This window comes from Astatotilapia calliptera, chromosome 5 (genome assembly GCF_900246225.1).
Source record: "Astatotilapia calliptera chromosome 5, fAstCal1.2, whole genome shotgun sequence".
NCBI lineage: Eukaryota > Metazoa > Chordata > Actinopteri > Cichliformes > Cichlidae > Astatotilapia > Astatotilapia calliptera.
In genome coordinates this window covers 35,172,044-35,305,004 of record NC_039306.1, presented here as the reverse complement: position 1 = coordinate 35,305,004, position 132,961 = coordinate 35,172,044, and the positions used below count along the sequence as shown (strand labels likewise).

Here is a 132,961-nt window from a genome sequence, read left to right as displayed (position 1 = left end):
AGATATCAACAACCTTTTTTTGTATTGTGAATGCTGACAGCACAAACATCTGAATTCACTTCCCACTAAATAATAAGATGCAGCTGATCAGACTAATACATGTGATTTGAATTCATGGTTTTATATTGTTTAAACACTATTGGATGCTGTGATCGGATAAGTCAAACCTGTCCTTTATTAAAGATTGTTCACTTGTCCTCTTTTGTTTCATTCTGTCTTCACTTTACAGTTCTGTATCTTTGGTTAGGTTTAGTTAAAACAATTCAGTATAAAAATGCAAACTAATGTTGTTTTATATGTTTAAGTTGTTCTCAGGCGTCAGATTTTTATGATTCTACTGGCCAGTTTCACAAAAAGTGACGATGCAGCCCATGTATTTAATTACAGGCCGTGTTGGGCCTTTCATGAATTTGTTACTATGACGATGAATACACACAAGCAAATCGATCCACTGTTAACACAAAACTATTAACTACACATATATTCAGTTTCTCTATTTGTATCTTAATATATATTTAAGCAACCAAAAACATCTCTAATGTTGCCAGTTTGGGCCCCGCCCACCAGCTACTCAAACATTCTGTTTGCAAGAAGCAGCCAAACAGAACAAAGTTGGCCTTAACAAAGTGGGAGGGAAACTAAAATGGCATGTTTCATAATATATAACATAATATAAACTACATTAAGGCCTGCTATAAGACAGACACTTTTTTTAAAAAATGGGAATCTTATAGACTCCAAGAATAGAAAGATGGAGTTGGAAATTAGCAGAATATGTCCCCTTTAATGAAAATCTTTCTTTAAATGCTTTAATTTTGCTGTCAAATCCTTACTGCTGTTATTCTGAACATGATGTCATCACGTGGGATCAGCCGTGTAATTATCAGATGACATCTGCTGTTAAAAAACAAAGTGTTTTTCTATCATTCCACCGCCACAGACTCTAGCTGGTCTCCAAGGCAACTAGAGGCCAGTCTGCTAAGAGCATGGTTTGTGTCGACATGGCAACAAGACACCTCCTACCACGCATGTTTTCTACAGTCTGCACACTGCCCTGTAGGGCGGAAGCACAGTTTTAGTGCATGGTTTTAAAGCCCCAGTCAGATGAAACAAAATCACAGTGTGTGGATGTGTGCAGGAGTCTGCTGAAAAAAAGTCAGCAGATGATGTTGATAAATTGTTATTTGGCTGTGTTGCTCAGGTTACTAGGATACAAGGTTGAGTCGAGTTTTACAGCTGATGGTCAGCAGCGACAAGAGACAAACAACATGTTCCTTCTGCTCCTGCTGGCCTCTCAGCTGCCGACGCACAACATAGTTTAAGAGAGATGGTTGTTTGGTGCAATGTAGACTTTTATCCATGTGCGTCCAGCTGCTCTTGGGAGTGTCTGACACATGCTGAGTCACACTGTGGATGTTGGCATAACCACAGTAGTACTAAATACTTCTAGAAACAACATCAGTAACAAAAAATGTTCTTATGCAGCAAAACGTTAAATAGACATTTTCAGCCCCATGTTTTGTGGTTGTAAACAGCAGATCTGAACAGCAGGTAGGTGGGGCTTTTGTGCTCACAGCATGACCTTTGTGCCTGAGTTGACAATATCAGGGATACCTCCTCTCACAGCATACAGAGAGAGTAAAAAACCATCAGAAAGTGTTTCGATCAGTGTGAAGCTCAGACTTCATACATGCACCGATTTCATTATTTCAAGCTCTTGCCATGTTAAATATGAGCATCCACCACTGGAGCGGTATAAGAAATGACAGAAAACAATCAGCTTCCTTCAAAATGTACCCGCACTGCAAGGACTGCAAGGTATTCTGCCTATTTCATCGGTGTTTGATGGGGATCATTCAAAAAAGTCTACCTTTTCCATAGCAGGTTTCCACCATCATCCCTGTAATCTGAATGTATTACAGTGCATTTTGTCTCTTTGTTTTTGGCCAGCACTAGCAGTGATGAACCACATTACAGGAAGTGGTAACTGAGCATTAATGTGTGTGCATCTGTACGTGGGTGGGATTTGCTGCAGGCCTATAACCACTTACGTGTTCATCTTCCCAGTAGCTTAAGCACAGCAGCCTCATGTCCCACTCTTGTCCACAACCAGCTGCCATCACTGACACTTTTCTTTCCCTTTGTGTCTGAGATGGTGCTCTTTTGCGCCCTCTCCTGGATCATGGCTGACAAAAAGTCTTGAACCCATAAATAGAACGTATTTGCATTAAAAGTGTTAGAATTGTGTTAATAATATTATTGTTGTTGTTTTTGTTGTTATGCAGAGGGCGGTCAGGATTAGCCATGATGGATGACCTCTTCTCCACCACAGTTTCAAAGTGTCCAGCCAATCACAGAGCCTGCTTTTCTAATCAGTTTATCCAGTTTCCTCGTGTCGCCACCTTTGATGTTGCTCTCCAGCACACCAGCACAAATTAGAGACAGAAAATCTCATTTCACTGCAAATTTGGAAGAATCTCACCTTCCTTATGAAATACAGCTTGCTCACCCGTCTTGTTGTATAAAACGTGTTGGTGTTCCAGTTCAGCCTGGTGCCTGAGTGGATCATCAGGTACTTGCATCACATCAACATCCTGTCCCAGAATAGAAACAGACATGTTATGAACGTGCTCACCATCTCTCTCTGGTCTTCACTTGCACCTTCAGAAGCAATAAAAGTACTAACTATAACTTTTGATTGGCTTTTAAAATTTTGCTTTGTTTTTTTTTTTGCAATATTTCTTTTTACTTACCAATGTTACTATTGGTAGTAGTAATATTTTCTCCTCTGGTTGCTCCCTTTCTCATACCAAGTCTCTGAATGTCTTCCTTCATTACATCCATTAAACTCTTCTCAGGTCTTCCTGACTCTGCATATGTCCAAACCGTCTCCGTCTTGCTTCTCTAACTTTGCCCCCAGACTGCTCAACCTGAACCTGAGCTGATATACCCAACTCTGCCACCTCCAGCTACACCTCCTGCCCTGCTGTTAGTGTAACTGTCTCCAAACCACACATAACAGCAGCTAATCTTGTGCATATTTCCTTTCAGTCTTGCTGTTATTCCTCTGTCCCAAATCACCTCTGGCACTCGTCTCTACTGACTCGTCTCTGCCTACACTCTCTTCTTCACCTCTCTTGTGTACTGTCTGTTGCTTTGAATGGTAGAAACCAGGTATTTAAACTCATCTAATTTCACTACCTCTACCCTTTGTATGCTCATCTTTCTATCTGTCTCCCCCTCATTCATACACATGTATTCTGTCTTGTTCCTACTGACTTTCAATCCTCTTCTCTCCAGAGCAGCTCCTCAGGCTCTCTTCCACTTGCTCTCACTACAGATCATGATGTCATCTGCAAACATCATAATCCACTGAGACTCCTGCCTGACCTCATCTGTCAACCTGTCCATCAGCACTGCAAACAGTTAGGGGGTGGATCAATCCCTGATATAATCCGACCACACCTTGAAACCATCTGTCACTGTTACCCCGTCTTACTGTCCTAAAATATTTGTGTAATAATTATGTTTCAAATGTATCAATTCTGCAGATGAATTTGTGAAATTCTGCCGTACAAACTGACTTTGAAATGCAAGATTACTGTCAGACTTAAAATGGCCCAATATAAACTCTTTTTTTTCATTGGCTTCTATCCACAAATGTCTTCTTTGAGAATCCTCACACAAGTCCATCTAAAGCCTATACCATAACTTTCTGATGCAACCCCAACGGGATCTTTGTCTATTAAAAACGGAGTTTGGGGTATATATAACTGTTAATGTATAAGGCATTAGTGAAATGAGAAATATTTTACAATGTGCTCATTTTAATAATTCATAATTCATTTCAATAATTTGCAGGGCACAATGTCAGATATAGTGAACTGACAAACTTAATTTTCAACATCTTTTCAATACATTACTTTATATGTTCTTTTTTATTTAACGTATTCTAATCAGCATTACCTTCATTTGGTTTCAGGGGTCAATAAACCATTAGCTTAAAAGGATTTCTAACTATGATGTATCAAATTAAACGGCTTTCACTAGCTGAACGTTATTCTATTATCATTTTCATTTGAACAACAAAAAGCAGCATAAAGCGTGGTATTTTGTATCGGAATAGGCCAAAACCTTAGCCAGAGCCCCTGAGCAAGATGGCGGCTCCAGAAACGCGTCGCGCGGATATGACGCTTTTCTGTGCGGTGACGTAGTGCGCATAATACGTATTACGTAACGGACGTTCGGATCAAGAAGCGCACTTGGAACTTTTAAGAGGGTTGGTATGTTTTATGTGTTTCAATGTTAAAAACAGATAATTTTTACAGTTATGTTGTTAAGTAGCATGTGCCGCTTCTTTTGGACAATGCACAGGCTCATGGTTCACAATGGACACATTGTTCTTTTTTAGTTCTGTCATCGCTGTAGCAACAAAGCTAACGTTGTTAGCTGCAAGGCTAACACATTCATTCATTCCTTATAACTGCCACACTGTTAGCATACCTACAGCTAACGGTGTTCGCTAATATTGTGATTTGACATTAACCCAATCCGCTAATATAGACCTGGGGCAGGTTGTTAACATTTTGTTTTCGACTTTAGTTCACACAGTTGTCACGACCCGGTTTAGGTGACAGTGGCCCAACATGTTTCGTCCCAAACCGACTCTGAAGGACCGACAGCACCTGTACAAGCTTATCATCAGCCAGCTGCTCTACGATGGATACACTAGCATCGCCAACAGTCTCATCAATGAGGTGAAGCCACAGAGCGTTGTGTCTCCCTCTGAGCAGCTCATGCAGCTGGCAAAGATAGGTAAGAGTTGAGACCATGTTCTGATCTTGAAAACAGCATCTTGGGGTGGAGGGCGGGGGATACCTAAAAGTATTTTGTGCAATTAAAAGAAACAGCCGACACCGACGTCATAGCTTTTGCTTAATTATAAGACGAGCTGTTTTTGAAGTGAAACAAATAATGCTAATTCTGACTTGCTTGAAGAATGCACTCTTCCACTTCAGTAAGACCTTTGGGATCATCTATCAGTCACACTCTTCTCTGCTCTGCATGCGTTGCTTGTTTGCACTGGTCTTATTTTGATTGATTTGATTGAAAGTGAGAGTCATTAGTGTGTGCCATAGTGCAGCACCATTTACAGTTGCAGGACTTTTCCCTTTTGCATCCTCCGAAACACTCATGTGGCATAACCACAGTTTCCAGTTAAGTTAAAACTTTTGCAAAGATATGAAAAGAGGCTGGCCTAGTAGACATAGCAGTGTGAAATGCCTCCAAACTGCTGACCCTTTGCTTTTAGCTTCCTCCTAATTTTTCTGCTAGGTTAGCTCCAGTCTGCCACCTCTGACTGACATATACACGAAACATGTGCTAAAAAGTCAGCTGTGTCGTAATGGATGCAGCTCACCCTGGACACTGTCTTTTCCCCTCTGCCCTTAGGACAAAGATTCAGGACTATGAAGCTCAGACCGAACACACTAAAACAGCTTGAAAAAGAAAAACATGACTGATTATAGAGTGACTGACTTTCTTTTAGGGCAGATTTTTCAAGTCTTCTACTGGTGCTACTTTTACTGGCTTTATTTATTCTGTCTATCTAGTTATCTAATCTCCTCTATCTGGGGTTATAATCTCAGATTCTCAGGCCTTTGTAGCAGTTGTTTCATCCACATCTTGGTTTTTGTACTGTATGTCTTCAGATCCTAACTACAACCTATAATCCATTACAGGGATGGAAAATGACGATACTGCTGTTCAGTATGCGATCGGTCGCTCCGATACTGTAGCCCCGGGTGTTGGCATCGATCTGGAATTTGACGCAGACGTCCAGACCATGTCTCCAGAGGCGTCAGAGTATGAGACCTGCTACGTCACATCTCACAAGGGCCCTTGCCGCGTTGCTACATACAGTCGAGATGGTCAGCTGATCGCTACAGGCTCTGCTGACGCCTCCATCAAGATCCTGGATACTGAGCGCATGCTGGCGAAGAGTGCCATGCCCATTGAGGTGAGGCAGCTCAGACAGCACAGGCATGCTGGATGTTTTTAAGCCAGTGCACTGACATTTTTTCATTTCTACATACATCAGGTGATGATGAATGAGACGGCGCAGCAAAACATGGAGAATCACCCTGTGATTCGGACGCTGTACGACCACGTCGATGAAGTCACCTGCCTTGCCTTCCATCCCACCGAACAGATTCTGGCATCTGGCTCCAGAGATTACACCCTCAAACTGTTTGACTACTCCAAGCCCTCTGCAAAAAGAGCCTTTAAATATATACAGGTCGGACATATTCAAATCCAAAGTGCCAAAGCTGATGTATATAAATGCAAATCTTTGTAATCCAGTTGTCGCCTTTCGATTTACCCACAGGAAGCAGAAATGCTGCGTTCAATCTCCTTCCACCCCTCTGGTGACTTCCTGCTAGTGGGGACGCAGCACCCCACCCTGCGCCTCTATGATGTCAACACTTTCCAGTGCTTCGTGTCTTGCAACCCACTGGACCAGCACACAGACACCATCAGCGGGGTCAGCTACAACCCCACAGCTAATAGCTATGTCACCTGCAGCAAGGACGGCAGCATCAAGCTGTGGGACGGTATCTCTAACCGCTGCGTGACGACCTTTGAGAAGGCACATGATGGAGCGGAGGTGTGCTCCGCCATCTTTTCCAAGAACTCCAAGTACATCCTGTCCAGTGGGAAAGACTCGGTGGTCAAACTTTGGGAGATCTCAACAGGCAGGACTCTGGTCAAGTACACAGGTAGGGAGGATTTGCTGTTATTCTAAACTATGGCAGTTGAAGCATTCACAGTCACAGGTTTGCTGATGCATAACTTACCTATAGTGAGCTACTTGCAACATTTAAAACCTATAAAAAATAAATATTATAACAAGTTTATGGCAAATTCATATTTAAAATTCTAACACTCAAGAATTACATTTATCTAGTGTGCATATTAGCTGTTCATGCTGAGACATATGACCAGAAATATAGTTTATATAAATGTATTGTTTCTGTCACGAGTGTATAGACTATGAAAAGAGAAAAAAATGCAAGAAATAAAGTAAAACAACACAAACTAACCAACTAAAAAAGTCAGCTCTCTGGCTGTTTTAACAAAAGTTTATTTGGCACGTGCCTGTTGTACATCTATACAACATTCAGCATGGATGTCATTTCTGTTTTTATTCCAGCACAGAAATAAAACTTTAAAAAAAGAACTGAAAGCATCCACACAGCACACACAGCTTCTGACTGAAGCCCAGCTGTTAACACTTTGCTATGTTACTCAGCATCTATATTTCTATATTTCACACACGATTGTGTATCATATTGGCACTATTGAACAGAATTTCACATGGATCATGTGTTTGCCGTCCCTGTGTTGTTTTTTTGTAATGATTTTTAATTCTTAGTTTCATAACCGTGCTGTGGATGGAAGCAGTGGCAAAGCTTACTGTTCTCCAGCTGCTGAACAGGTGGTTTGATTAAAAATTCTTATTAGGATTTAAATGACAGAGGTTGGATAGTACTTACAGTAAGGAGCTTAGCTGACGTCAACGTAATTAAAATGCGCTTTCTCCCACATTGTGTGTGTGTGTGTGTGTGTGTGTGTGTGTGTGTGTGTGTGTGTGTGTGTGTGTGTGTGTGTGTGTGTGAGAAAATCCAAGAGTGTTATGTTTTGCATTTGTCCCTTAAAATTCCTAAATGGATATATGCAGTGTTTCATCTTGATAAGTGTTAGCGTGCCATGCTTGAGTAAAAAGGGTTTTTACTCCTATTTATCAGCTTTTAGGCACTGTTCTGTAACGTCTCCATCAAGCATGATCATAATGCAGTGGTAATAAGGATCCTATTTGTCAGTCAGCACTAGAGGTCGCCTTAGTTTAAAAAAATCACTTATGATGCCATTTTATCCGCCTTTTAATTTTTTTATAATATTGAAACATTTAATAGTGTTTAATTAAACAAATCAGAAGGAAATAATACAGGAAAAAAGAGACGTGGCGCTCAACACTGTAAAAACCAGAGGAATGAGCTGCAGTTACAGGAGAGACACTAAGATGATACAAACATGAGCTGAATGGACTTAAGCTGGGTGTCACTTTGTCACATGGATCCACAATGCTTTGTAAATTTCACGTGTTATTCTACAGTTTTATGACTTGTGTAATGCTGTGAAAGAGACAAAGCACTTATGGTAGCAGTATTGTAGCATGGGAACTATATAATGTTACAGTAGATCCACAGTCAGTGGAAGTGAGCAAGTGTGCATGGACTTTCAAATCAATAAAAATGGCAGTTTTTTAGAAGTGGCGTCTGAAACTCTTAAGCATAAACTCTGTTTACGCTTCCATATGTGCAACAGTTCATGCTGCAACACTGCTATCTGCACACACGACCCTTTATATTTCTACATCTCCTCACTCTACTGTCATTTCTCTCAACGCACTCTGCAGATACCATCTACACGATGTTATAAATATCTAATCTATAGAGGTTTTGCAGGCATGTGACCCCTTATCACTTCCCAACCATTTTAGATGCGTAACATGTCAAGTGAGTAAAAAACCCACTAAACGTCATGGAGATGAGATAAACTATGACAGTTATAAGTAAACAAACAAATGCCACACACTTTATATCATTATGTTATCAACAGTTATACTGGACGAGATCCAACATGGGTGACAGAGTCACTGGACTCTGCCTCTGCAGTCACTGCCTGAACAACTGAACCACGGTCACTGCAAATTTACCTGATGTTTATCATATTAACATATTACCATCTAACATCTGTGACAGTGATACTGAGGCAAGTTGATTGAGGATATCTTCAATTTTCCATCAGTAAGCACTGCTGATTTTACCTTTGTTCACTGCTATTCATGGCTGTTACTGAAACTATATATTTATTCTCAAAATGGTCATTTTGTAAAAATGTCAATTAAAACTTCAAGTATTTTTTAAACATTTTTAAGAGATTTAAAAAAAAAAGTGCCTTCTTGTAAGTGCTACCAGTGTCGGCATTTCAACAGGAAGTGTGTCAGCATCCTCGTGGCTTAGTGCTGCTCTCTGCTGTGTTATCCTGTTGCTGTGACAGTATAACACCGTCTGTGGTGGGCTGTAACATTCTCCCTCTGATAGAGTCACAGGCTGCATGCAGCTTTATTTGGACACTTTAAAATCATGGAACGTTACAACCATTCTGCTCCTGATTATTTTCATCAGTCAGGAGAGAGAAATTTATGATAAGTTTGTGTGGTTAAGTGCGTTTAGTTGAACGTGCTACAAGCACAGTAAAAAGTGCATGAAGTGCTCCTGGATGTGGTTTATGTTGGTCATGAAAACCATTTCTGTAGCATAGAAATGATCAGTGCTGTCATCAAGGAGTTTTTATCACGAGATAAGTTATGCTTTATTTACATTTTTAAAACCACCAGTATCTGTTTCAAGTAATATTTGGCCATTTCACATTGATCATTTAGAGAATAAATATATCGTTTCAGTAAAGCAGTGAAAAGGAGCTAACAGAGGCAAAAACAGCAGAGCTTACTGATGGAAAATCAAAAAAAATCCAAAATCCTCAGTAACTCACGAGAGAAATGACAAGTACAGTGAGGAGATGTAGAAATAAAAGTGTCATCTATGGATGGTGGTGTAGCAGCATGAGCTGTTCAAGATTGTTTAGTTGACACGTGCATAGTTATACAAGTACAACACACAGTGAAATGTGAAGTGTGTGTGTTATTTATTTTTTCTCTCCTAATCTGCCGTTGTTAATGATTTGAAAGTCCATGCCACACTTGCTCCCTTACAGCCTGTTTAGGTTTGATGCTCTTTGGCTTGTGAAGACTACACTGCCCCCTAGCAGAGCAATGCTGAGTTAATGTTTCTAACTGCAGTGAAGAACTTGTTGTCAGCTGATTGGATTACATTTTACTTTATTGCAATAACCAGGTCATCGTGCCTTCACTGGTTTATTTTCTGTGATGCTACATATTACCTGCTGTTGGGACATCAGTGTGATCGAGGTCCACGCTGTGTTTTAAATATACAGTAGCTTTCAGCTGGCAGTGCTGGATCTCAGTAAAAAAAGATTTCATTCCCTACAATCTTCATCACACTGAGTCAGATTATGAGTAATCGTGACTGTTCCGTCTTCAACTGCTGTTCTGATAAATGTTGCAAAAACTCCTGCCAAATCAAGAGCCTGATGACGCTATGTTGGAGGGTCTGCAGACGTGTTGCATTGCCACTTCCTTCCTCCTTTGTAAGAATGATCATAGTTTCAGATTTTTTTGTGAATGTTTATCTGATAAGAAAACCCTTGTGGCGTGCTTTGAGAATTCGGGGGTGGTGGGTGCAGACACAGTGATGTAGTAATGCGTTGTGCTCAAAGACTGGGGGGATTTTTTCAAAATTGTTAATGTGGTTTTGATTCTTTTCTTAAGGAACCTGTGGGCTTCAATGCCCTGCTTATTTAACAGTAATTAATAACTATAGATAAATGTGTGGCCTATGCACAGGCTACACATTTAAAAAAAGGGTTACCCAGGAAACCAGAGCTTAATTGTATAATTTAGTCTACTAAGTACTAATTGGAAGGTTTCTGTTCGATCCTTGGACAAGATAATAACCCCAAGTAGTTTTCCGATGCATCCAGTGCTGGATTTAGGTGCAGAAAAACATGCCTGTGTGAATAGTTGTGAATGAGGTGAGTTCAGTTAGACTAGACAAATGCTGTATAAGAAGAAGCAGTCCTAACTACACAGCTGCTCATTCACATGCTGGTAGTTATAGTTTTGCTGTCATATAGCAAGTATATTATCTACAATGCTGCCTGCTAACATTCAGCACTTATGCATTTGATATTAGCAGGGAATCAACAACACTGCCGTGATTGCTCTCTGTGAATGTCCTAAGTCTACAAAAAGGAGAAAATTGGGTAACCTGTATCTCAGTATGAGAGAAAAGTACTGTTATTCTTTGTGAGATTACTCTGCAGGCAAAGTTTGGACAAGTCATCACTGCTGGAGATCTTAGTGTTATAGAGATCACATTGATTTCTACTGCTAACGCTCTAGGTTGGAGATGTGTCTGCATCTGTAATGAGATCTGCAACACACATCATCCCTGCAACTTCTAATCTGACCCATAAACACGCTGTCATTTAGCCTGTGGAGAAGATTTCTCCATCTTTGTGATGTTCTTACGGGTACAGGGACAAACCAATAGCATTCATGCATGCACAAGATTGCAGTGTGGTTCATTTTTAGAGTTATGCAATCACCATTCTTATGGTGGCAAATTAACATACATCAGGCAGCTGTAGGCACACAATCAAATGCTGTACTACACGAATAGTTCCTAAAGTCACCAAGTCATCTCCACGTCCACTTCCATCAGTCACTGGAGACAAGAAGAAGAAAAGTTCCCGGCTGCTCAAAGACAAATAGCAGCTAAGTGAAAGTAAACTTTATTGCCATGTACACAGTGTACACACAGTGCAAATAACAAAACATGCTCAGATGCCAAGATTTACAAATATGAATGCAAAATAAATATGTAATCCATAAACCAACTGGAAAATATAAAATATGCAACATATAAATTACATTAGAAAAAGTGCAATAAAGAAGTGCATTAGTGAGTGTTTCTATCAGTCGGTTATTGGAGGGGTGTGGCAGTAAGGAGGATTCTGGTAGGCAGCCTGGTGTTGAGAAGCCTTTCGGCCTTGGGATAAAAGCTGTTGCATAGCCGCTTGTTAACTTTAGCCTTCTCAGGAAGTGTAGTTTCTGCAACAATTTTCTTTGTTGAGGAGATGGTGTTGTTTGTGTGAGACGTCTTCAGTTATATGGACACAGACGAACTTGATCCTCCAACAATCTCAGTTTATGATGAGTGGGTCAGGTCTTCCTGAAATCCAACATTAGCTCTTTAGTTGTGTTATGTCTGTGAAGGTTCTCAGTCACCTTGGCTCAGGCGATTAGAGGATCATCAGGGGGTCCTTTTGTCCCTCTGTGGGGGGTCACTCCCACTAGGTTTATATCTGGGACTCTCCACCATTTGACCTTAGAACTGAAGAAGCTTCTCGGATGAGAGGTGAAACATCTTCAAGTAACTTAAAGAAGTCCAGACGCCTTTCTTTGCAAGCTCCTTTGACCTTTAGTTGTGTTGACGTTGAGAGATTGTTGTCTGTGCACCAGTTTGACAGCTACTGGCTCATCGGCATCTGCGGAATCATCGTTGTTGCTTATCAGTGCTAACGCAGTCGTGTTAGCAACAAACATGATAATGTGGTTGGTGTTATGTGTTGCTGTGCAGTTGTGAGTCAGCTGAGTGAAGAGCAGAGGAATGGGTACACAGCTCAGTGTGATGATGTTAGAGGTGTTGCAACTCATCTGTACTGCCTTTTTTGTGAATGGCAGTCAATGTGACAGAATCATGGCATTCTGTGTGTTGATCACATAAATAACATGTGTACTTTACAAGCCACAGCTGATATTTTGGTGTATCCGTGCAAGCTTAATTCAGTCAGGGCCACCGTAGTCAGAGGTGATTATTAGAGAGCCGTAAAACCCACTATTCTATGTCCACAGTGGGAAAGCAAAACAGTGAAGTAGTGAGCACAGAACAGAGCAGGCATCATGAAAGGAGGAGCTACGTTTGAGGTGGGTTGCAAAGTGGCTTACGGTTATAGTCTGCGCTTTTGGTTATTATTATGCAAACTGTGTTGTCATCATAGTTTACACAACTTGAGGCAAGCTTGACTTGCTGCTCTCTTCTCCTGTGAAAGATTTAAAAAGCTTGCTGAAAAGTTTTCTCTAACTATTGCAGCTCTATTGCTCCACTTCTGCAGTGAGTCATCGTAGAAACACCTGTAGGATCCAACCTGTTCAGTCTCAACAGTTTAGCAGTTCGCAACCAACCAAAATGATAACAAAGCACACCATCCGCCAGCACTCACAGTATCACTTTTGACACTCGCCACATGCATGAGGGCAGTAGCAGTGAGCATAGACTGGCTGGAATCCAGCTCAACTGGCATAAGCTATACAATTTATCAATTACACGTGTTTTATGGTCGCATGTCTCTGAGAGCTGCCTACTCTCAGGAAGGGATGTGCTGTGCATCTAAGAAGATACATACTACAGTGTGTTACACAGATACCACACATGCACAGAGATGCTCATTATTAAAGGCCCAAAGGAAAACCTGTTTGGAATCAGTGTCTGTGATTTTAGGCAGTAATAATATTGTCTATCCTCAGTTCACTTTGTTTCACCATGACATCATTTCACCAATGAGACAGTTTTTTGTTATGTGAAAGTACTGAATTGAAACAGATTCACATCCATCTCTGTTCTAAGGGACAGAAGCTAAAGTGAGCCCAAATATCTTGTTTCTCTGTGAGCGCTTCCTCATCGGTGGTCAGGCTCTGGCTGGCATCTCTCCAACGCTTGACTTATTTTCTGTGTTTGAGTTGGACTGACTATACTTGGATGTTTGTAGAGTAACTCGCTAACACACAATCTGGCCTTCACTGTTATAATTTGAGCACTTTAGTTTTTGGGTATCGGTTGTTAGTACACATGATAGCTGATAAGCATGGGAAGTAAGGACAGCATTTATCAGCTGATATTTACTTGAAAGTACAGTGAAAATGATTACAGCATTTTTTTTTTATGCTCAGTTACTTAGACTGACCTGTCGGGCTCATCTGTTGCAGGCGCAGGGCTGAGCGGCCGTCAGATGCACCGTACGCAGGGCGTGTTCAACCACACGGAGGACTACGTGCTGCTGCCTGACGAGCGCACCATCAGCCTCTGCTGCTGGGACTCCCGCACAGCCGAGAGGAAAAACCTGCTGTCTCTGGGTCACAATAACATTGTCCGCTGCATCGTCCACTCACCAACCAACCCGGGCTTCATGACCTGCAGTGATGACTTCAGGGCCCGTTTCTGGTACCGCCGCACAACCACAGACTGAGCCACAGGAGGATGTCTGACTCTTGTGAAGCCTTCCCTGACCTCAGCAAACACTCAGTCTTCTTCAGTCATTTTCAGTTCAATGGAAAGAGGACAGTGGAATCAGAGAGACAGTACTTAGGAGGAAAAATCAGTCATGTGGTTTTCTTTTTTATGACCTATTAAAGAGTGTAGAAACTTCAGTGGTAACACTCTCCTCACATTTCTTAGATATCATTCTGCAGGTTTGATTAGTTTTCCACTTTTATATTTTGTGTATGTCCTTATGTTGTAATTCTGATTTTTAATAAACAACCCAAAGGAAAAATGTCTGTCCTATGAATTTGATGGCGTAAAGTCCCCCTCAGAGCTTATAACACAGTCTCAGTGATATCCTGTCGATATTTTAAGAACACAGTTGTTGCTGCAAAAAGTGAGCAGCAACCTGTCAGGAGCACCAAATGGACACAACACGCAAACAGCCAGAGCCATTTCGCACTTTCTGTCACAGTTAAGCTTAAGAGATCCCTCTACACTTTCTTGGTCTTATCTTCAAAAACAGGAAAGAGGGAAAAAAGAAGCAAACTTCTCAAAGCTCGTGGTTTGCCTTCTCTGGTGTGGCCTTTCACCTCTGCCTGGAAGGTCAGGCTGCCCCATCGCCCCTCTGCATTCCCCGACCCCGCCGTATGTCATTCAGACAACAATAAGGAAAGTCCCAAGAATTTGTGCTTTCAACAGCCACTACCCCCGTTTTCTTGGCTAACCCAACCAAACCAATCAGTCACAAATATAGAGAAATGATCCATATTTAAACATAAAGAGGAAACGCAATAAAAGGCAATGAGAAAAATTCCCTCAGTTAGTTGGAAGGGCAGACTAGTGGTGAGCAGGGTACTTCTGCTTTACAAGAAAAATTGAGGGTAAAAGAAGTGCAGAGTGCCATGAAGATGGGTTAAAACAAAGAAAAGCAGTGGGTGGGGCACAAGTTTGTGTGAGTGTGTGCAGGAGTGTCTCTCTGACCAATGGGGCTGCAGGAAAGCAGCTGAGTTTCTCCGCCCTGTGTAAAACAGCCGGGCTCGCCGTGACAGCTCAGACAATATGCTTGTGAGGCACGGAGGAAGAGGACAGCACGCAGACTTTCCACATACACGCGCTTCACTGAAACTGCGACCCTCGGCAGACGGATTTATTTCTCTGTGTGGATGCAGCTACTTCCTTAACGATCATGGTGAGTGCTGCAGCTGCTTCTGCGCTTCAACAGTTACTCAGCTTTTACTTTGTAATGCAGCATCCACCCTGTTGTGTCCTGCCGTCAGAGGAATGTGCCTGTAGACCACCTGCTCGGCTTTCGCTTTAAGCCGCGGTGTCGGCTACCACCTATTTCTACACACACCCCTGTGACCTGCTCTACTGTAGGCTGTAACCTGAGTCCATCCTGACGCAGCTGAGAGGGAAACTCTAAGAGCCTCATTAACACAAAAGCCTTTAGAAGTTGCTCAGCCGCAGATAACTGAGGATGTGAAGCTGGATATTTTCAGAATGATAAAACCAACAGACACAAGCTCTTAATATTCAAACTATCATCTGATCACCGAAACTTTACGCACTGTGGAAAATCAACTTTCGTGGCTTGATTGCATTGCAACCTCAGCTCACTCATCAACTACGTGTTACAAAAATAGTTACTGCAGCAACTAATGCAGTGGTTTCTAGATATGTTTGTGGTTTTCAAGCCCAAACACTATGATTGTTTCGAATAGGGCTGCTGCAGCTTCAGAACTTAATGATTATCCTCATTTTAAAGAAAATCCCTATAATATTATCCTAATATCGATAGCAAATTACAGAAAATAAGTGTTAGTCAAGTTGTTGATTTGTTTGTTGTCTTTTTTGGAAACTGATTAAACTCCAAATACAAGTGAATGATGAGTCAGTAACCAGAACTGTCATACGCACAAAAAGAACAATTACACAATCATTTATTATTGTAACAGCTCAGGTTGAGCAATTTGGAGGCAAAGTTAGAGGAAAGGCTGAGATGGGTGAGGATGGAGCGGTCAGGCAGGAGGAAGACCACAGAGGAGGTTCACAATGTAGTGAAGGAGGGGATGCTGGGATAGGGTGAGAGGGACGCGGACGATCTCCTGAGAGGATCACATGTGCATTATGACACAGTGTCCTCCATTATCATTTTATTGGAGCCTTTATTTTGTGTGCCTTTATTGTGAAAGGCAGTCACTGTGACATTTGGGAATATGCTGAAAAAGTCTACAGAAATCAAACTTGGTGGAGGGCTTACGCACACTTTAATACTGTAATACCTTTTCTGACGCACACCCGTTTTCACACCTTGGCTCATGTGATTAGGTAGAGGATCAATAGGGGGTCAGTGACCCTCTTGGGGACACGCCCATAGGGCTTAAAATCTGGGGCTCTCCACCAATCGCTCTTAGAACTGAAGAAGCTTCTCGAATGAGAGGTGAAACGTCTTCAAGGAAACTTAAAGAAGTCCAGATGCTTTTCAAGCTCCTTAGACTACGATGAGCTGGATGACTGAGAACCTTCACAGTCATTAATATAGGTCACACCAGTTGGGTAATGAATCCTACCATTTCCCACCGTATCACGGTTGTCACCGTGTATTTTCACCATTCTGCCTCCAGAAACGAGTGTTTGTTGAAGCACTCTGAGAGTCGCGGATCAGGGGAGCACTGCGGCCAACAGCAGATGTGGAAAGCATTAAAGTGAGCTGAGAATTCTGCTCCAGTTGCTGCGTTGGACAGTTCTCAGGCCAGTCAGTGTGTAAGGTCGGGTGGTAGAAAAAGTTTAGAAACCTCTATATGATGAATGAAACAGCAGAGCGCAATCTTCCCAAACCCTATCTGGAGTTACCAGTGGTGGGAAAGGATATGCATCACTCTGACAATCCCCAAGCGAAGCAACCAGTTTGACTGTGCTCATCTTATTCATTTTCCCTTTAAAAATACTGTCTGGCTTGGCTGATGACTAACTCTGTTTAAGCAATCGAACCTTACATGAAGGTTGTTTTATACCCGATCCCTGCCTTTATCAGGATGCAGAAAGCTATTTTGGGCCGCCTAGTGTGTTGCTTAGTGTCTGTTTTTATCATCTGAGAGCAGTAGTCAGTGCACAGTCACAGAGGTTTACACAGCAGGAGGCTGGTGTGGAGAAGTGGCAACAACATCACCCACAAAAGGAAGCTGATCTAAGTTTCTTGAGCTAATTTAACTCCTGTGATCTTCAGTCGTGCGTTTAACTCCTGAGGACTTTTGAGGAAATCATTAATAAAGTAGGTAACTGGATCCTCCTCAAACAGAGTACTTACTAATTACTACAGTAATGATAAATGAGTGGATCCAGCTCATTTAGTGGGAGGTTTATCTGAAAACCATAGCTAACAGATCAAGTTGTTCAAGTTTGTAATAGCAAAAAGGTAATTGTGAAACAAAAAGCAAAAAAACGAACCCATCAGCTACAAACACGAGGAGAATGCTCACGCTCGCTCATTCCTTACATGGCTTTTTTTTTCACATGAGAGGGAATTTTATTGTGTCTTCCAGCTTATTGCTTTGGTTTCTACTCCCATCAGTGAGGAGCAATAAATAAAAGCTTCACTGAGCGCACAGTGTGTTACTGTATGAGCTAAAGAGTTAGATGTGTTTATGAAGTCGTTTGAGGCCAAATTAAGTTTCTCTCACAGCTTGCTGAGCTCCCCCAAGTGACCAAAAAACAGCTTATGCCACTACTAAAGAGATATTATAGTAGCCAATGCAACAGCCCTACCTAGATGCACGTACTGTTAATTGCAATGTTAAAAAATAATTTAAAAATTTCCGAAATGAAGTGAAAAACAAAAGAATGTGAAGAAAAAGACGCTAAAGCAGACGCTCAGATATCAGATGTGTTAGTGTTGGGCTGTACTTTCATGTAATGGAAATTTATACCACAAGAGCGTAACTGAAGCATCCTAAGTCGGACAACAAATAGTTGTTTATATAGAGCCTGACTGATAGAGAATTTCCAAGGCCAATACCAATATTTGGTGATTTCAATATTCAGATATACTGGCCTACATTTCATTTATCTTTAAGACACAGAGAGTATAAATGTCTGCTGTCATAAATGTCAGCAGATCAGCCAACATCTAATATCAGCCTGCCGACAAAACAGCAATTTCATTTTTTAAATCAGACCTTTGAGTTTCTCTTCAAAAGTTTGTTTTGGCTTTTTGAAACATTATCATCTAATACAGGGGTCTCCAACCCCCGGACCAAGGACCAGTACCGGTCCGTTAGTGGTTTGGTACTGGGTTGAGGCTCGGGTGTGAAATTGATGGTTTTCAGGGTTTTTATCGGTTTTTATCGTTAACTCGGTTTCCCTGGGTCTTTTCACGTGTGTTATGAATAAATTTCTTTTTTTGTACCGGTACTGGTTTTATGTTGTTGTATTTATTTATCTGCAACACCCTAAAGGCCGGTCCGTGAAAATATTGTCAGACATAAACCGGTCCGTGGCACAAAAAAGGTCGGGGACCGCTGCTCTAATGAACTGAATATAATGTTAATTTCATAGAAGGTCTCATGAACTCAAGATTGTATAACCTTTGAGGTAAGTATGTCAGTAGCATAGTGACGGCCCCCCACATGCTCCTTAAACCCTGTGGCTTCTGTGGCATAAAGCTCATGTTAAAGATATATTCTGTCATTTTAGTCCCCCGGTGGGGATTTTTGTAAATAAACTGAGCTATGTTTACTTCCCAGTGGCCATACTTGAGCTCATTCTTGATTTAGGAAACAATATTTTAGTTCCTCAGTTATCAGTGAAGTTACATATGAAGTTTACTACATTTCTGCAAATTTCACCACCAAAGCACATTTAAGTAATCCCTCTGTTTGCATGCACGTCTTTCCCTTTTCGTACTCGAGTGCAAAAAGTAAAGAAAACATGTCGATAACATGAAATGTGAATGTTTGACACCCAAGGGCTACTGCAAAAATGAGCTGATACGGTCGCCTTGCTCTTCACTACTGCAACTGCACTAACGCATCAAAATGATCCCAAAGAAAAAAATATGTTGAACAATCCCGTAGTGAATATCTGTAGTGAGAGAAAATGCAGAAGATGAGCATGAGGAAGTGTGACTATAAATAAAACCAGAGTGCAAGCAATGAGATAAGTTCCTGTCAGGGAAACAGTGGGCCTGCAGCCCGAGTGTTATCTGTAGAAATACTCCTCACTTTGACCAGTCTGTCAACCACTGTTCATGCTACACCTCTGCAGATGAAAGATGCTGTAGTGCATTTGTAAAGCGCTATACAAATACAGGCCATTTACCATTTGTAGTCTGTATCACAGGCGCGCCCTCGCTGATTTTGAGCACAGCCCCACTTTTAGCGTTTTGGTCATTTTAACACTTTGGTTTTTCAGATCCACAAGTGGTTTAGACATGAACTGCTAAGTTATCAGGTCTTTAACTTTAAGCTTTCTAATTAGAACGTTTGGTTTGCAAGGTACATCTAAAAACTGCGTCTTTAGACACAGATCGGGAAAAGCTGTTTGGTCACAAGTAAGGAAGGCGCTGCTGGAGAAGCATGATATTCTTGATAACTTTAAATCGCGTTTTAGGAAGTTGCACTCCACAGAAACGGCTCTCCTTAAAGTCACAAATGACCTTTCGATGGCCGCAGATAGCGGTGACTGCTCAGTCCTTGTTCTATTGTCCATATGAGGCTTACTGTTTGTACAGCATGTTCTTGTGTAGACCGTAGCTCAGCCTTTGATACCGGGTTTCCAGATCTGTCGTGAAATGGTTCATTTCAATTCTGGCGAATAGAACACTTTTGGTGTCAGTGGAAACCTTTTGGTCAGATGTAGCTGAATTTTCATGCAGTGTTCTGCAAGGATATGTTTAAGCCCCTTGTTATTCTCATTACATATCCTGCCATTAGGCCTTATTATTATTAGTTTTAAAATCATTTCCTATCATTTGCATGCAGATGATATCCAATTGCACCTCTCTTTTAAACCTTGTAAACTGGATAAACTATCTGTTCTAGTGGACTGACAAACAGTTTTCTGCAGCTTAACACAGACAAGACTGAGTGTTGCTGCAGAGAGCATCAAGCCCCAAATTAGACAACGTCTGGGTTCTTACTCGTCCACAAACAACAACTACAGGGAGTGCAGAATTATTAGGCAAATGAGTATTTTGTCCACATCATCCTCTTCATGCATGTTGTCTTACTCCAAGCTGTATAGGCTGGAAAGCCTACTACCAATTAAGCATATTAGGTGATGTGCATCTCTGTAATGAGAAGGGGTGTGGTCTAATGACATCAACACCCTATATCAGGTGTGCATAATTATTAGGCAACTTCCTTTCCTTTGGCAAAATGGGTCAAAAGAAGGACTTGACAGGCTCAGAAAAGTCAAAAACAGTGAGATATCTTGCAGAGGGATGCAGCAGTCTCAAAATTGCAAAGCTTCTGAAGCGTGATCATCGAACAATCAAGCGTTTCATTCAAAATAGTCAACAGGGTCGCAAGAAGCGTGTGGAAAAACCAAGGTGCAAAATAACTGCCCATGAACTGAGAAAAGTCAAGCGTGCAGCTGCCAAGATGCCACTTGCCACCAGTTTGGCCATATTTCAGAGCTGCAACATCACTGGAGTGCCCAAAAGCACAAGGTGTGCAATACTCAGAGACATGGCCAAGGTAAGAAAGGCTGAAAGACGACCACCACTGAACAAGACACACAAGCTGAAACGTCAAGACTGGGCCAAGAAATATCTCAAGACTGGTTTTTCTAAGGTTTTATGGACTGATGAAATGAGAGTGAGTCTTGATGGGCCAGATGGATGGGCCCGTGGCTGGATTGGTAAAGGGCAGAGAGCTCCAGTCCGACTCAGACGCCAGCAAGGTGGAGGTGGAGTACTGGTTTGGGCTGGTATCATCAAAGATGAGCTTGTGGGGCCTTTTCGGGTTGAGGATGGAGTCAAGCTCAACTCCCAGTCCTACTGCCAGTTTCTGGAAGACACCTTCTTCAAGCAGTGGTACAGGAAGAAGTCTGCATCCTTCAAGAAAAACATGATTTTCATGCAGGACAATGCTCCATCACACGCGTCCAAGTACTCCACAGCGTGGCTGCAAGAAAGGGTATAAAAGAAGGAAAACTAATGACATGGCCTCTTTGTTCACCTGATCTGAACCCCATTGAGAACCTGTGGTTCATCATCAAATGTGAGATTTACAAGGAGGGAAAACAGTACACCTCTCTGAACAGTGTCTGGGAGGCTGTGGTTGCTGCTGCACGCAATGTTGATGGTGAACAGATCAAAACACTGACAGAATCCATGGATGGCAGGCTTTTGAGTGTCCTTGCAAAGAAAGGTGGCTATATTGGTCGCTGATTTGTTTTTGAATGTCAGAAATGTATATTTGTGAATGTGGAGATGTTATATTGGTTTCACTGGTAAAAATAATTGAAATGGGTATATATTTGCTTTTTGTTAAGTTGCCTAATAATTATGCACAGTAATAGTCACCTGCACACACAGATATCCCCCTAAAATAGCTAAAACTAAAAACTACTTCCAAAAACATTCAGCTTTGATATTAATGAGTTTTTTGGGTTCATTGAGAACATGGTTGTTGTTCAATAATAAAATTATTCCTCAAAAATACAACTTGCCTAATAATTCTGCACTCCCTGTAAATAAACAGATACAAGTTGTTCGGATGCGTCACCGCTTTATTGAAGACTCACACCTGATCACGCTTGAAGGGAGTCCAAAATAAATTCACACTTTCATCACCCAATTCTTGTTTAGAGTCATTTAATGGTTTATGCTGTACAAACAGTTAGCCTCATACAGACAATAGAGAAACTGCAGTTTTTGGCACTCTGGAGTTGGCTTCAATCTTCAGCCACAGATGCTGCGCTTGTCAAGTGAAGTGTAGCAGAAAAACCACATCAGCAGCATCGAATTTCCAAATGGTGTCGTTTGTTTCTTATGTATCCGCTTTTAATTTGTAAAAGGAAATGTTTTGTTTCTTACTAGTTTTAATCCTGAGATCAGGTTTAACAAAAGAGTCCAATAGTTATTCCATCAGTAGAAAAAGAGTATTGAAACTTTAAATGTCTCTTTTCTTTAGTTCAGTCATAGATCCGTCCACCAAAAGCTGCTTGGAAGTTTTCATTAGTTGAGTTTTTGACATAGTTCTCACCAGTTCCCGTACAGGAAATACCAGGGCAGCTGCAGCGAGTCGGTGTCACTGCCACAGAGTCTGTGTTGACCTCCTCTTGGGTTTGTTTGGGTTGGGGGAAGGTTGACAAAAGTGATTTTCCACGAAGCACATCTGAAGATCATCTAAGATTGAAAAAGTGATTGACCAGAGACAGATTCCACACTTACACCATATTACACTTTGCTTTTTCCTCCTTCTGTCTCCATCTGCGCACACACACACAAACACACACAAACACACACACCGCCCCCACCAACACTGTCTTTGTTTCTGTGGGAAATTCTAATATGTCATATTTACAAGCTGACTTCCGTCACACATTAAAGACAGGAGTTGATCTCAGCTATGTCTCATCTCCGGCACTGCACTCCCACCACTCTGCCTGGGAAAAGAATTTTTGTTTCTTAAATCCTAGTGCATCTCTGGTCCTGTGTGACAGATTTGCATTGAAGGTATAATGGATGAGGCTTTGACCTGACCCCGAGTTCGTGTCTTGGTCAACCAAAAGGGGGATGTTCCCACACTAGGAACTGATCCTAAGCTTGTTCATGTTCCACTGGCTCTAAAGGTACACACTACCACATAAATACGACTTGCACGATGCTCTTTGGCTATACAGGAAGAAGAGTTCCAGTTATCTTCCCAGTTTGTAGTACAGTTACAAAATACCCGCTGAATGTGCGTCACTGGTTACAAAATACTTTGGCAGTAGAATTGTGAATAAACACAAGAAGCAACGAGTTTCTATGTGAACTCTCTCACAGCCTGTGACGGACTGCATTTTGACCACCGTGACCTCACTAACAGTTTCTAATAGTAATGAAGATTTGTATCTTCATATGTAGGAAACTTTTACAAAAAGTAAATGGATCACATGAAAACATTGGCCTTGTTAGAGAGGTGAGTTTCGAGAAGTCCAGTAATGGGGCATTGGAGAGCTCTGAGACAGGCCGGTCTTTCTGAAATCCCCTCACTGCTGCAGATGACCCGCCTTCTTTGACTTAGTTTAGCAAAAGACCACTTCCTGTTAAAAAAGAGTTTGTCCTTCCCACAGTCACCATGTGCTTGGCAGCCAAAGACTCAAAGGCCCAATCAACATGACTACAAAAATAAGCCCCTCCCTCCACATGGCACAGCTTTAAGTTCAAGTTGGACACATCATAAGAGCTTCATTATTTGTGTAACTCATGGTTCTACTTTGTGAACCTAAGCCTAACTTTATTGTGCAGTACAAATTTTCACTATGAACCAAATTTTTACCCAGTTGTTTTATACTCGGCTGATTAAAGACAGGTTTGGGTTCAGATATATGACCTGTACTTTTTGACCTAGCTGTCTGTCATTTGTGATTAATCAACCCGGTAGCATCAGCTATGCAACGAGTTGTTTTCCGCATGTGTCTTACAGAGTACTTCAATGGTGCAATGGTAGTACAAATTATGGTTAGCAAGCCAAACAGAAAAAGAAGGGAGCTAAAAAGGGGAAGGAAAGAACAGAGCCGTGTACGCCAAGACCTTTAGCAGTGTCGTCACCGACTTTGCAGAGTGCAGAGTCTGAATGATGACGTTATGATGACCGAGCAGTCTGTGCTTTCGTTGTTAGAAACGACTGAATTGTTACCACCTATGCAGTTTATATGTGCTCATATTTTAATACGTGTGTGTATACATGTAGAAGCTGGTCGATTATAAATAAATGACTGTGAAATTCTATAACTGATCTGTTTGTGAGGACTTGTGGTTTATGAGTTTCTCTCTTTTGTTCCATACTTGCAGTTGTCTTTGTTACATTAGCAAGGCTACACCTGTTTTGGGCTTTTGAACGGCATCGTTGAAGAAGAGTCTATAGCGTAAGCTAAGATCAACGTCCCCTCCCTGACCGCTGACACCGGTTGTTGTCCAAGCTCTGTGTCCATCCTAAGGCCCATCACAGAGATGTGAGCATGTAACATTTGTGTCATATATCTGTGGCGTAACATCAAGAAGTTTCCTTTCCTTGAACTACTTCAATCCTGGACACCAGGCTGTTTGCTTAAATAAATCTAACATGATACCATTTTGAGACAGTGGCACTGTATCACATTTAGTCATGATGCTTCCTGGCATGACAATGACTAAAATAAATGTGGTATTTTTGTGCATTGGTATTGCTGTTGTTGACCTTTTAAAAGAGGTACAATGACATCAGTGTTACCAATTCACTTTCACCTTTTTAACAACACATTAATCTATGCAACTAATATAATAGAAATAAACACATCATGTGAAACGTGTCAGATTTGTTTTTAATCCAGGTCGCTCCGTGAGGTGAGGTTTGGAACAAGACATTTTATCTTTAGAGCGCACGATGTACAACCGCTACAACTCGTTGGCTTCTACACCTGACTTTTAGTAGCCAGTCCTTGCGTTGGTGAGCTGATGTTAATTTGTGAACAGGACAGAGAAGAGATGGGAGAGGCAGAGGCAGCTGTCCAGCTGAAGTGCTGAAGCCCAGCTGTCCACGGGCATGATCTGCACAAGCAGGCGCGTGCAGGAATCCAAAAGAGTCACAGCTGAATCTGACTTTGTCACTATATTCGGGGATCAACACACAGACACAGAACCACGGCCACAAGGCAAGGACGGACGAGTGCATGTGCCACCCGAGGACGAGCGACCTATAAATGTCAGACGGCGTGTCATTCAAATAAGGGCTATATATGAAATTTGGCCACCGACAATTAGGTCAGTCTTTTTATGTGCATTCATGGGTTATGGGTGTTAAATATACAGAGTTTGGATAGTTTATAATGAAGCTCAGCAGTTGTCCTCTCAGGATAATGTGCATGATTATTATAAGGAGAAAGTAGATCGCAGTGCCACGGTGCCTGACTGTCATCGGACCCTGTGTATTTCACTTGCACGTCTGTAGCATGACCCCGAGGATTAAGGAGTTTGCTGAGGCTTGCTGCATGTGTCTGCGCGTGTGTGTTGACAGGAGGCCGTGGTCTGCTGTGGTCAGTGTGCAACACAGGCCCGCATCCCAACAGGTGCTGAGCGTGTTGGTCTCTGATGTTGAATGGGCTCTTTGTTTCAGAAGATTCACCCTCAGAGAGAGGGCAGAGCCAGCAGAGTACCCCTGCCCCAACCTCTCCCCGCACACAGAGTTATCAGCGGGAGGTCATGTCGGTATTTGTTTATCCCAACGTCTGTGCAACTGTGTTTGAGTAACCCAGCTATCCGTCATCATACGTATTAGCTTTAAAGAACAGGAGTAGGTGTGAGCAAACAATTTAATAGCATAATCTGTAATCATCGAAGCTTTTCAGAAGCTTTTCAGTCACAAGCTAGTGGGAAATGTCTGATGCTGAGAAATTACACCACCAGAAAGACCCCAAAACTGCGCTTCCTCTAGCGGTCATCTGACTCTCAAAAAGCGAGTCGATTCCCATAGACTCTGATGTTTAAACAGCATTAAAAGGAGGTTACAGCAGTGGCAGTGGTATTTTGTGATTTTTACAGAAGGTATGAAAAATGTTCCTAATCAGTGTTAAAAGGATGAATATTACTGCTGCGTATGTTCAGATCATAAGCTCATTTTAAATACTTTAGATTCTGTTTAGTGTCCAGCATTATATTCAATAAATCATCAGTTTGTAATGACCTGTGGGCATCATGTGTCTCTGAAAATAAACAGAAACACAGGCCTGATTTACTGTTTAAAAACAGTAAATTAAAATATACAAATAAAAAAAAAAATCAGCTGAATTAAAAGGCTCGAGCAGTTTGTGACATGCTTAACTGTCGATGTCTACAGTGAATATTATTGAAAAATGAAGGTAAAGTGTGGGCTGCTTAAACGTGTTTCATTCAGTCAGCTAATCTGAAGGTGCTGCTGAGCCGTGCCTGTTTATTACACTAGACCGACAGCTTTCCTTGTTGAAATGCTAAAGAAGTTAACAACTGATCTTCTCTGCATCACATATGCTGACCGAGCTGTTAAGTGAGAGAAAAGTCATCTCTTACACATCACTGAAGCTGATCTTCTTGCTAATGCTAGCTGTGTGTCCACACAAAGCTCATATCACAGCTGATCTCAAAGTAAAGGCTGATCCAGCAGCATCCTGTCTCACCTGCTGCTCTCCCACCAGTTTACCATGGAAACCCAGAAGTTTATGCACAACCTGCATGACCACCAGAAAAAAGTTGTTCTCTATTTTTGTTTAGCACTCAAGTCAGTGTTAACTAGAGACTGATATGATGGTTAAAATATTTTAAGCACTGCTGTATATACGGCCAGTACACTTAACTGCATCAACGCTTTCCTGAGTTTATGGGCTAAATCACAAATTCTGCATGATAACATTTTAAAAAGCTTTATCTATGGTTTGATAATTAGTTAATGACTTGTGAGAGACATGTCGTTAACCAAAAACACTCCTTTTCACATGCCTTTTTAAAAAAATCTTTCAACTTAAAATCTTCGAGTCTTAAAAACATGATTTAAGACACAACCCAATAATGTCAGTAGCAATGTCCACGTCTTTGCTTACAGGCAAATAAATTAGTGGTTTGGCTCTCCATGCTCCTTTCAAAACTGTCGAAGTGAATTAAATTTATAGATGAAAAAACCTTTGATATGCACGATATTCACAAGAATTGAAAACAGAGTTATGAGCTACGTTAGTGCCTGAACTCTTTCCTCTTTTGAGTTGGTGGCTGCACACCATACCACTATTTGCTATGCATTCAACACTGCCCATTGTTTTTGGTTTAGGTGTGTGTGTGTGTGTGTGTGTGTGTGTGTGTGTGTGTGTGTGTGTGTGTGTGTGTGTGTGTGTGTGTGTGTGTGTGTGTGACATCTGTGTTCTCATACTGAATGTCTCCCCACAACACGGCTACCACAGAAAACAAGGCTTAAGCTGCAAGAAACTCTCACACACCACATGTTATATGTACACATGTCACACATAGAAGAGCTGGGTACTTTTATGGAATCGAGAACTAACGATGGCTAACAATGCTTACCAATGCTTGGCAGTGGTTTAGCTACAAAACATTCACAAGACCCAGCGGCCACTCTTCTTTTAGAAATTGCAACTGGGATTCAAAACAAGTTTAGCAAAATGTATCGCCCACAGGGGAAGCTTTTCTATTTTCCTCTCGATAGGAAGTGCAATCTGGAAGTGAAAGCAAAGAAATATGTCACTGAAAGAAGTTAACAAGTTAATTTATCTCTGGAGTCTAAGTTATTACAGGTAATAATCCTGACCTTCACCATTTCCATCATAATAAGTCATCTTAGTTTCTTTTCCAACTATTGATAATCGGGAAACAAAACGCACGTATGAGTGATGCATATCAGAAGCTGTTAACAGTATTTTTTGCTCATTCCTAAAACACAGGACTATGGCTAGCGTAGGGTTTGCAGCTGGGCTTGGCATTGTTGCCACTGAAGAATTAGACCCTCAATCGGGTTATGATTTTTTTCCCCTGTGAGTCTGACGACTGAGTTCGACTCACATTTTGCAAGAGGAAATACCATTATACGTGACCACAGCCTATTTCCTGTGTGGTAGTACCACATGCAACCTTCTAACCCTTTTTTATTTGTCTCTCTTTTTTTGTTGTTGTTTAGAACCAATTAGCAAAGGCTCTGTATGACAACACAGCAGAGTGTCCAGATGAACTGGCCTTTAGAAAGGGCGACATCCTCACAGTGATAAATCCAAACGTGGCTGGAACCAGTGGGTGGTGGATGTGCTCTCTGTATGGACGACATGGCCTGGCACCTGCAAACAGACTAAAGCTCTTACCGCAGATGGTGACACCAGCAGTGCATGAAGTGCCCAGGTCAACTCATGGTAAAACTGATGACAGTGTGCAAAATATCTACCAGACACCCAGAACCACCAGCAGTCCTGCTTATGAACGCATGGACATGATCTACAAGGTCCCCTCTGCTCACTTATTGGCTTCAAAGGGTCCAGAAGCACCAGGACCCGAAGCACACAAGGTACAAGTCGTTTTTTTTCTATATTTAGAAAATTATTATTTTGCAGTTTTTGGAAAGGAGCTCGTTGTAGCTGATAGCCAGTCTGTTTGTCCGAGGTCAAAGTCATTCATGCTTCTTAGGAAGTGTTAATGCTCATGATTAGAGAAGTAGAAATGTTGTAGAAATGAAACCCCTGCTGACAAAAGAGCTTGCAGATGGAGACCAGGGGCCTCTCCATGGGGACAGGCATGCAGCACTGGGGTCTTTATGGGCCTGTAAAAGCCAAACAGACACAGACTTCAGACACTTTTAACTGCAAACAGCAGCACATGCTGACAGGGACCCCAGAAAAACAGAAGTGTCTGTGCGGCTGCCTTTGCAGCAGAAGGAGGGGGATATATTCCCGCATGTTCACCATTTCCTCTCCTGCTCCAGGGAAGTCCTGTTTCTCTCTACAGTAGCTACCTAATTGTCACTGAACAGCATGGTTTTCATTACAGAGCTGCATTAATTGGCAAGGTGTATGAATAATAGCACTTACAACAGGCTTCAGAGCAAACACTGTCCCCATAAACGTGTTAACGCATGTGTCAGTGGGGAAAAGTGGCTTTGATCAAAGCAGAGCAAATGCTGCCAGTCAACTCCAATATTACAGCCTGACTGTTTTGTCTGCAGCCTTCATCCTTCAGTACAGCATCCAGTCCAAATGGGAAGATGTACGATGTGCCGAACCAACCAAAAAAAGCTTCCTTTTACACTGTAAGAATGTCTCAAAGTCAAGATAACTTTAGATGATACTATTTGATTGGGCTTTAGTCCGACAGCTTCATTTTCTTTCTAATGTGCTATTCGCAGAAGACAACGCCTCCTACACCGATGCCACGAATGCAAGTTCTGGAGAAGGGCCTTAACTCTCCGGAGACTTTAATGTGTAGCAAACCAGAAGACTCTTATGTAAGTTTCAGATGTTTTAGAGGATTCATTTCTACAGAAGAGGATAGAATAGAATAAGCCTTTAATTGTCCCACAAGGGGAAATTTGGTTGTAACAGCAGCCAGAAAGACACATATACAAACAAACAGTACACAGGACACAGAACAGAATCATGCACAATTTATTTCATGCATATTTACATCAAGGACAATGGTTACTATAAACAGTTATTAAATTAAATAAAAGTAACTACAGATAAGAGGCAAACCCAGGTTGTAGTGTGAATCGGTTGATTAAATTATTGCAGTTACAGCGCAGATGTAAACATCTATGAATGCTGGGAGCAGTTTTGATTGTTAGGGCCACTGAGAAAAAAAGTGAGCACATCTTTTTTTTCTTTTCCAGAATTCTGAAAAGAAAAAGGTCAGAATTCCAAGATTAAAGTCAGAATTCTGACTTTTTTCTCAGAATTCTAGAAAAGGGAAAAAAAGACCTGCCCACTTTTTTCCAGTGGCCCTAATCCTCTTCCATAAATTTCTCTACCAAGTCATTCATTTCGTAATATCTTTCAAAGGTTAATATGGTTTAGATTTGGTTAATGTCCATTCTTTCTATAAAGTTTTCACCTGTTTGGAACATGAAGCCTGAGATGTAAAAATGTATGAAGATTTCTTTTGAAATCTAATATTTTGTAACATTTTTTTTCCTTTGGCATTTGGCCAAAACAAAACTAGCACGGTAGATGTTAAGAGGTTAATGAAGCAAGGATTGGTGCCTTTTATAAATGTGGTCTGTTATTATTTTTAAATACAGAAAATCAGTCAAAACATCAAAATTAACCTGCCTGTTACTCCTTTGTCTAACAAAGTACTGCTGATTATCAGGGTAAGGACATAGATCTGACTTATGGCACTGGGATGTTACCAGCAAATTTTTGGGGTCGATGAAGTGCTAATTTGGGCCTTTATGAGTCAAGTTTGTTCCTGAACATCCAAAAGATGCTTCATTGGATCGGGTTTGGGAAACAAAAGTCCCAGGGCACTAACTCAACTGTCAGGTTTCCCGCAAAACAGATGTAGGACTTGTACTTTAAGTGTTGAACAACTTTGTTCTTGTTCACAGGTGTATCCGGTCCCACCACCCCCTTCTCAGGAGCCAAATTATGACATCCCCATTCCATCAGCCACAGAATCCCGAAATAAAACGATAGATGGATACAACACCCTTCCCAGTTCTCGCAAACCTGAGTTGATCTATGATGTGCCAGTGGGACCTGAGAAACAAAGTCCATCCCGTGGCATCTCTGATACCTTGTCCAGCAAATCAATTTCCAGGCCGATGTATGACACTCTTCCAGCACATCGAAAAGAAAGTCCACCTATATTGCTTTATGATATACCCAAACCAAAATCTCCCGATATCCAGATTAAAACAAAAGTATTACCAAAAGATTACAACAAACTTCCAACCCCGAAGCCAACAGAAGAGTCTGTATATGTGGTTCCAGCCAAGGAGGAACACCTCATCCAAGGTGTCACCGATCAGCCCAATGATCAAAACCCCATAGAGTGCAGGGGTAACTCAAGCAATGATTTTGAACTCCAAAGAGTGCGTCTGCAGCGGATGAGGAACTTTCTGGTCTGTACAACCTTTCACGGCATTCAAGAAAGCGGGCAAACTGCATTGCGTGAAGATGAGCAAGGTCGAAACAAGCATCTGTCTGCAGCAGATAATCAAAGAATCAGCACGGCCTCCAGCTCTTCCAACAGCTCCTGTGACTCTCTGGCCCTGAGCTCCTCTTCCCCCGAGCTTCTGCGAGAAGTAACACTCGGTCAGGATGAGGCGTGCCGCAAACTGCTGGACTTGCAGGAATCTGTTTGTGAAGCTGTGCCCAAACTCATGCATTTTGTCAGCAGTCATTGGAGGTGTAAGGAACATCTGGAGAAACATCTCAAGGAGATCAAGGAAGCAGCAGAGTTGATTGTTTGTTCTCTGACAGGCTTCCTAAACTTTGCCCTAGATGTTAAAGGAAATGCCCGTCGTTTGACTGATGCCAACCTGCAGACCAGGCTCTTTAAACAGCTTTCCATCATAGAGGATTCAGGTGTGATTTTACAACAAACAGTGAGTAATCTGAATGAGGCCAAATGGCCTCTAAATAAGCTCAGTCAGGAACCGGGGAAGGTCCAGACACCTGACCAATTGGAGCGCTTTGTTATGGTGGCAAGAACTATTCCAGATGATGTAAAGCGCCTAGTATCGATCATCAACGCCAATGGCAAGCTTCTGTTCCGAACTCCTCAGAGAGATCAAGAGTCTGTAAACACCACGGACCCTCCAGAAAAAAAATGTCCTGACAAAACCAAACAAGAAGGGGACTTAGCTGAGGATGACAACGTTTACGTGGAGCTGCAGGTATCAACTTCTGCTACTCTGTCATAATACAAAGATGACTTTTTAGCCACAAGAAACCCATGCTGCATACTTATTAATATATTGGCTTTGAATTTTCCTCAGACCAAGAAAGAGGAAAACAAACAGCAGGAAGTGCAGAAGGAACCTAAAGAGAATGTCACACCAAGAACAGAGACGACGAAGGTATGTCTCCTCATTAGCTGACACAGTCCTGTACAACAGACCTTTTAATTTATAAAAGGATTTTTAGTCTGAAGCAGACAAACCAGTCTAGAAGGCATGTTTACCTTTATTCTGTTTCTCCCCTGCCCAGGCCAAGCAACACTCCTCCGACTCTGGCACCGAAGAAAAGCAATTATCTTCCATGTCAGAGCACTGTAGACTTTACTTTGGTGCTCTCCAAAAGGCCATTGGTGGATTTGTGGGAAGCCTTCAGGATGGCCAGCCACCAGAGAAATTCATCTCACAAAGTAAGCTGGTGATTATGGTGGGCCAGAGACTGGTAGACACTTTGTACAGGGAAGCCCATCGTAAAGGGTCTAACCAAAGTCTGCTGTGTAAGAGCAACCACCTGTGCGCTCTCCTGAAGCAGCTAGCTGTGGCCACCAAGAAGGCGGCACTGCACTTTCCTGATAAGCAAGCTCTTCGCGAAGCTCAAGAGTTTGCAACGCAGCTGGCCCAGAGAGCACAGCACTTTCGGCTATCGCTTGAGCTCTGAGGGTGAGCCCACGGTATCAAGCGTACAGATCTATGTGAAGAGGAAGGTTTTATTCATCAGTCATGTAGCTATTTCTTTTTTAATCATGTTTATAGTGTACAACTTCTGAGCCTAACTATGCTGTTGCTTTTGCTGATGAATGCAGGTTGCTGTTTAAATATTAACAACTGTAGAAAAAAGCCGCCGGCACAGGTTATTTCAAAAAGGTATTGCATTTGTACTAAAAGGCAGTATCAATATAAATTGCACATTCGAGATGCTGTAATTAAGCCAATGTTAAAATGCATTTTAAGTACAGAGTATAAAGTATTTTTTTCTAGACTTATGGGAAATGTATATTCTTTGAGTTTTGTTGGTTATCTGTGTTTTTCTTCATTGTTTTTTTACTATATTGTGTATGGAACATATTCTTCTGAGTAGCATGTTGTTACAGTCTACTTTTTGTTAATATCTATGTAAATATTTCAAAAAACATTTGTTATGCATTCCCAAAATTTACTTGACAAAAGACTGAGTACAACATATGTTGAAGTTCTGTTGATATTGAAATAAAAACACAGACACACACAACTGAAAACTTTATTTTTCTGCTTTGTTAATATGTTATAGAAAATAGATTTTTTTAAAAAGGGACTGGAAATGAGAACATTGCACCCCTACAAACTGTTCCGCCGGCTATCTTAGTTCTTGGTATTGAAATGATGCTTTTGCATGAGATCAAAGGGGAAGATTTGTATTCTGTTTCTACCTGTTTGCCTGGATGTTCTTTTCAGTACTTCTGTTTTATTTATTTTCACTTGCTTTCTGTGAGCCAGTTAGCCTGTTTTCTCTGTTTTAAATTTCTGTGGTATTCTGTCATTCAGTCAGCAGAAATTCATGCAGGGCCAAGCACGCAACAAAACACTGTGAGGGGGATTTACCGGCCATGCATTAGCCCTTTAAAGCATGAAATAAATGTCAAACAGGTTAATGGTATACAGTTAGTGTAAAGGTGAAATTAAATACATGAATATCATTTATATGTGATAAATATCATTAGCTTAAATTCAGATTCAAATATAACTCTAATCATGAGCACCACAGCCACTGAGCACCAGCCCACCACAGTTCTTTACTGAAAATGTACGCAGTACACCAAGCTAACCTGTTACTCCTTCACGAAACCGCCGAGCGTTTTCATGCGACTGCTGAGTAAGGCCTCAGTTTGTTTTCTGCAGGACAGTTCACAATATGAAAACAACTTCACATCATATACAGATCTGTTATCTGATTTAAAACATCAGGACATTACACGTAAGCTTTAAATTTCCACTTTATCAAATGTCACTGAGCAGTCCTTACCTTACCAAATCGAACCTCTCTTCCTCCGTCCTGTCTTTCCCCTCTCTTGACTCCATCTCTGAGTGAAGTTAGCTCTCTTTCTCCTCTTTCCCTGTGAAACACAGCAGTAACACATTGTGTGACAAACTGCACACAAACAGTTTGTGTGTTTGCTGTTAGCAGATAGAAAGGTTACATTTGAAATGACCTGGCACTTACTCCATTTATGCTCTCTCCTATCTGTAGCGCTGGCTAGAAATTCTAGAAATCTGCACCAAAAACGAGGTTCCGGATCCACTTTAATCCTCAGAATGGTGTCATAAATCAGTTTGATGTTTGAAGGCTTCCAGTGATGGCAAATAAAAACGTCCTTCTAATGTGTTAAACCTAAAGTAAGAAGCTTGTTTTGAAAATGTGGGGAGTAGAAAGGAAAGATATTTGTTTAAAAATGTAGTGAGTGAAGTAAAAAAAGTTTAGAAATGAATAAAAACTCAACCAATTCAGAAAATTCTACCTAAGTACAGTAACAAAGTATTTGTACTTCATTACTTGCCCTCTCTGTGAATGTGTTACACAATCTTCCTAAAAGTATCATCCCAGCTAATTCAGCTCAAACTCAGACGCTGCAATGCTCAGAGGAACTGCAACAAACTCAAAATCAGCTACACTGCATTTAAAACGTTTTATTCCCCACTTCCTGGTTTCTTAGTTACTTTGTTTGTTTGTTTTTTGCATATTTGTCACATTTAAGTGTTTCAAATTTTAATATTAGACAAAGATAACCGGAGCAAATAAGAATTCAGTTTTTAAATGATTTCATTTATTAAAGGAAAAAGCCACCCAGACCTGCCTCATGTTAAAGGTTAAAGTTAGATAAAGACACATATGGGTTGTTTAGAACGGTTGCCAGGAGAAAGCCTTACCGAGGTCATTATTAGGGATGTGTGCAACAGGACAACTGGACTAGTCGCACATAAATGACCAAAAGCCAGTAAATTATTATTTCCTATATGTTATACAGCCATTTTCCGTTAACACTAATAAAATTCGATTATGGGTGATGGAAATGAGCTTTTTCTGAATCATGGACGGGCTCTCCCTTAGTAACAGCGTGAGGAGGTCAGTCATTTGGGAGCGACAGAGTAGAGCTGCTTCTCCTCCACCTCCTGGGTCAGAGATGGCATCTGTCGGATGGCCTGGGAACCACTTGATGTTTTTCCGGATAAGCTGGAGGTGGGGAGAGGGAGCTCTGTACTTCCCTGCTTTGCCTGCTGCGTGACCTGACTTCAGATAAGATAAGGAAAATGACTGGATGACGTATGTTTTGTTATTTTAAATTCAAACTTTTATTGAAGTGGTTATTATGACAACAACATGGATCATCTATAATTGACGGTAAGTAGCAAGTAAAGTTCTTTTATGTAGTGCTTTTCACAGACGTAACAGTCACGAACAATTCAAACACAATATCAAAAGAATAAAGGCCCGATTAAACAGAAAAGTTTAGTTGTTTTAAAAAGAAAAAAGACTAAGAGGCTACAAGGAAATATAAAAACATATAAACTTGTTTGAGTGTTTACCAGACAAAGTCACAAAAAATCCTACTGGCTGCATTTTAGGATAGTTGAAGCCGGTGTTTAACCCACACTGGAGATTAAACATCAGGATATTTCAGTCTCTGCTGCTTCAATACTGGACCTCATTTGAAAAATCTATTTTGAGTTTCTTTTCGTTCCGTTTGCGTTACAGTGAAATACAACCATTAATGGCGTAATTGTTCTATTTCTGTCACTGAAGCGTGAAAACATTTTTACACCCTGAAGTGATTGTTAGACATCCGAGTCATTACAGAACAGGAACTGGATTTAGGGTGGTATGCTGTCTTTCCTAACTGTGGACTGTGCACAATAGTTAACCTTTTACCACCCACTCTTCTGCTTGGGTACTACCTTTAAAACTGCTGGTAGTATATAATGTCTGCGGTGAAAAACACAGCACTGCAATGAGATGAATGAACAAAAAGACCTTTAGAGAGGCCACTGTTCAAAAGATGGGGAAGATTATTTTCAATCAATACATGTTTTACATCTCTGTAAGCTTTTGTTTTGGTTGTCTATGAAGTTGGGCGAGCAACAGTTCGGGCAGATTTTCTCACAAATTATGAGATGTTCATTCAAATTTTGCTGATTTAAATTTGATGCATAGCTACAATAATTTTTGATTCTTTTGATACCTGCTGGCTTTTCCTCTGAGGCACTTTTACCTTCTCTATTCTCTTCTCCCAGTTTGCATTGCACTTTTTCTTTTGATCATTTGGCTGGGAGTTAGCAAGCGGTTCCAGACAAGCATGAAGAACTACAGGCAACCATAGAAATCTGCTAGCAAACAAAGCAATCACTGATCAACTGATCTCACCCACCGAGTGCCAACAACCTCCAGAAACAACTGTCAAGCCGTCGGGGAATACACATTTCCCTAGAAACCAGTGGTTGTACCACGTCTAGTATATGGTGGACAAATCTAGAGCTATGTGTGCATCGTATTACACCAGAAACCTTACCAGGTTATGAAATGATTTAACCACATGCAACGCAAGACACAAACGCTTCCACTGTGTCACTGTGTAACAAAAACTAAACTAAAATGGAAAACTGAATGTAGAGCTACCTTTAGCAACAATAACTTGAAGTGTTTTGTGTCGAATGTTTTTGTGAAGGAATTTTGTCCCTCTCGTATTTACATCGTTGCTTCAGTTCATTGGAGCGTGCATGGATAAGGAGGACCTCATGGTCAGCTCAAAGGTCCTGCCTTACTAACCGCGTGCATGCACAAACCTGTGCATAAGTCATGTGTAAGAATGCAAATCAGTGATTTATCAATATTTATGTACCTAAATTTGTTTAGATTTGTACTTTATGAACAACATTAGAAGTTCCTCTGACCATCTAGATCAGGGGTGCCCAATCCCGGTCCTCGAGAGCTACCGTCCTGCAGCTTTTAGATGCATCCTTGTTCCCACACACCTGAATCAAATGAATGGCTTGTTATCAGGCCTTTGCCAAACATGATGGCATGCTGAAGAGGTAATCAAACCATTTGATTCAGCTGTGTTGGAGTAGGGATGCATCTAAAAGCTGCAGGATAGTAGCTCTTGAGGACTGGGATTGGGCAGCCCTGATCTAGATCAACCAATGATGGCCTGGTGGAGTGAAGGGTGTAAGCTTGAACCTTTTCAGCCTAAAGATATTCCAGTATTGCTTATCTCATTTGATCTTATCTTAAATTCACATTGTTTATATCATTGCTTGATGTTGCTTTCTTCTTTTTCTTGTAGTTTAGACAGGTTCACACATCACTGTGAGTGCTTCGGGGGAAACAGTATTCACAACCTTCATTATTTTAACCAGAGCCTCGAAACACTCAAAAGTTGTTCCTTCTCTGGCTTCCTCTTCGGACAATTATTTCAGGTTTTTTCAGTCAGGACTTTCTATGACTTTCCATTTAGAGGTGCGTGCTTCTGTCTTACAACATCGTCACTGCTTTATTTGCTTCATCTGAAGGTAAATGAATTTGCTCATAGAGAGCAGATTGTGGTTGTGCAGATTGTATGCAACTGGTAAACGGGTACAGGGCTATTGGTTCAGAATGACTCTGATTTATTAACATGTTAATGGTGGTAAGAACAATATAGGACAGATCAAAGAGTCATTTTGCTTTCACACTTTGGTTTTTTGTGCAGTTTAGCATCATTGCTAAGCACATATTAGTAAATGCGGTCCATAGTTCCAGAAGTCCAGTTGTTTTCTCCCAGCAGCCTTTCCAAACAAGCCTCTTGGAGCCATTAGAGGAACTGCAGTTTTTGTTACTTTGACACTGGCTTCAGTTTCAGCCCGAAGGTTTGCTAATGGGGAGTACATCAGTCTCAACACAAGTTTCAGTTTTAATATATTGTTGTATGGTTTGAATTTTACTACTAATTCATATTCTTAACCGTCACACTGAAGACTTAGTTTGGCAAAAACATTGCTACTGTAAGTCCAGCGATTGTAGTTTACGTTGTGAGATTTTAAAGGACCACGTGAAAAGCTACAAAGGTTGCAAACATAATAACTTTGTAGTTTTTAGACTTGTGATACGCAGAAAAGACAAAAGTCTCAGCCAAACACAGAAAGGACTAGGCCTGGAATCAGTGGGGTCAATATCAAAAAGTGCTGAGCAAAAAGGAAGAGTATTTATATTCACTCTATTATAAAACTTACAACATATAATATAAAAGAATACCAGGATTACAAACCTCTTAACATCCACCAGGTCGCTGGAAACCCAGGGGTTGAGTTTAGTTAACCACCTGTTTCTACAGTATTTGAACCTTTCTGAAATGTAATGTGTAGGTTCTAATAAAATGCCTGTTTAACATGTGGCTAAAGCAGAGCCACATGTTAACCAGTTAACTTTGTAACCTCTAAGGATTATGGCCACCAAGACCCTAACCCTAACCTGTTGCTGGTCACCTGGTTAAGAGGCTAAGGGGGAGGGGGCTCACAAACGTTTCCAGCTCATCGATAAATAAATGAGTATTATTTACTTGGAAATGCAAGTGAAATTCTCATGCGTGTTTATGACATAAAAGAGTGTATTAACCACCGACAGACTGCTCACACGTGCAGTTACTGATTGGATGCCGCCCTCTGTTGACACTGAACGGAAATGACTTTAATCCCATATTTTGGCTGCTTTTTCACTCTTAACCAAGCGGATATGTTGTGAACATCTGCATTTATACATTTCCGAATCATTGCAACATCATTTAAACGCATGTAATGCTGCAAGTTCTCTGCTTCTTTTAAACCTTTGCTGTAACACCTGTGCATTCTAGAAAGATAAGGAGAAATTCGGGGTTAACTGTTAAGTTAAACCAAGTAGCTCACAAGGCTTCGTAAAACAATGCCATTAAACCCTGTTGTATCATTCATTAACACATTTATTAATGCATTGTTATAACCAGCTGGTGAGAGGGTGGTGGACTTGTCGATAATGAGCTCTGAATCAAATCAAATCACTTTTTATTGTCACATCACATGTGCAGGTACATTGGTACAGCACATGCGAGTGAAATTCTTGTGTGCGAGCTTCACAATATCGAAATAGCTGTCATTTCTAGATCGGTTGTTACTTCTAACACGTTTCCATGTAGCAGATAGAAAACTACCAAACTGCTATTAAGAACACTATTTTTTGCACATTGTACAGAGACTCAACTTTGCACCTTCGCTCACCCCCTCCCTCCACAAATCAGGAAGGAACGCTTTTACACCCAAAGAGTGAAACTTGCCAAGATAGTTCACATCCAACCTTTGCCAGACAGTTCTCAAGGCTAGCTTCTAGCTAATGGGACAGAAGTACTTACTTCTGCAGTAGGTTTTAAAAATGTGAAATTTTGATTCCCAATCTCACTGCTTCTAGCTTTTATACTAAAAAAAAAAGAAAATAATAGCCACACTCATCTACAAACTGGAGTGGTAACCTTAACATAACATCTATCTCTACGCTAAAGTCACAAGATAATGAAACAGACAAACTGCAGTCTGGAGCAACAGCCACAGAGTCATGAAATAAAACAGCCATCAATATATTTGGATTGATATCGCATCTTTTTTCTTTTTTTTAAAATAAAACAGAACTACCTTCCACATCCATATTTTTCACTTCGTGACCAAATCTGATCACAAAACTACAGAGCTAACGGTAGTTATGTTTCATATACAGTCTCTGTATAAAAGGTCTTTAATTTTCTGATTTTATTTTATTTTTTTTAATTCAGGCAAACAACAACAACAACAACAAACAAACAGCGAAGCACCGACAGTGTACTCTCTTGCTTCTCACGTGGGCCTCTCGAGCCTACGTGCCTTGCGTCATATCGTCACGTGCTTTCCCTCTCGCTCTCCTCCGGTACAGACTAAGGATCGCAGTCATGGCTTCGTGAAGCGACACATGGCATCTTGAAGCCATGAACCAAATTAATAAACACAACAAACAACAACAACAACTCACCGGAAAGCGGACACATTTAAATAGCAGGCGTGTTTGATTTCATTTGTAATTACAGCAACTCCGGTAATATCTCCAGCTAGCAGTCAGTCACACTGGGGGAGAGGCGCACTGCAACCTCCCCCGGTTTATTTTCCTATGATAGCCAGCTTTCTTTACCGTCACTTTTAAGTTTCCGTCTTTTCTAAGAGAAGCTCGACATGGGTGTGCAAGGTTTCCTGGAGTATATTGAGAAGCACTGTCCCAGCGCTGTGGTGCCGGTGGACCTCCAGAGGTTGGCCCGGGGGAGTTTGGTTGGAGGTGGCCGGCAGAAACCCCCTCAGAGTCCGCTTAGGTTGCTGGTGGACGCCGAGAACTGCCTCCATCGACTCTACGGGGGCTTCTACACCGACTGGGTCTGCGGGGGCCAGTGGAACCACATGCTGGGCTACTTGGCCGCCCTCTCCCAGGCCTGCTTCAACGGGAACATTGAGCTCCTGGTGTGCTTCAATGGCGCCCTGGAGAAAGGCCGTCTTCACGAGTGGGTCAAGCGGCAGGTGAACGAGAGGCAGACCGCTCAGCAGATCATCAGCCACGTCCAGAATAAAGGCACCCCACCGCCCAAAGTCTGGTTCCTGCCTCCCGTGTGTATGGCCCACTGCATCCGACTTGCTCTCCTCAAGTTCCGCGTCGGGGTGAGTGGAAACTCGGCCCGGCAGTGTCTGCCTGTTGAGCTGTGGACACAGCCCGAGTTAGCCTGCTAGCTGCCCACCTTGTCACCACAGCATCCTGACCCACGATAGGATGCTGTTCCCACACTTAGACAAGTTCTAACCTGCTGTGCGAGGGTGGGCAACTGCGGTGGTTGACTAGTATCCAACAGGTTGCTGGTCTGAGTCAGATGCTGGCCCCCCTCTGTCACTGTTTGTCCTCCCATCTGACAGAAGTAAACAGAGTGAACAAAAAGATGTCCAGACAGGTTTGGCATAAACGAACAAGTCCCTGTTTCACTGGAAGAACGTAACTTCATGGCTGAGGTTTAAATGATCTCAAAACAAACAAACTACTAACTGTAAAGATACTTTCTGCTCAGTTAATAAAACGATGAGCTGATGAGATAAAGTAGAAAGTTCTGACAGCGTCTCTGCCTCACCTGTGAGTCCCATCACACAGCTGCTCGATTTGTTGGAATCTGGTAAATTAATGCAGTACGCCACAACTTCACACTTACATTTAAGACTTGTAGTGTGTGTTCTTTTTAACACACACACCAAAAATAAAGCCCTAATTTTACCTGAGGCACAGACCTGCAGGTCATTGAGGTCAGAAACATGTTCTGTGGCTCTTCAGAGCAATGATAGTGATGTGTTGACAATATGGCTGAACTGTTTATATATTTGTACTAATCCTAATAAAGATGGCATACACAGGATCTTTCTTTTAGTAGCCTGTTCAAGCGTGACCACAAAGCAGGCAGCAAAGTGAACGTGAAAGTGGTTACAGTGATTCTGCTGTAACAGTGAATACAGACAGAAGACTCCAGTCCTACTGGTACACATTTATTATAAGGCTGTAACATGACAAAAAGTAATCAAGTTGTGTTTCGTATTGTAATTTTCGGTCTGCCCACAGGATGATAACAGTGAAATAATAAAAACTGAACTCCAGTGTGAAAACTTATACGGGACTTATGAGCAAGGCTCACTCACCAACAGCTCACACGAGTGTGCTCCTCGACTGTAGTTTTCTTCCTGTGCATATTCTTTGAGTGCTTTAGCGTTAGCTCAATTCTTGTCTGTGGCTCTCCTCAGGTTGTCCAGAGTGTGGAGGACCACCACCTGGAAGTGATAGCCTTATGCAGGAAGAGTGGCTTCCATGGTCTGGTGGCTTACGACTCGGATTACGCCCTGAGCAATATCCCATACTACTTCAACGCCCACATCCTCAAACTGAGCCGCAACGGCAAAAACCTCACCACCAGCCAGTACCTGATGCACGAAGTGGCACGGCAGCTCGATCTCAGCCCCAATCGTTTTGTCATTTTTGCATCGCTTTTAGGTTAGTGTTGTAGTTTGAGCAAGTAATGTTGGTGGAAGTGTTTGCCCCGGTGAGGCTGACGGATACACGTTTTCTTTTTAACAGGGAATCACTTACTGCCTGATGAAGACTTGGCTGCCTTTCACTGGAGCTTACTTGGTCCAGAGCATCCCTTAGCATCTTTGAAGGTAAGGACTTTCTCTGAGAGCTGCGAGAGCTGTCGGCCTTGTGCTTAAATATTATGGTTACTGGTCATTTGTTTGCTCGTGCAGTGCACATCCTTGACTGATGGGAAGGAAAAGTGCACATGTTTTGCATTCAAACATATAGTAGCAAGCGCCAGCGACGCCTAGACTGAAGTAGCTACCAGCAACAGCGCAGGATCTCATTGATTGACATATGACCTGGTAGAAAATAGAGGCGTTACCTAGGCAACTGGACCCTGGAATGTCTGCAGGTGACCAGCTGGCAGCTTCAGAGCGATTCAAGATGAGTGAAGTGTTTCCAGTGTGGGCGTTGCTCAGCACACAGACAACCATTCATCCTCCTAGTCACACTTGTGACCAAATTTTAATCACCAGTTATTAGTTCGTCTTTATTGGTACTCGCGTCTATGTGACATCACCCATTTGAGCGCACCCCCACTTCAGACCAGTAGATGTGTTTGCATGGACTCGTGTCCTGGTTATGATAAAGTTTTTGAAGTATGTAGTTGTTTCGTTAGCACATGTAAACATGATCAGAGTATTTAAAAACTTTAATCGTTCTTTTTTGGTTTTATTCAACCTGGATTTGGTAACGGGACTCCAGGTCCAGCCTCCGTCCCTGTAAGTCGGCTTTAATTTGAGCGTTTGGCTCTCAGATTATTGTACATACACTGACCTTTATGTTTAATGGTAAATTAACTAAAACTTCTACTACAAGTCTCATTAACCCAGTCACACACGCATTCATACATATCTAGCACTTACACTCACACCAGAGGCAATTCTGGGTTCACTGTCTTGCCTAAGTGATCAACCCGCTCTGTCACCTGAGCCACAGCCACTCGCCTTGTTTAACATCACTGCTGTCATAAGGAAAAGCACACTTAGGCTCCCTTTTATGATGCTATCCTGGTATCAGTACCAGCAAGTTTCAGCAGCTGCCCTCAGGTAATAGTTATAGGTACATCTACCTATTTGTTTGTGTTTCTCAACATATCACACCTGCCTAAACTAACATCACACAGTTACCAGGATACTAGTATTTATTATGTACACAGGACACGCAGAACCCAAACATCTGTTTTCCGTGTAAACAGCGTTTCGCGTATATGACCTCGGATAAACCTCATACCCGGGTCCATGAAAGTCACAGGAACCACAGTGCTGTGTAGAAATATCCAGAGCATTCACATCCAAAACAGGCATGTGCTTAATGGGTTTCATATCTGTTCTGTCACAAAGCTTGTTGTATTGATTCTGATGGTGTCTGTATGACCGTCCAGATCCCACAGAGTGTTTCAGAGCCATGTTTTGCAGGATTGGAGATCTTCAGTCCATGCATAGTTTGACACGGACAAAACCTCTTTGCTCAAAATAGCAGTCTTCTCTTTCATGTAGTGATGAAGCTGTCAAAATGCTCTCAAGTTGACAGCACAAGACTCAGATTCTGTTTGTGGTGCTGCGGATGGGCGAGTTCACTTGGACGTGTGTGGATGTGCACATGATAAAAGATAACATGCAAAGTTCTTTGTTTGCCGCATAAATGTAAGCAGCCTCACTTTCATTAATTCCAGCTTAAGTGAGTTCATTGTCGTGGCACCAGAGAGTCTAATGAACAAAGTTCACTTGACACTGTTACGGTGGAATGATTCACAACACGAAGCACAATCTAAGCTTTTTGTGCACGAGTGTTACAGTAGTCGACATTTCAGTTTGATGTGGACATACTGCAGACACATCCGAACATGTTCACAAACCAGCAGACACCCCTGAGCCTGAATCCTTCTCAGATACACTTACAGAGGAAGAAGACACTTTTACTTTTGACTTAAATCATTTGTGCTTGTTGATTCGTAACCTTCCCTCTTATGCAGTGAAGGGTTATATAAGCTTTGGCTGCGTTCAGGACAATCTGTCTTTCACAGGTGCGTGCCCATCAGCTCGTGCTTCCTCCCTGTGATGTTGTAATCAAGGCCGTGGCCGACTATGTCCGCAGCATCCCCGACATCACTGACCTGGAGACCATTGGCAAGGACATCTTCAAGAATTCACAGGTATGAACTTTCCAAAAGCCCTTTGAACAAAGTTTGAATGTTTTGCTCCACCCTGTCATCCCCTCTACCCTTGGTAATGCAAACAGTGAGATATTTACAGATTCAAATGATTTAGCTTCACAGTAAGTGGTTGGACCAGCTAAAACAGTATGCTTGACACTGCATTTGACTTATTTTCGCCTCAGAGCTATAGTTCTGTTACTCACCTTTTCTGAAAATCTTGTGAATGCAATAACGCAGGATTTTGACATTCCTACCATAGGTGTATCTGCTTGGAAGCTGAAGGGTAGCAGTGGCAGTTTCATATGTTTAAAATCCGTCCTCATGTAGTTCGCCCTTCTTCATACACAGCCAGTGCTCGGGGGGGGGGGAAAGAAATGATATAGATGAGATAAATGAGCAGTTCTCCCAGTGCAGTCACATTAACCTCGAACCGCCAGGCAGAAATATCATTCTTCTGTTTTCTAGTTCACATCACGTTAAAGTGATTCTTTGTGACTTTGAATTGACTGAGCAAGAAAAAACAGCCGTGAATGGGTCATGGAGCTAGAGCCAGCTAAAGTGATCATGTGACAGTTTTCAGATGTAGTCCTGTTGATTAAAGATGCAGAACGTCCGTGCTCTAAATAAAATCTGTTGATCTGCCAGATGTGCAGGTAGACTGCATGCGCGTGCCTCCTTTAGCATACACTACACCACAAACAATAGAAAGCTTTGGGAAAATTGATTATGAAACAGGTTCTGACAGGTGGTCTCTCTTCATTATGGCTTCAGTTTGGTATTAAATCTAGTTGTATGGCCAGTTTCTGTCCTTTACTCCTTTATTTTGGTGACACCGACACATAAGGGATCAGAGTGAGCTCTGAGCTGTGGCGATAAATATGTAGTCGCAGAGGATCCAGCGGGATGCTCAGAAAATGGGAAGATGATGAAGTGGTCTAAACACATTATTGAGCGTGCAGTGATTGATTCCATTTGAGTTACCTAAGCTATGTATATTATTTTTACTGCATGTTTTAGTAGAAAGTGGTCAAAATCAGGATAAGAGGAATAAAGAATTTGCTTGTTTGAAAGTGAATTTGGAGATTTTTTTATTTTAGACAGAAATACTCTGTTCTCTCATTTTTTTCTTTTAGTCTTGCACTGATGACAAAATCTTCCGCTTCAAGAAGGCAGTGGAGTACTACTCAGTGGCCAACCAGCCCCAACATTTACCTCTACAGTTGGGTGGGTTTTCGCCTCATCTCACCATAAACTGAAAACTCTGGAGTTCGGGTCAGCAGCACTGATCCGTCGAGACGCGGCGCTGAGACTCAACACTTTAATATATCATTTATGACATTAACGTGCAGAGTTTCTGCTTTAACTTGAGTTTACATCAAAATGATACTTTTTTTTAAAGTTTCCATTAAACTACTTTTGGGTTCCGTCTGTTCGGAGACTCGCTGCTGTGGGGGGATGTACAGTAGATAACATTGAAAAGTATAAACTGTAAATGTTATTTATGGGGAGTTTAACACAAAGTGTTCAAAGTTTAGAGGTTAAAAAGCATAAAACTAAACTGAGTTGATTGGACATGTCACTGCTGACCGAAGCAGCAGGTCAAACGCACTGAACAAATATAAAGGAGTGTTTTCCATCTTTTTATACAGTCTGTTACTCATATTCAGATAGACGTATCAAAACTCACTGGACTAAATTTGATCATTTTAACAGTGAAAGAGCTTCTCAGAATAGACGGCCTGCAGTCCACCTGCTCAGGTGCATTTTCTTTGGCTCTGTGTTCGGTTCTATTTGAAGCTCTTCAAATGCAGTACTGCTCCTACACGGTTCTTTGCCACTTAGTAACCACTATCAAATTTCAGTGTGAATGTGATGAAGCACATAAAATATCTGCGTTTGTAAGTGTAGAAGTTACTTTTCATATGAACTAGAGGTTTTGTGTTTGTTTCACAGTTAGACCAAAACACACGGGGGTGCCAGCTGCAGTGCCATCTCCTAAACTACTCGCCATTCCACAGGCGCCGCAGCCTGACAAACACGGGGTAAGAAATCCAGCCAGTACCACGGCAACGTGCTCCAGCTGCCTCAGCTTTCCTGATGCTTCTGTGTCTCCCCTGCCTTCAGGTCCAGCACTCGCACACAGACGCTGTGGTGGAGGGCAGCCAGTCTGTGGACTCGGTTGAGAAAGCTCTCCCAGAGCAAAAGAGCTGCAGCAGCATTTCTCCTGAAGGGAGGCACACTCCCCTCTATGAGAGATCGTCTCCCATTAACCCCAGGCAAGCCGGCAGCCCCAACCACATAGAGGCTCCTTTCTTCAATGCCTCCTCCACGTCGTCTTCCTCAGAGAACGATGAGAGCTCTGGCACAACTGCCAAGTGAGTAGAGCTCAGCATGTCCTCACTGATGGTGTGCCGATTCATCAGCGGCTACACTGACTGTTTGAGATCAGCAGCAGTGGGAGAGGACAAAGGTGAAGGTAGCTGTAAGCTAGTTTGTGCTTTATTCAGTCAGGACCAATGGACCTGGCCTAGAAATACAGTAAATTTGCTTTTGGCAGCTTTTGGCTCTTTTATGTGAATATGTAGAAATTCAGTAGAACAGCAGCGTGAGCCCAGCATAGAAAGAGCATGCATCGGTGACAGCTATCACATTAAGACAGACACCAGCAGCAGCCAGGGTAGAGTTGGTTTGCAGCTTTTGAAGAACCTGCTCTACCAGTCTGGGTGTCATCTGGATCCACAAATGGGCTTAGGGTTAGAAGGTCAGGGATACAGTTGGGGTTAGAGTGACCTCATGTTTGGGTTTTGTGACCTTTATAGATGGAAGCAAAAGATTCCACAGCAGAATAATCCACAGAGCGGTGGATGGTGTCGGCTGGCTCGCTCTTTCTTCCTATAAACAATCCTGCTGCCATCAGAGAAACACAACACGATTGAGATTCATCAGCCCAGAGCAGATTGTTCGGTCGCTCAGTCCTGTTCTGACATCGATGTGTCGATTGCGGGTTCTTTTGCCAGTGGACTCTGGGCACTCTGTCGGGTCTGTGGTTAAATAGCCACAAACTGCAGTAAACAGACACATTTCAAGTTTTTGACACAGTAGCTTTTTCATGCGATCAGAACACATAAGCCTCCCTTTTGCACATATCACTGAGCCTCTGACTTTGTCACCAGCTCAGGTTTCCTCCCTGGACTGGTTCCAAGATCAAGAACCGCTACGCTCTGTTGGAAATGATGCGTAGGCAGGTAGTACGTGACAAAGTAAAGGGTCAAAGGTTTCTTAGTATGATGTTGTGCCAAAAAGATTCTAGTCATTGTGAATGGCGGTTTATTTGACTTGTGGCTGATTGCTGTAAGAGACAGTAATGTTGAACACTTACCTGTAAATGCAACAAACCTGTTTCCCTGTTCTAGTCACGTGAGCAAGCACACTGAAGAGTGGCACAAAAATGGACATGCTGCTCACGCTTCCAACACACCAGAGAGAGGTGAAGGGGCGAAAGTGAGTCTAGCTTGACCAGTACTACATATTGGTTGATGGGGAATCTGACAATAGACTTGATTGAACATCCCCACACCCCCTTGTGTCCTCAGACTGACCTGTGTGGGACCTCTGCTGTGAACCTGGGGTCACAGGATGGAGATCTCCAAGGCTCGAATGCACAAATCCCCTCCCTGCTCTCCATGCCCACCAGGAACCATATGGACATTACCATCCCACCTCTCCCTGCCCCCGCCCCCGAGGTCCTGCGGGTTGCCGAGCACAGACACAAGAAGGGCCTGATGTACCCCTACGTCTACCACGTCCTCACTAAGGTCATCTAGACTGCTTTTATCTTTGACGTGTTGTATTTGGCATATACAAACTCTGCATGTTGGTAGAATGTGAAGTGCCTGTGTTGAGCGGCCTTTGTCACTGTCCAGCACTGATCTAACAGTGTGCCTTTGCAGGGAGAGATTAAGCTGTCTGTCACCATTGAAGATGAAGCCAACAAAGACCTGCCTTCAGCAGTGCAACTGTTTCGACCTATCCGTCAGTATGTTTACGGAGTGCTCTTCAGCCTGTCAGAGGCCAGAAAGAAGGCTGAGAGACTCGCCATGAGGAAGAACTGCCTCCCTGAGTGTGAGTTATGATCAAACAGCTCCTTTATGTCTGTTTAACACTGTAGTGAAAACTCACGGGCGGGGATTTTGAGATTAGAGCAAGACTGAGAGCAGGGCTCTGCACTTCCACTGTTTTTTCTTTCTTAGGGGTACTGGTTTCAAGTTTCAAATAATGAGGCTGGTGTGAAATGTCCCAACAAACATGCCCGTGTGGGCTCACTGGGGCTGTGTGCACAAGGCAAACCCACACAGGCCCCGAGCGGGTGTGCCCACTTGGGGCCACAGCAGCCAGGGCCCTTAGAAAATAGTCACTGGGACCTTGAGAGGTAAAACTGTTGTTGGGCAGACATGGGCCAGTGAGTGTTTTTGTAGACAAACAGTATGGGTTGCACACAGAATTCCTCCTAGGAGCCCAAAAGGAGCAAAACTGCTGTGGGACACACGGGGGAAACGTTTTTTGTTCATCCACAACTATTGAGTGTGGGCATGCGTGGGGTTGTGCTGGTATCAGACAGAGTATTTTGAACTGAACCATGCAAAGCTACTCTAGTATGTGTAGTCCATAAGGAGAGAGCATTGGGCGGTCGTGGCTCAAGAGTTGGGAGGTCGCCTTGTAATCGGAAGGTTGCCGGTTCGAGCCCCGGCTTGGACAGTCTCGGTCGTTGTGTCCTTGGGCAAGACACTTCACCCGTTCCCTACTGGTGGTGGTCAGAGGGCCTGGTGGCGCCAGTGTCCGGCAGCCTCGCCTCTGTCAGTGCGCCCCAGGGTGGCTGTGGTTACAATGTAGCTTGCCATCACCAGTGTGCGAATGTGTGTGTGAATGGGTGGATGACTGGATATGTAAAGCGCTTTGGGGTCCTTAGGGACTAGTAAAGCGCTATATAAATACAGGCCATTTACCATTTAGCTCTTTTGTTGCATTAGTTTGTTATCTACAGGTGCATCAGTAGCAACTGTGTCGGACAATTCTTAATTCTGATTTGGATTTTTTTTCTGAGAACTATAACTCATAACAGATTTTCTGACTGTTCAAACCGAGGCTGCTGGCTCTGAGCTCCAAACAACTTCAGACACTTTTACTTGGTCAGCTTGTTTAGAATATCCAACGTCAGCAGCTCAAGTGTCTTGTTAAGTTTGTTGCTACAAACCATTTTGTGGTAGTTCTCTGTGACAAAGTGGGTGAGCAGCTGTCACACTTTTATAATTTCATTACAAGTTCATTTTCCACACTACAGAGGTCCTTCGTTTACTGTGGGAGTCGTGTTCCAAAAATAACCAGCGACAGGTGAAATCTGCGAAGTAGCCAGCTTTATTTTTTACAATTATTATAGATGATTTAAGGCTGTAAAACCCGTCACTACACACTTTATACACTTTTCTCAGACAGGCACGAACATTTTCACACTTTTCTCTCTTGTTTAAACTCTCAAAGTTCAAACCTTCGTAGAAAAATCAGTCCAGTATTGTAGAATGAAACCAAGGATCAAACCCTGTTTGAGGTCCAGAACATGGGAACAGAGCAGCTGCCAGAGAATTCAACATAAACGAATCAATGGTACAGAAGTGGAGGAAGCAAGAAGAATGAGCTGAGTAAAGTTTGACTTATCTGACTGTTTTGTTTCGCTCAATGCGCCTTATAATCTGAAAATTATGGTAACTTTACCTTCCTTTAACATGTCCAGAAATCCAACTTTCTGTGCGATGGTTAGCATCTTCCTCTGCCTTCTGGGTGCTACTGCAGCTGCCTTTGACAGTGCAAAACGTTTCGTTGACATTGTTGTGTCTGTTGTGGAGAAAACTTAGAAACATACAGTGCAGCACTTCAGAGTCACACTGCTAGGATCGAAGATTTATGTAAATTTGACAAGCTGAACGCATTCTGTACTGTACAGCCAATCAGGACGCAGAACACAATGCGCCGTAAAAAAATAAAATAAAAAAAAATAAAAATTGCACAAAAGAAAATCCTCAAAACAGCGTTACAGCGAGGGACCACTGTCCATCATGTTGTTTTTTCTACCATACATGTGCGTATTTGCTATAGCTTCACATACTAAACTTGGTTTGTTTGTGTTAGCATTATGTTGCAGTTAATATCAAAGCATGTACAAGTCATAATTATAGTATTATATTGTTATAAATATTGTTCATCCATTCTCTTCCAATTATCCACATCAGGGCGCGCGGGGCTGGAGCCTATCCCAGCTACCACGGGGCGAGAGGCAGGGTAAAGCCTGGACAGGTCGCAGAGCTAACGCAGAGAGACAGACAACCTTTCACACTCACATTCACACCTATGGGAAATTTAGAATCACTACTGAGCCTAACCCCACTAACTGCACGTCTTTGGACTGTGGGAGGAAGCCGGAGAGGAGCCACACAAACATGGGGACAACATACAGACTCCACACAGACAGACCGGCCTTTCTGTGTGGAGTCTGTGAGGCAACAGCGCTGACCACTTGGCATTGTGTTTGTTTGTTCTGAGCCACCATGCAGGTCATTGTTGACATCACTGCGCTAAACCAAGCAGAAGGGTGCTCTACTTGTGTATTTTTCTTTTATAGGGACCCATTTAGCTGTGTTAATGATCTGTGAGTGTTTAGTGACTGTTATGAGATTTTCATATGTACACGTTAGATTTACAGGTTTGAGCTGTTGGTACCGGCTAGACTAATTAGCTGTGAATTGACGCCCTACATAGAGTCAGTCAGAGGTTGTTTCCGGTGAGCAGATGATGTGTGCTGCTTCTTTGTTGTGTTGGTTTGTTTAATATGGAGGTCTAACTTTGTCACAGAGAACACTGTAAATAAACTCCTCACCTCAGAAAACTCTAAATATTATTTTTACCTGCCTGCCCAGACTAGCTTACATTCTGTATTGTTGACTTGGGTTTACTTTGGTGAGCTTTGTGTCTTCTTCATTCAAAGTTAAGAACTCGATTACAGCCATAGCCACATGCTAACCACATCTGGCTGTGAGTGTGTGCGAGTGACCGCTGTGCATGAAAGGGACCAGCATATAATCAGATTTGAGCGATTGACTCGTCACCGGTCTAGGCCAAGATCGGTGAAAATCATCCGATTCTGGTTTCGGTCCGTTCGACCACTGTTGATACCTGTTATGTCTTTAGGTTTGACTGGAACCTTTGAGTCATGATCAACGTGTAAATAACAGCTATTGAGCCCTAATACTGATATAAAGCTGGCTTTTAAACATTTTTTTTACATGCTATAAAAGTACGAATCGCTCACTATTTTTTGTCCTCCTGCAGACACACATGTCATGGTTAAAGAGTGGGCTGCCTACAAAGGCAAATCTCCCCACACTCCAGAGCTGGTGGAGGCTCTGTCCTTTAGGGAGTGGACATGTCCCAACCTCAAGAAGCTGTGGTTGGGGAAAGCCGTGGAGGACAAGAACCGCAGGATGAGGGCGTTCCTGGCCTGCATGCGCTCTGACACCCCGGCCATGCTGAACCCCGACAACGTCCCCACGCCCCTCTTAGTGCTGTGTTGTGTGCTCCGGTGAGTAGCCACAGTCTGACAGCTGGAAGCAGTGCGATGCTAAAGTTTAAGGGAGTGAGGATTGATGAGGACGGGCTCGATCGGTTCCCGCTTTCTGTAACACTGTTAATCTTCTGTGTTTTGCTTCAGGTTTATGTTACATTGGCCAGGAGTAAGAATTTTGCGTCGTTACGAACTTGACGCTTTCCTAGCTCAAGCACTTTCTCCTAAACTTTATGAACCTGACCAGCTGCAGGAACTTAAGGTGATTTTATAGTCTTGATTATATGAGGAGCGTCTGAGAACTGCATCCGGGAATATCTCGGCTATAATCTGCTGCTCAGTCAGCCGTTCCCTTGCTTTGTATTCCACCTCTTTCTCTTCTCTGGACACTCCTCATGTTCCTAAAAACAAGCTCTGCAAAACACTGTTTTGTAGAGCTTGTTGTTACTGAAGCTGTAGCTTTGTGTTAAGAGATGTATTTGTAGAGCTTTGCGGGATTTCAGTGACGTGTGTGGATGGTTTATAAATTCAAGAGAAGCTGGATCGATTTGACCCTTTTTAATTGAACCATCCACACGAGCTGTGCGCTTTCCTCTTTGTGGTCTCTGTGTGTGTAGCTCCCCTCAGCCTGTGTCAGAACATCTGGGTTGTGTGTGTTGGCTTTCTGTCTTGGCTCAATTAGCTTGTTCGTCGCTGTGTTTTAGCAGCTGAGTGTGAATGGGCTGCTTACACCCGCTCTGTGCTTCGCTTTGCAGTTCCCCCGTTTCAATCTGAATGGTCAGCAGGGCTGTTAGGGGTTGCTAGTTTTTTATTTTCATTTCAGCATTTTAGAAGTTTTTCATATTTTGCTTCCACAGATTGACAACCTGGACCCTAGGGGAGTCCAGCTGGCTGCTCTGTTCATGAGCGGCGTGGACATGGCTCTGTTCGCCAATGACGCATGCGGGCAGCCGATTCCCTGGGAGCACTGCTGCCCGTGGATGTACTTTGATGGCAAGCTGCTTCAGAATAAACTCGTCAGGGCCAGCAGGGAGAAGGCCCAGCTCATCGACCTCTGTGACGGTCAGGTAGATTCAGCCGCACCAGTCTCACGTCAGCAAAATACGCTCCAGTATCAAGGTTGGGATAGGGTTTTCTCATGCGTCTAGTGTATTTGAGCCTGCTGTATTTGCCATTAATATTGTTGTTGTAGCTTAATGAGTGATGCTAACTTTACACTATCAAACCTGTGCTGTAGACATTCAGGGAATCAAACAGTTGAACAAAACAAACCCTAAACTGTGTCCTGTATGGGGTTCAAAACATATATACCGGTAAACAGAATACCATTTGCCCAAAACTCAACCCTCTGGGCTCTATGGTGGCCATTTGTGGCCACGAACAAGCTGAGAGGGAGTTTTTATGTTTTTGCTCTCTCTGCACTAAAATAACAATGCATTATAATCAATGTTGATGTGAATCAATTACATGCCCCAGACTCTACTATTAATAATACAAGAAATTCCAGTAGCAATGCAATTATAGAAAATTGCGAGATGTGATGTTGTCTTCCAGCTAGTGCAGTGGACAAACAAACTGGTGTTTAAAGGGTTAAAAATGTAAAACGTAATAACTATTTTATATTTATGAAAAAAACTAAAGTTAGTTAAAAGCTTTATGCAGAAAAAATGGCAACAAAACATAAAAATGATAAAACTTACAGACCTAATCTGTCGGTGGACACTTTTGGCCTCAAACAAACTGAAAGGGTCGTGATTTTGAACAAACCCAGAGGGATAAGTATATGCGTCCCCGAGTGCTGCTATTGGTTATTTACCTTCATGCTCACATTAGAGTTGGGCAATATGTTCTAGTTTTCCAGCTGAGCATCTTCAGTCCAACAACTGACTGTGGTGTGTGTGCGGAGCCATCCATCCATCCATGGACCTACTTACATGTAAAAATGATTAAAAGACTTACAGTTATGGTTTGCATTAACTCATCGTGAGCAATTTGGGGCTTTAATGATTTCTTTGAACTGTTCTCTCTCCAGGGTGGAATAATTGCATAGCTGCTTTAATGACTTTAAAAAAGGTGCACAATTTAGAATTTTCTGTAATCCACACAGGGTCAAAAATATAAAGAAAAGCTCAGATATTTACATTTGCTCACTGTTTTAATAAGAGAGAAGGCCAAGGCCTATTAACTTCTCGTTAGTGATTATGATCGACTACAACAGGTTGTTTCTCTTAGCCAGCATAAATAGGGTTTGTTTGACAGCATTCATTAGATGGAGCAGTACTCAGAACAGTGGGGAAGGCCAAGGAGCTCAGCGAAGAGCTAAAAGGAGAATTGTAGAAAGGTTTCTCAGTGCCAGTTAAAAAAAACAGTCGTATGTAAGTACAAGTTATTTAAAGTTGTCACCATTATGCCAAAGAAGAAGGCCTAAACTGTGATCCTCAGATGAGAGAAAATTGGTTAGGATTTTCAGGAACAACCCACCAAGGCGTGTCCACGGTGAGTGTTACGTTGCCATGGACTGAGAGGATACAGCCGAGAAAGAATCCCCAGCTTTACATTTAGAAGAGTAAGGATGAGGCTTTCACACCCGAGAACGCTTGGGAAACTGTGTTAACATGGACACGATTGGTTGTTCTAACAGGACACACATCAAACATCATACAGTTTTAGCTTGTTGGTAACAAAAGCACCTGGATAAGGTACAACTTGGTATTGGGTATTTAACTGGATATTATTGTGAAGGTCTGTATATATAATCAATTCAAACCTTTGCATTTTAATCATTAAAGATGTGTGCTGTACAGTTGTTCCACCCTGGAAACAGAACAGTTCAAAAGAATCATTAAAATTGCTGTAACATTCATGCCACGAGTGTATGTAAACGTCTGACCACAACTGGAAATGAAGGAGTGTAAAAAATGGGTACAACCTGCTATTAAACAACGGCAAAGAACAGCTAACAATATTCCAGCATCTTGCCTAGAAAAGCATTCTGCTGTATTTTATTAGCTCTGAAATGTGTCTGAGAAAGGAAGCGTGATTTCCACACTGGTGATGAAGTTCCTTAAACTGACCATAGAGGGCAGGGTCTCTTCAGCAAAGCAGTAGCTACTCAGAAGAGTAGCTACATATGTAGCGATATATGTAACTACTCAGAATGAGAAACAAAATTGTTTTAAGTGACTTCAAACCAGTTCCAGGCTGGTCTTAGTTGTGTGGGAAGTTTCTGAAAACTATCTCTAGGTTTCACGGAGACTGGTCCAAAAAAGTTCTCTTGATGAAAAAGCCTTATTTATGTCTGTGGTTAGAGGAGAATGACTAGAAGGCTAAAAGCTAAAGGGAAATGTTTTCAATAAGCACTTGTCACAGACGAGGTCTGCAGGAGAACGCACAAATCTCGAAGCAGATGCACTGCAGAGACAGAGAACCACACTGGTTCACTTCTATCAGCTAACAACAGAAAACTGAGGCTCCAGTTTTCACTGGCTCATAAAAATTGGATGAGAAGATTGAGCAGCTTTTGCCTGGTTTGAGCCTCGATGTCTGTTGTGACATTTTGGATGCTAAAATCAGTATTTGGTGTTAGCAGCATGAAAGCATGGATCCATCCTGCCTGTATTAGCAGTTGAGGCAGCTGCTGGTGGTGTGTGATCTCATGAAAAGGCCAGTTTCATTTTACCGTGATTTAATCAGACACTGAACATTTTCTTGTCAGACGGCGAGCACCGCAGCTGATCTAATGAAGCTGTTAAAGGGAGGCACTGTGTTTAACTGACAGCAGTGTGATATTGATTTTATAGCTGCTGATTCAAGAGGCTGATGACTGCACAGACAAAAAGAGCTCTCTATGTTAAGCCAGTGCTTGTGTGATATCTCTCTCTTCAGGCTGAGCTGGCGGCCAGGGTGGAAAAGATGCGTCAGAGTATCCTGGAAGGCCTCAACTTTGCTCGGCCACCTCATCTGCCTCCTTTCCCCCCACCGCCACCTCTGCCTCCTCACGGGATGCCTTTCTACCCTCCCACTGGTTATTTCTACAACCCGCCTCCAATGACGCCTCCTGCAGGGAGAGGCTGGGGGGTGCCCGGTGAGTTCTGCTCTTTAAAACATGTAGCCCAGATTAAGGTCATTTCTCACAAGTCTTCAGAAACAAAGTGTGGTCTTAACATTTGATGCCAACTTCTCGCTGTTTCTGTAAGGATTGGAAGCAGTCCAAACACAAGGTGGGAAGCTGGAGATCGCCGGCACTGTGGTGGGTCAGTGGTCTGGTACACGACGCAGCCGAGGAAGAGGAGGCATCCCTCTGCAGGTGGTGTCTGTCGGTGGACCAAACAGAGGGTAACAGCAGAAAGATCGAACGTCTCGCTCATATTACTTTGAGAACAGACTTTTCCATCATTTACGTTACACGAGCAAACTAAGAAAACACCACTTTCTTCTTTTTACCACTGTAGAAAATGAGACAGTGTCATTCACATCAGCATATCGCGCCCATAGTGAAGTAATACGGCTCGATGCATGAACTCACACATTTTTCTAGACTTTTCGGATCTGAACTTTGTGTAAAACGATCAGGTTTGTAATACACTTTATGACTGGTCCTGATGTATGGTCTAAGCCTTCCTGTCTATAAGCTCATGTAAAAACTACTTGTTTTTCATGTAGAGATTCAAAATGTGGCAAAAACAGCAGATTAAAATGAATCTACAGTGGAAATCTGTCTGCTTCTTGCAGTCGTCCAAGAGGCGTGATTTCTACACCGCTCATAAGGACGTTTGGTCGGGGAGGACGGTACCACGCCCGAACCTTCAAGAGCCAGGGAACGTACCTGGTAAGTCAGTCATGATTTCATTTTATTTGGAGGGACTGTGCAGAAAAAAACATTATCTATGAAAGAAACAATAACACTGCTCTGGATTTCTAATTCCATCGATGCAGACAGCATCCCCAGCACAACAGATAAACACTAACTGTTGTGCAGTTAGGTCCATATATATTGGACACTGACACAAGTTTAGTTTTTTTACCTGTTTACTGAAACATGTTCCAGATATACTATGGACACAATGTGCAGACTCTCAGCTTTCATTTGAGGGGATCCACATTCAAACTGGATGAAGGGTTTAGGAGTTTCAGCTACTTAACATGTGCCACCCTCTTTTTAAAGGGACCAAATGTAATTGGACAGTTTACTCAAAGTGCTATTTCACGGACAGGGGTGGGCATTTCCTTTGTTATGTCATTATCAGTTAAGCAGATAAAAGGCCAGGAGTTGAAGAAAAAAAAGCAAAAGTGTGGAGAAGGTGTGCAGCTCATGATCCAAAGCATGGCACAGAGGCAGTGTGATGGCTGTGAGCGGCACTGGCACACTAGTGTTTACTAGCATTAAAAAGGAAGAAGCCCAACATCTGAGTTCATCCAATGAGTTCAAGACCTCAGGCTGTCATTGCCAGCAAAGAGTTTTCATACAAGTGTTAGAAATGAACTTTTTATTTTCAGTTATTCAATCTGTCCTGTTGCTTTTGAGCCCCTGAAATGAAGAGATTGTGTTCTTTTTGTTCAACCCACTGAATTAAAGCTGAAGGTCAGCACTTCATCATTGTGGTAATGTACAGAACCACAATGTCTGTCCAAATATGTATGGACCTAACTGTACCCCACTGACCTCCATACATACAGGCAGCGATTTGAGGCCAAATTTCACATTTCATTCATCGCTCTATCAGACCTGTTGCCACATCTTCAGTCCAGCTCTTGTGTGGCAAATCCCAGCATTTCGTTCTGTTTTCTTTAAGAACAACAGATGAATGTGTTATTTATGAATTAGTGCCGGATGTATCTGTCAGGCCACTGCTAGATCTCTGTCTGCGTTCAGTTTTCTCATCTTTTTGAAGGACACACTGCACTACAGTCCAGTGTAAAAGCTTGTTTATGAGTTTGAAACCTGAATGCTTATATTAATAAGTAATTGTGTTGATCTAGTTTAAAATACTGACCAAAGCAATAGTGACTGTACTTTTGCCATCATTGGTTATTGACCATCATCGACCATTTGAAGCTTTAATCTTCAAGATGATCATCAGTGTCTGAAATTCTCAGTGTTTGTCACACGTGGATTTTGGTACCAGAGAAACGAATAATTCCTAAATTGAAGCTCAGCCTGTAGTTTGCTTTCCCAGGAAGGTACCTCACAAAACTCCCGATGCAGCTGTTGGTTTTTCCACTGTTTAATTACGGTGCAAAACCAGAACACAACCATTGTGTGAGCTTTCAGCATGGGAACATGAGAGGGAACTAAACAGGCTCCCTGCATGTCTCTGGGCTTCCTTTTGCTGCTAATTAACTTCTAAATAACTCTTGAGTCCTTTTGTTTGTTGGCAGGACTTCCAACCCACAAATGCATTTTTCTGTGCTGCACATGATTTTCAATGGACTTTTGTAACATGTGGGCCTTAATAAGCTCTAAATATCCTCTTCTATTGTATCACACCATTGAAAACACACAAGTTATTTTCATTGTTTCTGTGTTTCTAAATGTTTCCGACATTTTCTGACCTATGAAGGTCATCACAGTGCACAGTGCCTTCTGGGCCTTTGACTGGTTGCATCTAACATCTACTATCATCATTTCTACCAGTATAAAAATGGCTGTATTTGACTGTTATCATCTAAAAGAAACAATGAGAGTGATATTTTCTGTCTGATATTTTCTGAGTAAAGAGTAGAAAAATGCTGATATAAAATGACAATCTTCTGAAGACCCACAACTCTGTTTTCAGCACTTCTGGTGTTGAATTTTATGCATGTAGTCCAAGTACTCACAAAACCTGCTGATTTCTTTTAGATATCTTCTCTATCTTATAGTTTGCGTTTTGCTGTTGGTCTCTCTTTTGGCGGCTCCCTTTAGGGGGCGCCATAGCGGATCACCTGCTTCAGCCTGTCCTTATCGTTCTGCTCCTGTCACACCACGCTGTATGTCCTCCTTCACTGCATCCATAACTCTTCTCTGAGGTCTCCTTTGTCCAGTACATTCACTGTCCCTGTTCATGTCTAAGCCATCTCAGCCTTGCCTCTAACTTTGTCTCCATGCTGTCTTCAGCTTAGCCTCCTGTGTCTTTGTCAGTGCCACTGTCTCCAAAATCGATCTTCTTCACCTCGCTCGGTCCCTCCATATTTCTCTCTCCAGCCGTGGCAGATGGCTGTTTGTCTGCGGTCTAGTTCTGTTAGAGACCACTTTCTGTTAAAAGTGAGTTCTTCCTCCCCACTAGAGCAGGGCGATATCACCAAAAATATTTATCACGATATACATTTGAAAACTTGCGATAACGATATAACTGACGATATAATTGACACGAGACAAAAGACTTTACAACTCCACAACTTTATTAGTGCAAAAAAAATAAATCAATGTATTTTCACTTAAACAAGCAGCTGTTTTTATGTGCATTAAAGTTATATAAAAATTTAACAGCGCAAATGCAAATTCCTTGCTGACAGTTTAACCAAGTGGAAACTGGCCGACATATCCTCAGCATAACCATGTTTAATATCCACAAAACTTGAAAAGAGGTTATACACACACAATACGGTAATATTATGTTGAAGCACAGTACGTATCACTCCGCGAGGCTGCCTACGATAGCTGTAATGCTCCGACAATCCATCAAGCGGTGCGGCTTCGTAGCTTAGCAAAGTTGTACTAAAACGTGACAGATTTTCGAGCGCCGTGTACATAAAATCGTTTCGAGGTCAGTAAACAACCAGAATTCATACATAAGGCCATTGGATTATAAGGGGCTCTGTCGATTTTCAGAAAAATCAAAGGATTGATTTTAAGTGTGACGTATTTTCCAAAAAACACGGTAATAACGACGGCCCGCTAGCATGCGCTACCAAAAATACTGCTTTGTTGTGTATCTGACGGGCGAAAGCTAAACCAGTTCCACACCACTGAAGCTGCAGCATTTTTACAAACCAATTCTGGTTCATCCGTTTCATTCAACGATCCGCTTTTGCCCTCCTCATTCGCCGCCATGCTTTTTCCGCCATGTGCATATGAAAACAAAGGCACTGCGCATGCGCGTTTTACTCATATTCTGTCGCGATATTTCATTTTCGTTGCCCAACATTACACCGGTGTTACCGTGAACGGTATGATATGGCCCAGCCCTTTGCCATGTGCAAGTGATCATTAGATTGCTGGGGCTCTCTCCCTCTCTTAATATTACAGGCTCTTCTTTAGATGACCATTGATGTGAACAGGCACTATATAACTGTAGTATAAACAACAATGGTGAGATTTTTTTTAACCTACCAAACTCAGAAATCTACAGCTTTTTAAAAATATCATATTATAACTGATGACCATCACACCACAGGCTCTACTTGCTTAATCTATTTGAAAGCAGTTTTATAGTGTTTAAACCTTTCTCAATATGGAGATGTTACACGTGGTTAGAGCCATTGGACTGTGCAAAACTTAACAGCTTGCTTCATTTCACAAGTGTCAATGTGCATCATTGACAACACATTAGGCAAAATACAGTAAATAAACAGGGGTGACTTCACTTTTGAAGCAAATTATGTCCCTCAGTTATTTCTATCTATGTAGTCTATAAGAGTCTAAAGATCAAAGAACCAAATGGGTTCTTTGATCTTTTTTCCTAAAAGATTTTAAGTCACTGTAGCCAATCGTGTTCCCTTTCGAGCTTTGCTATATTTTAGGCAAGCTACACAACTGCATGCTGCTGAGCTTTCTCTTCTAGCATAACTAGTTTAAGTAACAGACAGTGTCACCTTTGAGATGGCGTGTAATCCATGCATTTTATCCCTACACTTCACCTGTTTAGAGCTTTGCCTTTTGGACATGTTGCATAGGCACCGTGTCCAAATGGCAATAAATAGAAAAAAGTCTGCATTCTCAGGATTTCTTTGAAGAACCCTCACCGTCATTTTTTCTGTCTGTCTACCAGAGCAAGCCTGCTTACAAGCCTGCTCAAACATCTGGAAACAACCTAGTGAAGGACCAAAAGAAGCCCAAGCAGGAGGAAAAGAAACCTGCACAGCACGGTGAGAGCTTAGCCATGGAGAACGGTGTGGAGGACAAGGAGCCAGAGCAGCTGAACGGAGAGAGAGAGGAATGTGGGGCTCTCATCCAACCTGAAAGTGCCTTTAGCAGTGACTCCAAGACGTGCAATACTAATCCTCACTTAAATGCACTAAATGTAGACAGTGGCTGCCATAGAGATGAAGGTCTAGAGGTCACTGTCTCAACAGAAGATTAAACCTATTTTTCTAGAGAGGGTGAAGGATGAAACATGGAGCAAGGTTAGGAACACGAGGAAATATGGAAAGCTTACATTCATTGTACTTTTTTCTTTTCAAACAAAGAAACGAGATGTAATTCGGATCCCTCTCTCTAAACACACGAGATCCTAACACCGGTAACCTGGAGTCACTCACTCCCTTGTCACTTCAAATCAGAAGGTTACTGCTTGAAGACGCTTTAATTTGAAAATATGAGTTGATCTGTGTTTGACCTGCTTCTAGTACTTACCGTGTGCAGGTATGGATTTTGTGTTGTCATTGTAACCGCTCAGTGAAACAAGTGAGGCTTAATCTTGTGCTTCCATCACCACTTTGAGTTGTGTTCATGGTTAAACAGCTCTGTCCCTCACTAGACGTGAGCTCCACGCTGTTTCGCTTATTTAACTGTAAGTAACGCCTCGAGAAACAGCTCGCGAAACAGCTTGAATTGGGGTTTTGAGCTGTACTCAAAGCTGTAGAGCTGTAGTGTTGCCACTTTGATAGAAATCTTCTGCATGGTTCGCAGTCTAACCAGTGTGTAGTTATTATGCATGCTGTCCTTTTTCTTCCATTCTTCCCGGTGCCCAATTACAAATTAATGAAACATCTAATACCAACAAAAGTCCCAAAAAGTAGTTGTTCTAACCTGGAATCTTCTTGTGATATTGACCTCTGTTGCATTAAAAAAAGGTTATTTAGCCACTTTGGAGTAGTGTATTCATGCTATATTGTTCTGTTACTGTTTCCTGTTTTAGTCAAAAAAATGAAACTCACCCTTTGTGTAGCTAAAAGGCTCCACCTTTAAATCAAAACTTTAGCCATTAACCAGTAATCATTAGGGAGATTTCCTTTAGTGTTATTTATACACTTGTAATTCCTCTTCACCAGAATCATCATTTCATGTTTTCACTTAATACTGCCAAAGCTTTTCATCTATCACTAGTGATTGGAGAGATGGTGTAATCTCCTACCCCTGTCCCCCTCGCAAGAGCTAAATGGGTTACCTTCTGTGTAAGTTGATCAGAGTTTCCGCCTAACTCTTGGATTGTAAAAGAATGAACTGCTGATGGGTTTGGTTGAATGTTCGTGGATTTTGGTGTGGTGTACTTGAAGGCAACTTAGCTACAATGCTTAATAAAACTATATTCTTTTAGTACACACTGTTGGTGGTTTATTGATCTCTCTTAACACTGGGACATGTAGTCATAACACTGTGGTGGGCTGCTAAGTTTACACAAATTTTTATTTTTTTATATCCAAGTGACAGTCAAAAGAAAGATTCTGCACCTACACCCATTGCCTGTCTTCCGCGAGGCTAAGCAGATACACTGCAAAAGCTAGCAAGCTACTGGCACAAGAATAGCAGTGCAATATCACACTTTTTACTCCCCCACCTCCCAACATCATAGGAGGGAAGAGAGCTGGGTACCCCAGGGAGAATGGATGATGCCCAGGATGAAGCTGCCTATTGTACTTTACCTTATTATCTATCATACATAAACTGTCCAGGAGTGGATGATCATATTAAGCATGTCCAAAGTGTCAGATAATAAATTCAGTGTATTTACCATGTGATCCAAAAATGCCCATAATATTAGAGACTGAACAGAGAGCGAGCACCTGGCAACTGTGGGGAGGAAGAACTCCCTTTTAACAGGAAGAAACCTCTGTCAGAACTACACCTGGGGAGGTGCAGCCGTATGCTGTAACTACTTGTTGGGTGAAAGAGAAGAGACCACAAACTGTGGTCCTCTCCCACACAGCTCTGTGTCAAACAAAGTTGTCATCCAGTCTTTAAGTGATGACCTGTTTCCAGGTCCAAACTACTCTGCATGTATTAAGGCTGTTGTGTTTTTAACATGTGTTAATACTTTATATCTTCTTCTATTTAATCTGAACAAGCCCCTAAAAAAAGTCAGTGATCACTGTCGGCCTCTCTCGGTTTCTATCATCACTATTCATCTGCAGCATGTTTTAAAGCTCAGTTTTTAAAACCTCACGATGTAACTACAGCCCAGCACATGCAGCAGTACATTAATAACTAACCTCGTATTGTGGATGGATTATCTCAGTTGTTCTCCTGACTGACGTTTGGCCCGTTTACAGCTTCCTGCCATGCGATTGCATTTGTCCCTAACCATCGGGAACCCTCACGTTAACAGCTGTAAGAAAAAGGACGTTTTCTTTGGACTCTATGGAAAAACCTTAGTACACATCCCGTGATTTAATAGCTCGTAGAAGCACTTTAGCAAAAACTTGAAGTAATTATTTTCTGTATGCCATTATCAGTCTCTCACATCGTTCTTGAGAAATTTTGCCCCACTCTTCATTACAACCTTGCTTCATTTCATTGACGTTTGATGGCATTCATTTATATACCGCTCTCTTAGGGTGCCATCACAGCATTTCAGTTCTTGACTTTGGGTGACTGCAACACCTTGATTCTTTTGTTTTCCAGCCATTCTGTTGCAGATTTGTGCTTGACATCACTGTATTGTTGCATGACTCAGCTTCAACCGAGCTTTAGGTGTTGGACAGATGGCCTCATATTTGATGCTCAAGCACCTTGGTAAACAGAGGAGTTTATGGTCAGCTCAATGTCTTCAAGGTACCCAGTTCCTGTGGCTGCACAACAAGCTCAAATCATCACCCCTCCCCACCACTGTGCTTTACAGATGGTATGCAGTATTTATGCTGATATGCTGTGTTGGGTTTTTGGGCAAACTTCTTCGCCTTGGTCTTGTCGATCCAAAGGACATTATTTCAGTAATCTTTTGGTTTCTTCAGATGCAACTTTGCAAACCAAAGCCATGTTGCCATGTTTTCTTTAGAGACAAAAGGCTTTCAGACAAGCCATAGTTGTTTGGTCTTTTTCTAAATGTAACATGTTTAACATGCTAACTGTAGCGTTTGCAGTTTCCCTGAAGATTACATGGTTTGATTGGGGGTGAATTTCTTCTCCTTTCATAGAGGTGAGGCTGCATAGAGAAAACTTTTTTTCACACCACTGTAAAATGGCTTGTTTAATACATAAAAAGGTGCAGACTGAGATTTGGTGTCATGGACAAAACCTCATGCTGGTTTATAATCAGTCAGCCAGGAAGGGCAGTGGACTTGTGAAGAATGCAACATGTGTCTGACAGGGAATCATCTGTTCTTGCAAGCTTATAGTTCAACTACCTTATTACAAAGTGACATTTGATTTCGATTCTGTTTTGCTGAGATGATGTTGAAATATTTTTATGATTGTATTATTATTATTATTATTATTATTATTAAATTCCAAATACATGAAATGTAGTAATAATAATAACAACAACAATAATAATAACAACTGTATTTATAGAGAGGATATCATGATGTACGGAAATAGTGTGTAATTTCGTAATAACAGATTATGTAATAATTAAACAATCATATCTTTCCTAATGGCGGCTAAGAACGCGGCATTTAAATTGTATTCATCGATTAACAATAAACTGTCTGGGAACAGAAAGCGTTTATTTCTCGGCATTTGAGCGTTCCACCACAGGGGAAAAAAATCCGCAAGTCCATTTTAGATCGATCTTTACGCTCATTCATCGGATCTAAAGCTGCTCCCTGACGTAACTTACATTTGTTTATTTATTTACCTCGCAGCGACATCGAGACTACATTTTCTTGTGGCTCCTAATATGAGCGCTTCGGTGCCGCGCTGTCACCAGGGGGCATGCACATAGTAATAATAACAATAATAATGCATTTGAGGAAAGCCTGCTACGACGAGCCTCCATCGTTTCTAGCTCCCCGCACAAACGCCAGCCCGGCCGCGGCGTGATGGAGCTGTGCGCTTAGGTTCATGTGTCCGGCGGGACTGCCCCTGGCTTTTTTTCTGGGGAAGATCATATTGGATCATATTGTTTGCAGGACGTTGTTCCTCCTGCAGCCCCCCCAGTCTATCCCGACGTAGTTGTGAATTGAACATGGCGACTGTACCAGTATATTGCATCTGCAGATTACCTTACGACGTGACCCAGTTTATGATCGAGTGCGATGCTTGCAAGGACTGGTTCCACGGCAGGTAAGTCTCGATTGTTCGCCGTACTGTATTTTGGGGCGGTTTGCATTTGTGGGAAACAAACAAAAATGGCGAGGTCTCGGTTGCGTTTGACAGCTTTGTGGCTCTCAGTCGCCCGTCTACATCTGAAGAGAGGCCGCTTGGAGAAGAAGAAGAAGGCGGAGTTATATATAGCCGACCGGGGTTGTGACATTTTTTCGCGAATAACACAAAACAGATTTCCCTTATTGGAATAAATACGGTGGTTAATGGGAGGATTTCGGTGTGAGCTTCGGCTATTAATTGCACTTAACGGCTCTTTAACATCCCCGCATAGCCCCAGCCTGCCTTCCCGTTGTAAGGAGCGGACGACAGCGGGGGAAGCCTCCGCAAACTCGCCGCTCATTTTTGTGACAAATGCTCGTCCTTCCAGACACGTTAAGGGCAACATTTCGTGCCTATTGCCGGGAAATATTGTCACATTCGAGTCGCTCTTCCAGTTTTCACCGGCCGTGTTAACCGAGCGCGGTGGAAAATCACGACTCGAGTCCGAGCTTCCCGAACTCAGCCCCGCAGCCTTCCTGCCAGGCGGCAGCTATGGCTGACAATAGCCCGTGCTGGATGTCCTAAGCTTCAGCAGCGGAGGGGAAATAATTATTAGTATTGGTTTGACTGGTTTGTCACTAGTGTAGACTACGACTGTTAGCTCATACGTCTCCCCGAGTATAGTGCGAAACGTATCGCCCGCCGCTGCTCATCACTTTCCCTGCTGTACACACACTGTAATGGTCTCAACCAAATCCCAGTTATCATCCTTTCGTTTTTGCCTGCTGTCGTTATATCTGTTCTTACACGAGTCTGTGTCTGGACTGGCCTTTGCTTTGGGGTGTTTAGAGCTGTTCGGCTGCTCACTGCCTGTCTTTTTGTTAACCCGTCATTTGTTAATCGCGTTTCTTTCGGTGAACAAGCCCTTCAGAGCATTGAACAGTATTTACGCGCCTGAACGTTAACCCTTTAATGTTCCTCCGCCGGCCGGCTGCCCGCTGTCTGTATCACACTGTCTAAATCATTCGAGAATTAAGGCATGGCAATAGTCCAAGACCTAGAAGCCAAACCACCAGCAAAATACATGTTGTTTCTCCCCCCGAACATCGTATTTCTGCTTGTGTTATTACCTGCATCACACATTTTCACTTACCTGTCACATTCTGTAAGTTTGTGATCCTGATAAAAAATAGAGCAACTGCATTTTTCAAACCATAAGTATATTTAAAGTGGATTTGCACACACCGTACATTGGCGCTCCAGTTATTCAGGCCCCTGAGGTGGACCATCATGAGGAATAAATCAGGTTACTAACATCAGGTTCCCTTAAAAAAAATTTAACAAATGTTGGACCGAGTAATGAATTTCTCCTCAAATTAATATTAGACCACTGATAAATACTTGCATTTTAAAATAATATTCATGTACATGTTCAGCTGTTAGGAGCGGATGTGTTAAGTTCACATGTATCATCAATATAATTATGATTCACAGTCTTAGCATGAGTCCACACATGATGATGTGATGTAACAGAAACGTGAACAAAATCTAATCATTATCATCTAAGTGATCACTGAATCCTCTGGGACTTATACACATGGTGATCCATACATGTATGGGTATCACATATACATTGGCTGTTAGAGTCAGAAACAATCGTTCTACAAAGAGCTGCAGCAGCCTAGCTTTGCCATGTCTGACAACACTCTACTTTCCTACAACCTTTATGCATTCGTTTTTATATCCTGTAGTCATTTTGGTTTGGGCCACAGTTGAGTCACTGCAGTGTTCAGGACAGCGCTTTGGAGATGCTGCTTGCAGTCATGGCACCCAGCTGTTGTTGATCAGGAAACAGTTCAAACGCTAACTGCTCCTAAAACCACACTGTCTGGTTTTCACTGTACATTTCTGTTTTATCTTCATGTTAAATGAACAAAACCAAGTGAGTTAGCCTCGGACTTGTTGCATTTTTAAAATGGCAACTTCTTTTAAAAATAAAAATCAACCTTATAATCAAAGTGTCTTTATTGAGGAAGGCTGCTTTAGTCTGTTTTAGTTCATTATTAATACTCGTGGGAGCTCAGTTTACCACCTGGCTTCAGTCTCACTGCACTTATCAACCTTTGATACAAAAAGCAAGCAGCTGTTTTCAGCAAATAACCTACAATAAACCCACAATTAGTGATAAAGCTAGCTGGTGATGGCTTATCCAAAAAGCAGTAGTTGGAATATTTTTCTCAGGAGGTGGTGATCAGTTGTTAGATAAAAGGGGAAAAAAGTAAAAATAAGGATTTAGAACACGTTGTTACAGTGAAAATAACTGGTTCAGACCTCAGCTAGGTCCTTTCTGCTTAGTTTGTATGTTTGCACTCTGCCCATCCATGGATCTTCTTACCCGTGGATGTGAGCTGGACGGGTGTTCACGTAGAATAAAAGAATACCAAAATTCTGAAAATGCAACATGCCCACCAGCACAGAAAAAACAACGCATTGAACAGCAAAAACTATAAGCTGAAGATCGCAACTAGTGCAGCTGTCACAACAACTCTTACAGCCCTGATTTATTGATAAGAAGGGCTGTAAGAGTTATATCAGGAAGTAGTTTGTGTTGTTATCATGAAATACATTTTACCACTTTGTCTGAGACACTTGTCATTGCTGTTGTAAAATCAGTTATGATCCAAAGGCTAAAATGTTTGCAGTGGTTAACATTATATATGCTGAAGCTAACATGACGTAACTAATGTTATGTCTTATAGGATTGTCAGTAGGCTGCCTGTCAGTCATCCTAACATCTCAGTCTATGTTCTGTCAACTGAGTATAATGTTTAAACAAATGGTCTACCAACACCATGTCAGTGGCTTAAATCACATTTTAATAAATAATTATGGCTGAAATCATCTAATTCTCTTCGTACTGGCGCTGACTACAAAATGTTTGATGTTGTGACATTCTGAGTCAGCAAGACTGAAAAATGCTATACAAGGCCATTCCTTTCCAAGACAACTGATATGTTGCTTAACTACAACATTTATGTATTTAAAGTCCGTCAAATTGTAACAAAAGCTGTCTTAACCAAATATATCTGGATAATTCTTTATTAAAATACAACATGTTAATATGTATTTCAAGAGAATAGTGTTTGAACATGGCTGTGATATGACTTGTTATCAGGTATTGGTAAATAATGTTTAAACTAATACTGTAATACATATTATATATTACCTTATTACAATTTTGAGCAATTGTTCTTCCCACTTGATGTTTGCAGTTATTTTGGCGCTGCATGAATTCACTTTATGCTTGTGGTAATTAGTAACAAAAACGTTCTTTACGTTGAATTTGTGCGTTGACCAGCAGCCACGGTGAGTTAATGCATGTGAATGAGTGAAACACTGGCATTAACCATGCTCTGCATTTTCATGGTGTAGTGAAGTTGTAAATGCGCAGAGGGAAAGTAAACAGAGGACAGCCGTCTTAACTGGCGCTATTCTATTCTACTTTAACGAACGGCTGTCAAACTGGAATAAAACCAAGCAACTGAAACCAGGTGTAACCACATTCTTCACAAAGATGTGTGGACACCAGCACTGAAGAAGCCAAGGCTAGGACTGCTAGCACTGCTGGGGTTAGCTAGCAGACAAAACTAATCTGACACTGTGTGCATTTGCAAAGTTAGTGTTACATAACTGAGCGACATTTAAAACATGAATTGTTTAACAGGGAAGATAATTAGTGGTTTCATATAGCCACTAAAATGCACACAGTGTATTTGTTTGGACAATGTTGAACTTTGTCTATTTAAAGTGTGTTTAAACAAGTAGCAAAGCAATCAGCAGGAACATCCGTGACACATGTGTGTTTTTGGCCTACCAGAATTACTCCATGAGTGTATCGACAGCTCATCCAGAAGGTCAGTTACCTCAGTTAGTGTCAGTGGAGTGAAAAGACAAAAGTTCAGGTTTTAGATGTTTGGCATAAAACTAACAGAGCATTTCATAAAAGAACATGGGGCGATCGTGGCTCAAAGAGTTGGCAGCTCGTCTTGTAACCGGAAGGTTCGGACAGTCTCGGTCGTTGTGTCTTTGGGCGAGACACTTCACCTGCCGCCTACTGGTGATGGCCAGGGGGGCCCATGGCACTATATGGCAGCCTCGCTTCTGTCAGTCTGCCCCAGGGCAGCTGTGGCTACAACTGTAGCTGCCTCCACCAGTATGTGAGAGTGAAGGAATAGTGGAATTGCAAAGCGCATTGCAATTCCACTATAGTGCTTTTTGAGGGCCCCAAAAAGCGCTATAAATGCAATCCATTATTATGATTATTATTAACATCATGCGAACATCCTATCAGTCATAGTGGTGGTAGTGTGATGGTCTGAAGCTGCTTCGCTGCTTCAGGATCTGGACAACTTGCCGTAACTAATAGATCCATGTGTTCTGCTCTTTACCAGAAAATCTAGAAGGAGAATGTCATCAGCTCAAGCACAACTGGGTTGTGCAGCAGGACAAAGATCCAAAATACACAGTGGCTTAGTAAAAGTCCAACTTAAGTCCTGTCGACATGCTTTGCCATGACCTTAAATAGGTCCTTTATGCTTGAAAACCCTCCAATGTGGCTGAATTAAACAAATTCTACAAAGAAAAGTGAGGCAAAGCGTTGTGAAAGACTCATTGCCAGTCAATGCAAATGCTTGATTAGAGTTCTCGCTATCAATGGTGATTAGATATATGTAAGGCATTTACTTTATCACACAGGACCTGGTAGATTTGGATATCATTTTTCCTTTAAAATGCATTTTGTATTTACTTGTGTTATCGTTGTGCGCATGTTTAAATTAGTATGACAATCTTAACAAATATGGAAAGAAATCAGGAAATCAGGAAAATCAGGAAATCATGTGTTTGTGTTTACAGTGGGGGAAACAGCTTTGCAAGTTTGGTCACTTACAAACAGTCTCAAATTTTATAGTAATGTCATTTTAATGGAAAGAGACAGACTAGCAACCAAACATCCAGAACAAACATGTCACGAAGTTATAAATCGATTTTCATGCAATTGAGTGAAATAAGTATTTGATCCCACAGGATTGGGTGTATGCCACATGGGGACACAGATTACAATCAATCAATCAATTACAGATACTCCTGATCTCAGCTGATGTGTATAAAGCACACCTGTCCACAGAATCAATTTCTTCCATTCCAACCTCTCCACCACCAGCTCAAGACCAAAGAGCTATCAAAGGACATCAGGGACAAGATGTAGACCTGCACGAGCCTGGAAGCACGACGCTTGGTGAGAAGGTGACAACTGCTGGTGCGATTATTTGACAGTGGAAGAAATATGAAATGACCCTCAGTCTGGAGTGCCATACAAGATCTTGCCTCATGAGGATGGACTGAAGTCTCTCGGTGCATGCAAGGCTCCCCTCACTCAAGAAGGCCCATGTACACACCTGTGAACCTGTGCCAGTGAACATTTCAATGATTCAGTGCTATGAATGAAGTGGTTAGATGAAACTAACTCAGCCCATCAGCTTTGGAAGAAGAGAAAAGCAGAGTATGATGTAAAGAACACTATACCTACTGTCAAGTGCTTTGGGGCTGTTTTTCTGCTTAGGGTACAGGATGACTTCACCGCATTAAGAAGTCAGTGGACGAGTCAATGTAGTATTCAGTCCTGGACGTGCACCTCCTTCCCTCTGCACTGAAGATGGGTCGTAGATGGGTACTACCAAGGCAATAAAGGAGTGGCTAAAGAAGAAGCACATTAAGGTCACAGAGTGGCGTAGCTAGTCTGCAGACCTCAATCCTATAGACAGTCTATGGAGGGAGTTGAAGCTTTGAGTTGCCAAGCAGCAGCCAAGCAACCTAAAGGATTTCGAGAGTCTAACGCAGGAGGAGAGCAGCGAAATCCTTCCACAGACGTGTAGAAGCCTGATGACCAACTACAAGACGTTCTTACTGTTGTTCTTGCCAACAATGTTTTTTTCACCAATTACTCAAATACCTTTTTCACTTAATGACATACAAATCATTTTATAACTTTTATGTAATGTGTTTTTTATGGATTTTTAAGCGGATATTTTGTCTCTCTCCATTCAAATAAAGCCACAATAAAAAGTAGACTGTTCATTTCTTTGTAAGTGAGCAAATTCACAAATTCAGCAGGACATCAAATAATTATTTCCCCACTTTTTAAAAAACATTTTCTGATTAGATCTTTATTGTCATTGAACACCGAGCATTGAAATGAGTTAGGAGCTTCAGCAGTCTTCAGCATAAAGTAACATTATAAATTAAAGAAAGAATGTATGGCAACTTGATAATTTAGCAATTATCTGGCAGCTTTTTGAAATCTGATGAATTAATAGCAATTACTTATTAGCCAACATGATTGTTTATACATGTACTTATCGTATTTAATCATTGCTCCCTGCCCTGGCACACACTGACTACACAGCCCTCCAATGCCCTTGAAAACCATCTCTTTCACTTTTTTTTAAATGATTGAAACTTTTTAATCCTTTTTTTGGGGGGGGGGGCATTTTGCCTTTATTGGGTAGGAACAATGGAGATAGACAGGAAAGCGGAGAGAGATAGTTGGGAAGACGCAGCGCTGGGTCAGACTCTGGTCATGTGGTAGCAGCCTGCTGACCCAGTAAGCTAAACTGGTGTCCAAATTAGGGCTGAACGATTATGGAAAATAATCTAATTGCGATTTTTTGCCCCAATATTGCGATTGCGATGTGATATGCGATTATTTTTTAAGGTCTTTGTCTTCTGTATTATTAAACAAAGACAAGCAATACATCATATAGTATGGCCAATACTATATTACATTAATTTTAAACTGTTCTTTCCTGGAAGACAGACCTCTGTTATGATGACATGAGGTGATGCATGAATTGATGACTGACATTTTTATTTAACTTCTTCAATCACAACAGTATATTTGAACATACACAATAGTTTATTTTTAGCTTACAAACATCTGAGCATAAAGTGCTGACAAGGAACCCTGGTGTAAACATTAAAATGAAAGTCAGTGCAATGTGCAGATTGCAGAAATATACATAAAAAAAATCAGTGGCTTTACCACACTCAGTTTTTCGACATCTGTGAACTACTAGACAGTCATTCAATTAAAAAATAATATTAAATAAATAAAACTAATAAATAAAAAATACACACATCTTACTGATCTCTGCAGTCAGTAACATTACACATAAAGTGCAAACATAAACATTTAAAATTTAAAGGCGTGAAATTGGACGGTCTAGTTCTGATTAGCGTCACCGCTGTCTCGGTGGAGTTTAATAAACTCGGCCGTCTGCTTCTTGCTATCTAAAATATAACCAGACACTGGTGTAAATTCTCGACTGTCTCATACTTCTGTTTAATAAGTTTTCTGTTTGACGTTTAGTCAGCTGTGTGAAAACCAAGGAGGAACCCACCCGGGGGATTAATAAAGTTTTATTTTATCTAATCTAATAACTTTAATCTCAGCCAAACCGATTTACTCACGAACAAACAAAACACTGAAAAAAGCCCAACAATAACATTTTTAGGTTGTCTAAGTGACTTATATATTACGTTTAACCCGAGCAGCGAAACTCCGCGGTGATCTGAAAATGATGTGCCGGGAGTTGTGCCGTTATCGCAAATGCGATATATCGTTCAGCCCTAGTCCAAATGGTTGCAATTTTCCTCAGAGCAAACAAGTCTCAACACTAAAAGCAGGTTTTGATGACTTTGAGCTTTGTTTAACTTATTGAAAACATGCCCTGCAGCAAATCTGCACTTTGTTGGACGATGTTCAGTGTGACGTATTATATGGAACAAGATACAAAACCTTTTTTTGCTTATTAGATAGATGTTATCCTCACAGTGCCAGACACTTTACCTAATAAAAATATATGTTTATATATTTTGATGTACTGTAAGAAAACAGATTCTGCGAGCTGGTGATGGAGACTTGATTTCAAGAACATGCCACCTGTAAACGTTTGCTTTATGATATAACGTCTTCTTTCACAGAATGGCTTCATCAGTGCGTCCTGGCGTTGACTGTGTTAAAGCTTTAACTAAAACCATGGTTTTGGTGTGGTCATTGCTTAGAACCACAGTTGCATTATGTGTCATTCCCACACTAGCCACAGGGGAAGGCCCCCTTTGACCACACTGGGTCCTGGGGAGTTGCTGTACAATAGGTTTATATGAACTTCTTACTGCTGGATTGACTGTGGTAAAATAAATGCACTATTAAAGCTAAACAGAGAGTTCAAACAGGACTAAAGCTCACCGGCTTTACATAGCTGGATGTATGGGGACTTGCATAGTACAGAAACAGTTGTCAGCAAGTCTTGCACATAACACAAGCCGAATTCAACACATCCTGCAACTGCTTCACAATAAAAGCCTGAGGAAATTTGCTGAGCATGCAGGTGGCAGAACATTTAAAGCTGTGCTCTGTGTGGGGAGGGAGACAGAACAAAAGACATGCTGTGGAAGAGAGCCAACGATGAATGATTAAATAATTAATTAATGTTTAAATGCAGAGAGGTGTATAAACACATAGTGAGAAAGGTGACTGGAGAAGAAACACTCAATGGAATCCCCAACAGCCTAGACCAATTCCCGCATAATAAGGGAGGATTCACAGTCACCTGATCCAGCCCTAACTATATCCTCTAGCAAAAAGGAAAGTTTTAAGCCTGATCTTAAAAGTAAAGAGACAGTGTCTGTCTCCTGAATCCAAATTGGAATCTGGAAAAGTGCTCTGACAGCTGCAAGCTATGCCTATAATTCTACCGTTAAATATAGTAGGAATCACAAGTAAAGCTGCAGTCTGAGAGCAGACTGCAGCTCTAATAGGGTGATATGGATATTAAGATAAGACGGGGCCTTCCTATTCAAGACCTTGTATGTGAGGAGCAGGATTTTGAATTCAATTCTGGATTTAACAGGAAGCCAATGAAGGGAAGCCAAAACAGGAGAAATCTGCTCTCTCCTTCTAGTCCCTGTCAGGACTCTTGCTGCAGCATTTTGGATTAATTGAAGGCTTTTCAGTGAGTTTTTAGGACTTTTGATAATAATGAATTACAGTAGTTAAAGTTGGGAGTCATCTGCATAGCAGTAGAAATGTATGCTCTGCCTTCTAATAATAGTGTCTAAGGGAATTGTGTATAATGTAAACAGAATTGGTCCTAGCACTGAACCCTGTGGAACTCCATAACTAACAAATTGGAGTCTATTAGATTGCAGCGCAGTACCTGTAATACCTACAGCGTGCTCTAATCGCTCTAATAGGATATTATGGTCGACAGTATCGAACGCAGCACTGAGGTCTAGCAGGACAAGCACAGAGATGAGTCCACTGTCAGAGGCCATAAGAAGATCATTTGTAACCTTCACTAAAGCTGTTTCTGTGCTGTGATGAGCTCTGAAACCTGACTGAAACTCTCCAAATAAGCCTCTGCAGATGATCTGTTAGCTGTTTGACAACTACTCTTTCAAGGATGTTTGATATGAAAGGAAGGTTGGAGATTGGCCTATAATTAGCTAAGACTGCTGGGTCTAGAGCTACATTCTGTATTACACATAAAGTAAGATGTCGAAAAGTTTATTGGTATTAGAAGATATATAAGACTAAGACAACAGAGAGGAAGCATTTTGTATTCAGAAAATGAATATCACTGGCTTTTTAAATATGTTCAGCTTGATTTCTTAAGGTTACTCTGCAACTCAGAAGAGCAAAGTGTGTAGAATGGGGATGTCAAACTAGTCTTGAACCACATACACCCTGCTTTGGTCTCATGTGGGCTGTATAAAACCCAGTAATGTTTCTGTTATTTAATTGTTTAAAACTTAATTACTTTCATCTTTTATGAATGGCCATGTGTCAGGTCCTTATCAGTAGGAAACATCCAAAATTTATGCCATTCATGCTCACGTTTTCCAATTCCAGTGTGCTGGATTGGAATCTGTGCCAGGACACCCCTCTTCAAGAGTGTAGTTCATTGTAAAGTAGCTCGCTTTTGTTTGTTATACTAAAAAAAAGTCATGACAAAATAATCATAAACGAATGTATTATTTTGTATTTCTTTATCTAACCGTCTTTTTCTTCTTACTAACCATTTAAATGCTTACACATTTCACTTGTCTGGGACTTTGATAACAAGTGGCTGTAGCTCAAGAGGTAGAGCACGTTGCTTCCTAGTTGGAACATTGGTGGTTTGATCCTTGACTGCATGCCAAATATCCTTGGGCAAAATACTAACCCCAAGTGAATGTGCATGAATATCAGTTTGAAAGCATAGAAAAAAGTTCTATTGTGAAAGGGTGACTGAGGCATATTGTATTGAGTGCTCAGGTAGAGTAGAAAAGCACTTTATAAGAAGCAGCTCATATAGTATTTTACTGAACCCTATGCTCATTTCCAGTTTGCTTATTGTAGGTTTTAAGGTTGGGCAATTGGACAAATATATCGACTATCGTTGATGGGCTGCCCTGTCGTTGATAGTTTTTACAAGGGCCATTTATTTATTTATTTGTCCATGAGTAATTTTTTTGATAATGTTGGTTGAAGCCAACAGAAGCAGTCAACAGAAATAAATAATAGCGCTGTTTTAACGGCACCCTCCTCGGAGTGCACTCAAATGCAGCAGTGATTCATTTACTCAAACTCATAACAGAAAAAAGAACAGCAGTAGCCTATGTTCAGAAAAAAAGCCTTTTATTTAAATAAAAACGTATCTGTCACTCGACACACACTCGACCAAACAACAAATTAGCTAAAAATCAAAATGTCTCTTCCAGCAAACATTAAAAAAAAATCTCCAACGTAAACATAAGTCTTTTGTGCGATTTGGCGCATCTCAAATAAATAAATAAATAAATGAATAATCCAAAAAGTAGCTACATTATTACTGAAACAAACAAGAAAAGAAGGTAAAATATTCCCTCCAAACAAAATGCATGAATTCTTTGACAGGAAATCAAGCATGTTTACTTTCTCAGGTTTTAGCAGTGTGCACAGGTGGTTAACAACATTACCAGCGGTGTTGAAGACGCGTTCTGAAAGTGTGCTTGTTGCTGGTACACGCAGATATTTTGGTGCCATGTGTGACATCAATGGGAAACGTTTTTCATTTTCCACCAAACCAGTTGATTGTCTTCTCCATCTATGACCATCTCGCTGAGATAACAGTCCATTTCTCCTCCAGTGTGCAATTTGGTAATTAGTTTGTCCATGTTTGGACTTCTGTGTTCTAAACGCACAAAGTCCATGCATGATTACATTGCTCTGCCCATCGAAAAGTCTGCGCGTGCGCGACTATATGACCTATCGTCGGCTATTGGACTGACGATTGTTGGCTGCAAAATTTTACATATTGCCCAACCTTAGTAGGTTTGTACTAAAATAGCTTTGCATTAATCACACTACACAGTAGGGGTTGATGGTGTCATCAAGCTGCGCCTGTTTTTGCGCCTGTTTTGGCCGAAAGCATTGCAGCGGCTGCAAACAATATCATCTCCAAATAATGCCGGGCGACAGTAAAAGCAAAGAGACGAAACACGTTTTGGAATATGAGAAAAGCCAAAAACTGCACTTCCTCCACTTCCCTACCTTTGATTCATTAATGCTGAAATCTCTCGCAGCTGCTCTATTCCCATGTTGTTGCAGTATATTAATGACTAACCTCGTATTGTGGATGGATTATCTCAGTTGTTCTCCTGACTGAAGTTTGGTCCATTTACAACATCCTGCCATGCGATTGCATTTGTCTCTAACCATCAGGAACCCTCACGTTAACTTTTATCGAGTGGAAAAAAGTTAGTGTTCATCCTCCAGCTTCACTGTGTTTATGTTATGCTAACATAGCTGTGTTGCTAGCAATCACGTAGCACAACATTATATAGCAGCTAGCCCAACTTCAGTAACCCTAAAAAAGTCACTGCTGTTTATTTTTCTGTCTTCTTTTATGTTGGAAGTGATAGCAGAGCTGTACGTTTAATCTTTTCAGAAATCTCTCAGTCAAAACATGGTATGTCATGTTTAGGTGGAAACTAGCGAGCTAACTTCCTGCTAACTTCTAACTCTGTTAAATTTAATAAATTCTGTTTTCATGGATGCCTGGATGTTAAACTTAATTGTTAAACCTGGTAAAGCAGCAACGCTGATGATTTTATTAAAGATGAAAGAATGTAGACAGTTTTTAACTCTCAGTGATGCAGCAGTGTTCGTTAGACTTTGGGACCTGAAGTGGATGGCGTTTTGGACCCAGATTACTCTGCGAGACTGCGATAGCTGTCATGCTCTGACAATCCATCAATCGGTGCAGCTTCGTAGCTTAGCAAAGTCGTACTAAAACAGTTTTAGATAGATTTTTGAGCGCCATGTACCACATAGAGTCGGTTTGAGGTCAGTAAGCACAACCAGAATTCATAAATAAGGCGCACTGTCGATTTTTGAGAAAATTAAAGAATTGTAAGTGCGCCTTATAGTGCGGAAAATATGGTATATAGAAGAAAAGAATATATCACGATATATATCGTTACCGCACATGCTTCAAATTATACCTCAATATGGATTTTAGGCCATATCGCCCAGCCCTACTACACAGGAATCCTTGTTGTTTTATATTCTATATTAAGTATACACTTGACCACAGTGAGATACATACTGTGCACTGAATTGTGTGAACCTGTGGTAAAATGAAGAATGATATTGTAAGCATCAATGCTGTGCCTCACACAGGAGGGTAAAAGGTCAAAGTCAGTTTCAGAACTGCTCAAATACAGCACTCACAAAGAGATGAAAGAACTTTGGTGTAGCTCAGACCTGACCCAGGTTTAAAAATACATCCTGCTCTGTTACAATCACTTTGTAAACTGAGGCAGCAACAGGTAACATGAGTGTGAATTCAGTCTGTCACTGTGAGACGTGTCGATAATTTCCTTTGTTACTGAAAATTGTGCACTTTTCACATTTAGTATGGATTTAAAGCCACTGATGTGAAAATGTCATGAAGAGCCATGTGTCCCTCTGTCCAAACACACCCACCCACTCTTCTGTGTGACTTCAGTGGATGTGAGAGGGCCTGGTAGTAAAGCTGTGGAGCTCCCACAAAGAGTCAAAAGAATACATTGTGTAGAAACTCCCAGTTCACCGAGTTTGAGAACAGCGGCTCCAAACGGGAGGAATTTGGACTTGCAGGAGTTAGAGAGAGAAGGGAAGAGCTGCGCATCACTGTCATCATAACAAACCACACTAATGCTGTCTTGAAATATCTTTCAGTTTTGGTGATTTTTCCTTTGCTGCATTTGAGCTGCAAAACTCTTGTTTTTTTCTTCACTTCAAAAGTGCAACTTTTGCAACAGCAACAGTCATTTTCTCACGACTAGCAGTTTGCCCTTGTGCTAATTCAACCAACATTTCCTTTTACTACAGTCGTGCTACAAACCACAGAGCTACAATATAGACTGCGTCTGCATCTGTGTAGATGGATATTTATAGGCTACTGATACATGTTCCTGTCCTGAGGTCTTGATGGCCCTCTGCTGTCTGTCAGCGTAGACCATGCATCACTTCAAAGGACCATGCTGATGTTCTTTGGTTGGTGACCACGCTGGAGTGTAGATTTTTCTTTCCTCCTCTGTCACTACAAATTCTATTGTAGACGTATACAAAATCGATTTATATGCATATGCTGTTAAAGAGCCAGAAGAAAAGTTTTGAATATTTTTCAGTAATTTAGTAATCAGGTTTTTTCAAAAGGCAGCTTCAAATTTTTTACTTTTAACTGTTTTTTCACTTTTAGTCTTTTTACTGAAAAAGACGCCACCATGAGATGTCATGACCTCACATAGACCTAAGTATGTAATAGATAAATAATCAGGAATTCTGGCATTTTTTAATGTTAACATCTCATGAAATAGCAAAAAATTTCCTTTTTAATTTACTATTTATTTTATCCCGTCTTCTCTTTTTTTACAGTTGAAAACGCTGAAAGCTAAATTTGCTGCACAAGCAGTTTTTTATAATGTGGAAGAACAGACCAGTTGTTGAAATTGTACTTCATTTTTGGAATTAGGATGATTTAATCCTAATTCTTAAAATTTACATTTCCAAGATGAATAATCTACCCAAACTTTTTCCTCACAGCCATTGGCCACAGCCAATCACACTTTTACTTTAGTTCATGTGCAGAAGGCTGTTCCTCGCCATTAAAAAGTATTTCCTCTCTCATTTCAGCTGCGTCGATGTTGATGAAGACGATGCTCCAGACATCGATATTTATCACTGTCCAAACTGCGAGAAGACCCACGGCAAATCCACATGTGAGGAGTTGCACTGATTCAAATGATTGAAATTCGCTGTGGTGTGATCATTCCACATCTTCTCATTTGCTGGAACAATTTAGATTTGATTGCTGTCAAGTTCTGACTGATTCTTTCTGTTTGCTCTCTAGTGAAAAAGAAAAAGAACTGGAGCAAACATGACACAGGCCAAAGCACCGATATCAAAGCTGTTCAGAACGGCAGTCAGGTCTTCATCAAGGAGCTCCGCAGCAGAACGTTTCCGAGGTAAAAACACAGAACAACTCCTTACATGAGAACAATCGCATTACAGTTCCTTTTTTCATGTTCTTCCTCTACAGTAAGAAAACTTTAGGCCTCTGTGAGTTCTTTTTTTGTATCTTTTAAATTTATTTTGGGTTACACTTTGTTAAACAGACAAAATGAAAAGTCAGTCTTGACAGTTCCATAAGGAGGGTTAGAAGTGAAACTGTGAAACCAGCTGGTCGACGTTAAGAGATGAAAAAGAAAATGAAAACTTAAAACCAGATGAGTCTGGTGCTGTCGGAGGTTTCTTCCTGTTAAAAGGGAGTTTTTCCTTCCCACTGTCGCCAAAGTGCTGCTCATAGGGGGTCATATGATTGTTGGGTTTTTCTCTGTATGTATTGTTGTAGGGTCTACCTTACAATATAAAGTGCCTTGAGGTGACTGTTGTTGTGATTTAGCGCTGCATAAATAAAACAGAATTGAATTGATTGCTTGACTGTATCTGGCCACACCCCTACTGACCCAGGCATTCATACTATAAAACATCACACATGGGATTTTGCAATGTGAAAAGTGTAAACAAATCAGTGTGTGTCATGTTTATTTTAACCACAGCTTCATAAGACCATCACCTGGTACAGTTTATTGTAAAGAACAAATTGACTTTCTTGCTTTAATGTGTTTGAGACCATCAGATGTGTTGTGCTCAGGTGGTGTTGTAAATATGTGGCTCGACTTAAATAATATGAGATAAAATGGTGAACGTAAAGCTTTCTTTATAATTGAAGTGATCATATTTATGACTCAAACTGATGAAGGAATATTGCGTGTATTGTTCCGGGTTTGAATAACTCCACTAGGGGGCACTGCCTGGTAACATTTCAAAGACCTGCTTTCAGATAGTGTCACATGCTGCTCACATAGAGCTCAGATGTGATTCTGTTTCTTCAGCTTAGAGCACATTAAGGATGTTCTCTCCTCATCTGGCTGTGTGTGCTTATTAGTGCTGATGACATAGTGGTGAAGCTCAGTGGCAGTCAGCTGACCATGGATTACCTGGAGGAGAACGGCTTCAATGAACCAATCCTGGTTCAGAAGAAAGACGGTTTGGGCATGTCCATGCCCGCCCCCACCTTCTACATCAGTGATGTGGAGAACTATGTTGGTAAGAACATCTGTCACCAAACCATACACACTGAAAAAAAGGGATTGGCCAGCTCTTGGATTTATGTAAGCATCTTGCGTGTATTTAACACAATTGCCTCATGGTTTAAAGTTAAGTGTAACTATATAGTGTAGAAACTACATAATATGCAGAGCGGGAAGATTAAATTGTTCATGTCATGTTCGAGTGAAGTAAGTCAATAATATAGCAATGTTAAATCTTGCGACACTGCAAGGGATTTCAGTCTTGCACGCTTTGGATCGTGGTTTGAGGAAGGCATCCATCTCAGTCAAGTCGAACAGCTGCCTCTACTTTTTTTGGTAAACCGAAAGAAGTAAATTGGGTGGTTGTTACATTAAAAAAAGTCTACCTTGTAATTTGAACACAAAATTTTCATGTTTCTATCTTGAACGTAATTAAATCATGTAGGATCTGTACGAAATTCAACAACTTAATTTGTTCTTGTTGAGATGACCTGATACAATCTAGTAAGAGTGGTTAGTTGCTGGACTCATGAACATTAACAAGATCACATGAGATTTCAAACTGCAGGAAAATCACTAGAACGTCTTGATGCATTCTCAGTCATCCAGGAAAGTAAATCTCCAAAAGTTGATTCTGTTCATCTGGACGTAGCATTTTGTGGGATGAGTGACGAAATGTTTCTCCCACAAAACGCTACGTCCAGATGAACAGAATCAACTTTTGGAGAAAATCACTAGAGTTACAAGAGGCAGACAACTACACACACACACACAGAACGTGTATGCTATTGCTTTTTATTGTGTTTTAACATGTCAAGGACAAAAACGTACAGAAAATTCTGCATCAAGCCTTGAAATCATAGCTTTCCTACTTATGTCCAGCCTGGATTGGTGACATGGTGGTTAGCGCTGTTGCCTCACAGTAAGAAGGTCCTGGGTTCAAATCCACAATATGGCTAGTTTGCACTGATTTCTCTCTGGGTATTCTGGTGTCCTCCCACAGTTAAAAGTCATGCAGTTACAAGAGTTAGCTTAGGTTGATTGGTGATTCTAAATTCACCATAAATGTTAATGCGAACGGTTGTTTGTCTCTATGTGATTGACTGGTGAGCTGTCCAGTGTGTACCATGCCTCGTAACCTAGCCCCCCTGCAACCAGGATAATGATAGGAGGATGTTAGTTGTTGTAGACCCATTCAACTTTCATGTTAACCAGACTCTAGACCAGGGGTGTCAAACTCAAATACACAGTGGGCCAAAATTCAAAACTGGAACAAAGTCGCGGGCTAACGTTAATATTTATTGAAATATATTTATTCCTCCAGATATAAGAATGAATCTTTTCTTATGAACTCAAACACATTTTGCTGAAAAACTGAATATGGATCAACCAAAGCTTAATACTAAACAATATATATATTAGCTGTATAATACCAGTAGGCCAGCTCTAATAGGAATTTGGTATGGCTTCGCGGGCCAAATGTAATTAGGCTGCGGGCCAAATTTGGCCCACGCGCCAGAGTTTGACACCTATGCTCTAGACTTTGTTGAACATTATGTAATATGAAGTCAACATGTAGTATTTAAGAGATCAAGTAGTACTGTGGTAAAGGTTATTGAATAGTGTTGAAATAAAATGACAAAATTGTGAAGGATTAAAATATTCCAAGAGCTCAACTTACTTCATCTAAACATGTTTCAATCACGTTTCATGAACACAAAATGCACAGGTTTATTGACTATGAATAAGTTGAGTTGATTTAACTCAGTTGTTTAAGTTTCTGCCAAAGCAAAACGTTTGTGTGCAACCAATGTCCACTATTGAATCAAGTAAATCCAACATGGCCTTTTTTTCAGTGCAGTACTATAACTGAAGCTAGTACTAATCCTTCTATAACAACCACTGCATTCACAGTTACTTCTACTGAGGCAGCCGCTATTGCTCTTTCTATTACTTTTCTAACGTCAGCCACTGCTGCTGGTGCATTACAACAGCATCTGTTTGTTACTACTTTATCTGCTCTTGCTGACATACTGCAGTATGTCCTGAAAGTCATATAAAAGAATTATAAGTAAAGATATCTAACAGCCCAGGACAAGTACATGCAAGTCCATGAAGGAGAACGAAAACACAAAGCTTACTGTGAGTACTTGCAAAATACTTGATTAAAACCAAATGGGAAAGAGAAACAAAACAAAAATATGCAAACAAAAAACCGTAGTGTAGTAACATTAAAGGTAATTTAACAGTAATAATGATATTGAACGTGTAGGCTGAGCGTTAACCTTTCAGCTGACACCAGGTTACACATGTCAGAATTGACATTTGAACAAGAAGGTGGACTGCTAAGTTGTCAGCTAATGTTAGCCAGCTGTCTTTGGTGTAATGAACAGCTAACTTAGCTAAGTGCTAAGTAACAGCTAAAGAATACTGGAATTTCACTCACTTTAACTGAAGAACACACGTCTTGAAGCGTAGCTCATAGCATTTGTTAGCCATTCAAACCTGCTGTTTCCAAACGTTCAAAACAGTTCACTGCATGAAACATTGTGATTATTATCTTTTGAGAAAATTTAATGTGATTTGGCTTCTTGTTGTTGGATGGAGATGCATATTATTATTGGAAGAGATCCATGTTAATATTATAAATGTTTTTTGCTGTAATTCTGCATTTTTCACTGCTGAGAAAAGTTTCGTTTGCTGACATTAGATCTTCTACTCTTAACATTTTACAAAGCGTGCAGATCCCCTGTTTTAACAGTCATAAGAGCATCTTCATTTACAAACACGATTGAAGCCAACACCAGCTGTGGCTTTAAAATGCAGCACGTGTGTGAATATGAGAGGGAAATGTTGGCACAACGAATGACTAATGTCATTTGTTTTAGTCGATGACCTAAAACTAAAACAAATGACATGATTAAACAAAAAGCTGTACAATGCTCTCTGCGCTTCAGTAGGGGGCGCGCGTGTTCTTCTTGTCTTCTCTGTGCTGCAGACATTTTCTGTTAAACAGTTTTCCGCCTAATGAAAATGTTTAGCCTGTAGGTGGTTACTCTACCTTCAGCTCGTTTTATTGTGTCTTCCTCACCCCTGGCCTTTGTCTCAGGTCCCGATGTCAGCGTGGATGTGGTGGATGTCACGAAGCAGACAGACAGCGAGATGAAGCTCAAAGAGTTTGTCGACTATTACTACAGCACAAACAGAAAGAAAGTATTAAACATCATCAACCTGGAGTTCTCTGACACGAGGTACTAGCTCTCTGCCTGAAGGCAATGTTTGAAAAATGAGATCTGGCTTCTAAAGATGCCGGCTGCATGGAAAACTCACAGTGCTAATTTCTTTTTCTGTTTGTCTGGGACAGGATGAACAGCATAGTGGAGAGTCCACAGATTGTGCGGCGGTTATCTTGGGTAGAAAACTACTGGCCCGATGACGCTCTGCTCGGGAAGCCAAAAGTCACCAAATACTGTCTAATCTGTGTTAAAGACAGCTACACAGACTTCCACATCGAGTGCGGTGGCGCCTCTGTCTGGTACCACGTTCTCAAGGTTAGAGAAGTGTGTCGGGATGATGGGAAGTCAAAATATATTCGGCACTGATTCTGAGGCTTTGACAGGAAACACGGAATTTATTTCACTCCTTTGCTCATATGATGGCGATGACGCTGGAAATTGTGATTATGTTTGCAGGGAGAAAAGATCTTCTTCCTCATTAAGCCCACCTCGGCCAACCTGTCTCTGTACGAGCGCTGGAGGTCGTCGTCCAATCACAGCGAAATGTTCTTTGCTGACCAGGTGGACAAGTGTTACAAATGCACATTGAAGCAAGGCCAGTCCCTGTTCATCCCATCAGGTCAGAGCTGGTCTCCTCTCATGAGTCTAGCTGAACATGTTTCGCTCTTTTCCTGTTCTCATGAATGAATGGGACAGACAGAAGCCTTGTTGACTCAATCACAAGCAGGAATCACACTTCCCGTGAGTCCACTTTGGTCTCAGTGATGTAAATTTTATCATCAGACGGTCAGCACGAAGGCCAATGCGGACATGCCTGCCAGTTTTTTTTCTTTCCCAAGGGTAGTTTGAGGTGTAGCTGAGCGTCAAGCAACCGACCTTCTGATCTGCTGACGACCTGCTCTTCTTCCTGAGCAGCAGCTAGAATAGAATAGAGTAGAATGCCTTTATTGTCACTATACAGATGTAAAATGAGATACAGAGCATCTCCTAATCAGTGCAAACATGTGGGAAAAGAAGCTAACTTAGCTAAGTGCTAAGTAACAGCTAATAAGATAGTCAGTATGAGCCCCTTTTTACTCATAGCTCAGCTGTTATCTTCAGCTGGTGCATCATGTATGACGTTGGCCTGATTTACACTTGTGCGGGGAATCTTTGTAGAGCCTGTATCTTCGGGGTTTTTTGTTTTTTCCCCAGAAGCAAATATAATTGTCCCTCAGGTTTTTCAGCTCTTTGTACACTCCCTCACATCTCTTCTCCCTCTAGGAATCTGCTGACAGTTGTGATTCTTGTATCGATGCTGTGATTATTGTTCTTTATACTGAAGCGATTATTGTTGTTCTCTCACTGATGAATTCAAAAAAAGTATTTGGAAATGCACAAGAGGACTCAGTGGTCCAGAACAGGCCGATCACAGTAGTTGCAGACTGTGTCAGCCCTAACGTGTAGTTACATTTCTCAGAAGGTGCACTTCCCAAAGTAAACTGCAAGCTGCTTTGCAGTCCACTTTCAGCAGCTTCTCCTTTTCACATTGTTTAGGACTTGTTACTTGGTCTGATCTGATACTGAACTGCAGTGACCGATATTTTTTCCACGTAGCCTAAAATTGGACTCTCTTATTTTAGCCTTATCTTGTCTTAAAACCAGAGAGGACAGATCGCATGTGGCTAGTCATAAAACATGCATATACTGGTGCTGTCAGCGTTAATCTCGTTAAAATGACGTTAACGCCACAGACGCATTAACGCGGCAAATCTCTGTTAGCAAGTTAACGTGGCTCGCCCCGTGCGAGGGGCTGCACGGCATCAACGCATCAGCGCGTTTAGCTCGTTAACACGTTAGCGCCATGCAGCCCCTCCCACAGGGCGATCTGCGTTAACTCACTAACAGAGATTTGCCGCGTTGATGCGGTTATGGCATTAACGTCATTTTAGCGAGATTAGCGCTGACAGCACTAGTATACAGGTAATACTTCCTTAACAATAAAAATGCAAGAAATGTTGTTGTTTGCATTCAGAATGCTGCATTGATGTTATTCTTGTAAATACTGGATGATTATCTTGTCTCATCTGGTTCCTTCAGGTTGGATCAATGCAATACTGACACCTGTCGACTGTCTGGCGTTCTCTGGACACTTTGTCCACAACCTCAGTGTGGAGATGCAGATGAGGTTTGGGCACCTTCCTTTTCACACACATTCATTCTTTACGCTTGTTTTTAGTGCACTGGGTTATAACGTGATCCACTGTGCCTCCTGCAGACATTCCTGTGGTGATCTAGTGTGACCTTAAAGGCCTCGGTTGATATTATTCAGTAGTTTCCAATTCTTTCCTGCTCCAAATTCCACCAATTCTGTTTATGAATTCTCCCTCTTTGGAAGTACTTTGTGAATTCCATCCTTTGTTAGTAATCCGTGATGATGTTTAGCTGAAACCTTTTTTTTATCTTCCTCAGGGCATATGAAATTGAAAAACGGCTAAAGGTCAAAACTCTCACTCCTTTCCCCAACTTTGAGACGGCGTGCTGGTATGTGGGGCGACACCTCCTCGAACGATTCAAAGGTGAAGTCTCAAATCGCGTCGGTGTAGTTATAGACTCCGGCTTTGCGTGTGGTACTCTAATGTAAACACTCATCCTCGTTTCACTCGATATTTCTCCAGAGGAATGCGTGAATGCGGAGAAAACACAAACACTGTCAGAAATGCATCTTTTTTTCTGGGCTGCACATTCAGCATGTGGCTGCATGTCTGCAGCGCAGATGAGGAGCTGGATGCTCTAATATTATTTCAGTCATTAAATCGGTGAATCGCAGAGTTCACAGATGATTAGCTTCAAAAGGTTTGGCCCAGCTAGAATCACTTGCTCCATTACAAGCCTGTGTTTAAACTCCCTTCAGCTGGCGTGGCCCAACTGTTTATGTTTCCAGCATTTTCTGTGTATGTTCATGTGTTAAAACCAGATTGTGATTTTGTGTGGTGCACGCCACCTCCAAACTATAAAGCTCTGTCATTAATATGCCATTATTCTTTTGAAAACCCACCTATTATGCTTTTCCTTATTTTCTGTCATATGTAGTATACGGTTCAGTCGTGGACACACATATTGAACGTGGCTTCAAATAATGAGTTCAGTGTATTTGCATGTAATCCTTCAGACGGCTCTCTCAGGCAGTGATTTTCTGCTCTCCTCAAAGATAGGAAATACACCCCAATATGGTAATCTCAGAAGCCCCACCCACTAGTTCTTTGTTTGTGAGGGGCAGCCAGTCACAGGAAAGTCGGTTTACAGAAACGGTGGCCTTAAAGGGAGAGGCTTGTTTCACACAGAGCTGCGCTAGGCTCAGCGTGAGATAAATAGGGATTGTGAGTCATGAAAAGCTGGTCTAGTAGAAGATAATATCCAGAGTAAATCAGCAAGATGATGGTGGCTTGCACCTTAAGAGCTTTAACATGCCGCTTGGCTGTGTTGGGGTTGATCTGCACGTCTGAATTAAGGTAACAGGACAGTGTTGTCTAAACACAAAGTCGCCCTGTTGATGGGAGTCCCTCTTCTGTACACTGAGGAGTGCAGTAGCTTTATCTTCTCTCAGCTGTTCTCCTGTTGATCAAAGGCTTATTTCAGTTAGATCCTGTAAATCTCGCCACCACTGGGAATTTACACTGTCCGTTGTGCCCTTTTTAACTGCAGTAGTCCCAGCTGCTCACAGTTCAAAGGCCACGATTCACTCAGTGATAAAATTTGCATTCTTTGCTCTGTAGGTTTACATAAAGCGAATAAGCAGCCAGCTCCATACCTGATACATGGTGCCAAAATCATCAATGGAGCCTTTAGAGCCTGGACTAAAAAGCAGGTATGGAGGCAACTAAATACAAAATAGAGTGTATCTAGTGTCATGTATCTGTCTATTTTCTTAGAAACTTTTTTTGTATTTGTTTTGTTTTTTGTAACAGGCTCTCCTGGAACATGAAGATGAGCTTCCAGAGAACATGAAGCCATCACAACTCATTAAGGATCTTGCCAAAGAGATCAGATTGTCAGAGGTATTTTTATTTCTAGGTGGTAATTTCATAGTTTTTTGGCTCCAGGAGAAATTAATGTTTCATATTATGACATATAGGAAACCATAGAGGTTTGTCTAGAGGACGATGCCTTATTTTTGCTAATCAAAAAGCTTAATATTCATATTTGGTTTTTGCAAATTAACCCTTTCCACTTAGGCCTCTCCATAAACTCTCAAATGTCAGATTTGCAGAAAAATTAACATTTTATTGCCATCAAAGAAGGCTAATGTTCTGTAGATTATGAAGCCCTCGTCTTTCCGCTAATCTCAATGATAAAAAATACTTTACTAAATTTTTCTTTATTTTTAAAATTGGAACTTTCTTTTGGCAAAAAATTATTCTTTTGTTACATGTGGTAGCAACAAAAAGCAAACCAAATCTTAGCAGCTAACATTTAGCCAACAGCTAACATTTAGCTATCAGCTAGCTATCAGCTAGCTTATCTAGCATTAAATACCATGTTAGTGCTATGAATAGCTGTTGTTCAGATAACTTGTTACTAAAAGATTAGCTTGCAACACACAGTGGCATTGTGTTTGCAACCAAATGGTGAATAGAAAGAATGTGTTTTTATGTTTTGTTTGTATCTCTTAGTTGAGCATACAGTTAGCCCAGTGGTTAAAGTAGGATTTGCCAGGTGGGGGTCCCTAGGTTCAGGTGTAGCAGAGACAACTACATCCTCCTATACATATATATAAGCTCATGTTACGTTTGCCATTACAGGTGCTTTGTAACTTCTTGACAGTATAAAGCTGGAATTCTGCAGTTTTTACTAAAGAACATGATACACTTAAATCAATGACATCTTCTACAAGCGAGTCCTCCTACTTAGCAGCCATATTAAAAAGCATCTGAACACTAATATTTGCATTTACCTTGAAGCATTATTTAAATTAGCTTTCATTTTAAAGGTCAGCAAGACACACAAACTTTATGCATCGAATATTCAGAGAGTTTGCTCACTCTTCACACAGATGGGATTTTAAAAGCTTCTCTGGTATTCATAAAACTTTCGTTCTATCTAAAATTCTCTCATAAGTTTCAGTTTAGACTTGAGGGTCCTATCTTTCTCTTACAGTGTCTCAGATTTTAAACCCACCAGTGACCAAGGATATCACAGTCTGCCCTGCATCAATCCAACATAGTTCATCACTGAAAACCAGAGCACAGCACTGCAAACGACCTGCTCTTAATATCTAGTAAAATATTGAGGAACATGGAATTATTGTCATTTAAAAAACATGTTGGAATATGAAACATCCCTATGTCAGCAACACATCATCTATAGATCCAGTATCTGAATAATAAAACTTTGAAATGAATTAGAACATTACATATAGACTTTAAAGTTGATCAAATGACACTTCCTGAGCACCTGGACCGCCTGGGAATCCCAGGTGCTGTAAGCTTTGGGCAGCACAGTGCTTAGGACTGTTGCCTCACAGCAAGAAGGTTCTGAGTTCAATTCCACCATCAGGCCGGGGTCTTTCTGTGTTGAGTTTGCATTTTCTCCCTGTGTTTGCGTGGGTTCTCTCTCTCCTCCCACAGTCCAAAGACATGCAGTTAGTGGAGCTGGGTTAACTGGTCACTCTAAATTGCCCATAGGTGTGTCTGTGTCGATGTTTTAGCCCTGAGACAGGTAATTTTATGTAGAAAATAAAGTGCAGTACCAGGTGACTACATTCTGAAGTGTTGTAAATGATCACACCAGTGATAAAGTTAAATAATAAAAACAAAATCCTAATTTAGGTTTAATGAACTCACAGAAGGTTTAACGGCAGGTTACAAAGTCAAAAGTTGACCTTGATTTCTTTTACAGAACACAACAAAAGCCATTAAAAGCGAAGCTCCAATTAAGGTACCAGTTGAGGAACCGTTGTCCACCCAGTCCGAGCCTGAAGAAGCCGTGTCTCCAGCACATGTCCCCTCACCCAGCAGAGAGAAGTCCAGAAAGAAAAGCTCAAAACCCCCTAAACCCCCTAAACCACCCAAGCCTCCCAAACCTTCAAAGACGCCCAAGCCTCCGAAGGTGCCAAAGGTCAAGGAAGGAGGAAAGAAGAAAGCAAAGTCAGCAAAGGAGTCATCACCACCTCCTAAACCCTCCAGTTTTGCTGCGCTGGAGTCCCATGCAAAGGACATTTTGAGTAAAATGGACCAGCCAAAAAAGCCTAAGGTGAGCATTTAGTTATGTTAGCACTTTTTTATAGAAATGATGGTTTCTAGTTTCATTGTAGGTCAACCGTTCTGTATCTGATTATGCTATGAAATGTTCAGCTGCTGCCTGCAGGCAGCTGTAAAGTGTTAGCATATATAACTGGCTGCACAGCTTCCCCTGCTAGTATGCATTAACTGGTGCACATGCTAAACAGGCTTTTTTTAATCAAAGAAGTGCGTCTATGTCTACGTAAGGGTGGCCGTTGCTCGGTCATATACCAGGTCATCGTTTTTTAACTGCAGAGGTGTAACATAACATCTGTGAAAATGATTGTATGTATAAGCATTGAATTAAGATTTTATAGATTAGACATGTGATACACAGTTCAGTTAAACTCTTTCTGCAGTTCCACTTTCTGCCTTTGCAGGGCAGAACAGTTTTACCGATTGATCGTTCTGTTATGTTTCTCTGTAATTGCTTTCATTTTCCAGGCTGTTAAGAATGTCCTGAGCATGTCTGAGAAGGAAATGTCAAAGCAGAACAATGTGGAGAAGTTTGATATCAGAGAGCAGAATAAAAACAAGACTGAAGCGAAATGGAAGTACAAGGTAAGTTTACCGGAGCTGTTATTTTAAACTAATGGTGGTGAAGACTTTCGCCTTGGCCTGCAACAGCCAATGCATTTGAAATTCTTTAGGCAATAAGCTATGAAGGTTACAAGTTGAGCAGCTGAATAGAAAAAATGCAGGACCATCCAACAATGATTTGAACACTTCACTTCAAAGCAATCAGCCAAAGTAATGATGCGGCCCAAGTCGCACATTTGAGGCCTGCACCTCATCAGGGCTTCTCCAGAAACGTCCGCCCTCCCAGAGTTTACCTAATGGAATTACGCCATGTCCATATCCAGTGCATTCCATCTAAGTATTTACATATGCCCCCATCTCCTTTTAAAGCGTGTTGTATCGTTATTGTAGAACAACAGGAGGAAGTTTTTAGCGGGGAGAAAAAGAAAGTGTAATTTTGGTGAACGGAAGACATTAGAGGGCTTTAGTTTCTTGGAAAATACAATGCCAAACTGCTGTGGAATGTATTAAACCCCTCCAAGGACCTCCATCCCACTGCTCGTTCACATCAGGCCAAACATTTACAGATGGGGAAGAGACCCCGTTAGACCTTTACCAAGGTCACTGACAACCACATCTTCACTTGTGATCACTGTTCATTTGTGCAGAGGCTCGCAGCTTCTCTGTTAGGTCTATAAAGCTCGTCGGTGTCGCACGGCAGTGTGAAATTTCTGTTTCAGATTACAGCGCGTAGGAAACAAAAACAGCTGAGGAGTGAATATTTGAAAATGTGAAAATGGATGTTCTTGGGTTGCAGTTAATTACAGTGTGATCAGTGGGGACTTTCATGGCAGTCGTTCTGCATTCCTCTATGTGGATTTGGTTTAGTGAAAATTGGGTCAGAAAATTTGACCTGTTGGGTTTAACATCATGAGGTACTCACCCTTTTAACAGCAAGGTTTATTTTAAGAGTTGATGAAACAGTTAATGACAGCGTCTTTTCTTTTCTTTTTTTAAATTCTGATTGTTTAACAGGTTTCCTAAAGTACACAAGGACTGAGAATCTTTATGTGCCAAGTTTTAGATCATTTCTTCATTTATACGATTACTTTTTTAAGTTCCAGTTAGCTACATTTACATTGAAGTGTAAAAATGAAGGCATGAGACAGAGGCCACATTTCCTTTAAACTTCAGCTAGAATCAAAACAGTGAGCTAAGAGAGGCTCAGATGCTCTGTAGAACTGAGGGAACATAGTTATATGCAATTAATCTTTCCTTTGAAATAAAAGTACAGAGTCGGTTTAAATTGGCATGAAGTGTTCTCATTAATGCAGTGAACCAGAAATAGCGACACCAAGATATCTGTCATCCTCTCTGTTCTTTAACATAACGCTGATTACTTTTAGCTTCTCTGACATTATTTTCCTTGGAATGTTGCAGAATAGTAAACCCGATTCCCTGCTGAAAATGGAGGAGGAATGCAAATTTGACAGAACACTGCTGTCAAGCAATAAAGACAGATTCAGCTTTACTATGTCTCACAGGAAACTGCTGAGGTATGTATGGAATGGCTGCGATCGCCACGTAAATGTTCGACTTCAGGTCTTTGAAGAGACGAGCACGCCAGCTTTCTCATGTGGTGTATTTTGGTGATTGTAGAGCCATGTGGCTATCAGCAGCATATCCATTAGAGCTAATTCAAGGACTTCTCGCTGCGAGCGCCTGGCTGAGCCTCGTATCACTCCCTTATTGTCCTGCGGTTTCATTTTCAGCTCCAAGACCCTGAAACCTCAGACCAACTCAAGTGTTTTTGGATCATTACAAAACCTAAAAGAGGACAAAACCAAGCCAGTGATAGACGAGTATGAGTACGTCTCAGATGAAGGCGAGCTGAAGATTGACGAATTCCCCATCAGACGGAAAAAGAACACTGTTAAGAGAGATCTTTCCTGTGAGTATTTTGGGCTTATTTGGTTCGTGTTTCAGTTTGTTTAAATTATCAAGTTAGACTGGGCAATTTTCAGAGTATCGGCTTCAATGCGTATGTATCAAAAAGTGCCAAAGATTTACTCAGCGATATACTCTTGATCTGGTATTTCCTGTTCTAAATTAAAAACATGTTTAGGGGCATGTTTTAGCTCTGTAAAATGATTTTTTAAGACAGATGCATTAAACAGTTTGGTTTATTTTTGTACATAAATAATGGTTAAACCATTCTGACATTTCAGTTTTTGCTTAACATCTGGAAAAAAAGAGCTTTGTTTGAGAGATTAAGAACTGTGACAACATCAGCCTACACGGCACAAAGCATCACTGCTGTTTTGATTGCTGACCTAACTGTAAAATGACTACTTTTTTAATGACATAGTTATCAGATGATTGACTAAATTTTCAGTAAAATTACAAAAAAGAAAGAAAATCTCGGCAATTCAAGTCGAATTACTTGCATTTACATAATGTGTTGTTAAAGAAGAGCAAGCCCTGTTTTGTCACGAGTTAGTATATACAGCTCGTTTGTGACTGTAGCTGAAGGAAATTCAGCTAAAGACGAAGTATGAATAACAAAAGTGTCCACTTTAACTCTAAAAATCTCTAACTTGTGGTAGCACGAGTTACCACAGCGTTGTTGTTAGTAGGGATGGGTATTGTTTAGGTTTTATGTTTAGCTGTTTTCCACTTTTTCTTTGGTCATTTTAGCCTTTTTGGCCAGGGTGAAGGGAGCATCTGCCATCAAACAAGAAGACAGCTGCATGTAGCCATGATGATGTTTGCTAGTTCACATTAATGTAATAACATGGTTAGCCTACTCAACGTAAATTACACACGAACAACGTTAAGCTACTCACGCGGAGAAGAACGGCTGCTGCTGCATCATCATCCTCATCATTTCTGCTACCTGGCAGGGCTAGGGGCCAGGACTCTGCTCTTCGGGTTTTTTGGGGATGTTGCTAACTCCGGGTCCGATAACAGGCACCACACCCGCAGTAGATGTGCTCGGTGTGAGGTCTCGCAGCAAGCTATCAAATACGGCGCATTTCTCGGCTTTTAAAAAAATGCTCTGCGTCGCCAGGTGTTTCATCAGATTCGAGGTGTTACCTCCTTTGCACAGTATCAGCTTGTTGCAGGCTGCTGAGTTTGCATCTTTTGCTGTGAAGTACAGCCAGACTTTTGACCGCTTTGCCTTGGTCATTTTTAATCTGCTCTAAAAGAACATACGTACCTGGCCCCGCCTACTATGCTTGCAAAGGTAAAATGATTGGCTAGAATCCAAAGTGTATGACATCTCAGGGAAAAAAAAGCATCGAAATAAAGCACCGAAATGTGCGCTGCTTTTCGGTCTGGTTACTACCGTTTATGTCAGAACCGGTGCCATAATGGTACCGGATACCGGTACCCATCCCTATTTGTTAGTCTTATTGGAAGACTAGTCTTAAAATGTTACTAATTCCGATGTTATGGTGCTGATTGTTACATTTGTTTTTCCCTAGTTTTATCAGACATCAGAGAACCTATTCAGCCAGCCAAAAAAACAAAGTTTCAACCCTCGGTGACTAAGGTATGTACGACATCACCTGTATCTGCTATTCCCAAACGTTGGAACACTGAGGCCCAGCTTGAAAATCGTCAGCCTCCCACCATTAATGAGAAAAATAATCAATACAAAATTAGTGCTTACATTTTTGTTTAGGTTGATTCTCATAAACAGTTGTCCTTTTGCAAACTGCAGTAAGATGTAAGCTCCAGTTCTGCGCCTTTGTTTTATTATATTTGATGACATTTTACACTAAGCTTTAACATATGAACATCAGTATTTATGAGACATTCAAACAGAATGACACAATGTAAAAATTTATATTTTATACTTATTTATTATTTGTAAAATAACTTTCACTGCCCACCTACAGTAAGTTCTATGTGCTGATGAAGCATACTAATAATTCCAAAAAATAATACACACGACCTGTGTGGTGGAATCACTTTGGACAGACGCGCACACTCGATAAATGTAAAGTTTTTGCACTTAACAGAGAATTTAATGTTTTGGCGTTTTATCCATAAAACTTAAGCAGTTATGACGTTAATGTGATGCATAAACAGACTGTGAAAAAATTCTGCAGTGCTCCTTTAACTCAGAGGCGGAGACTTCCTGTGCTGTGGAGCCACACACACTGATGAGAGAAAGAGCTGTGGCATGAATGGAGGAAGAGGAAGAAAAAGCCTAGACCAAGTTTACTAATGAGAGGTCACTAGAACCCATATCACAGCCTTGATCTGCAGTTTCCCCGGATATTTCAAATTCTGTGTTGTTGTGATGCCATGCCACTCATTTAAATACATATTAAAATGAAAGATTATAAATAGATGTTAAAACTGAATTTTGTCTTTTTAATGAAAAAATTATATTTTTGAATTTAACATGTTTCAAAGAAGCTGGGACGAGAAAACAGAAGACTGAAAAAAGGACAAAGAACATTTTAGCTCTAATGTGATTAATTAGGAACATTTTTATTTAATCACACTGGATATAGGTAAACATAATGACTCCATATTGTAGTGGTTCATACAACATGTGACACGACACCATCCACTGGGAGCATTTGGTATAAAAACCTGTTAAATGAAACGTGTGTATACTATTCCTGCTGTGACAGAGCCGTGCAAAGAAAGTAGCTTAAACATTTCTGGTAAAATAGAAGATATGAAGAGGTTCATCACGATGAGGAGGACATTTGATTTAAGGCTTCTTTTTGTGGTTCATGCAATTAATTATTGATTAAGAGAATATAAAATAATCTATGTAGCAAAGGGACAAGACTGAAAACCAGTGTTAGATTATCACTATCTGAAAGCCCTCAGCCAGCAAGGCTTTAAGAAGAAGTTTAAAGACCCCCACACAACGAAGGAATCAGATACTCTGCCTTCTTTTCTGCGTCTCAGCTCCAAAAGACTAAAGTAGAAAGTGTTGCTCATGCTGCCTTCTGATGGCATGAGAAGCATGAGTGCACCTGTGAAGGCACCAATAATACTAAATGATATGTTCAGGTTTAATAAAAACACATGCTGCCATTTAGGCAACAAAATATTCAGCCGAGGCCTTACATGTTTTAGCAAGACAGTATCAAACTGCTTACTGTACACACTCCAATAGAACAGAACCACAGAAGAAGAGCCCTGATGCTAAAGTGGCTGGGTGACAGTCCACATGTGTCCCCCACTAACTATTGGCATTTCATGAAATGATGTCAAAAGATAATTTAACACTAAAGCAGCTGGTGTCGTCCTAAATCTCTGTAGTGTTTTACAAAGAAAGTTGAAATTTTAAAAAAGCACGGCGGCATTAAAATAGAGCTGTTAGATAAACTGTCACTATTAACATTAAAATGTGGGTTTTTCATTCACAAATCTATTCTTCGAAACGAGGTTGTAGTTCCATACTGGATCAGCAGATGGAAAAAGTGGGCAAATATCCCAGGGGTCCAGTCCTGAGGGGCTGCAAGTGCCCTACATTTGCTTAGAGTGTCTTTGTGTGGGGTAAGGTTAGTAAATGAGAATGTAGTCGACAGCAGAAGAATCAAATGTCAATATTGCCTGTTTTTGCATCGTTCTAAAAACATTTATGCTAAAGTGAATAACTAAAAAGGGGGCTGACGGGGGCAGACGGCTCATTTGAGCCCTGGGGCCTCCTACTGAGACTTTCTGGCGGCAGTCCTATGATAAACAGTGAGACTGCAGTAAAGAAGCCATTACAAGAAAAGCGAACATGGATTTTCCTTTTTTTGCCAGAAAAGGAAAGAAACTTGAAGTCTCTCTCATATCTCTTTCCTGTACGTTCACTTCCTTCAACACCAGAGCACAGACTCCTCAGATGAAGAGACGCTGCACATAGACACGGAGGCCAAGCCTGAGGTCAAAAGTCGCAATTCCAAGGTGAAGAAAAAGAGCGGCAGCGCCGCAGGAATTCTGGACCTGTTGCAGGCCAGCAAGCAAGTGGGTGGCATCGACTACGGCACCAACAGGTAGACTAACCTAACCCCGATGTCAATTTTCTGCTGCATTCCCATCAACACCAACAGAACTTGGACTTCTAAACTCATTTGAGTTAGAGTACATGCGCAGCATTAATCTCTAAATGGCTCCCGCTGGACCCCCTTTTCCTTCAGTAAATGAATTTTAGCTCTTCTTAATGGACCGAGGCACTGACAAACAAATGGCCTACTCAGCGGCGACGTAATTGGATGAAAAAGCTGAATTTTACAGCTTCGCTCAGAGCTGAAAAATCAGCTAGCGGCTGGAGCAACAGTTTACACCGATTCTGTCAGCAGTTTGTGTTAAGTCAGTGTTTGTTTCATCCCGTGTTAATCTATCAAACGCTGCGTGGCTCCAGGCTCTTCCCTTTGCCTTTTGCTGTTTGCGAGCTCTTGATGGTCTATTTCCACCACACTGAAAGCTACAAATGAGCAATGAAAGAAAGAAAGAAAACATTGATGAAATATGTTAATTTATCACATCGTTGGTGCTTTGAAGAGGGGCTGAAGCTTCATTATAGCGGTGTGTGATAGTCGCTTTGTTTCTTGTGGCAGCTCAGCAGGTGATAGCTTAATGGGTGTGTGGATTCATTTTGGGAGCGATGTCTTAAGGAGGATATTTGTTTTTGACAGTTTTCCTTCCTCTTTGTTCCACTGAGGCACAGTTTGTAATCTAGCTTACACCGAGATCTGGTTCAGAGCCTTCTTCAGTTCTTTCTTTCTTTCTTTGACCTCTGCCAGCGTGTTGACCACCATGTAATGGCTGTGTTGTTGTGTATTTCTTATTGACATACTTACAGTCAGCCACCTGCATCTCCCAGCACACAGGAGGCCATTCAGGGCATGCTGTCCATGGCCAACCTGTCGTCTTCAGAGAGCTTGCAGCAGCCGTGGAGCAACAGCCAGGCCAAAAACAACGGCCAGTCGAAGAACAACTCGCACAGCTCGCAGGCCGGCAAGAAGGCCGGCAGAGGAGGAGGCGGAAACAACAGCAAGCGGTCGACTAAACGTCTGCCAAAGAAACCCAGGAAGAGCAGCAGTATTGAGAGTCTAGATTATGACGACGACCAAGATCACATGGATGCGTGTTTCAAGGACTCGGATTACGGTAAGCGACAAATGCCAACTTGTTGTTGTTTCCTCATTTTTCTGTCATCGTGGGCAGGGTGGGGTGACGGCGGTAGCGAGTGTCATTTTTCCATGATACTGGTGCTGGTCAAGTTCCAAAGCATTCCCTGTTTTGCCCTATTGTACCCAGGATGTGTTTTTTTCAGCTACAGTGTACTTTATGAATTTATAAGTCACACCTACCTATTGTCTGGGCAGAATCACAGGAAACCAAGAAAATGCTGAAAATGAGACAAAAACACGAACTGAAAAGATAGAGTGTGTTTCTGGATGGCTGTCTTTCTAAGCTTAGACCATCAGAGTGATGAAACTAGGTAAACATTTCATATGCTGGAGTCTTGGGATTGCATTAACCCCAAAAATGTCTCCAAAAAAACATGCATGTTTATGTGTGCTCCTCCCCCTACACACAGAGTGGAGCAGGAAGCCGTCACTCTAACAGAAAACACCTTTTAACCAAAATATTAAAACAGCTCATCCAAACAACCTCTCACTCAGCGCTACACCCGATTACACCCACCAGCTTTGAAGGGCGTAGGATGAATGACTTTGGAGAGCAGACGTAAAGAGATTTCTCTAATTAGAAGTGGGATAACTTTAATCATGGTAAAACATTCTTGTAATCAGGATCAGGAATGGGAATGTGTATCAGGATGTTGTCATTGCGTCTGTTAGCTTCAAAGAGATGGTTTGCAAAATGTAAACAAATACACGCTTTAAAAACGAGCTTCATGAAGGTTTGTACTGGAACTGTTCTGTTGTTCGCCTTCATATTAATGCACCAATAATTGTCTTTAAGCATTACATGAAAAGTAGCTCCACACAAGAGACTGAGAATTGCTTTGAACTGAATAACTGTTTGGCTAAGTGGAAAAACAGATATTCAGACATAATCAGACTTTAGTTTTGATACAAAGGATTTAGAATCAGAAGATCCTAAAAGTAACTAAAGGCACGGTGACTGTGTCCACAGACAGTAACCTGTGCAATTGTTTCAGTGAGAGAATCACATCCATGTTTACTGCAGAGCTCCCCGAGAGCCTGAAGATCACAGATATCAGCACTGATTTCTTCACATTATCCGACTCTTCTGATGACGCACGATGACATCGTCAAAGGCTTTGCATTCAGGAACATTTTTCTGAAATTGTTCAGCTATTTGAAGATGCACTTTTTTGAACTTTTTTACTATTAAGGAGCTCTGCCTCTACAAGGTGCTCTTTGTTGGACCCAATCTGACAATTTTAGGACGTGTCCGTGGCATCAAAACCAGTTGAACACTTTTAAGAGTGCAACCCTCAATCATTTTGAATCATATTTTGTAGGATTTGTTGGAAAAACGAAAAATGAAAAGACTCCCTCACTGAGATTTCTCACGTTTTGCTGTTTCTAAATGCATAAATCTAAAACACAGTAGTTGCAATGTCTTTATATTTTATCATTTATATTTATTTGGGTCTTAAAGGACCTTAAAACACATTTTTGTTACATTATTATTTTTATATATTTTTTAAATTGCAGTACTTTTAGTGGTTCACTATTATTTTATTGCGCTTTTTTGTTTCTTTTTGTTTTCTACATCAATAAAGTTGAATGTGCAGGAGGGCTGATTTATTCAAAAACTAAAAACAGTGCAGCTGATCGGAGCTCTGTGAGTTCAGTCTGGTGTCATTTTTCAAGCGCATGAATGAGAAAATAATGTATCTGCCATGTCTGATCCTCACTGCTGCTAACAGGTGCTTTAAAAACAAATTGGCCCCTTATGTATCTGCTTGTGGAGCTTAATTTCTCAATTTGGCCTGGAGCTTTTCATTACGTGTACGTGACACGGGCTTATGTTTACTTTTCGTGCGTCTCTTTGGGGTTTTTTTGCTCCAGTTTATCTTTTTTTCCTGCAAAATGCTTTCCCTGTGAAGCCCATCCAAACACAGCTGTTTGGAGCCTCCTAGCTTGTTAATAAGCGATTAACACGCGTTCCAAACGGTTATTTTACAAGCTTTTTGAACTTCTAATTGGTCCAATTAGTTGTTCTTAGCACGAACATTCTCGCTCTAAAATCCCGAAGCTTCTCCCGCAGACTGGCACTCTGCTCTGCTTTTATAAACAGGTCATTTTTTATCTTGATCATCCAATTATCAGATATTAAAAGGTCTAGATTGGAATGGCTGCACTGTGAACCGACAGTCAACAGCTGCTTTGCAGCTGCACCGCATGCTGCCACTTCCTCCGTTTTACAGAAAACTGAAGTAATTGCAGCTTTTCTTTGCAACTTCTCAGCAATGAGCTAACATGCATGACATGTGAGTAATCTGTTCCACGTTTCGATTTTAGTTTACCCCTCGCTGGAGTCCGAAGAGGATAATCCTGTGTTCAAATCGAGATCAAAGAAACGGAAAAGCAGCGACGACACTCCGTACAGCCCCACAGGTGAACACTGGCATTGTTTAAGAAGCATCTTGGCTTCAGAGTTTTATGAAAGAAATATGTTCTAAACCCCAATATGGATGTCCTGGCAGCCCGCGTAGGACCATCAGTTCCCCGACACGAGCGGCCAGCCAGAGATGGAGCCCGGGTGGCGTCCATAGAAACAGGCCTGGCTGCGGCTGCAGCAAAGCTTTCCCACCAGGTAAATTACTTACACTGTATTCTTACACAACTGTAGATATTTCTGATCATTTTGCTCAAACAAAAAATGATGTGTCAAAAGGAGGAACAACAAAAAACCAAGAAGAAGAAGAAAAGCACCAAAAAGAAGGCGCTAGTAATAGAGGAGCCCCCGAAAATCTCTCAGGACAGTAGCTCGCCGGAGCACAATCTGGACTCCCAGGACGGCAGCCTGACAGACCACGAGTTCAACACTGGAACGGTCAAGTCACCGGGAGGGCCGCAGCCCATGGCACCCGGGGTCTTCCTCAGCCAGAGACGGCCGTCCATGTCCTCTCCCAACAGCACCAACTCCACAAGCACCAACAGCAGCGGCATGGCGAAGGGTGACCGTGTGGGCTCAGCAGACGCCAAAGGTGAGCACGTGTACAGAGTGTGGAGTGTGCAGAAGAAAATACACAACGGATGGTCCCGTCATCCTCAGAGCAACTGTCACTGGTTGTTGGTTCTGCAGAAACAGACAGAACTTTGTGCCTCACAGTGATGACTTCTAAATATATTTCCCTTTAAACCATTGCAGTGTATGTTATGAGCGATTTAACGCCAATGTAACAGTGTGTTTCCGAGAGAGGAAAAAAGGAAAAGCATAATAGGTCCCCTTTAAGCACAGGCACGGCTATTTGTTCGTTAGAAAATTTCAAATGCTGCGTGTAACGTCTTTAAAGCTTTAGTAATCTGTGGGATTAAGATTTCACTTCCCGTGAATAAATTTGAATCACTCGCCTTCTTTACACAGAGATTCTTGTAGCAGCTTTTCAGTAATGGAGCAGTAATGAATGAATATCTAATGGCTTTTAAATTGAGCAGTTTTTCAGGGAAATGAATGTTTTCCATCTTGCCAAATGAAAGTTCTTTCCAGGATTTTTTTTTTTTTTACAATTTCTAAAGCTTCATCCGGACTAGTAATCAATAATAATTAGCAAATAACAGTTTGGTTTGGCGGCCGCTGCTCTTTGAGCATGCAAAGTGCAACCTATTGTAATGAGAGACAGTTGTGTGAACTGTTGTGAACTGCCAATGATGGATACTTAGAGGGAGTGACTCCCTCCTCCAGGAAATGCGTCTCACTTAAAGGTTTTCTAGGGATCCTTTTAGGTAGCTTCTCGTTAATGCATTGCTTTTTAATTTACATTTGCATGTGGTTCTTCCCGCCAGTATTGAAATGACATTTAGACATGTTATTTAACAGAATTTTAAACGATCTGTCTTGTTCCCCTCTGCTGGCCACAACACAACATGCTATAATTTGGCATTAACTTTTAAAAGTGCTCATTTTGTCAGAATAGCAGGCGCACTGGCATTAACTAAAATTAGCCAGAAGAAAGATGCCAAAGCACAAACAGTCCCACTGCTGCAAATCCCACTTGTTGTTTACTGTAGTTATCCCCTCGTGGCCCATTCAGCCAAGTTTGGCTTGATTAGACAAACACTTAACGCAGCAGCGAGCTGCATGATCTGAGTTTGCATGCTGCCTAATGTTACTAGCAAAGTAGTAATATTACAAATGCAAATGCTTATATAGCACTTTTCTACCTGAGCACTCAGTAAAACTAGTCTCATTCATGCAGGCACTGTGTGCTACGCTTTGTGTCTAACAAGCGTCAGAGAACAGCTTGGGGTCAGTATGTTGTCAAGTATAGTTGGTATGTAGACTGCAGCACCCAGAGGTAAAGTCAACGATGACCTCTTTACCTCCTGAGCTACAGCCACTCCTGTGTGTTTAACGGTTATAATGTTTAATATAAACGTTGGCGCTGGCACGGCTGGCAGCCTTAACCCAATTTTCCTCGAGATGAATAAAGTATGCTCAATCAATCAATAATACAAACATGACATTAGTGATTGACTCCATTACTAACCCACATGTGGTCTTTTGCTGCTGTAACCATCTGTTTCAAGGTTTGACATGGCGTGGGTTCAGAGATGCTCTTCTGCTTGCCTTTCCTGTAGTGAGGGGTTATTTGAGTTGCTGCTGCTGTCCTGTCCGCTCAGAGCAGTCTGGCCATTCTGACCTCTGCCCTTAACAAGGCATTATTATCAGTATAATTGTAGGGTCTTTACCGTCAAATATAAAGCGTCTGGAAGCGATTGTGGTTGTGATCTGGCGCTATTTAAATGAGATTGAACTGAATTGCATTTTCACCCAGAGAACTGCCACCAACTGGATAGTTTCTCTGTTTTGAGCCATTCTGTGTTAGTGATGGTTGTATGCTTGTGAGGGGAAATCCCAGTAGGTCAGCAGTTTCTCAGACCAGTCCATTCAGAGGCACTTAAATCACCTTTCTTTCCCCTTTCTATTTGGACTGAACTTCAAAAGGTCATGTGGTGACATGTGACTGTGTAATTAGATATTTGTCTTTCGTAGCTGGACCGGACATTCCTAACAAAGTATGCGGTGAGCGTAAGTCTTTCCACTGTCTGTTGGACACAAGCAAAATTCTGGAACAACATGTTCAGACAGTGTTGATGAAAAATCACTATCTTCCTGTTAAAAGGGAGTTTTTCCTTCCCACTGTCGCCAAAGTGCTTGCTCATAGTGGGTCATATGATTGTTGTATGTATTATTGTAGGGTCTACCTTACAATATAAAGCGCCTTGAGGTGCTGTTGTTGCCCTGTGGGGCTCCTGTTGGGTATGAGTATGTTAAACATGTTTTTGCTATTAGACCAATGAACATGTTCCAGCATAAAGGCCACTAAGCTAGCAAATATTGGTGCGAACATGTCAGGATGTATTACTTTGTTACATTTTTGGAAACAAAATGTTGTAAGCTGGCTCGGCATCTTACCTCTTGTCTTTTCTTGTCTTTCCTGCAGCTAAGCGGCTAAAGAAAGGCATGGCAACAGCCAAACAGAGACTTGGAAAGATTTTAAAGATCCATCGAAATGGAAAGCTCCTTCTGTAGCATGCAGCGGACTGTCGTAGGACTGGGAATTCACGAGCTGGGTCCCATCCCAACCTCACCCCCCCGTTCACCGATTAAAGCCAACGACGTGGAAAAGAGATAAAAGACTGAAACGAGATGGGAGAAGAAGAAAATCATGCATTTTTGAATTTCTAAGAAGAACATCAGTCAAATAGGTTTTTGCCTCTACTTATACTTTATAACTTTCAGATATTAAAAGTGTACAGAACCTACTATAAATATTTTTTAAGAGAACATGTCTCATTTTACTACAGCTGTGAGTTTATCAGGGGTTGCTAAAACATGAAGTAGAATTACATTGCAGTCATTCCAAGATTTGTGAAAGTATCCCTTGCATGTATTCAGTTGCATGTGCGCTTGGGTCAGGGGTTTTTTTTGTTTGTTTGTTGGTTTGTTTGTTTTTGAGGGTTATTTCCTACTAACTGGATGCGGCTTATCATTGCCACGCTCGATTGAACTGGGAAAATTCACCTCCTCCTTTCCCAACGTCCTCGTGTTTGATCAGAATCGATTAGCGCGCGTGCGTCTCTGTCGGCGGGAACCTTTGTTCGTTTGTGCCGAGCCGTGGATCGCAAATGAGGAGCGACTATAAAGCACAAAAAGCGAATCGCGGGCAGCGCCGTCCAGATGTTTGTCAAAGCGAACGCAGTCAGACGGAGGAGGACCGGCCATAGGATTACTGACACTACACGGCGCTGATGATAAGCCTCATCCACGTCACGTCTGCGGTTACATGGGGATACTTTCTCTCTTCTTTTGCTTTCCCAGGCAGCACCGACAACATAGGCGCATCTCTGCATTTTTATAGCTTCACACATCACAGTATATAGAATGTAGCTTGTACATAGCCTTTTAAATTACTACTTTTTGTATCCTTTCCCCTTAAGGCTTCATTCAGCATTTTTACCGGTTTTGCTAATAAGAATAAATGAATAAAAGTATATATATGGATATACACTATAGTCCTAATTTTTATTTGTATTTTTTTTTAATAACAGAGGTTCACTTTTATTATTATTAGTATTATGTTGTCATTAGACGTAAAGGTGTTGCCTGGAAAACAATCGAAGACACGATACATTTTATTGTCATATGGCCTTACATACACAAAGCTAATTGTATTGTGATTCTGTCTGAACGAGAGACGAAGCTTTGAGGGAAAATTACATAAAAGGATTAAAAAAAGCAACACTTAAAGTTTCTATGACCAGCCTCTTGTTCGAGTTCTAGTATCCTGAAGGGTTTTGGAGTTATTTTACTAGCACCTTGTGAAGTGTTTATGTGTCAGTGATGTAATTTATTAATGTTTGTAGCTTTTTTATACTTGTACAATTCTAAAGAGTTTTTGTTTTCTTTTGGTTTTGGATATTTCATCAAGTTGTGAATTTACCCTTTACTTTTTGTTGCTTTCTTTTTTAGGCGTTTGTGTATTTGGGGGGCGCCACGGACATTTGACACACTAGAACCCACGTTGGCAAACTTTTTTATCTACACCCTGTCTCCAACCATTTCCAATGTGACATGATTATCATTACTATTGTTGATATTATGGTTCGAAGCAGCCGCGTCCACACCTCCATCACACCTCGGGTTGTGTTTTTTTCCACGTTATTTTGGTCAGGACATTTTCGACATGGTCTCAGTGCGCTCTGCTTTCGTCTCCGAAACGCTCTGATCAAACACTCTTTTCAGGTTTTTATTTTGTACAATACGTGTGTTGCTTTGTTGTGGTTTATTTTTGTATGTCCGACCTATTAAATGCATCCACTGTGCCAGGACAGTGAATGATACCTGTTGTAGCTGTCTTCCCTTACTGTTCTTCACAGTACTACCAAGTATTTACAATCCTTTTTGACCTGAAATATATTTTTCTGTATTTAGACGATTCTGTTGGAGATCATAGCTCACTTTTCTAAGACATGGAGAAATGGCAAATTCAACTCCGAGGAACAAACATATTGTTGTTGAATGATATGATTGTCCGCCTTGTTTACTTTTGCAATACAGTTACTGTGGAAAACCTACTTTGTAATGTGTTCCTGTCCCACCTGCGTTGTGACAGTTTGTGTGGTGAACACTAAACATGGTTTCTTTTTGCTTTCCTGCTTGACACTGTCCTGCTTAAAAGTCAAATCCAGCACTACGCACATCATCGGGCTTTTGGACTCCTCCCACAGCTCTAGCCGAGTCATTAATTAAAACCAGGCCAAAGTCAACACCATTAAAACTGTATTAACTTAAAAAGCGCTCCAAAGCAGTCCGACTTTTTTCACAGCAGGTGTGGCTGCGGTTAAATGTCCTGTGGGCAAGAAGTGAAGACGCAGAATGTGCTCAGTGAAGAGAGCTACATCAAACCTTTACTGCCTCGCGACGTTTGACGTTGTTCTTAAATCTGCAGTCAGACAGTCAAGAGTGGAGCAACAGCGAGTCTGTGCCACTAGATGGAGTCAAAAAATGTGTCTATGGAGAGGAAGCTTTCAAGTCCAGCACATGGAGAAATACAAGAAATAGGTGCCGATTTTTACCAGCAGAGAGGATGTTAGTAAAAATGGTTGCGTTAATTACTCTTCAGAGTATATATATATATATATATATATATATGTAATTTTTTAAAAATATGTTTTTGTATTTTCCAAATTATAGAATATATATACAATTTTAAAAAAGGTCTAGATAATTCATAATGATAGGATTATTGATGCAATAATACTATTGTAGAATTAAAGAAATCTGAAAAAATATATATATTTATTTATTTACACTTACGTATTTATTTATACAAACATCATACATCATATATATATATGGTGTATGATGTTTGTTTCTTGAGGATGAGGATTTAAAGGTGAACTTACTGATGTCTGTGCCACATCTGAAAGTAACTGTAGACTTTTATGATTCATTGTTTTGAGATTTGAAGCTAAATGGGTTTTTTTTATTTGTTTGTTTTATTTTCAGTTTTCTGCTTGATTAAAAAAATACTTAGTTACAGTTTGTGTTGTAACTAAAAAAAAATAAAACTGTGGCTTTGCCTTCTGGAAGAAAACCCTGAAGAAAACCATGTCCTACATATGATATTTCCCCCACAGATGTGAACAAACACTAATAGTTAAGTTGTAGTGAAGCCCTGAAACAACAATGATTATTCGTGTGTAGGGCAGTAAAATGACTGGAAATGCTATCAGTTATTCTGTTATTTTCTTTTAATGTAAAATCTTAAAAAGTTGTATTGTTAAACTACAACTTAAAAGTAAGTAGAATTCTTAAACTGAGTAAAGGTCAGTAAAAATACTAGAAAAATATTGGCTGTTAGCTGATGTGATCACTGTGGCCTGGTTTTGTTTTAAGAATAAATTTGCACTGTTAAACAGAAAAGTAACTAAAACAGTCAAGTACATGTAGTGGAGTAAAATTACTGATGGAGAAATGAAGGATTCAATTAAAAACACAGCAGTGATAATTGGCAGATGACAGGATGTGCTTCATCTGAAGGCTTCACCATTCAAGGTAAACATTTTTCATTTCATTTCACATTTGGCTGACAGTGGAGTTTTGTTTTTGCTGCTGTACAGTTTTTACATTTTCTCATTTTTTAACAATGTGTTGAAAACATTCGCTGACAGCACCAGATCCTTTCTTTGGATTCTCACCGTAAACATTCTGCACCAAACTTCATATTAACCAAATTTTTCTCACCGAGAAGGAAAGAAAGCCGATCTCAAAGAGAAGGAGCGACTTAACCATGAATGAAGGCATCATAAGAAAATTAATCAGCACATTTAAAACAAGCGTCTCCAACAAAAATAAGTCAATGGACTCTTCATTTGCGTAATTACACACTGATTGCAGTAATAGGAAAGTTGGGCCCTCGTACGTTGTGTCGCTTCTTTCCTGCCGTTTTAAGCCTGGACTAATAGCACATCTGGACACAATTGATTTAATCAAAATTAAACCTTCATGGGAATCTGCATTTCCCCACACTGGTGTTTTATTGAATTTGTCCATTAGATTTGTGTGTGTGTGTGTGTGTGTGTGTGTGTGTGTGTGTGTGTGTGTGTGTGTGTGTGTGTGTGTGTGTGTGTGTGTGTGTGTGTGTGTGAGAGAGAGAAGGAGATCTGTGGGTGTAGCGAAGCAAGGCGGCTGTTAAAGGTCGTGACCCCGTTTCCACCCTGGTTAGCATCAAAGTGAGTTGTTATTGTTAGCTAATTGTTAACACAAAAATGCCAAAGTGCTCTGACAAATGAAAGCATCTCATGCACAGTTTGTCCTCTCAGGATCTTTTTCGCACACGGGAGAAGAAGAAAGTGCTGCGCCGCCGAGCATCATCGGCCCGCTGATTACGGGCCACAGCTACACACACGACAGGGCAACAAGTTGACTTTAGCATTAGGTTTTTCAAATGATTGTTTACCTGCAGTGATTATTTGCACAAAACTGAGTGAACCAAGTCAGTATTGAGTTATTATTTAGTAATTGTTAAGGGTAGCTGATACAAAAGGAAACAATTCATTTGTAGGAAATGTAGAATTAGGAAAAACAGATTTTTCAAATGCACCCAGACCATCTTTGTTCATGCTCAAAAATCTTAGTTCCCTTGTTTAATTTCGGCTCCCTTAACACCTCTCCTCACTTGTTTCTTTGCCAAAATCTGTCCCCTCCAGAGGGCAAGTGGGATCACAATTTAAATGTCAGCGTATTAAAAACAATGCCTGCAGAGTGTTACAGTGTAACTGCTCTCATGGCCGTGCCGCGGCGCCTTAGCGATCACAGATGTGCATGTGCTGCCCTGCACTGCTTTGAACACCCCCTCGGTCCTGTACGGAAGTCCCAGTTGGTCAAGACAAATGTGCCAGATGTGTAAATTACGCAGGAATGTCAGGTTAAGTTTTGTTTTTGTTTGGGCGTGCAATGGTGCAGGATCACCCCTCAAACACCACCGCGACCACACTTTTCCTCTTGCCTTTTATTCATCCCTTTCTTCCCAGTTCAGGCCTGTCATTAGCAATAATGTGCAGTCATTCTTCTACCAACACATTGGGAAAGCTTACAGAGCCTGTTTTCGTGATGAGAAGTGGCATACTCAACGCTTGCAATTTTCAGCAATTGTTTGGAGCTGCTCCCTTCTGCGTGGATTAACCGCTCTGTCAGCCAGCAAGAACTCCTCTGCTGGCAGGAAGCTTAGAGGTGCAGAGAGATGTCTGGCTTCTGCTGACACCCAAACGCACAAAGATACACCGTTTTCCTGTGTTTTCTAGGTAGCTTCCTAAAAAACAATCTGTCAAGTTAACCTTGACGGTGAAAGAACTACAACCCCCTGTGGCTGTTAACTCGAAATAAGTCCAAGACTAATATCAGCACATAACAAAGTATCAAAATTAAGCGCCTGTTCTATGTTAAGACATGGATTTTTATTTTTAATGTTATTGCAATTAAATTCACTTGTATTCATAAAGCATCACTTCATAGCAAGACTCACCTCAAGCCTCATGTTAGGGAGACAACCCCATCGAAATCAGCAAGCACTTGGCGGTGACGGTGTGGAGGAAGAACTCCCTTTTAACAGGAAGAGACCCCAACAGAAGCAGGCAGCGATCTACCTGTGGCACAGGGAGGCGAGGACAAAACACACACAAAAGTTAACAGGATGCAGCAGCGATGAACAAAGACGTGAGTAGAGGTGCTCAGTGCCTTATGTTCCCCAGCAGCCATTGTCTATTGCAGCATAGCATCCATACATTTCCAAGTTTACAGTTTGTAGCTGAAAAACAGTAACACATAATAATAGTTTTTCATATGTTAAGACGGCAAATTACAGTTATGTACAGGGGCTGAATGCTTGATTCATTTCCAGTGTGCCAGCTTAAATCTGGGAGTAAAAACCTGAATGCATTTTGTTATTCGTCACATAAACATTTGGTTTAAAAAAGGTTTTAAAGGATTTCTAAAATATTTGTGTTTTCTTGTTTTATATGACAGGTCGTCTAACAATAGCACATATTAGTGAAATTAATGTTTAGTGCTCATTTTGTATCATTTCTTTACAGTTAGACCCTCCCTATGTCCATGCATGTGTCAGGCACTACTGTTATTATTTTTATTATACTTATTTATGTATTTTTTACAAAACCTTTCAGATAATACTTATCTATCTATCTATCTATCTATCTATCTATCTATCTATCTATCTATCTATCTATCTATCTATCTATCTATCTATCTATCTATCTATCTATCTATCTATCTATCTATCTATCTATCTATCTATCCTTAAATCAGATAAGTGGAAGAGAATGGATGGATCAGCCCTTCTTTATATGAGCCAACCCAAAAAGACCTAAAGACCACAGATTTAATCAATGCTTCAGATTATAATCTTTTTCTTATGTCAAATATTGTTACAAGCTTTAATTGAAAAGGATCCTGAAACTGGAAAATAAATAAAACGGTGCCTCTAACATGTCATGGATTCATACAATTCATCCCAGGAGAACTGAAAAAAACGAAAGTTGTCAAACAAAGTGTAACTATGTGAGAGCAGCCTGAGCAGATACACTTCATTACTTACCATCAGCGATTATCACGGTACATGTTTGATTCAGCAGGTGAGGCATGCTGGCATCCTTCTGCTCTAACAACAAGGCTCACACTGTAAAAGTCTTCTCCTGCAGTCGAGCACTGAGAGGAAGCTGAAACTTAAAAACCGTTGTCAAACAAAACACAGCATTGCCTCGGCAGCAGACGAATGTCCGACAGCTCGAGAAGTGCAAGAAAATGCTGCCCAGTTTCAAGACAAACACAGAGGCTCACGTTTATGGCGGCGTGTTTCCTTAACCTTTGGCAGGCCTAAAATCTTGGACCTGGAAAACAACACGTCATCGCTAATTTTTGTTGCCCATCAAGGAAATGACTGTCACAAGTGAAGCAAGAGCCCACCCAAATGAAAGTATCATTAATGTGAGCGTGATCAAGGCCTCCGCAGAAAGGCTGTTTTATTCACTAAGTGGTCACAGCGTCTATCAGCAGCCGTCTCAGTAAGACATGACCGTTTTGGTTCATTTGGGTTTTTTGTCTCAGTCGGTGCCACATTAAAGAATCGTACTCATTAAAATATCACCACACACTCAGTGCTTGAGATATGAGTGAGATGTCATTATATAATGCAGCAGTGGATTATTTCTATGAAAAACAACCAAGCTGAACTGCAGGTGCCACTTTTTTGATACTGAATTTGTGTGATGTTGACAGAAAGGGAAAATATTTTCTTGTCTTTATAAATTATTCAAAGATGGTTTCCCGTCAGCTGTAACAACTGACTTAAGCTCCAGGTGCAACACCAGCTCGCAGTGTGCAACAGTAATGGCCACTGATTAAATAAATAAATAAATATAATGTGCTTGTAGGGCTTGTTCAAACACAGCTGGCTGTGATTTTTATAGATATTAAAATGATTTCAATTAGGTAGAAGCTCCAGCAAATTCTGGTCAGCTCCAGTGAAAAACAGTAAATGATGTCTGTATTTATTTATTATTAAAGTATCCTACACTTTATTATCTCCAATAATCCAGAATGCCAAAGGAAAAATCCTGATCCTGTTTCTCGCTGAGGGAACCGCGGTGATGCTAATGGTAAACAAAAATATATTACAACTGCATATCTGAGGGGCTGCTTTGTGAAACAGCTACAGCTAACCATAACTAAAGATGAAATTAGATGCTCTACTCTTACTAAGCTGGTTCTGTAATTCTGTTATAACCACAATCATGACTCTGTCTGGGTGGAACTGGAGTCCTCAGGTGGGACCACACAAGCTCAACCATTAACTCCAGTTCAGTTTAATAAATATTTTTAAAATGCATAAAAATCAGTTATCTCCTTCTGAATTACAAATGGAGTTGAAATTTCTTCCTACATTTTCCTTGTTATTGCCACGTTTTGTAAATCCATATTTTGGTAGCTGCAGCACATTTACATCTTTCCACAGGACCTCGGTTAAACGCCTTTCCTTCTCTAATGAAAAGACCTCCTGCGTCTTTTTCATTCCACATTATTTGTATCCAACTCCAACCTTGGGACGCATGTAGCAGCACATGGTAAATAAATGCAAATTGCTTCAGAGGTTAACACACTTTATGTGTGTGTGTGGGATGTGGACGGGGGCGGGCGAGGTTATACGCTGTCACTGCGCCCTGTAAACAGCGGAGCCAAACAACACATGCGACATGTTTAGCTCTGAAATGTATGAATGCAAACATGTGTTAGCAAAGCTGACCAGTTGTTTTTAGAGGTTTTTTTCTTTGCTGGGAACAGCTCAGTCGAGTAGTACTTCATTATTATCCTTAGAGGTAATGACTTGTAATGCAAACAGACACAATGGTAATATTGTTGTAGTTTTAGTAGCTTTAATATAACAGATGTGTCATTATACAGAAAAAGTTATGGTGGCCCTGAGAGACCAAACGGACTGCAACATGAGAAAACACCAGCAATAAGAAAAACGCTGCAAAAGCACACAAAACACAACGGAAATAGGAAAAAACACAAGGGAAGTGTTTCTGGGGAGACAATAACCCAACGGACCAGTTGCAGGAACCCAAAACATGGTAGGTGTGTTTTATCATGATTCGTATGATACTGATGACAGATTTTTAGGCTAATATTAGGCTAACACACTTACCGCTCATCTTTTCTTTCCTCACAAAACTGACAGATCCTCCACTTCTTTTGTCTCCCAGCACAACTCTTAGAATATTTTGGTTCCTGCACCTGGTCTGTCAGGTTACTTCCCTTGTGCTTTGGAAATCTGTTTCCGTTGTGTTTTGTGTGCTTTTGCAGCGTTTTTCTTGTTGCTTGTGTTTTCTTAAGTTGCAGTTTGTTTGGCCTCTCAGGGCCACCGTAAAAATTACAGTACAGAAATATTTAAAGAAGCTTTGTTGACATTATATTTGTATTTGTGGTGTCTCTATACATGTCTTGGCTGGAGATATTTGGCCCTGGTGTTAAAAAGGAGTTCTTCCTCCCTGCTGTCGCCAAGGGTTTGGGTTTTGCTATTGCAGGATCTTTACCTTAAAATATGAACTGTCTTGAGGCATCTGAGCATGTCTCAGTGCTCTTTTTGTTTATTTTTCTTCTTCAAAAGTTCTGCTATCCAAGTATCACATGGATCTGTAATAAGAAAATTGTAGCTTATTTTACAATTTTAGTAGAAAACTAAGAAAAACCTTAAATAACACCATTACTATAAATTCTAACATAAGCAGTGGCAGCAGTACTAAGAATATTTTTGAGTGACACTGCTATTTCTATTTAAGTGGCTCTGATTTCATTGTGGATGATGTGGATTTAAATTACACTCAGCTGACAGTGGGAGTCTCCTAAGTACAATTACTCTGTTTACACGCAATAGTATGGGAGGGAAATTGCTTTTGAAAGCGCTCTTTAAGGTTATGGTTTTGCTGCTGCGGATAAGCCCAATGTTTACCAAAGTATTTTAAGGGAACTCAAAGCTCCGCCACGCATCAACAAGTGTCTTAAACGTCTGCACAAAGGCCCGGTTTTTAGCCCAAACGAAGCAAATGCTCACCTAATCCTTCCAGACAGGCTCCTGAGAGTGGCCCCCAGATAGCATGTGGCCTCTCTAACAAGGTGCTGAAGTCACTTAAGCACTGAGCAAACAAACAAACAATCCAAATCAGTCACTGCATTTCCTGGACGAGTTTCTCGAAACAACTGCGGCTGCACACTGCGCGTACAGGCGCGCCGCATCTGAAGCCGCCGTTCGGTCATCTGTGTGTAATTATTCGTCATTCTAGATGGGCATTTCAGTGGGGCGCTGGTGAAGCAGCTTTATCCTACTTTGAAACAAGTGGGGTTTATTTTCGAGCCTCTGCTTTTTCTCCACAGTCAGATTGCCCAGAGAGATTGGCTTTCTCCCGGCTGTGTAACAGATACCATCTAAACCATTAGGGCTCATTCATTGCCATGTGCCACTCTGCAGCTCAGGTTCCTGCGACCCCGAGGTCAAGCGACTGAGAGCTCCCTGACCTCCAGCACTTCCTCTGAATATTAACAGGGTAGTTATGTAGTCAGAAGTCCTGATATAGAACATTGGTTCATTTAGATAATAGCCAATCAGGCCGAGCAGTGAGGAGTGCAGCGATCTCCTCAGGATGGCTAGGCCTTTATGTGGCTTACAGAGGGCATAATGACAGCAAACAGAGGAAGCATAGGCCTCTCTGGCTGAAATTATGTGGTCACATGCCTGCTGGCTGTAATGCTTTCCTTTAGCCCGGCTAAATGGGGGACAAATCCAGCCAGGCTTTATTATGAAGATGAATGCTGTGCAGTTATCTTGCAGGCACTGGTTTAAGAGAAGAGAGGAGGCCACCATGGTTTAAGAGGCATTCAGCGTGCAACCTCGCCACGTGATGCTAGGCCAACGAGAGAAAATACATTCAAATGATTTTTAAAGGTTTGTATGAACCTGCTGACTTTGACATGGAAACGACCGAACGAGTCGTTTTTTTTCTTTTTCCAGTCGAGTGTATTTAATGAGACCTGTTTTTATAATAACAACATTGATATTTAAATTGAACGTTAACGTGACATTTAAGCTGAGAATTTGACCAAATGTTTTTCACTGGTCAAAATTTTATTTGATTTAAAAAAATCAAAGTTTAAAAAAATATTTTTATGTATTTTTCAACATGATTTCATATTTTACTACATAATAAAATTTTTTTACACTTTCTGTCTTATAATTTTAATTTTTTGCCTCAAATAATTTTTTTTTTATACCTTACATAGTTTACATAATATGAATCATCAAATCGTTCTACTTTTTCACGTGACAATTTTTAAAGACTGTTTTTTTATTTCATAACTTTGAGTTTTGGTGTCAAAACATTTCTATTTTTTCAATTTTGCCACCGTTTTTTCATTTTATATTTCCTACATCAGACCAATGATCCCATATTTAGAGATTTTGTTTTTTATTTTTCCTTCGTTAGGCGTTTCCATAGTTGAGTGTGAGCCCTGAGGCTCTGTGTTGCATTAGGATCACTTGTAACAACTTAGAACTCGTTGTTGTGGAAATCTGTCAAAGCGAGTGGCATCTTTGTAATCCATCTAAAGTGCAATCAGTGAAGCATCCCTTAAACATATTTGATTGTATCTGAAGGAGTCTTGGCTTCATCTTCCCATCTTGACTCCCACAGAATCAGTGACCCTGTTTGACTGCAGAGCAGTTGCTGTTCATCCACAGCCACACTATCAGGCCTTTAATCAGAACAACATTACTGCGTGTTTGTGGAGCTGAAATGGAGCGTGGCAGCCGCTGGAGGCTCTCTCGGGATGGACAGCAGCCACATTGTCACTCCTTTGTGCTTAATTGTCCGTGTGCTGGAGAAGCAGAGATGAGGCTTAGATGCAGCTGTTGTCACTGGTGGACAAATTCTTGGATAGACGTGTCAGAGAATAGACGGAGAGTAAAGAGCCTTCGAAGAAAAAGCCTCTAAAAGGTCATTTAGTCACAATGTAATCTTGTTTCACTCATTTTTAAATAAAATAAATCATAAAAAACATGTTTTTTTAAATTATCTTTTAGGAAATGTTGGACAAATAATTGAATTGGGTCAGAATAAACATTGCATTTATTTTACACAAGAACAACACAATGTTTTTCTCTTTGTTGGCTGCTTTGTGTGTGTGTGTCCATCCCTAACGTGTGCCTTTCATAGAAATGTAACTACACAGCCACAGGGGTGTAAATACTGGCACAGCTACTTATGTAGCCACAGATTCAACGAATAAGTCAAAATTAACCTTAAATGGAAGTTATTCTTTTGGCTCACTTTTGCACCATGTTTAACGCTCGAGCTCGACCGTGTTCATTAGCTGGTTACCAGCCTCGCTCTGTCTGCTGTTTAGCACAGGTCATGCTGAGGTTTCCCACCAAAAACCAGTTTTATGTGGGTGGAAGCAAGATTGATGACATGGGCAATAAAAGCAACAAAAGCAAATCAAGAAAGTACATGACATTAAAACACTTGACTGAGCAAAGGGGAAGTGCAGAATTGGGCAATATTTGAATGTGGATTCATTTTAATTTATTTTTACTTTATGTTCATGTCCACATGATAATGTTTTATTGTCATTTTAAACAGGGGCGGATCTACAGGGGAGCAAGGAGGGGTTTGCCCTCCCTCAGCTGCCCCCCCCCCCCCTTTGTTTTCTTAGAAGAGATAATGATAGAATGAATATTTTAAAATATTCCACATGCTTACCTGAAGAGCTGTCTGCCACCCTGCCTAGAACTCGCGTCCCTCCTTACCCTCCCCCATGTAAAATGTTCTAAATCCACCACTGATTTTAAAGATGCCCCATGAAACATTTTTATGTTGAAGCAAATGAAATTAGATTTCAAATTTTAACATCTTTCACATTTCCCATTTTAGCACCTAAATTATATACAAAATATTGTTTGTGGCATCTTTAATTTAATAAAATATAAAACTGAACATTTTATTCTTGTCACACAGAAAATAAAAGCTGCCCAAAATAAGTTTAAAACTCAGTATCAGTGTGTAAAAACCCCCCAAAAGCAACTAATGCAGCTCAGGAGTTTTCATAGCTCAGAGTCACATGAGCTGCACACGTGGGCTTAAAGTAAAGTGTTGCAATAAATATTGTAAACTGACTGTCCTGATTAAACTCAGAGGTTCGATAAAGATCCAGTACTTAACACTACTCTGTCTGAAAGGTTCCACTAGTTTGCGTTTATGCACCAGCTCCCAAACCTGATCGCATCTGACAGTAAATGGGTTTAGAAAATGACGAGAAGCAAGATAATGAGCTTTCTATGCTTCTGTCAGACACTCCCATAGAAAGCCATAAGGGATGCCATCCCGAGCTCGAACGCATGTCAATTATAGCCGAATTCTCCTCGACCTCAGTGAGTAAATAAACACCCTGAAACCAGCGGATAATCATCACAGCTGCTTTTGTCTTATTGCAGAATTTGGATGACACATGGAATCTGCATGCAGGCGGCCCTGCGCTATATATAGTCGGCAGCAATCAAACAAAATAAATGAACTGTCAAAGCACAAGTATTTACAAGCACGACAGAATTTTAAGCAATTATAAGAAAATTTGTTGCATTTCTGAGTAAGTGGTAGCAGATAGGCCTCTGACAGGGAGGCAGTGGTGTGTGACGCGCTGATTTAGAACAGCAAAGCTGCCCGGCTCAACCCCGGCTACAAAAAAAAGAAAAAACCCAACACAATCCACATCCCACACCAACCACATCTCAATAGGCAGGAAAGCTAAAGACATCTGCAGGACCATTACACACACACTTAGCCACACATCAAGGAGCGCTCGGCCGCTGTGTCACTCCCGTTAAACCCCCTTAGAATGGCTGTTTGTATCTTAATTATTTCTTCCCCTTTGGGCGATTTCACATCGTCCTCATCCTTCTTTTTTCTCGGCCAATCGCTTTAACGTTGTTTATGGAAACAAGCAAATTCTGAGTGACCCCAGAAAATGAAACACGTAATGGAAAATTGATAAGCATAACATTATCCCATGCTCATTTGAGCTGTCTGAAGAAAATATAGCGTTTCAGTGATTTGAGATGTTCACCACATTACCATATTTGTGCACCATATGACATGATTTATAGACAATCATGTGATAATTTACATCTTGATGGCCTCATTCATGTGGCTTACTGAGGGGGATTTGCAGAGCCCGCCTCACTGATTACAGACTAAGCTGCGCTGCTAAAACAATGTGTGCTGCAGTCAGCGTGAGCAGAGAGAAACTCTTTATAATCAAGATCTATTTTTAGGCAGGTTGAATCTTTCATTTAGAATAACAGTGGCATTTATTCAAAGTCTGTCTTTGTTGGAAATCTTAAACAAGCCAGATAAACAAAAAGCCAGGGTGAGTGGAGCAGAGAAAACATCAAGCAGGCACTTAGATGGATGTGTTACCCATACAGAGTCGCTCTGTTTAGCCAAAGAGTGTAAAGGTGGGGTTTTCCGTGGGCCGCGCGCTAACGACCTCCCGCCCCCACGCCAAGCCCCTTTGGAGCTTCTCAATGGGACAATAAGCAAATGACAGATAAGGAATGATTTGCTAAAAGCAAAACCTTAAAAATAAACAAACCATTACAGCATGCCACGGGAGAGCTGGGTTAGCGCTTCTAATTCAGGTGAATTGCAGACAAATTTCCCCCGGCTGGCACACTTACAGCTGTAATAATACAGAGAGGGCTGCAGAGCAGGCTGGACCACAGAGCAGCCTGCACGGTGTCCGCACATGGCCCAAGCCTCACGGCAACACCTCGTATGGCAGACCTAAGACTATGGAGGAAAAATAGTGCGTATATTGTCCTAGACGCCATACAACTGGACACCAAGAAAACAACTGAATGACTGAGGTCATCTCCTCAGTCAAAACTGGCCACGTGTGTAACTCTTCGTCAATCACAAAGACGTTAAAGTTGTGTACACGTACAACAGATGTGTGTCCGACCATCTCAATGCAAGTTATGTTGGTCATATTATTCCAGTAAAGAAGGCAAATGTATCTGAACCTGAATTTGTAAGTTGGCTCACTTACAATGAAATTAACAGTCATTTTTTATGGTAATTTCATTTCAATGGAGAGAGATACAATATGTAAGTTACGAATTGATTTGCATGTCATTGAGCGAAATAAGTATTTGGTGACCGAACCAGAATTCTGCCCCCCACAGACTGGATGTGGCACGCAGATTACAATCAATCAAGGTAAAAAGCGCACATGTCCACAAAATCAGTGTCTGCCTCATGAATAAGACCCTCGCAAGGCTGGAATGAGCTACCAGACCATCAGCAAGAAGCTTGGTGAGAAGGTGACAGTTGTTGGTGTTGGAAATAGTAGAAAAATAAAATGACCATCAGTCGCCCTCGGTGTGGATCTCCATACGAGATTTTGCCTAATGGGGTAAGTTCGATGAACGTGAGCTCAGTAGGAGGAGAAATGGATGTCAGCATGTTCGATCTTCACTTTGAGTCATGGTAGACTCTTCTTTGTTAGTCAGGTGAGAAGATTTCATCTTCTTTTTCTTCTATTCGATAAAAAAGTATAATACAAAAAAGTCGAAGTTCAGAAGGATTATCGGTGGTTAGTACAATTTGAAGTATTAGTTGGTTAATTTGCTAAAAAGATGTGTCTTCATGTCACAAACTGGGAACTCAAAGCACTTTTTAGTATAAGCCTCATTCACTAATATTCTGTACTCATAGACACACTCACGCACTTGGACAACTTGGGGTTGCATGGCTTGCCCAAGGGTAACTGAAACATGAAGGTCAGGGTTTGAACCACTGATCGGTAGCAAACCTGCGCTTCCTCCTGAGCCACAGCCATCTTTACTGAACACAACTTTGTCAGACATCTAAACAACATTGAGATTGGCTTAAAGCATAAAATGTTTTCTTATGTTGGAAAGACCTTTTATGTCTAAGTCTTGTCCAAAACATACTTTCGTAAACTCCCCGGGAACAGTATACAGGTGAGCTCAGCATTATTTATAATCTGTACATCAAAAACGTCTTTTGGAAAAACTGTTGGTTTGATCTGGTTGACCAAACTTTCAAAAGTTCTGGTTGTTTTTCATACTAGTCTTTGTAGTTTAAAAAGACAAGTTTCCTTCCTTTCCTTTGAGACATGAATGGGATGTCTTTTTAAAGCTTTGCTTTGGCTGCTGTCTTGATTTAACCCAGAAAACAACATCACATCACAAACACTCAGCCCAGAGCTTCTGAGATTGTGACAAGAGATTTAACACTTTTACATCTGTAGAATCTTTAGCTCGTACTATAAAGCTCCTTGGGGTGAGTGTTGCTGTTGCTACACAAATAAAAACTGAATTATTTAAGGATGGTTTAAACGGCTTTTTTTGACTGCAATACAATGAGTGACCAGTAATAGAAGCACGGCTGAGTGCTGTAGCTACATCCATGATTACAACATACTGTAGGTGAGGAAATGTGGCTTCTTGAGTCATTTCAGCAAAAGAAATGTCCAATGACTCCCTCTTGCGACCCCCTCAGGGCGATCCGGGTGGATGGATGGGTCAATCAAATGCTGGATACCTTATACCATTATGACAAAGGTGCTTTAACCTGAACTGAGACCGTGAACTTTCCCTAAAGTTATCAAAGAGATTATTCCTGTGGGTCATCTCAAAGGGCAGAGAAAAACGGTGTGTCAAGGTTTCTCAAAATCTAACTTTGTTTTTACAAATGTGGGAAAATATGAAAATGGTAGCACTATTTCCCTCCATATCTGACCTGTATGTGCGTGCGTGGGTGAGTGGCATGTTTCTGCTGGCACAAGTGGGTGTGTTGGAGTGGGCAGCACATGGAACAATCACAGACAGAAAAACAAAGTGGGGTAAATTTGTCCGTGTTTTCTTTACCAGAAACACTGTGTTTATTTTTTGTTTCTTCCATTTCAAAGTGTGGGTAGCAAACTGCAAGGGAAACATGAATGATTAAAATTAAAGTGCTTTGATTGAACGCTGTTTTTCCAGCCTGTGGCACAAACATTTGCAGTTTTGTCCTTATGTAGGGATTTTAATGACCTGTTGGGAACGCTTGGCCCTAAATGATGTGTTACAGGAAATAAACTTCAGAGAGATGCGCCTCACCGTTGCCCTGAGTAAGATTATGTAAAGCACATTTAATGGTTCTGATGTTTACAACAGTTAGCATTCAAAGCTTTGAACACTCAAAAAGAAAAAGCAATATCCAGCAGCTCTCAGTTATAATTAAGCTGGATGTGAAAAGTACGGTTGGCAAAGTGGGAGTTCTGCAAAGAGGCCAAAAAACTCCAGGAGTAGAACAAGAACATTTTCACTCTGAATCCCCATCAGCCAAGCCGCCCACTCACGCGTTTTCACCGAGGAACAGTCTGAGGAAGCATCGCCCGTCAGTGGGCTCGAACCGGTGCTGTGTGCCAGTGCAATGACATGGTCCTGAGCACCTGATTGCAGGCATCTTGAAAAGATCTGGCTAGCTCGAGCGCACCGCAGGTCTGCTTTCAGTGGGCTGTCATTACCACCGAGGTGAGCTCTCACACGCTGACGCCCCCCTCCCTCCGTATGCTCAGGGGATGAATGCACTGAGTCCTGGGTCTGATCAAGCGAGCGGCGGCCAGGGTGTTGGTGTAAGGAAATCCTCTGGTTGGACTGTGAGAGGGCGCATTAGACTGAGCATGCCCTGTCCTTCAATCAGGCATGCTCAGTCTAATGGTGAGCACACTGAGGCAGTATGTTTGAGCAGCCGCTAAATGCAGCCACTTTAATCCCAAGACAAATATGTTAGGCAAATTGGAAAAAGAGGCTTCATTTACCTGGTTCACAAATCTTACATGGAACGAGGATTAATTACTTATGCAGATGTTAATCATCACATGGCAATGTAAGGGTGAGGTAAATACAGTGCCGAAAGGTTCAAAGCCCTCATGCCGGGGCGGACGGGCGGATCAAATTTATGAGCTTTCACTGCAGCTACTTTATTTTGATTCCACATAGGTTGTCGTTCACGTTGTGTATGTGCGTGTGTGTGCCTGTGTCCAACAGGTGTGCTGCTCCTCTGCCCCACAACACATGCAATCAGACTGTTAGTAAATAGTCTGTCGTTTCTCAAAAGTGCCTCCGAGATTTGCAGAAGGAAGTGAAATCCCTGCAAAACGGTCTCATTTGGCACCAGGCTTCAAACTTGCACGCTTGAGTGAGCGTAATTGCTGAAGTGGGTGAAAGTGTGTGTGTGTGGAGGGGCACCCGAATCCAATCTTGAGTTTGCTATCTCTGGGCATACCTTTCCGTAATAACCGCTGAAATCCCAGTCTGTCTTTGCTCCGAGAGGTGATTAGCCTGAGAAATTAGGATTTCAAATAGCCCTCATTGGACTCCTCTGTTTACATGAGCTGCAGATTTATCATTGAGTTTCTGATTCATTTTAAAGGGATTAGCCCCACACATTCTGTTTCACTGTAATTATGTTTAAGTGGAGCATGCACAGGAACAGATTAGTGTGGAGAGTTGGTTTTATTATTGGAATTATTTCCCATTTGCACAACAAGCAAGAGCGTATCTCCCTCCTCTCGCTGTCAGCAGACAGAGTGAGGATTCTAATGTTGGCCTGCTGTCATGTATGATGTATGTGCTGAAGCTAACACCAACCATCCTGTGCAGGCTGGAGGCTTTTGTGGTGGTTCTGAGGAGACCTGTAGAACTGTCCTCCCGCTAGAATGGTTTGATCTGTGAGGGGTGCGTGTGTGTGTTAGCAGACGTGACCTGGCCAGGCGCAGAGCTTCATGTCGGGTGTCGGGCAGCCCAAGCTGTAGCTGTCAACAGTGATGCTTTATGGGGGCATTTCCTCTGTCGTTCTGACATGTGCTGTCACCTCAGTGTGGTAGGCGCTTCCATCTGCTGGCTTAATAGCCTTTGCTGTCAGCACACACACACATGGACACAGGCAGACCCATGTTTGTTTTACTCTCTTGCACTGGCGCACACACACACACACACACACACACACACACACACACACACACACACACACACACACACACACACACACACACACACTCGGAACACCCACTCTCAGATATCACCAACACCCCCCCTTTGCTGTCTGCCAAGAAAACGATCAGGATGGACCGGATTCTGAATATTTCACTCGCTGACAGCTTTTCACCAGAATAATTTACAGACTTGGCTCTAAAGTCAAAGACATTTTTCATCACATATCACTATCAAATGGCAAGAGTGTGTTTTCTTTGCTGCCATGCACAGTGTATTTAGCTTTCAATATGACAGTATTATATATTTATGTTACAGTTAGTGTGTAAGCTTGTCAGTGTCTTTATATTGTTGATGAACATTTGCATGTTAAATATTAAAGAAGTAACCTGATGGGAGAGACATAATACCATCAGCCACATGACAACCCTGGAGCTGGTGTCAGCTGGCAGGTATTTACAGTATAACAGATGGCTCTGACAAGTAAAACACTGAAGTGCCTTCTTTAAGTGCATTCTTTTTAAAGGCTACCGGGGGAGGTGATACCTGTGGTTGCAAAAAGACTTGCAACCACAAACGATGATCTCACTTAGCCTTTGTAAACATTTTCCTGCTGAATTTGTAGTCTCAATCACTAATTTTGGGTCAGACTGAATAAGCAGTTTAGGCAGTTTTATCAATTTTGGTCAGTCTAGGTATCAAAACGAAAAGGATTACCCAAAATGTGCTCATGCTTGTGTTTGACACGTGATCAAAGCGGGACTTATGGGATCGTGGGTTAATCTTTAGCAAAAATATGAATCAGAATACTCCCTAAGGAAATGATGTATGCATGGCACATTAACACTAATATGTAACATTACCAAATTTATAAGTAAATAGCAGTAATAATATTAAAAAAGCATCATGCTAGCTTCAGAGTTAATTTGATTATTTGTTATGTTATGCAAACTAAATTTTCTTTGGACCCAAAAATAAATACAAACTATGTTTAAAATAGTGCAAAAGTAACACGTACATGCATGTTTCTGCATTTACCATTAGGGCCGATGCTAGCATACTTTTAGTTATTAAGTATTTAATAGCTACTGTAACAGAGCACAAAGTCCTAAAAATATTAGCATATAAACATGTACATGCTAACATAATGTGTTAACATGTTAGCATATAAACATGTACATGCTAACATAATAAGTGTTAACATGTTAGCATATAAACATGTACATTTTTACATGCTAACATGCTAAGTGCTAACATGTTAGCATACAGTACATATTTCCTCGCTAGCTTGCCAAGTCTGAAAAGCAAAATCATCTGGTGACAGCCAATATTTGAATGCCTTTGGGTAGTTATTTTATTGTTTAAAAGATTTCATTTTGAAAAGGACTAAGCTAACATCTTTGGCTTATTCTGTCTGAGCACTTAAACAATAATGTGATGATGTACATTATGGATCCTGTAAGACAAAAAAACAAAGATGCATATGTTACCATCTCTACGTGGATAATGGGACCACCACACAGCTAAAACTGTTGTGAGCACAGGTGAGTTCAACAACATGTATAGCTCATTTTTATCTTTCTTTTCTGGGCAGAACTACTTCAGCCTTTTTTATTGCCCTTATATCTTTGCTAATTGATTATTATTCTGTATTGTATTATTCTGAGAGAAACACCTCTCTCTTATATCTTCGTGATAACATCTGGAACAGCTGTACGAGAGCTTTCAACTTTTTGAACTCCCTTTAAAAAAATTGAGTCTAACGTTATGTTTACATTGTGTGTTATGTATCTGCTGTATCTTTGGAAATGAAAAGCCATCGCTTTAAATGTAGCAATAAACAAACACACATATCAACAAGCCTTACAACTCCATCACCTCCATCACTGAAAAGACATAGCAGAGGTGAACAAAGGGAGCAGATGGTTCACGCAGGGCTCTCCAAGGCCGTGAGCTGGTCGGTGTGAGCAGGCGGCGGGACCCCTCAGGAGTGACTGTTTGTTGGGAGTAATAAATCGACTGCATGCTTGAACCCAAAGGTTGGCAAATTAACAGTTAATTAGCGGTTGATAAATGACAGATTGACACAAGCCCTCCACTGCTGTACCCTCCACCGCTATCTCACTCAGGCAAGTGTTTATGTGGGGGTAACAAGTGTCTGAGCAGACTGTTATGTCTGCGTTTTGTCACATGCTGGGATTGCTCTCAGATGTGCCCAACCCCCTGTTTCCTGCACACCTAACAACCTACTCCAGACTTTTTTCAGTCTTGCCTCCATTTAACTCTGTGATCTCCTGAAGAAGGTCTGGCTTTCCTTTTCCGCTCCACAGTCCACACCTTTTGAGTCAGATTTTATATTTTAGCCAAAGCTCGGAAAAATATCCAGAAAAGCTTCAAATTCTGTGAGGTTAAAGGACTGCTGTCAGAAATCCATGTTTTTTCTCCACTTGGAATCACTCTGAGCATGATAATTGCATTTTCCCTGCTAGATCTGGTTCCTGCCATAACTGAAGGAAGCAATAATTTTAGGCCTAATGATGTAAATTAGAGGCAGGTCCTGTGCACTTGACATGTATGTAATGAGCATAAAGGAAGGCATATTTAACCTAGCAGTACTGCCTGTCACCAGCAATGGCCTGTAAATAGCAGTGTATTTAGAGGAAGTGAACAAGTAGAGTTCTATTAATGGTCCTTTAAACTTCTCCTGGTGAGTTCACAAAGAATTTATGTGAACATAAAATCTTTTCTTATTGACCTTTTAGAAAACATAAATAGAAATATAATGGATACTTTGTTATTAAGTGCAAATTAATGTCAGTTTTGGAATATAAAATCTGTTTCCTCCCCTGACATTCCCTTTACTGGAGGGTAATTTCCAGATAAAAGTGAGCGGGATTACACAATAATACTGCATTTACCTCACCGTATGTTACCCTTCTACATAAATGGCATTTGATTGATTGGTTCTGAGAGAAGGAGCGAGCTTAGTGAAATATGCGCCGAACTGCTTTTGAGTCATTCATGTTTCAACAGCAGCAGGGGAGGCAGAGGAAACAGCAGCATGTATGTACATTCATTCCTGCAGACTTGGCATGGCTGGAGAAGTAATGTGTTTGAGCTCGGTGAGTGACTGCCAGAACAAAGTACACACAGTACTGCAGCTCCACTGCTGCACGGTTGCCTCTGGTGAGCCTGTGGCTTTTGGTGGAAACGTCTGAGCAAGAGTTTTGTGTGACAAAATCATCGCGGTGTATGAATTCCCATGTCTTTTATGGGATTATTTATGGGACTTTTTGAGGATTAAGAAAACAGTTAGCAGGGAAACGTGAAGCAGCCACACCTGAGTACAGCACAACCGATTCTTTTCAAATTCGCTTCATTTCTCTCGTCTTTTGAAATGGCTTATCGGGAGCGTAGCACTCATCACTTAAGAATTAGCGCCAGTGAGAAAGGGGAAAAATGAGCATCTACCCAGCAGATCTGGAAGGTGATCCTCATCGCTATGCCTGACTGATATTGTCCAGCCGCGCTGGCACAGATCTGCTCGGGTGAAAATCACAGGACTGAGAGGGTCACTGCTATAGTGGCTGATGTAGGTGTCTGCTTTAGGAAGCATATAAGAATACTGTGCCACCCTGTACATGCAAACAATGTACACGTATACAGTTTAGTTGATTTGAGTTGCTGAACTTAATTAATTCTATTTTTTTTAAATTGCAGCAAAGCTGCACATTACTTGATTTGTGTGATAACACTTCTTCAATAGAAACCATAAAGTTTATCTTAAATTTTTTACTTAATGTTGTGTTAATGATTTAAAATGCATGGATGTATTTCTATAGCTTAACGTTGCTTAATCAATTTAAGACTGCTCAGAGTTGCAATGTATAAAAAAAGTTGTCTTTACTTAAACGTGACCTTAGGTTAACTTCAGTTTAAGAATTTTATAAACAGTAATATCAGAAAACATCACTATAACTGCGTTTTTAAAAAGCTGAGTACTTATTTGTAGTATTTACCGTATGTAGTGAGACAGAAAGCTAAAAACCACGAGGCAGTCCTGTGTAAAAAACCTCAGAGTGCAGTCCATTTTGAGTGCATACTACTTAAAAGTTCATTAAGTAATTTTTTGAGGTTTATTAATAGAAAAAAAAAGTGGTATTTAAATATACACTGATTTGTCTGTAACCCTAAATAAGATATTCTCAATAACTCATTATCGCTGTTGTTGGACACAAGTAAGCCTCAAAAAGACTCCTTTCACAAAGATTTACAAAGTAAATACATGTGAATACCTGGCATATTGGCAGTTGAGGTAAGCCTAGATTCACTACAGATTTGTTTGTCCTACACTGGCTACCGTAGCTGGGATTATGCACTTGAACTGGGAAGGTTAAGAAAACCAAATGCAGCTGATTGAAATCTGCAATCTGCATCTAACAATATGATTTTACTCGCTGTGCTAAAGAAGCATATGTTAAATAAATTAGAAGAACTGTTTTAAGTTAAACACATTAAAAACAAAAACTCTGCAGTCCCATGAAAAGCTAAACCCATTTAGTAGCAATAACTTGAAGTAATCATTTTCTGCATGACGTTATCAGAGTCTCACATTGTTGTGGAGGAACTTTGGCCCGCTCTTTACAACACTGCGGTTCGCGGGGCTTTTGTTTATGCACAGCTTTTGTAAAATCCTGCCACAGTATTCTAATCAGGTTGAGGTTTGTGCTTTGACTGGGTCATTGCAATACCTTGAGTCTTTTCTTTTTCAGCCATTCTGTTGTAGATTTGCTGGTATATTTGGGATTATTGTTCAGTTGCATGACCACGTTCTAGCTTATGGCCTCACATTTGACTCAACTGCAATGTACAGGTTCTGTGGCTGCAAAGCAAAACCAAATCTTCCACTCCATGGAGTCTCTTGACTGCAAGACTCGCTGCAAACACTACGTACAGTTTAACAGACAGTGATCCCACTTTTTGGGAATACTGGATTTTATAAATTGGTAGAAAGGTTCAGCAGAAGTAGATAACTCAGTCGGTAAACTTTCAAAAGTAGTATAAATGAACTTAAACGAACTCGTTTAAAGCAAGTTAGACTCCACAGCATGTGTGTTTCTTTGTGCCATTTTGGTTGCGGAGTGCTCAGAGCCAGAATGAGTCGATGGGCTAATGTCGGAGGCACTGCTCTCATTATTTCATGGTTAGTTTGACACACGGCTAATATTCCAATGGCACGAGTTGAATTGAGCGGACTGAGGAGTATGAAGTGAAAATATGTGAGTGGGAGGTCTGCGAGCAGTGTGTGTGTGTCCTTGTGAGTGTGTGAGCAGGGGAGGGGCATCTGGAGTCCTCCAAACAGTTCCTGACAGAACAGTGCCTCTCTTGGCCATTTCCTTCAAACAGCAATCAGGCCGAATCAAAGCAGCTGCTCTGTTCTTGAATACTCCAATTGCACTAATCAACTCCATTTAGCGGCTCCTCAGCTGGCGAAGACCTGAGCCGCGCTGAGCCTAGCGAGCACACGCACACACATACACTCGAGCACGATTGGCTCAGGCCGCCGTTCAAAAGTCCAGTCAGAAATAATAACACTTATTTTATTAGGCCTGCTGGAGTGCTGCCAGCAACATTTAACAGCCTCACACAAGTCGAAATGAGCACAGCATGGAAATGGCGAGACTGTTGGAGATTCTTGCAAATCATCTGCTCGTTTCTGGCTCCAAGTGGAGCAAAAACGAGCAAAATGCGATAATGCTGTAGGAGTGGGAAGTACCGCATTATTCTGCTGGGCCTGCTAGTCTGCAGCAGCTGTTGTGTCTATTGTATATGACAATTGTAGCCTAAACAGCGAAGCACTAATCCGACAATTTCCATCCAATCAGTTGACAACAATTCAGGTTAATCTTGTATGTTGAAAGCTACATAGCAGAGATCCAAACAAATGTCTGGAGCGTGCTTCGCTCGCACTACCCTTGGATGCTCTGGTAAAAAAAACAATGCTAATTGTTCTGACTTGCCTCCCGATTCCAGCTCTTGACTCAGCCTTCAAATTTATTTTGTGACTTCAGCCCAGTGCTTGCTGTGATCAGCGTTACATAAATCCTAACATTTAACAACACAAAGCGGAGGAAGTAAAAGCACACAGAAAGTGTTTCAATGTGGTCTGGCTGCGCAGCCTTGGCCCTGGGAGAGACTTCCTCTGAGAAGTATTTAATGTTGGAAGCCTTCTCTCTCCAAACACAGAGCACCTGGGACAACAGCGGCCATTCCAGAGCCAGTGTTAATGAGTGGCAATGCAGACTGGCAATCAGCACTACCCGCAAAAATACAATTAATACGGTATGCTGGCTCTCTGTGTGTTCATGCTGCTTCGCTTATGAAAACAAAAAATTACAGCGTTAAACTGCTCTAAACATTTGGGAAAAACTGTGCTGCACATCCAGAGAAAATCGCCTTGATTGCTAAAAGGATTTCAAAGAGTTTGCATGGAAACTGGATGAAAGAGGGGGGAAAATCCAAACAGTGTTAAAAGCATTCTTTGCTCCACTGTAGTCAATTACTTTCTTGTGTTTCAGTTCGACAAAAACACATCCTCTGGAATTTGCTCAGGGTCGCTCCGTCACACCGTCGCTGCAGGAGGTTTTTGGGCAAACTGATCAAACTGAGTGACACAGACAGTGTGGGGGGCAGAAAACTCATTTTGTTTTTAGCATCTAAGGATGTTAGCAGCTAATTCTATCATTTTGGCATCACGGTCAACGGACGACCTCAGCCTCTGCGTTACCGTGACGATATTCTTGGAGTCAAATTTGTGACGGGGCTGATTTAACTTATAATAATAACTAGAAAGTGCATTTTCTGAAGAAACTGCAGTGTGAATGCTTGAATCTGAATGTATGCACTGAAATGAATTAATTGCTGAATTTTGAGTTAAAAATATTGAATGAAATAAAAAAAATAAAAAAAACGAATTTAACCTGAAAACAAAGGTGCTGAACTGCTAAAAGCTGAAGGTTACACAGAAGAAGAAGTTGGAAAAAAGCTGAAAATGTTTTAAATGTAAATTAGAAAATCCTAAGAAATGAGAAAAGAACATTTAGAGTCAGAAAACATCTGAATGTATATTAAAAGTTGATATTCTTTTTATCACTAGAAGAGTGGAATTATTCATTTTAAGTGTCTAAATTCAAGAATCTTATATTCTTGAAAGAAAAACCAGAACGTCTTCACATCTACTCTAATGTGCTGGGTTTGTAGATCAGTGACTTCTTGTCAGGCAGGAAGTCTGTAAAATAAGTCTGAAGTAATGGACAGCAGCCTCTTGCCAGAGAACAGTGTGACAAACAGTCTATGTGTGGGGTCATCAGCATCTTCTTAGTAGCTATCATTGCACAATGCAGTCTGCTTTTATTCCTTCCTCTCAAACAAGTCAGTAATCCACCTGAAAGTGGAAATAAAGTCCCCAAAAAGTTAGTCTAGCATAAGTTCTTTCAGAGACCATGTTCTCTGTCAGAAAAGAGTGTACCTAAATGTTTGGAAAGTTATACTGACACAATATACCCTGATGAGTGCGTGTGTGTTTCTACTCATTCTAGTACATTATATAGTGGAGCAGTTGTTGGATATTATAACCCTGCAACTGTTACATTTGTTGGAGCAAATTCACTGAAACACTAAAACTCTGAAGAGTGAAGACTTGGAAACAAATACAGCCTCAAGATGCTGCTAATAACAGTAAAAACAAGGACCGTTGCTCAAAACAGGAATGCAATCGCAGTAGAAACTGTTCTTTTCCTCCTCATCTTTCTCCTTGTTGTTCTCCTCCATTTTCTTCAGTTGGAATTTACTAATTTAGTGCTGCCGCCTCAGATCCTTTGAAGTATATGTAAATACATTATGTTATTAAATTAAATACGACCCTTAAAGTTTGCAAAGCATTTATTAAAACATTCAGGAATAACAAACCACCACATAACAATGAACTAATTAACTGATTTTATTTTCCAACTTATTTAATTTCATCTTTAACTAATTACTTACAGATAAACAACAGATTAAAAAAAAGAAATACATTAGATAATTAACTAAAAATGCTGGGAAAATAATAAGGAGCATTACTCTTCTGGCATCACAATATCTATTACGGTGCCCTTTTCATAATTCAGATGGATCAATGAAGGAAGGATTTCTGGGCTGTGTGGGAACACTTTTAGCCACACGTCAGATGACACAATGTGCGGAATGTCATCCGAGTCCAGGACCTCCTGGTCTTCTCCAATGGTTCTGTAACCTTTTGGCTTAATTGCATGGATCCCACTTCCAGGCTGTATAAAAGAAGAAGAAAAGAAAAAGAACTTCATGGTCAGTTTAAGACCAGTACTAAGAGCATCAAAAAACTGCATAAAGTAATATACCAACCTTAACCACAGTAAATGGTGATGTATGAAGAGCAAAGCCATATGACTGCGAGTTGTAGCCTCTTAAGTGACTGATCTCTACCGGAGATCCAATACAGACTGGGGTGAGCACATTCATACACTGGTGGAGGCAGCTACAGTTGTAGCCACAGCTGCCCTGGGACAGACTGACAGAAGCCAGGCTGCCATATCGCACCATCGGCCCCTCTGGCCAACACCAGTAGGCGGTAGGTGAAGTGTCTTGCCCAAGGACACAACGACCAGGACAGAGAGCCCGGGGATTGAACCGGCGACCTTCCGGTTACAGATACGCTTCCCAACCCCCTGAGCCACGGTTGTCCCAGAAAACATCATGAGTCCTAAACAGAGATGTACTTTTTTCAGTAAGTAAAGTAAGGGATTACTATTCCAAAAAAAGTAATTAGATTACTGTTACTTTCCCGTAAGCACGCTGTGTTACTAAACCGGGATTTTGTTTGTGAGAGTGTCTCATGACAATGATGTACGTCCGTGGCAGCAACAGACGTGTGCAGATCAACAATGGATAATATGGAGAGCAGGAGAGAGTACGACCGTGCAGCGTTTAAAGCTTGGAAGTACTCACATTACTTCGAGTTTGACTCTGTGAAAAGTGACAAAAACATCAGCGTCTACTGTTCACTCTGTGTGGGAAGAAAACTTCTTTCTACAGCGAAAAATTAAACTTCAAATCTGAGCAAATACCGAGCACGCTGCCACGGGGATGTGACATTCACAGAGAAACCCCGGATCCTCCCACTGACATGACCGCTGCAGAAAAAATAGAACGCGGCTGAAATGTCTGTTGCCTTATTACGCATTCAGATTTTGTATCATGTTTTTTAAAATTAACTAAGTAATAAAGTAACTAATTACTTTTGAAAATAAGTAATCAGTAAAGTAACCGGATTACTTTATTGGAGACGTATTCAGTAATTACTCTTTTCAAGTAACTTGACCAACACTGGTCCTGAAGTACAATCTTAAGAATAGATTAAGAGAAGCTGAATCAACAAATATCAAGCTTTTGGGCATGACTGCATCTGCACGGGTATTTGTATGTGAACCTCATGGACCACGAGGTCATTCGCAGTTGTCTTCAATCAGTGGATGCAAAACAGGATGTGAGTGGCTACCCTATTTTTATTTAAGTGTCACAGTAATTAAGTCATAGCAAGGACCTCAGAAAAAAGAGTTGTTGGCTCATCAGATAGAACGGGTTACACGACCAAGATTTTCAACCCCACCTGTCCATCGCAGCATTTTTCTGAACATCAGTAAACTGTGTACTTACACATCGATTTTACTTTCCATTTGGAATCATTTTGGTCACTTGACAAATTTGGGTCCTACCACAGTGGCGTAGTGGGTAACATGTGAAAAAGCCCTAGTTTTATCGTGGAAGGGGAAACTTACAGCTAGTGCAGCTTCGAGAACTGTACCAAAACTGGTAAAAATAAATAAACAAATGTTCATCTAGTGAAATAAAAATTCAAGTTGCAAGATGTCAGATGAAGGGTGTGAGAAGGTCGGGCAAAACCTAGCTGTGACTTTGTCACTACATGCATCATAAATGTGCAGAAAAAGCAAACAAGCAGCCGAAACATCTCGAGCACCAGTTCCCATTATTATCACTTCAATAAGAGCCTGTCATGACAATCCTGCTGTTTACACAAACATCATTAGCATTTAAAACCAGTTTAATTGACTGTTACATTATGAAGAGAAATGAAGTGTAACATGACCTCATGAGCAGCAACAACCTCACAGAGCTGAGCGAGCGCTCCTCAACACTGACTCGACCAAAAGCAGGGTTTGAAAAAACAAAAAACAAAAGGGGCATACTGGCAGTGTTTGAGAGTGGTCACTGTTGTCATTAAGTTAATACTCATCCACAGTTTGGTCTAAACACAGGGCCTTTTATGGAATTATCCTAATTAGTGTGACCATTAGCCTTAATGGGGAGTAATGGGCAGTTAGATGTTATTTGGTAAAACAACACGCCAGAGGCTGGAGGTGTTTTATTACAGCTCTATATTAAGCTCATTTCTGGAAGGTAAAGAATGTTTCCAGATCGCAGACAAAATTGGCCGGGCGCTAATTCAGTTTCCACATCGAGCAAAGCACGGACCACCCACCAGGAAAATAACATGCAGCAAGATGCCTGCTGTATGCTAATAATACGGCCTGCAGTGACAGCTTCAAGTCTGACGGACTCCACGCACCGTTCTTTAAGAAATTACTGCAGCTACACATAATTACACACTTCTTCTTTTCAAGCGAACGCTCAGCGTGAAGTTTCCAAGTGTGGTTATAAGATTTTATGCTTTTAGGAAATTACAAAAGACATCCAGTTTGTAACCGTATAACAGCGTCCAGGGAAAGCCAAGGCTGCATTGTTTTCCATCACATGTAGATTTCACTAGGACGTTGTAGGTTCTCACAAACTTTAAATCTGAGTGACAAAACGCTTCACAGTGTAGTTCAGCAGCAGTTTGGATAATTAAGCTTGGGAACACAATAA

General features: G+C 41.2%; 4 protein-coding genes across 10 annotated transcripts; all 4 read left to right on the top strand.

Annotated features, from left to right (window-relative positions):
• The first annotated feature begins 4,169 nt into the window (after positions 1–4,169).
• On the top strand, positions 4,170–14,319 carry cstf1 (cleavage stimulation factor, 3' pre-RNA, subunit 1). Of its 4 annotated transcripts, none has more exons than XM_026169080.1 (6): positions 4,170–4,283; positions 4,631–4,815; positions 5,742–6,019; positions 6,101–6,298; positions 6,389–6,779; positions 13,754–14,319. In XM_026169080.1, exons 2-6 carry the CDS (start codon positions 4,647–4,649, stop codon positions 14,011–14,013), a joined length of 1,296 nt encoding a protein of 431 aa, XP_026024865.1. In that variant the 5' UTR covers positions 4,170–4,283; positions 4,631–4,646; the 3' UTR covers positions 14,014–14,319. The 4 variants fall into 4 exon arrangements, with proteins under 4 accessions (XP_026024865.1, XP_026024864.1, XP_026024862.1 ...); XM_026169079.1 differs by having other exon boundaries at positions 4,171–4,279; XM_026169077.1 differs by having other exon boundaries at positions 4,171–4,283; positions 4,603–4,815.
• Positions 14,320–14,364: 45 nt separating this feature from the next.
• On the top strand, positions 14,365–32,728 carry cass4 (Cas scaffold protein family member 4). Its single transcript, XM_026169075.1, has 7 exons — positions 14,365–15,219; positions 27,875–28,252; positions 28,907–28,990; positions 29,087–29,185; positions 30,287–31,579; positions 31,682–31,762; positions 31,893–32,728. Exons 1-7 carry the CDS (start codon positions 15,217–15,219, stop codon positions 32,295–32,297), a joined length of 2,343 nt encoding a protein of 780 aa, XP_026024860.1. The 5' UTR covers positions 14,365–15,216; the 3' UTR covers positions 32,298–32,728.
• Positions 32,729–36,775: 4,047 nt separating this feature from the next.
• LOC113023027 (constitutive coactivator of PPAR-gamma-like protein 1 homolog) lies at positions 36,776–62,019 on the top strand. Of its 3 annotated transcripts, XM_026169073.1 has the most exons (18): positions 36,776–36,833; positions 36,952–37,124; positions 41,459–41,705; positions 41,790–41,872; positions 43,816–43,944; positions 45,081–45,171; positions 45,901–45,989; positions 46,072–46,322; positions 47,361–47,448; positions 47,541–47,762; positions 47,898–48,069; positions 51,325–51,574; positions 51,704–51,818; positions 52,414–52,623; positions 55,442–55,640; positions 55,753–55,891; positions 56,288–56,384; positions 60,526–62,019. In XM_026169073.1, the coding sequence occupies exons 2-18, from the start codon at positions 37,107–37,109 to the stop codon at positions 60,835–60,837; spliced, it is 2,712 nt and encodes a 903-aa protein (XP_026024858.1). In that variant the 5' UTR covers positions 36,776–36,833; positions 36,952–37,106; the 3' UTR covers positions 60,838–62,019. The 3 variants fall into 3 exon arrangements, with proteins under 3 accessions (XP_026024858.1, XP_026024859.1, XP_026024857.1); XM_026169074.1 differs by lacking the exon at positions 36,776–36,833 and having other exon boundaries at positions 36,913–37,124; XM_026169072.1 differs by lacking the exons at positions 36,776–36,833; positions 36,952–37,124 and adding an exon at positions 39,499–40,342.
• Positions 62,020–64,285: 2,266 nt separating this feature from the next.
• phf2 (PHD finger protein 2) lies at positions 64,286–105,663 on the top strand. Of its 2 annotated transcripts, none has more exons than XM_026169071.1 (22): positions 64,286–64,919; positions 79,201–79,286; positions 79,418–79,532; positions 80,516–80,676; positions 83,770–83,911; positions 84,025–84,211; positions 84,353–84,515; positions 85,976–86,063; positions 86,348–86,454; positions 87,652–87,743; positions 87,844–87,933; positions 89,774–90,127; positions 90,601–90,717; positions 92,116–92,231; positions 92,448–92,626; positions 94,164–94,231; positions 96,526–96,692; positions 97,523–97,809; positions 100,161–100,256; positions 100,346–100,455; positions 100,537–100,849; positions 103,310–105,663. In XM_026169071.1, the coding sequence occupies exons 1-22, from the start codon at positions 64,822–64,824 to the stop codon at positions 103,396–103,398; spliced, it is 3,225 nt and encodes a 1,074-aa protein (XP_026024856.1). In that variant the 5' UTR covers positions 64,286–64,821; the 3' UTR covers positions 103,399–105,663. The 2 variants fall into 2 exon arrangements, with proteins under 2 accessions (XP_026024856.1, XP_026024855.1); XM_026169070.1 differs by having other exon boundaries at positions 97,502–97,809.
• Positions 105,664–132,961: the final 27,298 nt, after the last annotated feature.

What these genes read in the sequence shown, in the direction of transcription:
- LOC113023027 (XM_026169072.1), top strand. Translation starts at nt 39,869, where the DNA reads ATGGGTGTGCAAGGTTTCCTGGAGTATATTGAGAAGCACTGTCCCAGC. An exon ending in CATTTTTGCATCGCTTTTAG is followed by an intron (nt 41,706 to 41,789) that starts GTTAGTGTTGTA and finishes TCTTTTTAACAG; the next exon opens with GGAATCACTTACTGCCTGAT. An exon ending in GAAGAACTGCCTCCCTGAGT is followed by an intron (nt 48,070 to 51,324) that starts GTGAGTTATGAT and finishes GTCCTCCTGCAG; the next exon opens with ACACACATGTCATGGTTAAA.
- cass4 (XM_026169075.1), top strand. An exon ending in CAGGACCCGAAGCACACAAG is followed by an intron (nt 28,253 to 28,906) that starts GTACAAGTCGTT and finishes TTTTGTCTGCAG; the next exon opens with CCTTCATCCTTCAGTACAGC. An exon ending in CAAGAACAGAGACGACGAAG is followed by an intron (nt 31,763 to 31,892) that starts GTATGTCTCCTC and finishes TCCCCTGCCCAG; the next exon opens with GCCAAGCAACACTCCTCCGA.
- phf2 (XM_026169070.1), top strand. Translation starts at nt 64,822, where the DNA reads ATGGCGACTGTACCAGTATATTGCATCTGCAGATTACCTTACGACGTG. An exon ending in TTTCAAGGACTCGGATTACG is followed by an intron (nt 97,810 to 100,160) that starts GTAAGCGACAAA and finishes TTTCGATTTTAG; the next exon opens with TTTACCCCTCGCTGGAGTCC. An exon ending in CAGCAAAGCTTTCCCACCAG is followed by an intron (nt 100,456 to 100,536) that starts GTAAATTACTTA and finishes ATGTGTCAAAAG; the next exon opens with GAGGAACAACAAAAAACCAA.
- cstf1 (XM_026169080.1), top strand. Translation starts at nt 4,647, where the DNA reads ATGTTTCGTCCCAAACCGACTCTGAAGGACCGACAGCACCTGTACAAG. An exon ending in CATGCAGCTGGCAAAGATAG is followed by an intron (nt 4,816 to 5,741) that starts GTAAGAGTTGAG and finishes AATCCATTACAG; the next exon opens with GGATGGAAAATGACGATACT. An exon ending in GAGCCTTTAAATATATACAG is followed by an intron (nt 6,299 to 6,388) that starts GTCGGACATATT and finishes ATTTACCCACAG; the next exon opens with GAAGCAGAAATGCTGCGTTC.